The sequence below is a fragment of the Sarcophilus harrisii genome, chromosome 1 (assembly GCF_902635505.1).
Source record: "Sarcophilus harrisii chromosome 1, mSarHar1.11, whole genome shotgun sequence".
In the NCBI taxonomy this organism is placed as follows: Eukaryota; Metazoa; Chordata; class Mammalia; order Dasyuromorphia; family Dasyuridae; genus Sarcophilus; species Sarcophilus harrisii.
The window spans coordinates 897,655-1,011,307 of record NC_045426.1 but is presented as its reverse complement, the minus strand read 5'-3'; the positions used below and the strand labels follow the sequence as shown (position 1 = coordinate 1,011,307).

The window sequence follows — 113,653 nt, the reverse complement described above, 5'->3', positions numbered from 1 at the left end:
GTGTTTCTCCACATGAACCGAATCACCAGAGAACAAAATCACAACTTGGAGTTGGCTAGTTTTCCTCTGGAGGCGTTCTATCACGGACTGCCTAGCAGTGGGTTCCTGGAGAGTTCTCAGCTTGGAGGGAGCTGAGTGTTTCTGCCTAGGCGCTGTGGTTCTGTGGGAGAGGCGCTGAGTAGACTAGAAATTGGATGCTGAGCTTCCTTGGTGGGCTTCAACGTTCTGAAGAGAGAAGTGGGCTGAGAAGAGGTTTCTGCTTGTGTTCCGGTAGGACTTGGGGCATGGGTTGCTTCCATAGCTGGAGGGCTAGGGGATGTTTTAGTTCTGCTCAGGGGTTTCTTTCATCTCTGTGAGAAACTTGGGGAGGAAGGGACAGAGACTGAGGCGGAGGCGGAGGCGGAGACAGGGACAGGGACAGAGGCAGAGACAGAGACAGAGACAGGGACAGAGGCGGAGGCGGAGACGGAGACGGAGACGGAGGCAGAGACAGGGACAGGGACAGAGGCGGAGACGGAGACAGGGACAGGGACAGAGGCGGAGGCGGAGACGGAGGCGGAGGCGGAGACGGAGACAGAGGCAGAGACAGGGACAGGGACAGGGACAGAGGCGGAGGCGGAGATGGAGACGGAGGCAGAGACGGAGGCGGAGGCAGGGGCAGAGACAGAGACAGAGACGGAGACAGGGATGGAGACGGAGGTGGAGACAGAGATGGAGACGGAGGTGGGGGCAGGGGCAGGGGCAGAGACAGAGACAGAGACAGGGACAGAGATGGAGACGGAGGTGGAGGCGGAGGCAGAGACAGAGACAGAGACGGAGACGGAGACAGAGATGGAGACGGAGGCGGAGATGGAGGCAGGGGCGGAGACAGAGGCAGGGGCAGGGGCAGAGACAGAGATGGAGACGGAGGTGGGGGCAGGGGCAGGGGCAGAGACAGAGACAGGGACAGGGACAGAGGCGGAGGCGGAGATGGAGACGGAGGCAGAGACGGAGGCGGAGGCAGGGGCAGAGACAGAGACGGAGGCGGAGATGGAGGCAGGGGCGGAGACAGAGGCAGAGACAGGGGCAGGGGCAGGGGCAGAGACAGGCAGAGACGGAGACGGAGACAGATGATGGTGGGACAGAGACAGAGACAGGGACAGGGACAGAGACAGGGACAGAGAGAGACAGACATGGCGGCAGACTGCTTTTGGATAGGCTCGCAGAGGAGAAAGCTCCGACTATTTTACCGGAGCGAGCAAAGCTCTTGGTGTTCTTTCACGTTCTTCTGACCAGGAAGACGGGAGACCCTCAGCCAGGCCCAGGTGCACGGCCAGACTCAGCTGTTAATGGTTCAAAGTCAGGAGCTCGAGGATGCGTTTGACATTTTCATCTATTAGGAATAATGGCCCAGAGAGCCGCTCACCACGGCGGCTCTGGATCCAGGAGGCTCTTGACTGGCTAGAAGAGCCTTAAACGGGAGAACCAAAAAGCCCCTTTCTGAAGGCTTAAGGAGTCGTTCTCAGAAAGAGCGGGGCCATCAGTGGACCAGCAAGTCCAGAGACGGGCGAAGACCCGGCGGCCGCAGCCCTGGAGGAGTCTGGGAGGACAGCAGTAGCGGCTGGCTTCCAGTATTTAAGGGTTTAATGGGGGGGGTAACTGTTCTATTAGGCTCCCTACCCCGTGGGATCTCTTGAATAGCCAGCCCCTCCCCCTCCGGCTTCCCTCCCCCACAAACCCACCGTGTCCAATCACAACTTCAGTGCTTGTGACCAAGGACCCCCCCCCCCCCGCCCCCCAGCACTAGATTCCTTGGCTCTCTGATGCAGACCAGGAAAAGCCCCTCCCATCCTCTTCCTCTGGGCCCACCCCGGTTTCTAGGCTGCTTGCCATCCAGGCCCAAGGCTCAGCCCCTAAATCCCGGCCGGACCCCCTGGCCCCACGCTGGCCGCAAGGCTCAGCCCCCCAGTCTTGGCCCGGCTTAGCCCCAGCGCCTGGTCTCTGGATCACTTGGAGAAGGTTCCTGTTTCCTCAGCTTTCTGCTGCTCTCCCCACCACCATCACTCTGGGTTTTGGATACAAGGGTCTCTGACAGCTAGATGGCACAGTGGATAGAGTGCTGGCCCTGAAGTCCGGAGGACCCGAGTTCAAATCCAGCCTCAGTTAACAGTTCTAGCCCGGCAAGTCACTTAACCTCAATCGCTTCAGAAAAAAAAAAAAAAAAAAAAAAAAAAAGCTGATTGAGCACACCTGTCTTTTCCAGTGTAAGGGGGGCTGGGACCGGCCAGAGCTGAGAACCCCAGTCCCGAGGCCGGGTCCTGGGAGAGCACCCCAGCAGCCCCGCCCCCAGCACCCCCATTTGCCATGGGGCAGCGGTTCCAGCTCCTTGCTCCTTTGAAGGGGTTCAGGTTTGTCTGCAGCAACAGAACAGCCGATCCGGGCCGGGGCCTAATTCTGGGTCAGGAGAGCTTTCTCCCAGGCCCTCCTTCTGTCCTTGGCCTCGGCTCCCACGCACACAGCCCTCCCACGGAGGCCCAGGGCTGGACAAACTAGGAAACCTCGGCCTTCAGGGCCCCCCCGAGCAGGGGAGACCCCCAACCCCATTCTGAAAGCCCCATATCCACGCGGCAAAGTCCACATGTGGCCAGCCTCCAGGCAGGTACCACAGGCCACACTTCTTCCTTTCCCTCTGGATCCCCAAGGCACTCCTGCCAGCCGCACCGGCGGGAACGGCAGAGCTTCCAGGGACGGCTCCGTGCCCTCGCCAGCCCTGCCCTCGGCGTTCTCGGGCGGCCCGCGGGCCCACTTTCCAAAACAAACCCCTCAAACCTGGAAAGCCACAGAGGGCTCGACAAGGATCGGAGCCTAAGCGGGCACGCGTTCCGAGCTGGGCGTGGGCTGTGCCCCAGCTCTGCAAGCGCCGTGAGGTGGAAGGCTGCCCCAGAGAAGCCGGACCCTCCTCCCGGGTCCTTGTTGTCCGGGCCTCCTCAGCACCAGCCGGGCGCCTGCTCACAGTAGGCATGGGTAGCCACAGAGGCGCTCGTGTTGGGAGGCTGGTAGCAAACTTCGGATCAGGGAGCACTTGTGGAGCCAGGGTCAGAGGGGGGAGCACTCTGATGGAACCAGGGCCTGAGGGCGGAGCACTCTGGTGGAACCAGCCGAGGGGGGAGCACTCTGGAGGAACCAGGTTCTGGGGTGATGGCCTTGCACTGACAAGCGGAGAGAAAGCTGGTAACTAGGAAAGGTGATTGGCGCCACCTGCTGGAGGGCCGCAGAAGGGCGCTTTAGAAACTGGTGTTGGACCCTCTAACTGGGACAGGGTTGAGTTTCTAATGGGGGGTTAATCAATACTTGGCGAGTGAAGTAGCAGCACAGTCTTGTCTTTGCTGAGCCCCCCTTCCCTCCTGGGTCTCCCCCGGGGACTCCTTCCTTAGCTGTCTTAGTCACCCGCCACTGCCAAGTTCTTCCATCTCTGCAGGACCCACCCTGAAGGCGGAGGCTCTGTCGACAATCATTTGTGGGAGCAAGTCCGATTTTGGGCCCCCAGGGACTGAGGGCCCCCAGGGGAGAGCGGGCCCCAAACTTCTGTTCTTGATTTATCTTCTCACACAATGGGCTGTTGTTGTTCAGTCACGTTCTTCCGGGCCCCATTTGGGGTCTTCTTGGCAAAGGTACCTCAAGGGTTTGCTGTTCCCTTCTCCAGCTGGTTTTTACAGATGGGGAAACTGAGGCAGAGTAAAGTGCTTGCCCGGGGTCACAGAGCTAGCAGGGGCTGGGGCCGGACTCAGGAAGAGGACCCTTCCCAGAATGACTTTCTATAGCTCTAAGTTTTTCAAAGCATTTGTTTTCAGATGAAGACGCCGAGGTTTGAAGTCATGATTTGTCTCAGGGACAGAGGCAGTATCTGAAGCCCTGTCTTCCTGATTCCTGGGCGGAAGTCAGGTCATCTGTTAGTAGAGGAAGAACATCATCAAAGGGGAGATTTGGGTCTTCACTGCATACAGGAGGAGGCCCCAGAGAAGGAATCTCCCCTTCCAAAGTGCCACTTCCCTCCCCACCCCCATACTCTTAGGGGCTGAGGTCTCTAGGTAGCAGTCAGGGGGAGGGCCAGCATCCGAGCCCACCTCTCTGCCTCCCTCCAGGAAGCTACGGAGCCTCCCCTACTAAAACTGAGCTGAAGTTCGACATCAAAGGACTCGAGGGCTTGGAACCTGGTGATCCGGAGATCACCACCCGGAGCCTCCACCGGCCAGAGCGAGTGTAGTCCTTCAGGGGACAAGAAGGATGTCCAGCAAAATAGAGGCCCTTCAAGCTCTGGGGATGAAAAGACCAGAGCTGAATGGGAGCCCCAATTTCCAGATCCAGAGCTCAGAAGAAGCTGAAGGGAGCTCTCAGAAAGGGGAATCCCAAGGGCCTTAAGGAGGTCTCTCCTCTCCATGGGAGGATGATACTAGAACTTGTCAGAACATTCTCATTATCATGGCAGTTGGAAGAGCATAGAGAGCAGAGGAAACAGGTGGCAGGTGAATATGAAGGGATATTGTATTTTCTTTCTTTCTTTTTTTTATCTGAAGCCTTTTATTGGTTCTCTTTTTTTTTTTTTTTTGTAGCTTTTTATTTACAAGTTATATGTATGGGTAATTTTACAGCATTGACAATTGCCAAACCTTTTATTCCAATTTTTCCCCTCCTTCCCCCCACCCTTCCCCTAGATGGCAGGATGACCAGTACATGTTAAATATATTAAAGTATACATTAAATACAAAATAAGTTTACATGCCCAAACCGTTATTTTGCTGTACAAAAAAAAAAAAAAAAATCAAACTCTGAAATAGTGAACAATTAGCCTGTGAAGGAAATTAAAAAAAAAAAAAAATATGCAGGCGGGCAAAAATAGAGGGATTGGGAATTCAATGTAATGGTTCATAGTCATCTCCCAGAGTTCTTTCTCTGGGCGTAGCTGGTTCAGTTCATTCCTGCTCTATTGGAACCGATTTGGTTCATCTCATTACTTAAGAGACAGGTCCATCAGAACTGGTCATCATATAGTGTTGTTGTTGAAGTATATAATGATCTCCTGGCCCTGCTCGTTTCACTCAGCATCAGTTCATGTCTCTCCAGGCCTTTCTGAAATCCTCCTGCTGGTCATTTCTTACAGAACAATAATATTCCATAACATTCACATACCACATTTTATTCAGCCATTCTCCAACTGATGGGCAGCCGCTCAGTTTCCAGTTTCTGGCCACTACAAACAGGGCTGCCATAAACATTCTTGCACATACAGGTCCCTTTCCCTTCTTTAGTATTTCTTTGGGGTATAGGGATATTGTCTTTTCAAGAATGAAGAAATTAAGGGTGAGAGGAACACTGGGAGAAAGGGAAAGAAGGATGTGGAATGGTGTAAATTATTTGCCAGAAAGAGAGGAAAGAACAAGGTTTTGCTGTAAGGGGAAGAGCCTTTTGACTGTGAAAGGCTTGGTTCTTCTCAACGGGTGGGTGAGCCAAAGCAATCGTAATAAACTTTGGGTAGAAAACCCAAATGCCTCCAGAGAGAGAGCTATGGAGATTGACTGGAAATCAACATATACGAAGTTCACTTTTCTTTCTGTGTTTATTTTCTCTTGTGGTTTTTCCTTCTGTTCAGATTTTCTCTCCCAACATGATTCACAAAGAAATGTGTATTTAAAAAGTGAATACGCATGTGCAATCAGAAAAAATAAAGCAACAAAACACCAGATCGAAGCATAAAAACCTGCTAAACTGCACATTTTCTTGAGACAGAAGATTCTTCCAAGGTTCCCCAAAGCCATTATTCTGATTATGGTGGTAGCAGTAGAGCAAGTGCTCGTAGAGGGGGCTCACGGGTAGCTGGATAAACCAGTTTTACTTGCTTGTTACCGTGGCCAAGGCTAATTAGACTCACCTCTATGAACTCCTTAATGCCCTAAGTCTCCTGCCTGTTGGCCAGGTCTCAACACGCTTTTGAACGATTGCCCCGGGGAGTCTATGCAAAGGTAGCTTTCCTTGGGGAAGGTGGATGGTAGAAAGGGCTGGATCCCCTTCCCTTGGTGAAAATGCAAAGCCCATTGGCCGACCCAAGCTTCCCAGGAAAGCAGGGACTACTGTTAGAAGGAAAGCATCTGGCCATTGTTGAAGTACGGAAAGGAGACCAAGGATACTGACTCTGAAGGGCTAAAAATGAACATCGCGGAGGCACATGGTCCGTGGGAGCCGCTGCAGCGAACAACCAGGGAGGAGAGAGCACTGTCCTGTCCTGTGCTAGGAAGAGCGATGGTGAGGGTGAGTGCAAGCCCGGAGGGACCTAGCCCCCCACTACCTCAGCACGTTGGCAGGGAACCCCCCCCACACGTGGAACTCGGGTGGCAGAGGGAACTGCCCAATGCCTGATGGTGGGGAGCAGCACGAGACTCTGCTCTTCCATGGAGGGACATTCCCGGGGACGGTGGCCATGGAATGCAGCGCCAGGAGCCACGACCCCAGGCTCCATCAGCCGGACGGGACCCGGAGCCCCAACGCCGACACGATGCCCCCAAAGTGGGGCTTGGCTGTTTGTGCCCACTGCCCCGACCTAGGGTCCTGGGCTCTTAGTCTTGGAGGGGGCCGGCTTCTCTGCAGATGAGCAAGCGGAGGTCAGTGCAGTAAAATGGCCTGTAAGCCAGAGAAGAGACCGGCTCTCGTCAGGAGGGTGCAGAGTCGGCTCTGGGCACCTGGTGCCAAAAGGATACCTCGCAAGTTCCCTTCCCGCTCAGGAAAGGGCAGCTTGGCCGAAGAGCCCGCGATAGCCTCCTCCCGGGCGGCGTCTCTGTCCCTTCCATGTCCCTTCTTCTCTCGGGCTTAGAGAGAGACGGCCATCGGCCTCACAGAGCAGCGCGACCCCCCTCAGGGACCCATGGGCCAAGCCTATTATCTTGGCTATTCTTAGGAAGCTTATGCTGAGATTGTTCAGGCTCATCTCTGCTGACCTGGCCAGGTCGGTCCCCAACCTGCCCAGATCGCGGTTCTCCTTCTCTTTGCCCTCAAGTGCACAGCCTCCACCCGGAGAAGTTTGGCTCCAATGAATCTTAGAACGAAAAGTGAGACTTTTCCTACTGGGGGAGGTGGGGCAAAAGTGAGACTTTTCTTGGGGGGGGGGGGGGGGGGGGAGGCGAAAGTAAGACTTTTCTTACCTGGGGAGAGCAGTCCCTGGGTGATTCAGTATGTGGAGAACTGGACGCCAAAAGCCCAGTGTCCATCCTTGTGAATTTAAAAAAATTATCCGAGTTTCTCAAGTAGATCCCATTTCTCAATGTATCCTTTCTCCCTTATGGAGTTATTTCAGGAGGGGGAGGAAGAACCTAAGGATGTGGGGGACAGGAGAGGTGGCCTGGGGGCCCCTGGGTCATGATGTCACAGGGCTTTCATCCGCTCTGATAGAAGAAGACCCCGGGGGCTAAGGATGCTCCAGACGCTCCCTCAGGGAGGATCGTCCTGGCAGCCTTTCAGGTGGGCGGTGGGTCCAGGACCTCTGCAGCCGATCCTCTTCTGGTCTGATGCAGACTGGACACATTCGGAATGAGATTCAGAACTCAATAATGGGGTGCAATGCCCCCTCTAAGCCCTAGAATTCAATAATGGGGTACAACTCCCCCTCTAAGCCCTAGAACTCAATAAGTATAATTCCCCTTCTAAGTCCTAGAACTCAATAATGGGGTGCAATGCCCCCTCTAAGCCCTAGAATTCAATAATGGGGTACAATGCTCCCTCTAAGCCCTAGTCTTTTCCCTCAACACTTGCAGTTCTAGATCTGATGTCTTGAGCCTCTCCCCTGGGCTCAAAATTTCTGCCTCCAGGAAGATCTCCTGCCCAAGGCCAGTCTACTTGGTTCCCTTTAGGTTCTGCAATTTTCTCTCTCTCTTCTCTTCTTCCTCCTTCTTGCTTCCTTCCCTCTCCTTCCCTCCCCTCTCTCTATCTCTTTCTCTCCCTTCCTTCCTCCCTCTTTCTGTTGCTCTCTCCTCCCCCTCTTACTCTCTTTTCCTTCTTTCTGATCCTGCCCTCCTTCTTCCCTATCACCTTCTTTTTCCTCCTCCCTCCATCTTTCCCTCCCTCCCTCTCCACTTTTTTTCCTCTCCTTCCTCTTTGCCGGTGTTTCTCTCCGTCCCCTCCTCTCTTCTCAGGTTCTTGTTTTGCCATTGGATCACTTCTTTTGCTCCTGCTCATAAGATCCCTTGCAACTTAGAAATTCCAGAACTGGGGAAACTGGATGCTCCTCCCTTTCCTCTCTGGCCACCAAGTATTAAAAACAATGGACAAAAGGAAAGGGGAATGGGAGTCTCCTGTCTTTCCTCCCTTACAAAGGGCTGTTAGCTAATTATAGAAGTTCAGGCCCTAGTGTATCCACACCCACAGCCCAGCCCCAGGCTTTCTTTCATTCATATTCTGTGCTTCAGGTGCCCTTTCCTAGAGCCCAGGGAAGGTAGGATTGTATCATCAGACTCCAAATCCTTATCACTTTCCCCACTTTTCTCTTTAACGAGTGTTTTTACCTTTTTATTTATAAAAACAAAAGGTCACTTTTCCTCAGCTGACATTCCTTCTCCTCAGGAAGTTATTGAAGCCTCCCATCACAGTAGTCTGGACAGAACAAAATGGCAGCCAGTGGATAGAGAGCTTCCAGAGTGGAAAAACTGGAGGCTGATCCAATCTACTTGGAACAGAACAGGAATAGTACAAAATGTGAAGGGTAAAGGGAAAGGGTGGAAAAGGGAAAGGGTCCCTAAGCCGATAAACCAGTACTAACTCACAAAGAAAGAAAAGAATGAACAAAGGACCTAGAAAAAAAACACAACTCTGCAGATCTAGAAAAGAACACAACTGTGATCTAGAAAAGAACACAACTCCATGGATCTAGAAAAGAACACAACTCCGTGGATCTAGAAAAGAACACAACTCCATGGGTCTAGAAAAGAACACAACTCCGTGGATCTAGAAAAGAACACAACTCCGTGGGTCTAGAAAAGAACACAACTCTGTGGATCTAGAAAAGAACACAACTCTGTGGATCTAGAAAAGAACACAACTCAACAGATCTAGAAAAGAACACAACTCCGTGGATCTAGAAAAGAACACAACTCAACAGATCTAGAAAAGAACACAACTCCGTGGGTCTAGAAAAGAACACAACTCTGTAGATCTAGAAAAGAACACAACTCCGTGGGTCTAGAAAAGAACACAACTCCGTGGATCTAGAAAAGAACACAACTCCGTGGGTCTAGAAAAGAACACAACTCTGTGGATCTAGAAAAGAACACAACTCAACAGATCTAGAAAAGAACACAACTCTGTGGATTTAAAAAAAAACACAACTTCACATCTAGAAAAGAACACAACACTGTGGATCTAGAAAATAACACAACTTTGTGGATCTAGAAATGAACACAACTCCACGAATAAATAGTCTCCAGGGAAGAGTGTGTGTCAGCTGTGTACCTTCATTCAGGAGGCAAATTTTCTGTATCTGAATGTTTCTGAAAAAGCATCGGTTCAATGCTGGAGTTACCGAATGAAGAATACATGGAAAGCTTTTACTAAATGCTTTTGCTGTCTTTGGTCTGGAGGTTATAGTGAGAGGCCAGCTGGGGAGACCTGGTGGTCCACCTTCTTACTCAAAGGGAAGGTAATTAGAAGTTCCCCATTCATGAAACTGTGTGAGTATGCAGATCTGCCTTGATGTTAGGAGTCCTGATTGGCCTGGGCTTCCTCTTCTGAGCAGATTGTCGGGAGTCTGGATTGGATGACTGGCAAGGAGAAAACCTGGTGGGATCTGGTAGGGGGATAAGAGAAGAACATTGAGAAAAGCACCCAGGCCAGTGCCTCATCAGCTCTCCATGCCAGCTGGTGACTATGGAGCTAAACACAGTGGGCTTCAGCTCCCTTCAAGGGCCAGTAACGTTCCAATTCCTATCAGCCTTTACAATTTACTTTGGTGTGATGGAAAAGAGAAATTTCTAAAAATGTTTTTATTCCTCTTAAACATAAGAGGAAGGAGAGAAAAAAGAGTGGAGAGGGAGGGAAGGAAAGATGGAGGGAGCAGGAAAAAGAAGGTGATAGGGAAGAAGGAGGGAAGGATCAGAAAGAAGGAAAAATGTTAATAAGCATTTATTAATCATCTCCTACCTGCCTGGGAATTCAAAGAAAGGCAAAAGACAGCCCCTGCCCTCAAGGAACTCACAGTCTAATGGACGAGACAATATTGTTCTCGTTTGTCCTGCATGACATCACTATTTGGATAAAGGAATAGGGTGTCCATACCAGCATGAGCTAGCACAGTTCCAATACACATGATCCACAAGAACATTTGCAGGGGAGAGGGCTTTAAACGTATGCATTTCATTTTGGGGGGGGGTCAGGGTTTTTTTGAGCTGCTCCTTTGCCCACAGAGCACAGCTCCTTCTCTGACAAGGGCACGCTCTGCTGAGCAGTCCTGAGCCAGTGTCTCCCATGTCCCAAAATTAATTCCAAAGTTTCTGAGAGTGTCCTTGTGTCATTTCTTCTAACCTTCACATGAGGCCTTGCCAGTCTTTTAGGTGAACCCTGTCTGATGTTCGAATGACAGTGCCAGCCTCGGAATTGTGCTCTGCGGTAGAGTGGAGGCTGGGCAGTTTGGCCCGAAGGAGGACCTCGGTGTCTGGAACTTTGTCTTGTGAAATGACCTTTAGAACTTCTCTGACACAATGCAAATGAAAGCGATGCAGTTTCCTGGCCTGGCGCTGGCAGACCGTCTGGGTTTCACAGGCGTATGAATGACATCAGCACAATGGCTCTGGAGACCTTCAGTCTGGTGGGCAGTTTGATGCCTCTCCTCTTCAACACAGAGGCTCCCAAACAGGGAGCCGGCTCTGGCAACAAGTGTCAACCTCATTATCAAGGCAGGTATCCTTGAAAAGTAGACTGCCAAGGAAAGTGAACTGATCCACAGCATTCAAAACTTTGCCATTAACCATTTTAGCCAATCACCAATTAATCAATAACTGAAAGGATTCAAGAACTCCTAGGATAGGATTATCCAAGCCTAGGCCCAATAAGTCTATATAACCTGAACTATAGCTAACCCCTAAACTAGAACTGACCTCAGTATAAGTGGAGAGCAGGTGGTCTTGAGAACATGAAGGAAACATCCTTGTGAGATGCTGGCTGGACTCTCAAGGATGATCATGATTAACTGTCTATGGACTCCCGGAACTAGCCATTCTGGGGGTGTAGTGTCTTTGAGGCCCCCTTCCAGAGCCTTATGGAAACTCTTCTGGATGTTTGCTTTCTTGTTCCCAGACTATTTAACAGAGAAAGTCTAGTCACCTAGTTGGAGTCTCACCTGTGGAGAGGACACTTTGCCTGGGAATCCTCACAATCAAGGCTCAACTGGCTGCCCTCCGGGATTCCCTAGGCTCCCATTCCTGACTTGGTGCTCCCCCAATTTGGTGATGTTTTCTATAACTATACTTAGCTCTCTCTGCTTTGCTACATTGACTATCATTTTAAGTTGCTTAGGAGATTGCGTTTGTAAAACTGATAGGGTTCTGCCTTTCTTTAAGCATTTCCCTTTTGTCTATTTAAGCCTTTTTCTTAAATGTTTGTAGAAGTGTGTGTGTGTGTGTGTGTGATTTTGTAGGGAGCGAATCAAAGAACCTCCACTTTACAATAACCAGTAACCATTAACCAGCGGTTCAACATATGGATACTGCAGTGCTGGCTGATGGGATACTTGCGTCTTCTTCATGTTAGGCCCAAATTAGCACAAGTAGTAGAGAACTGATCCATACTTTGGCACATCTCAGCTGCAGGCTGTGTTGAGCACACATTCATCTGCACACAAAAAGTCCCACACCGACCCTCCTTCCACTTTCGTTCTGGCTTGCAGCCTTTTCAAGTTGAAGAATTAACCCTCAGTATGGTATCTAACCTTGACACCATGTTTGTCCTCCCTGAAAGTGTTTGCAACATGGCTAAAAACATCAGGCTAAAAAGCATGGGAGAGAGCACATGGCCTTGTTTCACGCCAATGGTGACTGGGAAAAGCTCAAGAGCACTGTCCATGGTCCAGAATCCCGGCAAGCACTGACAATATCAAAATCCTCAGTCAGAGCTATACATGTCATAGGCAGATTTCTGTTCTGTTCCTGGAGTTTCTCCTGGAGTTTTCAGGCAATAAACCATATAGGCTGTTCCTCAGCCCCTTCTGAAGCCACATGGGCTCTCAGGTAGGTGATCTTTTTTCCAGGTGTTTGGTCAGCCTATTGAGGATGACTCTGGCAAAAATTTTGCCAACAATGATAAATGAGAGACCTTCCTGTGACTGTCACAGGACAACCTATTTCCTTTACCTTTCTAGAGATGGACAATGGAGGCATCCTCTGGAACCCCTGGGGCATAACCTCCTCTTGCCACATAATTTGGAAAATTTCAGTCCGGGTTTGTCTGAACAATGGACTCCCCCACTTTATAAATCTCAGCATGAATAGATTCAGCAGCTGGTGCTTTGTCACATGAAAGAGGTCTAATGGCACTCAAAACATCTTCAGTTGTGACTTCTGCTAGGAAGTAACAGATTTCATCTTGAAGTTAATGGTTAATAACTTCAGTAGTAATTATGGGCTGTTGAGAGCACCATGGAATTGTTCACCCATCTCTCCAAGACCATGTCCTTATCACTACTCAATGTGGCTCCATCAGCACTGAGTAGCTGAGATGTATCATAGGTATTCGGTCCATATAATGCCTTCAATGAATTATAAAAAACGATTTGGATTGTTATCACCACAAAACTGAATTTCATCTGCCTTCTAACTGAGCCAAGAATCCTGTGTCTCTAAGCTTTACTGGTACTTTATCTTTGATGAGATGAAATGCTGGTTGAACTATTCTGTCGGCACACCCTGTGGAGTTCTTGTTTTATTTTTTTCATTTAGCAGCTTCTGATTTTTCCCATCATTCTCATCAAACCATTCTTGATGTCTGTGACTGTTCTGACCCAAATGAGCAAATGCAGTGCTCTACCAAATCTCTGAAAGCTGCCTACTCCTTTTCTGCTCCACTGTTGCCAACTGTGTGTTACCTCAACTTACCCTCCAAGTTAGCAACCTGTTGCCCGAGAACCACTCTAATCTGTTGACATTAATTCTTCCAGTAATCTTTTTGTCTTGGGGCCACCACTTTTGTTGAATGCAAATGTTCAGCTTGGAGAGGATGGGTGTGATCCATACAATACTCTGCATGATTCCTCTCACATCCTCTCTGTCTCTTACAATCATATAGTTGATTAAATGCCAACCTTTGCTGCGAGGGTGCATCCGTGAAGTTTTATTGCATTTAGATAAATGAAAGAAAGTGTTGTGGATGAGAAGGTCATGAGATGCACAAGTCTTCAATTGTAAATGCCCACTGCTGTTGCTATTTCCAGCTCCATTCCTCCAGAGGACTCCCTGCCGTGGCTGGTAGTCTGAGCCTATTCTAGCATTAAAGTCACCCAGAATAAGCTTGTCCTTCTTGGCATGTTAATAAGGCTCTCCAGGTCTTCATGGAATCTTTCTTTGACTTCATGGGTTTGTCATGGTGGGAGCCTAGGTACCGATGACAGCGGCATGGCTTTCTCCCTACAAGTGGCTCCCCACAATTGTGAGCACTAACACTTAAAAATCAGCAAATGCTTTAAATCAAGGCTTACTTTGATGGCCTAGACTTAACAGGATGGAGAAAATCCATTAATCCAGTGCAGATTAAGCTTAAAAGTGTTACATGTCCTTCTTTCCTTTCTGAAGAGCTGATTAAATGTGATACCAAGATTTTCCCCCTTGCCCCACTCCCCCTTTTTTTATTATAGCTTTTTATTGACAAAACATAAGCATGGGTAGTTTTTCAACATTGACCTTTGCAAAAACTTCTGTTCCAACTTTTCCCCTTCTTCCCCCCACCCCTCCCCCAGATGGCAGGTAGTCCCATACATGTTAAATATGTTAAAGTATATGTTAAATACAATATATTTATCCGTATTTATACAATTGTCTTGCTAACAGAAAGAGTAGAAATGCTATGTTGTGGTCCACACTCATTTCCCAAAGTTCTCTCTCTGGGTGTAGCGGATTCTCTTTATTCCTGAACAGTCAGAACTGGTCTGAACCAATTCATTATTGAAGAGCCCCGTCCATCAGAGCTGGTCTTGTTGCCGTGCCCAGTGATCTCCTGCTCCCGCTCACTTCCCTCAGCATCAGTTCCTGTCAGTCTCTCCAGGCTCCCTGAAATCCTCCCTCCGGTCACTTGTTACAGAACAATAACACTCCATAACGTGATGTACCACAATTCACTCAGCCCGTCCCGCTGATGGGCATCCATGCACTTTCCAGCTTCTGGCCACTACGAGCAGGGCTGCCCCAAACCTTCTTGCCCACGTGGGTCCCTTTCCCCGCTTTAGGGCCTCCTTGGGGGATAAGCCCAGGAGAAGCACTGCCGGGGCACAGCGCCAGATGGCTCCCCCAATGGCCCGATCGTTCCCAGCTCCACCACAAGGCATCGGCGTCCCCGCCGCCCCAACATCCGGCGGCAGCCTTTCCATCCTAGGAGCCAAGGGCACCTGCAGCGGCTCTGGCTCTCGGACCCAGGCACCCGCTTTCCCCGCAGCTGCTCGGCCTCTTGCTTGGGGTGATCCGCTTCCCTTTTCCTTTCTGAGTCGCTCCTGGGGGAGGAGGGAGCGGAGGGTCTCAGCCACTTTCTGCCAGGTGCCTTGGGGGCCCCGGTTCGGTTTCTCTCGCTGGAAGCCCCTTTCCCAGCTCGCTGTCCCACAGCCTCGCTGCCTCCGTGGGACCCGACCACCCTGGTCCCCCCTGCCGGGGCGCCCCCCTTCCGGCCCAGAAGAGATGCCCGGGGAGGGGTTCTGTCCGCCCGTCCCCCCCCCCCCCCCCCCCCCCCCGGGGCAGGGCTTCCGGCCCAGGGGCGCTCCTGGAGAGCAGCGGTCGGGGCAGGATCTGGGCAGGGAGGCGGGCCCGGAGGGGCCCCGGGCTGGGGGAGGCGGCGCCGGGGGAGCTTCCCTCAGTTTCTCCTGCTGTAAAAGAGGAGGGGCCGTCTGGGAAACTGGAGGAGAAACAACAGCACAGAAGGAAGGACACAGGCAGCGCTGAATAAAGCTCGGGGCCATCAGCCTCCCGCCTCCGCCTCCGGCCGGACTTGGAAGGAGGACCCAGTGTGCCCTGAGAGGGCGGGTCCCAGTGGGCTGGTGTGCGCCTGCGCCGCTCTGGGGTAGGGCCCGCCCTTCGAGGGCGGGGCGCGGCAGTGAGCCAGTGCTTGCGCCGCTCAGGGGTAGGGGTGGAGCCCGCCCTTCGGGGGCGGGGCGCGGCAGCGAGCCAGCGCCTGCGCCGCTCAGGGGTGGAGCCCGCCCTTCGGGGGCGGGGCGCGGCGGCGAGCCAGCGCCTGCGCCGCTCTGGGGTGGAGCCCGCCCTTCGGGGGCGGGGCGCGGCAGCGAGCCAGCGCCCGCGCGCTCTGGGTGGAGCCCGCCCTTCGGGGCGGGCGCGGCAGCGAGCCAGCGCCTGCGCCGCTCATGGGGTGGAGCCGCCCGGGCGGGCGCGGCAGCGAGCCAGGCCGCGCTGCCTGGGTGGAGCCCGCCCTTCGGGGCGGGGCGCGGCATGCTGGCCGCCGCGCCAGGGGTGGAGCCCGCCCTTCGGGCGGGGCGCGGCAGCGAGCCAGCGCCTGCCGCCTGGCAGGGGTGGAGCCCGCCCTTCGGGGCGGGGCGGGCAGCGAGCCAGTGCCTGCGCCGCCTGGGTGGGAGCCCGCCTCGGGGGCGGGCGCGGCAGCGAGCCAGCGCCTGCGCCGCTCAGGGTGGAGTCCGCCCTTCGGGGGCGGGGCGCGGCAGCGAGCCAGCGCCTGCGCCGCTCTGGGGTAGGGGTGGAGCCCGCCCTTCGGGGGCGGGGCGCGGCAGCGAGCCAGCGCCTGCGCCGCTCAGGGGTGGAGCCCGCCCTTCGGGGGCGGGGCGCGGCAGCGAGCCAGCGCTTGCGCCGCTCAGGGGTAGGGGTGGAGCCCGCCCTTCGGGGGCGGGGCGCGGCAGTGAGCCAGTGCTTGCGCCGCTCAGGGGTAGGGGTGGAGCCCGCCCTTCGGGGGCGGGGCGCGGCAGCGAGCCAGCGCCTGCGCCGCTCAGGGGTGGAGCCCGCCCTTCGGGGGCGGGGCGCGGCAGCGAGCCAGCGCCTGCGCCAGTCGCGAAGGAAGCATCGCGCGGACGGCCCGGGGCGGGGCCGCGCAGTCGCGTGTCTCGCACCGGGGCAGGGGCGCCCCTTTTGAGTGTTTGGGCTCTCGGGCCGTCTGCCGGTCCCGGCCGGAAGCGGAAGCAGTGCCGGAAGCGGAACCGGGCTGCGGCCGTGCTCGCCTCCGGGCAGCTATGGAGGCCCCCGGGGACGGCGGCGGGAGCGGGGAGCCGGGGGGCCCGAGCCTGTCGGAGCTGTGCGCGCTGCTGTTGCGGACGCGGGACGCCGGCAGCCGGCTCCAAGCGGGCCACGAGGTATTGCGGCGGCTGCGGGCGCCCGGGCCCGGCGCGGGGGCCGAGGGGCTGGAGCTCGAGCTAGACGAGGCCGAGTTGAGCCGGGTCGTGGACGAGCTCACCGCCTGGCTGCCGGCCAGCCACAGCAAGGTGAATTGGGGGTGGGGAAGAGCGGGGGCGGGGCCTCGTCGGGAGGGGGCGGGGCCTCGTCGGGAGGGGGCGGGGCCCGTGGAAGGGAGCTGGGAGAGGGGTAAGGGGCTAGAAGGGAGGAGAGGGGGCGGGGCCAAGAGAGGGGGCGGGGCCCCTGAGGAAGGAGCGGGGCAGGAGGAGCCAGAGCCATCTCTGGGACCCCCCCCCCCGTAAGGGCGGAGGGGCCCCTGAGAAGGGAAGGCCCCCCCTGCGCCCTGCACCCTGCGCGGATCCCCGTTTTACAGGACACTGAGGCAGGCGGGAGGGGGCGGGGCGGCAGTGTGAGGCTGGATTCGAACTCGCGCCCCGAGGTACCGAGATTCCCCCGCTGCGGCCCCCAAGCCTCGGGCGCGCGCTCCCGGGCCGGGCCCGGGGTCTCAGGCAGGCGGCGCCGCTGCGGGACAGCCCCGGGGGGTCGGGACCGGAGCAGGAGCCGCTGCGGCCGCCTCAGCCTGACCCGGCCCGGGCGGCCCGAGCCCGTCGGACGCAGCCAGGGTGGCGGCTCCCGGGGGCCAGCGCCCCCCGCAGGGGGCCCCGGGCTGACTGGGGGGCCCTCCTGGGCCCAGTAGAGCCTGCGGCAGGGAAACCTCGGGAACAGGCGGAAGCGCTTGCTGGGCCTGCTGGAGCCTCTGCTGTCCGGGCTGGGAGGGCCGGCGGGGCGTGGCCAGAGAGGCCGGAGGCCCCCAGCGACAAGGGGGGTCCCAGGAGCCCGTCCCGCCGCGGCTCAGGCTCCATCCCCTCCAGGGCCCAAGGCGCTGCGGGGGAGCACGCTTTTGCTGCGGGGGTCGCTTGCTTCTGTTCCTTTCTGAAGCCGAGTTGGCCCGAGGCGCAGAGGTGTGGCCAGCATGGGGGCTCGAGGCCTTAGGTCCCGGCCTGTGGCAGACGCGGAGAGAAAGCGAGGTGGGACCACCGCGAATGTGGCGCCTTGGAAGTGGTTGCCCTGGGTGAAGACCCTCCCCCCTGCAGCCCCCTCCTCACTTGGCTCCCGGGACCCTCTTCCTGCTGACAAGCTTCCCAGAGCCTCCATTTTGAAGGAGGGCCCGGACCAGCGCTCCCCTCGACGCGCTCCCCGAGAGCCGGCTTCCGCTTCTGTTTGGGTTCCCATCACTGGGCACCGAGGGCCGCTGTGGGCGGGCCCGGACCTCAGGGACGTGGGCATCCGGTTCGCGGACGTCCTGCCTCTGGCTGCGTCTCTAGCACATCTGGCCTGAGTAGATGCCCGACTCCTGGGCACCCTGTGCCTCTCCACCGCCCCTTGGCACGGGGTCTGTGACTGCCAGCGCGCAGTGGCACGTGGCCTCCTCCTGGGCCGTGGCGGTCGTTCTCTGGTTGTCTCTGCCTCGCTGGCCACGGGTCAGGCTTGGAGCTTCCCTCACCCCGCGGACCCTCCCGAGTTCCAGTCTCTCTGATGTGGCCTTGGAGAAGGTCGGCTCAGCCCCCGCCTTGAGCAGGTGATGAGGCGGGACCTCCGGGAGGAGGAGAGCCCTTCCTTCTGCAGCCGCGGTGGCCGTGGATGGCGACCCAGGAGGAAGCAAAACCGTCCACTGTCCGGTCTCCCATCAGGAACTGGAGCGACTGAGGTTTCGGTTCCTTAACCCGAGGGACCTGGGGAACATCCGGCAGCTGGGTGGGGGAAATGAGGCCTCCCGAGGCGAGCCGAGAAGGTTCTGGAATGGGCCAGCTCCCCATGGTGACAGACAAGCCCCGGGGGTAGAGAGAGAAGGAGGAAGGATGCAAGGGGCAGCTGGGGGCACACTGCTGGGGGGCCCAGCCCCTCAGCCCACCCCCCATGGGACATGGATTGTGGGCCAGCCTTTGCTCTTCAGCTCTGGCCCCCAGTGAGGGGAAGGGAATGAGCATTGCTTAAGCACTAGCTGTATGCCACGCCATGTGCTGTACAAGCCTCTGCTGACCTATAACAAATGAGCGCTCATTGCTAGGAGAGGATTCTTACTCTCCTGAAGCAGGGGGTGGTCGCTCCAGAAGTGCTGGAGCCCAGGATCTGGCCCCTATTGCCTTCTTGCTCTCTGCCTCAGTTTGTCACTCATAAAATGGGCATGGTGCTGAGAACCAAGTGAGGTAGCAGGTGAAGGGCTCTCTGCCCTCAGTGCCGGTCCGAGGAGAAGGCAGGGGCTGGCAGAGGGTCATGGTGGCGCTGGCGCTGGATGGGAGGGGGCGTGGCCCCCTTCTGGCCCAGAGCTAGGGAAGAGGACCTTGTGTTGAACGCAGCAGTTTGTGTTTTTAGTGGTGATTAAGTGTTTTCTGGACTGAACTTCTTTTTCCAAGACCTTCCTTTTGTTGCGAATGAGGTGGAATCTGGAAGCTTTCCTGTGAGGACTGCAGGCTTGGGGCTTGGGCGGTTTGGGGACTACCCGCCGTGAGGAGCCCCGCTCTCGGCCTCGTTGCCCTGGGTTTCCTGTCGGTTCTTGTGGCTCACGGTTGGGCCCGCATCAGCTTCATCTCTGCTCCGCCACTCAGGCCCCCCCAGGAGTGAGGAGGGTGATGGGGGCTGGCTCCAACTCGGAGCATCCCTGGGAGGGCGGAGGTGGGGGAAGCTAGGCCCGGCGGGACACAGTTCTTGTGGGAGTCCACGGGGCCGTCTAACGTGGTTCCCGATAATGTTTGGGCACCTTTGGGCTTTCTGAAAACCTGTTCCATGCACCGTGATCGCTCCAAGATGTTCCAGACTCAGTGGGATCTAGAGAAACAAAACAAAGCATCAGCCTCGTTCCAGTGGAGACTGCTGCACGGTCAGCTGCAAGGAGCCTGGCCAGTTAGAGCCAGACCGGAGCCTCACAGAGCCAAAAAAGCCGCCCTTGGCCTTGGCCCGGAGCCTCTCCAAATGACCTTCCCAAGCATGACTCTTGGGGTAGGGTTGGTGCTCAGGACCATTCCTATCGTCCCATACACCAGATTGATTAGTCCGCTAAAGACCTGACCCCTGTAATTCCCTGAAGCCTTGAGGGGGGTATGGGGGTGAGCATTCATGCTGGACTTCTGTGGTACCCGGCTCTGTGCACAGGACTTTACAGCCACCATGGTGTTTGACTCTCCTAAGATTCCTGGGAGGGCAGGGCTGCTCTCTTCTCCGTTTGCCCCTGAGGAAACTGAGTCAAGTGGAGTTCCCTGCCCAGGTCACACTGCTCTTCAGGATCTTAGGCCTTCCCTTCCCTTGCCCCCCATCCTCAGAGGAGTCAGGAAGGCTGGCTCCTCATCTCTTTGGCTGTTGGTGCTTTTCCTTCTGCTCGAATTTCCACTTCCTCACTTAGCAGCTTTGCCTCTTCACGTTGTAGTCAGTGTGCCTGAGTTTGGGATGTTTTACTTCCCTTTGCGAGCCTGCCGACGCTCCTCTTTAGTCACCAACTTTTGGTTTCTCAGAGCAGAGTTTGTTCAGCCACTCCCCCGTTGAAGGGCATCTGTTGTTTCAGATCTGTATTACAACAAGAAAGACGGCTAGAAACACCGGTGTATGTGGAGTCTACTTTGTCACTAACCCCAAATGCCTGGCAGCAGAATATATGTTAGCTGTTTAGCCACTTTTTTTTGCCAAGATCTCCCCAAAAGTTGAACTAATTCATGCTCTGCCCACAGGACATCCGCGGGATGTCTTTCCCTAATCCCCTTCAACTTTGGTCATTTTTCTCTTTCGTCAGTTTGCCAGCGGCGAGTCAGAATCTCCAGCTTCTTTGAAAATACCGAGGCTGTTCCCCGAGGCACCCTCTTTTCCCCCTGCCATTGCATATTACTGAAGTGCCTTCTCCTTTTTTCTCCCTCTCTGTTCATGTGAAGAAGAGAACATGAAGGTGTGATTTTAAAGGCTGGTTACTTTGATTTCCAGAAATCACAAACAAAAATTGCTTAGAACCAAAGGCCAAAGTGAAGGTGGGAAAAAGTTCTCTGCTCCCCTGAAGGAAGTCCTAGGAATACCCTAGCTTGAATCTCTGTATGTGTAAAACTACTGCAAACAAGCAGGAAGAAGCAATCGAGTTTCTGGCAGGATCACGGGAGACCAGGTAGTTTCAACTCTTATAGGGAAGAGATCTCAGAAAACCAAGATCCAGGTTCATAGCCACCAATAACTTGCCCTGCAAAGCCAATATTCCTGCAGGAGGAAAAAGGATCTTTCATCGGAAGAGGGGACTTTGAGGCATTTCTGATGAAAAGCCCGGAGCTGCTGAGGATTTTTGAGAGGCAGACCCGTGAGTGCTGAGAAGCCTCTCTGAGCACTTAGAAGATCTGTGCTAACATTTTAACTGAGAGAAAAGAAACAAGGGGTCTTCAGAGCCATCATGTCCTCCCATAATATTGAAGGCATTAAAACCAAGAAGTCTTGGGGTAGATTCATTCTACAACTTGGCCCTGTTTTCTCTGAAACCTCCCCCCTCTCTGATAGCACGGTAGCGCAGATGGGAGAGTAAAAGGAAGAATACATCCATTTAGAAGGGGGAATGGAACTGGCCGTTTGTTATGACCGGACTGGGAGAGCCGCCATCTTTGTCCATCACAGCCATTATAATTCCACAGCCCTGTCTTGTGCTTTGTCTTTTCATCCATGTTGTTGCGGTACTACATGTTGTTTTTCTGGTTCTGTTTACTTCACTTTGCTCTAGTCCCCATGAATAAGAGGTTTTCATTTTTGTTGCTTCTTAGTTTAGTAATATTTGGTTATGTTCCACAATCGTCTGAGCCGTTCCCCAGTTAACGGGTATTTACCTTGTTTTCCTCTCTGTAACCGTGACAAGTGCTGCCACAAAATAATGACCTTGCATTTGGGCCCCTCTTTTTCTGCTGACTTCCCTGCCGTACCTGCTTGTCTTTGGTTGGATCGGTTCTGGGGGTGCCTGGTCTCTGGTGTCTCTTGGCCCCCCTCCCACGTGTCTATTGTTTGGGAAGCTCACAGGCTCTTCAGTTCTTGTTTCTTTCTACAAATGTTGCCAGCTCATCTTTCTTCTTACGTCTGGCTGAGTTCGGCTTTTGTGGGATAGGTCACGCTGGCTTGCGCTCTGAGCACTTGTTGTTCTTGGAACACATTCTTGCCTTCCCTTCGATGTTTTCTAGTGGGGGCAAAACAGTCTTGCCTCATTCTTTTCCTTTGTCTTGAAAGGTCTTTCTCCCGCTGGCTCACGGAGCTTGTTGGAATGGATTGTTCAAGTCAATAACTCTGTCGGAATTTGTTTTTTGTTTTTTTCTGGAGGCGATCTGGGAATCCTTTCAGTTGTTATTTCATTGTCTGTTCCCCAACTTCTGTCCCGTCTTTCCTTTGAAGCTGGCCTGAGACTGGCATTCCCCCTCTGATTCCCCACCTTGTTCCTTGTGCTTTGCCTCTCATTTGCTGGGTTGTGCCCCCATTCCCCCCGCCCCTGGGCATCCCTGCAGAGGTACGGGCTCTCCTTCCTTTTAGCCTCTGATCCCCTCATTTTTTCCTCCCTGTCTGTTGGGTTCTATCCACTTCCTAGAACCCAAGTGGTGGACTCCAAGAGCCTCATCTTTTCTTGCTGTCTGCTTGAATTACTTTTCCTTTGCCTTTTGGATTCAGCTGCTGACCTTGCCTTAGGTCTCTTGTTCTTCTGCCTTAGCCCAGCTTGGAAAGCTCCTGGAGCTCCTGTCCCCGGGGCGAGGCCCTCTCTTCCTAGGGGACGACTTTCGCTATTGTAAGGTCTCTCATAGAACTAAGGACAGGGCTTGGGCACAAACTCAGTACCAGAAAGTCAAGCAGTCTTCCCCTAGCCTGCGGCACTCCGGCTCATCGTGTACCTAAACCGAAACCAAACTCTGGGACTTTAAGCATTACAGGACTTTCCCTCATGAAGTAGTTCGAAATCACGATAAATATGAATTATGAAAGCAGACGTTGACCTTGGTTAAATGTGGGCAATCAGATGAATTCAGATCAGTAATTTTATTTGGAATGTGCTTTTTGGGGAGAACTTAAGGTTTCCTTGTATCCCATAATACTCTTTTTTTTCTCCAGGTGGCGTTACTTGGATTAGAAATTTTAAGTGCCTTTGTTGACAGATTATCCACAAGATTCAAATCTTACGTACCCACGGGTAAGTGACATACGTGTATTACATTTTATTTTTTATTTTCATTTTCTTTGCAAAAGTAGGGTTTTAAGTTTAAATTTTAAGGGCCCACCTTTCCTGTCAAAAACAAATGTTTAGGGGATTTCTCGGTGAGTGGACAGATAGCGTGCCTCATAAGGATAGAGCGTCATGCTTGTACGGAGGTATGGGGCCGTTGGGTGGAGGAAACGAGGTGGAAGTTGGAAGGATTTGGTGGTAACCCAGCTGGGGTGGGCTCTGTGGGACAGCGGGAAGTGAGTCTTGACACGCGAGGAAGTCGGAGTGAAGCAAGGGAGGGGCTGCACAGAGTCCCTAGCTTCGCTTCTCTGGAGCTGTCTGCGTCTGGGGCCGAGATGGAGATTGGGGCCTTTTTAAGTGAAGATCTTAATGGTCTCATTAAGGGAATGAGACCATTCCATGGGCTCCGCTGGTCTGAGGCAGCATCTATTCAGTGACTCCTGTGTGTAAAGCTTCAGTCCCCCCTTCCAACCATCTCTATTATAACTCTTTCTCTACTCTGGTCCGGGCAAAGGGCCCCCTCCGCTCCATCTCCCCCCTCCATACCTGCGCCCTTAGTCACCTGCGTCTGAATGTCTCTAGCTTCTAAAACCCCTCATTTCCTTCAAATGCTGCCTTAATTTCCCCTAACTCTGTGCCTTCCCTCTCAAAATTTCCCTGCATTTATTGAGTGCATTTTAATATTAATTAATTAGTTAAGGTTAATATAAGTTTTGTCTCAAGGACCCAGCCATCACTTAGATTGTAGTAAACAGGAAGTGCTAATTACTGCTTGGAGGGGTTGATGTTTCCTGGGATACTGAATCTACCTCAGAGGTGGCCCTCGAGCCTGGGGCTCTCCCACACTGAGGCCTGCCCGCTGACCATCGGGCCTCCGGGCCTCTCCGTCTTCAGATTATGGTGCTGGAGGCAGCGGGCGCCAGGCAGGCGGTGGGATAGGAAACCCGGGGGAAGACAGCACTGGCCGACGGAGCTTGGCAAGGGTGAGCAGGCAGTCTGGGGCCTTATGAACCAAGCCGGGAAGGCCTGGAGTTCTGGGCAGAGAGGGCGGTGCGGGGGGAGAGAAGAGCGTCCTTGTTCACGTGTCAAGATGGAGATGTGAACACAGCCCGGCATGCAGACACACATGTAACATGCAGCCCACGTCTGCCTTGCCGTGCATAAACAGAGTGGATGGAATCACAGCCTGCCGTGCAATCCATGTGCAATGCATGCATAGACAGCCTGTCACGCAAACATACATGTAACACCTGCATACATGCCCCTGTGTCATACATGAGCAGTACATGGAAACGTGTGACTGTCACGTGTGTGTGCACCATGTGTACGTGCACAGCACATACAAAAATGTGTGTAACACCTGCATTACGGCACCTTGCTATGTATAAACAGAGTATGTGAAAACACGTGTCCGCCAAGTATGTGTCATGCATATGTGCAGAGCACGTCACGCAGACACATGGAGTAACACATGCAGCACATGTGCAACTGTGCCATGCAGCCACGGAAAGCACGTGTCTGCCGTGCACATGTATGTGCATTGTGCACATGCACACAGATCCTTCCTCCCACTGTGACATGCACATGAACGACATGCACCTGCGCCACATATAGGCAGAACATGGGGATGCCCGTGTCTGCCATGCACACGGTAGTGTGCCACACAAACACATACGGCGTACACATGCACACTGCCCATGCCCGTCGTTCCCACAGCACACACGCGCACATCACAGCCCCCTCCGTCATCCCGTTCCCCAAGTTCGCACCCACCACACAGGGGCGATGTCAGAGGGGCGGGCATCCAAGGGGCACACATGGGAGGACACACCGGGAGGGCGGCAGGAGGTGAGCCCAGCTGGAAGGGAAGGGGACGCCTGAGAGGGAGCAGGCCGACCCGGGCACGCGCTTCTCTGGAGAGAATGCCCCCTCCTGCCTTCTTCTTTCCGGCCCCCGGGGCCCCAGCTGTCCTCGGGGGTCAGGGTGTGGACTTGGAACTCCAGCCCCTGCCTGTCCCTGGACGCTTCTCCTGCCAACACTCCATTTCCATAAGTGTGACCTCAGAAATTCCCCGGTGGGGTCAGCGATTTGTGCCGGGCATCTCTCCCCTGTCTGATGTCCACTGGCTGCCCGCCTTTGGTCCCCCGGTGAACCGGGCCCCCTCATCCCGCCACTGAACGGCCCTCAGCTGGTGCCAGCTCCTCCACCCCCGCTCTGGGGGAGCTGCCTGTCTTCCCCTGCCCGCCCCTCCTGCAGAGGTCTTTGGCTCTCATTTCCCGCCTGTCCCACAGCGGGCCCTCCGGCTCCTGTCCATCTTCCCACTCTCCAGGAAACCTCCCAGCATGCACTGATGCATCTGTGTGTGACCCGCCCAGATGCAGGGAGGGTGGGGGTGGGGCAGCTTGCAAGGCTCAGTGCGAAGGGAGCCAGCGGGGGTGGGATGGGGGGAGGGAAGGACAGCACCCTGGGATTGCCGCCCTGCAGGGGGGGAAGGGCAAAGAGCCGGGATTGGGCGGCGCCCCTCGTTCAGGGGTCTGGCACTTGGGGTGACCCCACCTTCTGGGCAGCTGGAGTCCTGTTCCCCGGGACACGTGCCCCGAGAGTGGCCGGGTCCCCGGGGCCCATCCCCCGCGCCACCTGTCCCCCGAAGCATCGGCAAGACCGGGGCGACGAGGTCCCGGGTGGTGGGGAGCCCCCTTGTCGTCGGCTGTCCTTAATTGTTCTGCTTTCTCCAGTGATTTCAGCTTTACTCGACCGGCTGGGAGACTCCAAAGACCAGGTCCGGGAGCAGGCGCAGAGTCTGATCTTGAAGCTCACGGAGCAGGCGGCTTCACCCATGGTAGGCTCCTGCCCCCCGAGGGGGAGGGGTGCCTGCCATCGTTCCTCAGGCGGGAAGAAGCTACTGGCCCCGCCTGTCCCCGGTGGGCGGCCTGGGGGTAGTGGATGGGAAAGGCAGGGGCGGCTTCCCGGGGCACCCCTGGGGGGGGATCTGTGGGGCAGGCCCTGGGGGCCTCTCTAGCTGGCCAGAGGGTGTCGCTGTGACCTTTACGGCAGCCAGGAAAACAGTCACAGGAGGCTTACTCTGAGGCCGGCGCCATGGGCAGGAGGCCTCGCTCTCGGCGCTTCCTGGCTGCGGGACCGGCCTCGGCCCAAAAGAGAAAGTTTGGTCTGAGAACTTCGGCAGGCAATGCCAGCCTGGTGAAAGGCTGGCTGGACCAAGGTTGTGAGGGAAAGACAGGCGGGCACTTTTATCTGAGGTCCCGGGCGGGGGGAGCCCTGGGGAGTCTTGGGGGAGTGCCAGCTGCTCCTGTGGGCAGAAGAAAACTCCCCAAACCCTGATTCGGGGGCTCCGGCGAGCAGATGAGAAAGTGAGGTCCTGCCGGGGGGGTCATGTTTAGGGATCCGTGGGGCGTCGCAGTAAAGGGAACGGAGTCGTTTTCCTTTCCGCTGTGGGTGACCATTCTCTCTCCTTCCCTCAGTACGTTTGGGAGCACCTGACTGCCGGCTTTAAACACAAGAACTACCGGTCCCGAGAAGGCGTCTGCCTGTGTCTCATCGCCACCTTAAACATGTAAGCGGAAAGATTGAGAAACACAGCATCGCCCCTCCCCCCTCCCCACCTGGGCTTCCGGAGCCGTGGAGACGCCTCTGGTCTCACCCAGGGAGGCCTCTGGTGTCCGGCTCTCGCTCCCACGGGCTTTTTTTTTGGGGGGGGGGCATCCTTGGTTTTACCCTTGTGGGGTCAGGGGCCAGGGGGCCCTCCCAGGGGGAGGGGCAGGGGCCGAGGTGGGGGGAGGGAGACGTTTGGCCATGGTGACAAAAATCTCTGCCGACCCCCTCCCCATCTGTTGCTCTCCTGGTGCTTCCTGTGGGTCCCGGGGGACCTTGAGCTGAGCGGGCCTGGGGCTGCTGGGGGCTCTCCGAGGACGGTGCTCCAGGGCCGCGGGCAGTCGGGTGAGCTCGGTGCTGCCTGTCGCTTGATGCTGAGCGGCGGGTCGGGGGGAAGTTCTCGGGCTGGCCTGTAGCCCCTCTGCGGGGAGCCATCCCTGACCTCGGGGGGCCTCGGAGAGCTGTCCTTAAGGCGCATCCCCCGGCCCCCTCTGGCCTCGGTTGGACGGTGCCATTGGACTGGGAACCTCTGGGGGGCGGGGGCGGGGATCGCCTCAGAGCCTGCATTGTGCGCTGAACGGTCTCCCCTCCCCTTCCTTTAAAGCTACGGGGCCCAGGCGCTGGTCCTCAGCAAGTTGGTGCCGTATCTGTGCGTCTTACTTGGCGACTCCAATGGCCAGGTAAGGGAGCGCGCCTTCAGGAGCCGTGGGCTCGAAGTGGGAGACGGGCACTCCCGGGGTCCCCTCGGCCCGAGGAAGTCGGGGCACAGACTTACCAAGGCTTGTGTGGGTTCCAACCGGGCGCCCGAGGAAGTCCTCGCTCCTGGGGAGGGGACTGGGCCTCCTCCGCTCTGACGGCCCCAGCCCCCACAAGGGCCCCGGAAGCATCACAGTCTTGGGGCTGGGGCTGCCTGTGGGCGGGCGCGTCCTCCGCGCCGCTGCCGTCCCTGGGGAGGAATCTCCTCTGATCCGGGTCAAGGCAGGGATGAGCCAGGTTGGACAGAGCAGGCAAGCTGGGATCTGCTGGGGCCACCCTGTCACGGCCCCCAAACCCCTCCCCCCACCATGGTCCCCCGGCCTCTGCCGTCCCCCTGGTGCCCCTCAGCCACAGTCACTACGACCCCCCTTTCTCTGGGTGGCCAGGCCGGGGCCGCCTGCACGTGCCTCCGCTCCCTGTCTCTTTCCCCTAGGAGACTTGGTGGCCCGGCTGCTGCTCCTCATCTTCTTACCAGGGCCCCTCACTGACCCACAGCCCTTCCCGGGCTGCTGTCCCCCATCTCCTCTGCTCCCCCTGGGTTCCCACGAGCCTCGGGGGTTGGGTGTCCCTTTCAGGCCCAAGATTTGGTTGTTCTAAGAGGCCGAGACTCAAAACCTCCTGAGAGCCCCCGGGGAGAGAAGTGGGGAGAAGTGGGGTGACCGCCACAGGGGGGGCTTCGGGGGGCTGGTATTGGTCCCAGGGTCCCCTCAAGCCACAGCCTCGTGGGCAGGTAGGCCCGAGGTCCTCACAGAGATCCACAGAGATTGGCATGCCCTGAGAGGGTCTGGCGGGGGAGGGGGGGGGGGCAGCCTCCGGCCTTCTTGAGGTTTGTGGGGGCACCCGGGGCAGGAGGTGTGCCCTGGCGGCGGCTTTCTCGGGACCCTGCCATGGCCGAGAGCACAGCCAGCCTGGGGGCGCTTGGGGCTCCCCCGTCTCACGTCCCGGTTCCTTTGGCAGGTGCGGGATGCCGCGGTGCTGGCCATGGTGGAGATCTACCGCCACGCGGGAGAGAGAGTCAGAGCGGACCTGGCCAAGAGAGGCCTCCCCGCTGCCCGGTAAGCCCCAGGTGTGTCCGCACACCGCCCCGCACGGGGGGAGGGGAGGGGCAGGCAGAGGAGGCGCTGGGCCGGGTCCTGACCTGGGGGAACTCACGGTGGGGGGGGGGGGGGGGGGGGCGGGGGGGGGGGGGGGGGGGGGGGGGGGGGGTGTCAGAGGCCTGGCCCCCCAGGGGCTCAGCGGAGTCCTGAACCACAGGAGGGATCCAAGCTCGGGCAGAGAGCGCTGGGCCCTGGCAGAGGGCCTGCCGCCAGGGTGGGTCTCTGGGGGTCAGGCGCAGCCACCCTTGGGGAGTGCGGGGGAGAAAGGGCCCCGTCTGTGTCTGAGAAGGGATTTGAACCCAAGCCCAGCGCTGGCCCCTGGGCCTTGGGGCAGTGACGCCGTGTGAGGGCTTGGCCTTGGGCGGCCCTGGGGGGGAGGGGAGGTAGATGGCCCAGGCCCCAAGGTCAGGAGATGGGCCGAGATACCCACAATGCATATGCACGGTGCACACACACACACGTGCAACACCACAGACACATACGTGCACACACAGTGTAACAGCCACACAGGAGACACGCACACGCTTGTGACACGCCACAGACACATGCATGTACACACAGTGCCACAGGTGCACAGGAGACACACCACAGACACATACGTGCACACACAGTGTGACAGCCACACAGGAGACACGCACACGCTTGTGACACGCCACAGACACATGCATGTACACACAGTGCCACACAGTGCCACAGGTGCACAGGAGACACACCACAGACACATATGTGCACACACAGTGTGACAGCCACACAGGAGACACGCACACGCTTGTGACACGCCACAGACACATGCATGTACACACAGTGCCACACAGTGCCACAGGTGCACAGGAGACACACCACAGACACATACGTGCACACACAGTGTAACAGCCACACAGGAGACACGCACACGCTTGTGACACGCCACAGACACATGCATGTACACACAGTGCCACACAGTGCCACAGGTGCACAGGAGACACACCACAGACACATAGTGTAACAGTCACAGAGGAGAGATGCACATGCCTGCGACACGCCACAGACACATGTGTATGCACAGTGCCACAGGTGCACAGGAGACACACCACAGACACATACGTGCACACACAGTGTGACAGCCATACAGGAGACACGCACACGCTTGAGACACGCACATGCTTGCGACACACCACACATATGTGTACGCACAGCACCGTGCACAGCATAACAGGCACACAGGAGACATGCACACGCCTGTGACTTGCCACAGACATGTGTACCCACAGCATAACAGGCACACAGGAGACATGCACACGCCTGTGACTTGCCACAGACACATACGTGTACACACAGCGGCCACACACAGTGTAACGGGCACAGGAGACAAACGCACACACACATGCATGTAACCCATGCGTGTGCCCACACAGCGCCGCACACGATGTAATGTAGACATGCACACATGGAGCACGCACGGGCCCAGGGCTCGGAGGGGCGCTTGTCGCTTCACGAGTCCCACAGAAACCCGGCTTTCTCCCCTCCCAGGCTGCAGACGGTGTTTGCCAGGTTTGACGAAGTGAGAGACGCGGGCGCGATGATCCTGAGCATCGTCAATGGTGAGTGGCCCTGAGCGCCCGGGGGTCGCGCAGGGGCGCCGGGCATCCTTTCTGGCTTTCGCTCTCATGGCCCGGACCCCCGGGGGAGGGGGCGCCTGCTCAGGAGCACCGCGGGAGGCTTGTGGGGGGCTGGGATCCAGGGAGGCCGCGGCGCTGGGGGCTCGGGGCGCAGTGCCCCGCCCCCCTGGTCCTGACTCGTTGGCTGGGGGCTCAGGCTGGGGGGGATGAGGCGCGCCCCCTCTAGGAAAGTCTGTGGATGGGAGGGCCTGGTCCCCGTGCGGCCCTCGCCAGGCAGCGGCCTTGCTTGTCCGGTCATGGAAAGCCTTCCTTGAGACGTGGGAGGGGGCTGGGTGGTGCCTTGTCTGGGGGTCCCAGACACCCTTTGGGAGGCCGAGCCCACTAATGCGAGACGGAGTAATTAAAGCCCAGCCCTCATGGCGGCGGGGACGGGCCTGCGGCGGGGTGGGGGGCTCCCGAGATGTGCGGCTGGCACGGTGCCCTGACCCCCGGGTGGCCGGCGTGGCAAGGCCTTCTGGCGCGCCTCAGGGAGTGGGGCCTCGGACTGGCCTCCGAGTCTTCAGATAGGCCTCGAGGCCGGTGTCCACGCTGCGGGGTGGGCATCGAGGGCTTTCCTGAATCACCCTTCCGACTCCGTGTGCCCCCCCTCCCTGTGAGAGCTGGCAGGTGTCGGAGGGGAGGAGGGGGCCCAGCGCAGGCCATCCGGGGGAGCCCCGGGGCTCTGTCCGTGCTCTTGGCCCCAGGCTCGGGGGCTCTGTCTCCTGATGTGACTTTGTCGGGCCCCGGAAGGAGAGCGGGTTCGAGTGCCGGGGGACGCCCCATCTTCCGTCTGCGGCGCCTCGTTCCTGCTGGCGGGGGCCCTGTCACCTTGGCCGGCCCCCTGGGACCGCCTCCTTCTGGGAGGTTGAGCCGGGCTTGGGCCGCGGGAGGCGCCCGAGAGGGCGGCTCCAGAGCCACCGGCCTGCCCGTGGGGACTGAACGAGAGGGGCCCTGCCCGGGCTCGGGTGCCACCGGCCAAAGATCTGGGGGCTGCCTCATCCCCCCAAGTTCTCTTCTGAGTCTCTTCTCTGTGCCAGGCACGGTGGGGCCTGCCCCCTCCCCCCACTGTTGTTGCCCTTGGAGGCCCCGGGGGGAGGGGGCCCTTGCCCTGCTCAGGAGGAGGAGAGGCCGAGGGGAGGCGGCCCCTGGCAGCGTGCTGGGAGTCAGAGGTGCCCGGCACTGAGACGGGCACAGAACCAGCCTGAGGGCACGTGGGCTGGGGGGGCCGGGGGCCGCCGCCTCCCAGAGCAGCCTTTGTTCCCGGGTCGCAGCTTTGAGGCGGCTCTGCCAGAAATGCCTCCCGCATAATGAGGGCGGCTGCTGGGGCCCAAGGGGGAGAGACCCGGGGCCCCTGGGAAAGCTGCCCCGCCGGCCCTGCGGCCTCCCTGCGGCCCTCCCTGCGGCCCGCGGCGGGGCCCCTCGGGTGGGAGGGGCGGGGGCAGTTCCCGGGTGACCTTCAGGGCCCGCGGGGCGGCCTGCCTCCGGGGCTCTGACGGGCTGGGGGCTGTCAAAGCTCCAGCCCGGCCGCTCCTGGGCGGTAGGAGCCTCCCGCGCCAGAGCCAGGACTTGTATTTTGAAATGGCCCAGCAGCTGTCGGCTCTTCAAGCCAGCAGGCTGCCTAGGCCACCACACAGCCCTCCCTCAGTGCACACGGGAGCCCTGCGAGCCTGGCGCGGGCAGCCAGGCTCTGGGCTAGCCAGCGGGCCTGAAAGGCATCCCAGCAGGGCCTCAGGAGAAAGCGCCATGGCTGTCGGAGGCAGTGGAAGTGGGGCCTCACATTTGTAGGCAGGCGCCCGGCCACCAGCGTCTGCTCGAGAAATGGCCCGTCCAGGGAGAATGCGCTCTCACCTGCCACATAGAGCAGAAGCCAGCCCCTTGAGAGAAACGAAATGCAGCGAGGCAAAACCCAGCAAACCCAAGAAAAGGCAAAACCCAAACCCTTGTCATAAGGCCAGGCAAGCAAAGAAAACAAGCAACACTAAAAGTCCTACCTAAGCATCTTATAAGCCTCAGAAACCATCTCCATAAGATAGCAACACAGAACAACCCCATGGCAACCCCTACTATATACCCAACCACCGTACTCAAATCCACTCATCATCTCCTCGAACCCCAGAAAACAACATTGTGCATAGCCCCACTTACAACTAGAAACTGAAACAGGCAATTTACACTTAAGCAGTCACTGGCCAATCTAGGGCTTGGCTTGAAACAAGTCACCTCTACCCATGGCACTCTCCCCATATCCCCTCACAGCAAATGCAGAAGCTTGTTGATTAGGAAGCCTGTCTCACCCCTACCCTGAGACAGAAACCAGCTACCCAATTGCGTGATAATCCCAGAGGTGAGGCAATGCAGGAAAAGGCAACCCTTCTCAATCCCTTGTAGCATGGCACTAGGCTGCGATAAGTGTCACTGAGAAAGTAGATACAACCAAAAGCAAGCAAAAGACTAACCCCACTCATCTCCATTACTTCCAACCTCCCATCTCCCCAGCACACAAAACCCAAACCCAACGCCCAGTAAACCCCGTATAGCAAAATGCACGTACGTGCACAAACATCCAAGCAGCCCCTATCCAAACTTCCAAGCACTTAAACAACCTACCAAGAAACAGCGCCAGGGAAGGGAAGGTGGGCGTTTACAGCACGGGGCATGGAGCTGAGCTGGCGGGCAGAGCAAGGAGGAGTCAGGACCCCACGGGGCACCAGCGGTCAGGGAGAGCCAGGGGCCTGAACACTGAAGTGGGGGGTGGGGCTGAGTGACCCCGCACTGAGGTCAGACAGTGGCAGAGGGGCGGGGGCTGACGCCAGGGGGCGGGATACTGACTGCCACAAGGGAGGGGCCTTGCATGGTGCTCTGGGGTGCCTTCCACAAGGTGCCCGGGACCCTCTCTGCAAGAATTTCCTTCTACTGGTCTGATCTGGGAATTGGACCTGCAGAGACCGCTGCATCGGGCAGGGAGGCCTTGGCAGAGTCATGGCAGCTGGGAGCCTCCCCCAGAGATGGGAGCCCGATGGGGCTGCTCCCCGATGGGCCCCCTTGCTGCTCTTCCTGCCCTCGGCCTTTATCTCTGGGCCTCAGCCCCTGTCCCTTCCCCTTCCCATCTTCCCCTGCCTCCTCTCCCTCTCCTTGTCCCCCCTCCTCCCCATTCCCCCTTCCTCCCTCTCCCACTTTTTCCTTCCTCTTCCTCTCCCCAAACCCCTCTCCCTTCCCATGTCCTTCCCTTTCCTCTCCCCCCTTCCTCCTCTTTTCCCCCTTCCTCCCCTCTTTCCTTTTCCCCTTTTCCCCCTCCCCTTTCTCCCCCTCCCCTCCCTCTCCCCTTCTCCTCCATTCCTCCCTCCCCCTCCTTCCCTTCCTCTTCTCCTTCCTCCTCCCTTCTCCCCCTCCCCTCCCCCTCTATCCTCCCCCCTCCCCCGAGTGGAAACCTGCATGAGCAAGGTAAACAACTCTACTTCTCTCTAGCTCCCTCTCACTTCCAGGCCGTGCTCCTCCATCTTGGCCCCTAAATCCCCACGAGGAAACCTTAGTCATCAGCTTCCCCTAGGCCCATTGCTTTCGTGCAACAACAGAAAAATCCCAACCCAACGCTATCGCAAGGAAGAATAACCCGCTCATCCACCTACCCCCCCTTCCCTACTTTAGGCCCTCCCTTAGCAGGAAACCCCCAAACCACCGCAAACCACCAGGCTTACATCCTAAACTTAGAAACTATGCCAACCCTAACCTTACTAACTACAAATAAATTTCAAAGGCCGTCCACCCCTTTTCTTAGGGATATATTTTCTCGATAATATTTAGAGCCATCAATTTTCTTCTCTTTAAGCCGGAATTTGCCCTGAGAGCTCCTCCAATTTTATCTTCCTGGCAGAGCCAGCCGCGCCCAACACCCACTACCCTCAATCACTTTTAGAATCTATTAGTCCCCAATTTTTCTCTGAGTTTCCAACCTCTGTATGCTTGTTTTTGCCGCCGATTCTGTCCTTCCCTGGTTCCGTCTTGCGCCTCCTCGGAGCGTGCGCCGTCTCCCTCCGGCAGCCGTTCTCGTAATCGCCGACCCCGCGCGGCGCTGGGGGGCCACTGCCGGGCGTGACTTTGGGCCTGGCTCGGCCCCGGGCGGCGCTCTGGGTCGCGCTTTGGCTCTCTGGAGGACGCGTTGCTTCTTCGCGTTGGTCACCGGCCCGTGCCCTTCTGTGGGGGTGTCGCATGCTTGTGAGACGTTCCCCTGGGACCGCGGATCCCTGCGAGGCATTTTGTGGCCACTGGCGCTCCCTCACTTTTCTCTTTTTCTTCTGAGTTTTCTCGTGCAGCGTGATGAGTGTGGAAGCATGTTATGGATCACGGCACGTGCTGGATCCGGACCGGACCGGACCGGACCGCCTGCTCTCTTGGGGTGGGGGTGGGGAGGCGGAACAAGCTGGAACCCGAGGCTTTGCAGGGCTGAGCATTGACAGCTCCCTTTGCGTGGATTCAGAAAAACAAAAAGCTATTCTTCAAAGGGACATAAATAAGACGTCCCCATCTCGAAGCCGCTCCAGATCTCTGGGCGCCGAGCACTGGAACAATCGCGGCTCTGTGCTGAAGAGAACAAACGGGGAAGACCGCGGCGGCAACGGTCTCACGCGCTGGGGTCACAATTGGCGGCTGTTCGTTTGCCACCTGAAAAGGGCATTCTTCCGGCCGGGTCAGAGGCCGGCCTTTGGGCCCCACATTCCGGCCTCTGCTGCTCCGGCCAGCCCTCTCCCCTTTGCGCTCTCAATGCAGCGCCCACTGGGCTCAGGCCGCCCTTTCCCACGTTCCCCTGGGCTTACTTTACCGCGTGTGTCCTCTCGGCTCCCAGTGGCCCCGAGCTTTTACTTTCTTTGTCTGGCACATCTGGCCCGCTCCTTTTTTCTCCCCCCACCCTTGGGCCTCCGACCAGAGAAGGCGGACTCCGGCGAGCGCCCTTGGGTCCTTGTTTCCCGCGTGGCCGCAGCCAGACCAGAGCTCAGATCCAGCTTCAGACACAAGCTGTGACACGGGCAGGCCGCCTGGCCTTCGTGTGCCTTGGCTTCCTCCACTGTAAGCACAGGGAATCACCCTTCTCGGGGCCATTGAGGGGATCCAGAGAGACAGAAGCACGGGGCCTGGCCCTCATGGTGCCATATCGGGGCGCGGATTGGCCTTTCTTTGTATGCCAAGTGCTTTGGCGCGGAGCCTGGCGCGGACGTGCGCTGATGCTGGAGACGCTTCTTGGAAGCGCTGGGACGCCGCACTGTGGATGCCGTTCCCCACCAGACGCTCCAGCCTCATCATCTTTCCTGGCAGAGGGTCTCTCAGCCCTTTTGGGGTCACGTGAGAGGATTGGGGGTTGGGGGTTGCCTTCTTGAGAGGTGCTTTGGCTGATGGGAAACCCATGTGACTTTCAGCCCACCCTGCCCTCGAGGTTTCTACCCCCCTGGTGGTGGTTCATTAGTCTGAGGGTTTCTGCAGAGGATCCCCCTTGCTGATGACACTGCACCGCCTGCGGGGCTTTCTTGCCCCTTTGGTGTTTGTGGGTTCCAGGTCTCTTAACCTGGCCCTTAGCTCGTTGGGTTCTCATTGGCTGATTGAGTTTTGCGTTGAGCTCTCAGGCGTGACCTGGAGGGGCGCCCGAGCTGTGCCAGGCCCATTTCCATTTTTCAGGCTCCTCTCCGGTTCTCATCATGAGCCCTTGTCCTTTGGGTGCTCAGTACGCTTTGGGCCTTTTTTCTTTTCAGTTTCCAGCAGTGTTTCGTTTTTCCAAACACAAAAAGATGATTACCTGGGCAGACGTGCAGGGCCGGCCCCCTTCCCCCACGCCGCCTTCCGTCCCCGGGCTGCTCTGAGTTTGCAGGGGTGCCCCCCCCGGCCTTGGGCTGGGGTCTCGCTGGCCCCCATTCCCCAGGTGATGGACGTGGAACTAACCTCTGCCTGTCGACCACCCCCAAAAAGGAGAGCCGGCCGGGCAAGTCCCAAGCCTGAAGCACGGGGTTGTTCTTGTCCCAGATATCGACAGCCCAAGCACGCCCACTTCTCCCCACACCCTCCTAAGTGGTTGAGGGCCGTCCCCAAGGAAGGGGCGCCCGGCCTCTCTTTGGCCTGGGGGGGGGCAGTGCTTCCTCCCCCACAGGAGAGGCTAGCTCGCGCACCTCGGGGCTCCTCCTAGATTCGCCCCCACAGAGGAGGTGCCCGGGGTGCTCAGCCTATCCTGTCTCTCAGGCCCAGCCTGGCCTCCCACCCCAAGCCCATAGCTTCTCTTCATGTCACCTGCTCCTCAGTGCCCCCCGGGTGCCTGGCACACAGTAAGTGCCTCCACAGTGTTGGGTGCCAGTGTGACCACATCTGGCAGTGTTTGTGGGAGGCGGGGGCTCCCCGTGCGAGGCCCTGGGTGAGAGCGTGGCTCTGGGGCTGCGAGGGCCTGGCCCTCCTGCCCAAGTGCTCCCACCCCGGTGGGGAGCGGCGTCGGCTTCCCGGCCTCGCAGTTGGTCAGGCTTCCTGAGAGTTAGTGTGGGCGAGGCTGGTGATCGTGCCTGGCCCTGCCCCTCAGGTCCCATTCCCTCGTGTGTCGCTGTGAGAATAGCGGATGATGGGGGGGGGGGGGGGGGGGGGGGGGGGGGGGGGGCTCCTGGGCTGTGTGGTGAGGGTCAGAGGTGATATCACTCTGTATGTGTGTGGGGGTTCGCATGTGATAGAGGGGCCCATAAGGGGTGCCAGGATCCCCTCTGGAGTGCGTGCCGTCCCGCCCCCACATGTTCTCCCATGGGCCCACTTTGGGTCTGTGCCGACCTGGGAGCCGACTCCAAGGGGGGACGTTCAGGGGAGTGGGGCCGGCCTGTGGAGCTGGCCGTGGTCCTGGGGCGCATGGCCGCCCTCCAAGCCTGGCACCCCCGGGCAGTGGGAGGAAAGGAGCTGTCCACAAAGGGCCCCCAAGCCCAGCCTGGCATCCAGGAAAAGGGGGAGAGTGGGAGCCGGCGAACTCCCCAGGCCCGTTCGCTGGCAGCGGGGGCCGGACCTCTACTTGTGTCTGGAAGGGGCTGGGGGGGTCCTTGGATCAGGGGGGGAAGAGTCTGCCCTTCCCCCAGAAAAGCTCATCCATATGGAAGTGGGAGGAGGCTTTTATCCCACGCAGGGGAGCTACAAGCCCTGAATCACAATGGGAAGCCGCCTCTCTTTGTGCCGGCTCCTGCTCCTTCCTTCCCAGAGGTGGAGGGAGCGGGGAGAGCCGGGTCGGCCTGAGCTGGGGTGGGTGAGAGCGGTGAGAGCCGGGGTCGCCCCCGGGGCTCCAAGAGTTAATTCTCTTTCAGACTCAGTCCTTCCGCTCTTCGTGCCGGGAGGAGCGGATCCCGTTTCCATGGGAACCCTGGATGCAGGGAGCCGGGCTCGTCCCTTCCCTCGCTGGCGGCCACGTTTCTCTGGCGGGGGTGGGGGCGGCGGCTGAGGGCGCTCTAAGGTGGAGAATACCGCATCAGGCTGCGTCCTTGAGCGGCTTCTGCGGCCCCTGCGGGCGCCGTCCTTGGCTCCCTCCCCCTGGGCCGGCGTCCCTGCGGCTTAGGCCGGGACTCCCCCAGCCCGCCCAGCCCGCCGCCGTGTTGTTTACACAGTGTCCGGGTCTGCGGCCCTGGAGCCCGCCCTGCTCGCCTCTGGGCTGGGGGCCACGCCAGCCCGGCTTCTGCGGGGTCCTAGAGGCCCCCCCAGGGCCGGCAGATAGGCCAGTGGGGCCCTTCCCGGGGCTGGGGTCACGAGCGGGTTCGGAAAAGCCTCCCCACGCGTTGCCGTGAGAACAGGAGGGGCCTTGGGTCGGGCTCGGGTGCGTTCCCAGCATCGCTGGGGCCATGGCGTTCCCTGGCCGTCAGACGCAGGAAGGGGCGCTGTTCGGGACCCTGAGAGGTGGGGGGAGGGCCCGACTTTTGTCCAGCGTCGGGGTCTGCCCCTTGGGGCGTGCCGGCCGGTGAACCCTGATCGCCGGGAGCCCCCCACTGCGGCCCGGGAGGGGGCGGCCTCCGAGCCGCCTAGTCCGTGCAGGGGGAATTTTCACCTTTCATCGGGCTGGGCTCCCAGAAGATGATGTCACCTCACAGCTGATTGGCTGCCGCAGCACCTAGCGCAGGCAGGGAAGAGAAAGAAAGATGCCGGCACTAGGCTGCCTCGGCGGCGGCGGCTCTGGGCTGGCTCCCGCCGGCCTTGGGCAGAGCCCGTGACTGCGCCCGAGCTTCCGGGCTGGGCCATGGGAAGTCCTGGGAGCCGCCCCCAGTGAGGGCCAGGCCAGAGGGCTGCGGGAGGCATGAGGCGCCTGATCTGCAAGCGCATCTGCGATTGTGAGTGCCTGCGCCGGGCTGGGAGTCTGGTGGAAGTGGGCCGGGAGGCCCTGCCCAGTGGGGGGTGGGGGGGCCGGGGCGGGGGCTGCCTTGTGCAGCCCTGCGGGACTCAGCGGGGGCCCTACCCTGCCCACCCGGGGTCCGGGGCTGCCTCGTTCTGTCTGGGTGGGGCCTGCCCAGCCCAGCCCAGGGGCCTGGGGGTTGGGGTCAGGGGTTGCCTTGTACAGTTGGGGGGGGGGGGGGGGGGGGTGCCCTGCCCACCTGGGGTCAGGGGCTGCCTTGTACAGTGGGGGAGGGGGGCCTATCCTGCTCAGCCTGGAGGCCCTTGGGGCTGGGGGCTGCCTTGTACAGTGAGGGAGCCCTGCCCAGCCCAGCCTTGGCTGGGGGCCCAGAGGCCAGGGTCAGGGTTTATCTTGTACAGCCCTCCTGGGCTCAGCAGGGGTGGGGGGGTGGGGAGGGGGAGGTCCTGCCCAGCCCTGCTTGGGAGCCCTTGTAAATAGTTTGTAGGGGGGGGGGGTCCTGCCTAGCCCAGGGGCCGGGGTCAGGGGCCACCTTATACAGCAGGGGGGCCCTGCCATGCCCAGCCTGGAGGCCTCTGGGGTTGGGGGCCGCCTTATACAGCAGGGGGCCCTGCCTTGCCCTGTTCAGGGGCTGCCTTGTGCGGGACTCAGCGGGGGGCCCTGCCGGTTTTCCATAGGGCATCGTTTGTTTGATTTGGAGGAAGCTGCAGGAAGCTCCATCCTCACCCGTCTTTCTTGTGTCCTCCCCAGATAAAAGCTTTGACGATGAGGAATCAGTGGACGGGAACAGGCCGTCAACAGCCTCCTCAGCCTTCAAGGTCCCGGCCCCGAAGACCTCCGGGAACCCCGTCAACAGTGGCCGCAAGCCTGGTTCTTCCGGGGGTCCGAAGGCTGCAGGTAACGGGCGCCTGTGCCCGGCTCTGTCTGCCCCACTTAGCCGTGGCGGGGGGGGGGGGGGGGGGGGGGGGGGGGGGGGGGGGGGCGGGGGGGGGGGTGGTGCTGGGCCCTTGGGCTGGGGAGGGGCCCGCGGGCCTCAGGGCAGGGGCCGGAGCAGGGGTTGGGGGGTTGGATCGGGAGGCAGCTGACAGAAAATGCGCCCGCCTGCCCCAGCACTGAGCCCCGGGCCCTGGAGAGTCTGCCCAGCTGTAGGCTGTGAAGGGGCCCCCACTGGGGAGACCAAAAGAGCACCTTAAAAGCAAAAAAGGGCCCCGGATGTGGGGGGCTTGTGTGGAGAAAGGGCCCAGGGTGAGTGACCAGCGCCCACCTGTGGGGTTCCATTTCTAGAAGTCAGAGGGCTCCCGGCTCGCCTTTAAGGCCCCATCCCCCTGCAGAGCAGGGGGTAACAAGGAGTCCCTGTGGCCGGGGCCACGGGCAGCCTGGGCGGGGAGAGCTCCTGGCCTAGGGGTCATGTCGGCCTCCCCCCGGCCCCGCTCACCAAATTCTGGCGCAGGTGGAGCCGGCCGGCCCGGGACCCCTGCCGAGAAGTGGACCGGGCGCCTTAGCCCCCCCGCCTTTCCTCCCCCTTTTGGAGCCTCTCTCCTGGTCTTTATGCTCCTGGTGGATGGGCCGGGGTCCCACATAGGTAGCCCGCATCTGCTCCCCGGGTGGCAAATGGGTGTCCCAGCTTGCCTCCTCCAGGGGGATGGGGCCCGGAGTGGGGGGGGGAGAGGAGAAGGTAGAGGGCAGCTCCTATGTTCGGTGTCGGGCACTGCCCTGTGCCACTGAGCTGCCAGGCTGGCTGCTGCCTCTGTTCCCTGCCTCCCTAGGCTCCAGGCCTGGAAGAGCAGGGTGATGGACAGCTGAGGCCCTGCCTCCTCCACCCAGGCCAGGAGGGCGACTGCCTGGGCCGTCCTCCCGCCCTCACTTAGGTGGAGGTGCCCCCCAGGAAAGGAGGCGTCCAGTTCCTGCTTTTGCTGACTTGAGGGGGGGCTCCCCAAAGCAGCTGGCTCGGTGCTTGTCCGAGGAGCCCAGAGTGTGGGGGTGGGCTGGAGGGCACGGCGGTGACCATCAGACTCTCTTTCCTGCCCTGGGCCAGGGAGGCCGGGCAGGGCCCCCTTGGGCCTTCTGCATCTGCTCCCTCCCCCAGGGACCCCTGCTCTTCCACATGCTGGTGTCTCAGAAGGGCACGTCGAACCCTGTCCCCGTTAGCGCTTCCTTCCAGAGGCCAGGGGGTGCTTACTTAAATAGCTGCCCATCCTCCCGGGCTTCAGAAGCAGGGTGATGGGATGACCCTCCTGCCGGGCGTGCTCCCTGTCATGTGACCCAGCCCGACCCACATTCACTGGCCCCCGGGAATCCAGGACGGGTCATTTCTGCACCGGATAGCCGGCTTTGGTCATGGCCGCGACCGGCCGTGTCTCTCTGTCAGAGTCGGGGGCAAGGAAGAGTCTTTATTCGCATAATTCGCCACCTGTGGGGTGTCCCGATCTGCCCGAATCCCACTATTGCTTCTGTTTCATTAAGGGCTTTTTTCTTTGCTTTGCTGACACAGTTGGGCTTAAGTGACTTGCCCAGGATCACACAGAGGAGTGTTTTGAGAGCAGATTTGAACTCGGGTCCTCCTGACTCCACTGCACCTCTCGCTGCTCCCGTTTAAGGGCTTTTTTGAATGGAGAAAAATCATCTCATCTTCAGTAGGAATTATTGCACCCATTTCTCGTGGGTCCTGGCCTAGCAAAGACCCTGTAATTCTGGGGTCAGCCCAGTGGAATCAGAAAGCGTGCCAGCAAACCCCTGGTCCCCTGGCCTGCTGACGTGGCACCTGCTGACGTGGGTCCTGACCCTGAGAGGGCCCAAGGCCACACGGATCAGTCTGGAGCGCTCCCTGTGTAGGGGACCCTCCGGACAGGGACAGCTCGCCAAGGCATCTGACGTGCTCATGGGTAGGGCTACACCTTCACCGGAAGCTTAGGGTAGAGAAGCTGAGACCCGAGGCCCTCTGTTCTCCTGGTGTCCCATGGAGGGACCTCAGCCCTGCGGAGGGGCTGTACCCCCGGCTCCCCGCTGCGCCCCTGTGGGTTGTCTGACTCCATGTCCTGCCTGCTCTCCCCAGCCTCAGCCTTCTTCCCTTGTGTCTCCTAGAAGGCCCAGTTCGGGTTCTGGCAGGTGGGGGGTCTCAGCGCTCCTCAGTGCCGGCCCCCTTCATTTCTGCAGTTCCTGCCCTCCTGCACTGGGGATGTCCCCTCAGCTGCCTCCTTCGTGCCCTTTGGCCCACAAGAACAGCCACCCCCATTCCCAGTCTTCACCCTGACCTCCACTCGAGCCCCCCGCCCCGGGCTCCCATGCCTCCTCCCCAATGTCAGCACACGTAGGGCCATGAGCGTTCCGTGAGCCTCCAAGGAGGCCGGAGAGCCGAGGCCAGAGCCTCCGTGTGCCCTGGGAATGCTGGGGGAGCAGATGCCACTGGGCTGTCCTGGTAGGATGGGTACACCTCTGGGTGGGCATCTGAGGTCAGCAGGGGCGGCTGCCCCCACAGAGCCTGTGGGGAGAGGAGCTCTCCAGGTCCTCCCTGGGCTCCTCGTCTGGAGGAGGAGGCACTTCTAAGCGGGCCCGTCGCTGCCGCTTCCCTCACTTTGCCGAGCCAGCATGGGATCGTGGTCGTGCTGCCGGAGCTTCTCCGCTTGGCGGGCCTTTATGTATTCATTGTATTTGCCTTCTGGTGTCATCGTGGCGCGCTGTGTTCGGGCGTCCAAGTTTGGGTAGCCGCTGCCCCATTGTGGGGACGTCCTTTGTTTCTGATTCCTCGCATCCTTCGAAGAGTGTTTTGGGGAACATGGATGGTTTCCCTTTCACAGTTGATGTTTTTGGAAGTGCCCGGGAGCGGGGGCCAAAGACCTTTATTGCATACGTCCAGATTGCTTTCCTGCTTGACAGCTCTGCCAGCAGGGCATTGGGCTGCCTATTTTCCCACGATCCCTTCCACGCTGACCGTTTCCTCTTTTGGCAGCTTTGCAGGAAGTGACCGGAGCCTTTGAGGTTGTTTGACGGTTCTTTTATGAGGCGTTTGGAAGTTTTTTTCATGCAGTTGTAAATAGTTTGTAATTCTTTTGGGAACTGTTCCCATCTTGGGACCGTTTCTCCATCGGGCCATTGCCCGATTTTTCTTACATGCGTCGCTCTCTGTTTGCAGAAGCTATTCGCTTCCATATAATAGATTATTTCCCTTTTCCTCATGCCCAATTTTGCCTGAAGTGTTGCCCATTTCTTTTCTCGAAGAGATCTGTCTTTCCCATTGTTTTTCCCAATTTCTTTGCCTCTCTCATTTGAGAAAACCCCCTCTTTGCAGTTCTCTGAAATTCTACACCCTCCCCCATCTGCTTTACTTTTCACTCTTTCCTCAGCTATTTGTGAAGCCTTATGGGACAGCTGCTTTCTGGCTCTTTTTTGGGGGGTGTTTTTGGTTGCCGCTACAATATCGTGGACCTCTGTCCACAGTTCTTCAGATGAAATCCTTTACATCTCTTCATCACCTCCCAGTCAGAAGGGATGTTGTTTAGGGCATACCTGTATAGTCTGTTGGTTTCCCCTCCCTCCCCTGATTTAGGTCTAACTTTTGCCATAAGAAGCTCGTGATCTGATCCGCCGTCAGCCCCAGGACTTATTTTGGCTCACTGGGTAGAGCTTCTCCATCTTTGGCTGCAAAGTATCCGCTCCTTCCGATTCCCGTATTGATCTCGGTGTCTAGGTTGTTGAGAAAGTGTTTGCCCTGCCCAGGGCTCTCTGTTAGTCTCAGCCCAGGACAAACTTGTCGCTTATTCATTTTCTTTTGGTTTCCTACTTTGGCGTTCCAGCCCCCTATGGTTTTTCCAGTAGAAACTTATGGTGGGGACAGCTGGACCATAAGGCCGCCTGAGCACTGCAGAATCGAAGCTCTGGGATTGGAGGGCTGAACAGGACATTTGAGAGGCCATTGGACAGCAAGGAGATTAAATCAATCAATACTTTAGGAAATCGATTCAGGCTGTTCACCAGAAGGACAACTAGGTGGCACAGTGAGTCTCGTCTGGCCTCAAGCGCTTTCCCCCGTGGGCCTCAGTTCTTCATCTGTGACGCATGACGGAGAAGAGCATGGCACGCTGCCGAGAAAGCCCCAAATGGGGTCATCCAGAATCAGAGTCAGCTGACAACGTTTTCTGGAAGGCCAAAAAGTGAAGCTGAAATGCCCCAGCCACATACTGAGAAGATGGGACTCAATGGAAAAGAGCCTGGTGTTGGGGAGATTGAAGGCAGAAGGAGGAGGGAAGGGCAGAGGATGGGATGGGCGGATTGCATCATGGAGACAGTGAACAGATAGACTGAGAGAGAGGGAGTGGACAGATGGACCCGGTCCGTGGGGACCCAGAGGGACGACTGGAAAACCCCAACAGTTTATCTTTTGCAATTTCCCCTCTCTCCCATTTGGTAAAGATTATGTCTTCCCACAGTTAGGAAAGCTGTTTGATCGGGTTTCTCTTCTCTTTTTTTCTGTGGTGTGCTCTTCCATAGTAAGATCCTGTATTCATTTTAAATTTATCGTGGCATATACCACAATATGTTGCTCTAAACAGAATTTCTGCCAGATCGCTTTCAGTTTTTCCCTGCCATTCTACCATAAATAATTTCTGTTTTCAGTTTTCTTTTTACACTGGCTTATGGAGTCTCACCATGCAGAAGTGTGACCTATTTTCACAGTTTCTCTTGATGTTCTAGATCACTTGATTTTTCAAGTGAATGTTTTTTCTCTTACCAAGTTTTGTAAGACTTTTTTTTTTTTTTTTGATTGGTTGATGCATTAAAACTGCCAGCCAACTTTGGGGGTATTGCCGTTTTTGTCCTATTGAAATGGCTCAGCAACATATACTAAATATTCCTTTCTTTTTTTTTAATTTAATATTTTAGTTTTTTCCCCAATTATATATAAAACTTTTAAAAACAATCATTTCTTAAAACTTTGAATTCCAGATTCTCTCCCTTTCTTTCCCCATCATCTTTGCCACCCCAAAAAGAGCTGTTAGAAATGGTTTTGTACATATAGTTCCTTTTCCCTCTTGTTTTTTATCTTTTTGGGAGACAGATCTTCTACTGGTGTTGCTGGAGCAAAGGGTACGGGTGAATTCGAGCCCTTTGGACATAGCTACAAATCGCCCTCTAGAATGGCTGAATCCGCCCATAGCTCTGCCAACAGTACATTAGTGTCCCAGATTTCCCATATCCCTCCAACATGTGTCTTTTTCTATTGTTCATTGTCTTAATGTGGATTTAATCGATAATGATTTGCATCATTTTATGCATATAATTGTAGATAGGTTTGACTACTTTGTTTGAAAACTGCCCGTTCATATTCTTTGACCATTTATTATTTGGGGAGGGACTTGTATTCTTATAAATTTGAATCTGTTTTCTGTATAACTTTTTTTTGTTTTTGTTTGTTTATTGCTGAGGCAATTGGGGTTAAGTGATTTGCCCAGGGTCACACATCTAGAAAGTGTTAGGTGTCTGAGAGCAGTTTTGACTGACTTCAGGGCTGGTGCTCTACCCACTGCGCCACCTAGCTGCCCTTCTCTGTATATCTCTTTGAAAATTTTTATTCATTTAATATTTTCCCCCAATTACATTTTAACAATTTTTTTTACATTTGTTTTTAAAACTTTTGCGTTCCAGATTTTTTCCCTTATCTCTACCCCCAACCCACATTAAAAAACCACATGTAAAGTTATGTAAAATATTTTCATAAAAGTCATGTTGTGAAAGAAAACTGAAATCTCCCATCCTAAAAGGGAAAAAAAACACAACAAAACCCTCAAGAAAAATAGAGACAAGAGCATACTTCCTGCCATATGCAGATGCAGTCAGTTACTTTTCTGATTTTTGGACAGGATTTTTTCATCATGAATTCTTCAAAGTAATCGTAGATTATTGCTGTCAATATTTTTGTACATATGGGTCATTTTCCTTTTTTAAAAACCTCTTTTGGGATTCATGCCTCGCAGTGAGGATTGTTAATATGTATGAATTTATCATACATAGATCATATTTTGTTCTTTTTAAGAATTTTATTATTTATTTATTATTTATTATTATTTTATCATTAAAGCTTTTTAATTTTCAAAAGATATGCACAATTTTTTCAACATTGACCCTTGTAATTTTTCCTCCTTTTCCCCCACCCTATGCCTCAATAGCAAGTAATCTCTGTTAAACATGATAAAAAAAAATGCTAAATCCAATATATGCATACAGATTTATCCAGCTGTCTTGCTGCACAAGAAAAATCAGAGCAAAAAGCAAAGTAAATGAGTAAGAAAACAAAATGCAAATGGACAATAAGAAAAAAGAGTAAGAATGCTGTGTTGTGATCCAACCTCAGTCCCCACAGTCCTCTTTCTGGGTGTAGATGGCTCTCTCCATCACAAGATCATTGGAACTGGCCTGAATCATCTCATTGTTGAAGAGCCACGTCCATCAGAATTGATCATCACTGAATCTTGTTGCCATGTACAATGTAGATCCTATGTTTTGATCAATTATCATGCATATCCTTTGATCCTGCATACCAGTACTAGATTTGTTTCCTAACAAGAAAAAAAACAAAAGGGAAAAGGATCTGTATGTACAAATATATTGAACATTTTTTAAAAATAAATTTTGTTCTATAAATTTGACTCAGTATCCTGTGTTTGAGAAATAAGGCCTTATGAGAAACTTAATTGAAAATTCCTGTTTAAAATTTCTGTTGCTGTGTTTTTTTTTGTTTTTTTTTTGATGAGGCAATTGGGGTTTAGTGACTTGCCCAGGGTCACACAGGAAGTATTAAATGTCTGAGACCAGATTTGACTTGAGGGCTGGTGCTTTATCCACTGTGCCATCTAGCTGCCCTTCCATTGCTTTTTGATGTCTTCTGGGGTCCTTAATTTCTACTTGCTCCGTTATAATTTTAAAAGAATGACTGGATGCCCATCAGTTGGGGAATGGCCAAAGAAATTATAGTAGATGAAAGTAATGGAATATTACTGTTCTGTGAAAAATGATTAACAAACTGATTGTAGAAAGGCCTGGAAAGATTTACACGGCTTGACGCTGAGTGAAATAAGCGGAACCAGGAGAATGTTATACACAGAACAGCAAGATTGTGTGAGGATCAGCTCTGAAAGGCTTGGTTTTTTCTCAGCGGTTCAGCGATCCGAGGCAGTGCCAGTAAATTTTGGATGGAAACGCCAGCTGCATCCAGTGCTCACTTATTTCATTTCTCTTTCTTCTGTTCTTTTTTTTTTTTCTTTTGTGGTTTTTCCTTTTTGTTCTGAAATGTGCTTAAAAAATTAATGTACATCTAGGGGAGAGGGTGGACAGAAGGAGGGGAAAAGTTGAAACAAGTTTTTGCAAGGGTCAATGTTGAAGAATTACCCATGCATATGTTTTGTATATGAAAAGCTCTAAGAAAAATAAATAAATAAATAGATGAAAAACAGCATTTTTAAGTAAAAAAGAAAATAAAAATTAATGTACATGTATAACCTGGGGGGGGGGGGGCAGGGGAAGAACTATAAAAAGGGGAAGAGGGGGCAAATGATTTCCTTTGTTGAGCCTTTTTTTTTTTTTTTTTTTTTTTTGGCCTCCCTTTTCATTTGGCTAATTCTAATTTGAAGGGGGCTCTTTTTTTCAGTGAATATTATACGTCCTTTTTCTTTTGCCCAATTCTGCTTTTTTTAGGAGTTCTCCTCTTCAGGGAATTTTTGTCTGTTTTTTTCCATGTGGCCACTTCTGCGTTGTTAACCATTCTTCTTTTGTGCCTCTTTTATTACTTGGCCCGGTCTGTTTTTTCAAGTTTTGTAAGGTCAGGGGAGGAGTCTCCCTGGGACCCTCAGGCCCCCTGACCCTTACAGTTTTCTTCAGCAGGCGTGTGTTTGTTGGTTTTGGGTTCCTCCATTACCAAGCTGTTGACTCAGCGTATTTCAGCCCCGCTGGGGCTGCGGGCACGAGCGTGCTCCTGACCCAGCTCACCCTCAGATGGCTCCCACGGTGGTCCTGCCCCCAGGGCCAGGCTGGACAGAGGCAGCAGAGGGCGCCATCCCTACTCCCCTGCTGGCCTCTGTTTCCTCAGCTGTAAAATGGGCATCATTCAGGGGTGGTTGGGAGGATCCGGCGAGATCGTCACCGTCACATGCTCAGTATCTGTGTTCCTGATGGACAGGAGACCCTGAGCGATGCCCACCCTTGACCAGTGTCCCTGGGCTGGAGGCTCTCCCATCAATGTCCATCCTGTTGTCTTGGGTAATTTCCATCCGCAAGCGGGTACAGAGGCCGATGGAACAACAGCGAAGGCCAGATGGCCCTCCCCTCCCAGGGCTCAGGCGAGAGGCAGCCTGTGGGCCGGCAGACGCCCCCAGCACTGTGGGGGGGCTGGGAATGGATTGCTTGTCCTTTTCATGAAAGAGATCCCGCAGCTAGAGGCCAGGAGACGTTCCTTCCAGACCCGGGGGAGAGCTGGGACCAAGGGAGGGGAAAGGTGGGAGGGCACCGAAGGCTATGGATGCCGCACAGAGGCCATGGGTGTGAGCTCGGCTTTGTGAAGCGCTTTGGCACAGCGGGAGGGCTTCCTAATGCCTGCTGACTTGTCCCCCAGCCCCTGGAAGGGGAGACGGTGAGCAGCCCAGGGCGAAGGGGGCAGACAGGGATGGAGTGAACCTGGTGAATTTGGACTCCCCCCTACTGACCCACGATTTCAGGGCAGCTAGTGTTGGGAAGGGGAGGCCGGAAGAGGCTTTGATAGGAGCCACTTTGTCCCTGAGTCCCCTGGAAGGGGTAGGGGGGAGCCCCAAGGGTGTGAGCAGGGGCCTGTGAGGCGGCTTTGACCAAGCCTTGGGTCGGCACGGGGGGGCTGGGCGAGCCTCCATCAGGAAACAGCCCGGGGTCCTGGGCCACTTTAGGGCACAAAGCAGGGGTTTCTGTCGTGGGGCTGGTTGACCGGCCTGGACCGCCACTGAAACCTGTGGTGCTGGCTGGCCATTGTCCTGGCCTCGGGATCTGCCTCCCAGCGAGGACCGTCTGTCCTGAAAAGGATCCCGAGCCGGGCCACGGGCCGACTTCCTGCCGCCCTGCATTTCTAACGAACGCTTGCTCTCTTCCCTAGGTGCGTCCAAGGAAGGCGGGGCCGGCGCTGTGGACGAGGACGACTTTGTGAAAGCGTTTGCAGAAGTCCCTTCTGTGCAAGTAGGAGCTTTCATGCCCGGCTGTTTGGGTCTGTCTCTGGGTCTCTGGGCCTCTGAACCGGGCCCGTGGGCAGGGTCCCTGGGCCTTTCTCGGATGCTGCCAATGGGCTGGCCGTCCTGCCAGGGACAGCACAAAGGAGGCCTGGGGCTTCTGGCAAGGGGCTGCAGTGGCTTTGGGCGTCCCGTTAACTGGGACATTTCAATCGAGGAAGGGGAAAGGGCTTCCTTGGGCAGAGTGTGGTCATTAACAGGGTTCAGGAGGCAGGGTGTCGGCCAGCTGCGAGTCCACGTTGGGACGCTGGCCTGGGGATGGTCTCTCCAGTCCCGTGGGTCCTGAGCGGTGTGGAGAGGCGCTTTGCTTGACCACATGATCGGTCTTGTCCTGGCAGGGGCTGCTGTGGGCCCTGTGGTGGGCTCTCTTCTGCCAGCCTGCCTCAGAACAGGCACCCCTCTGCCAGAGTGGGATGGCTTCTCACTGGCCCTTCTCAGGCCCAGCCCCCGGGCATCCCCCATTGAAGACCCAACCCCAGCTCACAAAGGGGGCTTCAGGGTCTGGAGTTTGCTTTTCTGCCCTTCTTGTGAAATGGCGCGAGTCTTGCTCTCTCAGAGACTAGTTTGGTGGCAGGTTACCCGAGACAGGGACGGAGCTTGAGTGGAGGCCGGTTGGGAGCACCTGGAAAGGGCGCAGGGCCAGGAGGGAGAGGAGGAGTCTGGGGAACAGGGCCCATGGGCTTCCTGAGGAGACTTGCTGGAGCAGGGGGTCTTGCTGGGGTTCATTTAACCAGGGCATGGTGGGTCTGGGTCTCCCAGGAAGTCACACAGGCAGTGAGGCAACACCTTGGAGGGTAACAGGAGTCTCTCCTAGTGAAGGGGTTGCTAGTAGACCCACTCTGGGGAACAGGAAACTCCTGACCCCAAGCTCAGGGCCACATTGCTCCTCAGAACCCAAGCACATGGGGCTCCCCTAGCAAAAGCTGGTGTATCGGAGGGCACGAGCCTGGCCTCCAAGGACCCTTCACCACTATCTGGCTCAGTTCCTGCACCTGGGAGTTATACTGGCCCCTGCTTCCCAGGCTGGGCGGGAGGGTTCAGGCCAGGAGCTGGCACACAGTCGGTGCTCTATAAATGCGCACGCTTTGGAAGGATGCCTCTCTTACAGGAACAGGGACACATTACATTAAAGGCAGAATACAGGTTTCATTTGGAAATTAAAATTGAAAAAAGGAGCAGGAACCCCAGAGTTGGGGCAGGACTCTGGGCTATGGCAAGATGGCCCGTAGGGAAGAAAGAAAGATGGTCAGGTCGGTCCCTGTGCAGGAGGCCGGCTGAGATGGCCCTGGTTCCCCATCTCTGACAGAGAGAGCTCGGGCAGGGCCTCCTCCGCCCCAGGGACAGAGCCCAGCTTTGAGAGTCATGAAATAGGTGGGAAAACACGCAAAACAAAACAACCCCCCCCCTCCCCGAAAATAAGAATACAAATGTAATAATAAAGACCAGGAGTAGAATGTATTTAGGTGTAAAAAACAAAAATGAAGCAAGGGTGGTAGTCATTGATCTCAGACAGAAAAGCTAAAATTTAATCCAAAGCAAAATAGAGAAACTGCTCTACGTTAGCCGTATTAATATCATCTTAGACTATTTAAAACAACCAGATCCTATAAGGCTGGAATATTCCTGTGGGATCCATGATGGATTTAGAAAAATGTAGAAAGACTTGGACCCGTGAAGGACGATATTCTCTACCTGCTGAGAAATAGACAAGCATAGTGTGGTCTTAGATAAATGAATTGACTTTTCTTAAAACTCAATAAAAGAAATGGAAGAAAAGTTGGGGGAAGAAATGAGAGTGATGCAAAAGAATTATTCAAATGGAGTCGATAGTGTGGTAAAAGATGAGAAGGAATGTTCAGAAATGCACCGAAGAAAGCAATTACTTTTTTAAAAAAGTACAATTGACTATAAGTGGAAAAGGGGATACGAAAGCTCAGCCAAGAAAATCTTTTCTCAAAATTTAGAATTGGCCACATCCAATTGAATGACTCTAACGAAACAAGAAGTAATGAAACAAAATTGAAAAAGTAGAAATTATGAAATATTCCTTTGGACACATAACTGGCCTGGAAAATAGATGCAGCAGAGCTAATTTTAAGATTGTCAGACTACCCGAAAACCTTGTTTAAAAAATAGCCTAGATGTCCTATCTCAAGAAATTAGCAAGGGATATCCTAGAACCAGAAGTTAAAATAGAAATCGAAAGCACCCACTGATCACCTCCTAAAATACCCAAATGAAAACTCCTAGGAAATTGTAGCCAACTTCCAGAGCTCCCAGGTCAGGGAGAAAATACCGCAGGCAACCAGAAAGAAACAATTCACATCCTGTGGCGCCACAGTCAGCATCATACAGGGTTTAGCATCTTGTGCGTGAAAGGACCAGAGAAGTTGGAATATGATATTCGGGAGGGCAGAGTTGTCAAGTTTACAACCAAGAATCACCTGCCCAGCAGAATTTGCCATAATCCTTCAGGGAATAAAGTGGGCGGGATTCAGGGAAATGGAGGACTTTCAAGCATTCCTGATGAAATGACTGGATTTGAATAGAAAATCTGTCTTTCAGTTATAAGACTCGAGAAGCATAAAAAGGTGAACAGGAAAGAGAAAATATAAGGGATTCAGCAAGGTTAAACTTTATACCTATATACCAGCTGATACTGGCTGCTCTTAAGAACTGTTACTAGTAGGACAGTTAGGAGGAGTCTACATAGACAGGTGTGCTAACAGCTGGCTTCCATGGGATAGTAGCCTCCAAAATCCAGAAACAAAATTAAGGAGTGAGATAGGCTTTCGCTGAAAGAAGAGGGAATGGAGAGGTCAAATAGAAGACATTATTTCAGATAAAAGACTCATGAAAGAGTTAATACAGTGGATGGCAAGATAGCAGAGGTGGTCAGTGTTTGAACCTCATTCTCGTCGGAATTGGCTAAAAGAGGGAATATATGCACTCATTTGGGTATAGAAAGCTATCTTACCATGTAAGGAAATAGGAGGGGAGAGGGATAAGACATGGGGGGGGGGTCATCTAATAGAAGAGAGGGTGGGTTGGGGAAGGTGAGGGTCAGAAGCAAGGAAAAAGAAGAAAAGAATAGGGTGGAGGAAAATGCATAATAATTATAAATGTGAATGGGATTGACTCATAAAATGGAATCGTAGAGCAGAGTGGATTATTTGAAGCACAGAGTAAGGGTAAGGGGCTAAAGCAGAATTTATGCTTTAGCTGAGGTTAAAAAAAAAAACGCAGAACTGGCAGTCATGATCTCAGACAAAGCAAAGGCAAAAACAGATATAATTTAAACAGATAAGGAAGCTATATTTTGCTGAAAGGTATAGACGGTGAAGTAGTAGCAATACTAAACATGTACCAACTGATATAACACTAAATTTTATATTTCTATATTTACATGTATATAGGTATTTTATTCCCCTTCTCCTCCTGATACAGGATAAGAAATTCTTTAGCCTTCACTTGGACAAGATTTTGAGTTTCAAAGTTTTCTCCTTCCTTCCCTCCCCTCCCCTCTTCTGAAGAAGGTAGGCAGCTTGTTCTAGTTTATACATGTGCTGCATTGTAAAACATATTGCCGTCTTAGTCACGGTTGTGAAAGACGAAACAGATCAAAAGGGAAAAGGAACAACACAAGAAAGAGTAAAATGAATGAAAACATATACTTCACTTTGCATTCAGAATCCATCAGTTCTCTCTCTGGTGATGGATAACATTTTCCATTGTAAGTCCTTTGTCCTTGTTGTAGATCATATTGTTAACACCTAATTTTTAAAAGGAGAAGTTAAATGAAGTGGAAGAGGAAAAAGCCAGAAAAACTATACTAATGTGGAACTTCAGCTTTCTGCTGTCAAAACTAGATTAATCCAAAAACAAACCAAAAAAAGTTCCAGAAATGCATAGAACTTTTGAAAAGTTAGATACAGCTGCCTTTTGGAGAAAAGCAAATGAGGATATGAAAAGAATATGCCTTTTTCTTAGTGGTTTGTGTCATCTACACAAAATGGACCAGACACAAAACCCTCATGATCAGATGCATCCTTTTTAGATCATAATGCATTAAAATTACATTCAAGTAAGGGTCATGGAAAGATGAAAAATTAATTGGAAACTAAATAACCTGAGTTACATAAATAATCTGAGTGGGTCAAAGAACAAGAAATCAGAAAAAAAATCAGAAATTTCATTAAAGGGAATGATAACAATAAGAAATATCAAAATTTATGGGATGCAGCCAAAGCACTATTTAGAGTGAACTTTATATATCTAAATGTCTATCAGTAAAATAGAGAAATAAAATTCATAAAATAGAGAAGATCAATGAAATGCTCATGCAGCTTAAAAAAAAAAAAACTAAGGGGAAAAATAAATTTGAAAAACCCAATTAAATGCTAAATTGGAAATCCTGAAAAATCAACAGGGGAATTTAATACATTTGAAAGCAAGAAAACCATTGAACTACAAATGAATAATACTAGGATCTGGTTTTATGGGGGGGAAAGCCTGAATAAAATAGATAAATCATTGTTTGGTTTGATTTTTAAAAAGAAAGAAGAAAAAAAATTGATACAGCTAGAAAAAAATAATAAAATCCATTTGTTATAATAAAAATAAGAATATCAAAGAATATCAAGAATATCAAAGAAGTTAATGGCTGGGGGGGTTGGGGTGAAGGTAGGAGTGGGAAGTAAAGGAAGGTAATCTAGGCAAATCAGATCTCTAACTATTGTAAAGCAGCAATCATCAAAACTTTGGTACTAAGATGTCAATTGTTAGATCAGTGGAACAGATGAGGTTTGCAAGACACAGGAATCAGTGACTATAGTAATCTAACTTTTAATAAACCCAAAGACTAGCTTTTGGGACAAGAATTAACCATTTTACAAAACCTGCTAGGAAAACTTAGAAAACAGTATAGCAGAATTTAGGTATAGGTCAAAATCTTGCACCATTTACCAAGATATAGTCAAAAATGGGTACGTGATAATAGACTAAAGGGTGATTCCGTAGGCAAGTTAGGAGAGCATGGAATAGTTCTTCTGTCAGATCTATGAAAAAAAGGAATAATTTGTGACCAAACAAGAGACAGAGAGCATTATGAGAGGTAAGTTGGATTATTGATTTATATTAAATTAAAATGATTTTTGGCAAATAAAAGCAACATAACCAAGATCAGAAAGAAAACAAAGTTGAGAAAAAATTTTTTAGCTTTTTATTTTCAAAATATTTTCATAGCTGGTTTTCAACATCCCCCCCTTGCAAAGCCTTGTGTTCCACATTTTTTCCCTCCCTTACTCCATGCCCTCTCCTAGATGGCAAGTGATCCACTGTAGTAGGTTAAACGTGCGCAGTTCTTCGATACATATTTCCACACTTAGCATGCTGCACAAGAAAAATCAGATGAAAAATGAAAAAAAAAGAGAGAAAAAGAAAACAAACAAAAAAACCCCAAGCAAACAACATCCAAAAAGTGAAAATACTCTGTTGTGATTCACATTCAGTCCCCATAACCTCAGGGCGCAGATGGCTCTTTTCATCCCAGTCGGCCTCAATTACCTCTTTGTTGCAGAGAGCCATGCACATCCGAATTAGTCATTCTATAGTCTTGTTGTGTATAATGATCCCCTGGTTCTGCTCTGTTAGTTCATGTAAGTCTCTCCAGGCCTCTCTGAAATCCTCCTGCTGGTGGTTTTAGTAAACGGCTTTTACAGCAAGTGTCTCTGATGAAAGCTTTATTTCTCAAATATAGAGAATGAGTTGAATTTGTGAGAATATAAGTTATTCCCCAGCTGATAAATGGTCAAGGATCTGACTGGCAGTTTTCTGACAAATCAAAGCTATCTGCAGTCATGAAAAAAAATGCTCATAAACTGGGAAAATATTTTTACAGTTAAAGGTTCTGATAAAGGCCTCATTTCCAAAATATATAGAGAATTAATTCTAATTTATAAAAAATCAAGCCATTCTCCAGTTGAAAAATGGTCAAAGGATATGAATAGACAATTCTCAGATGAAGAAATCGAAACTTTCTAGTCATATGAAAAGATGCTCCAAGTCATTATTAATCAGAGAAATGCAAATTAAGACAACTCTGAGATACCACTACACACATGTCAGATTGGCTAAGATGACAGGAAAAAATAATGATGATTGTTGCAGGGGATGTGGGAAAACTGGGACATTGATGCATTGTTGGTGGAGTTGTGAACGAATCCAATCATTTTGGAGAGTAGTTTGGAACTATGCTCATAAAGTTACCAAACTGTGCGTACCCTTTGATCCAGCAGTGTTACTACTGGGCTTATATCCCAAAGAGATCATAAAGAAGGGAAAGGGACCTGTATGTGCACGAATGTTTGTGGCAGCCCTTTTTGTAGTGGCTAGAAACTGGAAACTGAATGGATGTCCATCAGTTGGAGAATGGCTGAATAAATTGTGGTATATGAATATTATGGAATATTACTGTTCTGTAAGAAATGACCAACAGGAGGATTTCAGAAAGGCCTGGAGAGACTTACACGAACTGATGCTGAGTGAAATGAGCAGGACCAGGAGATCATTCTATACTTCAACAACAATACTATATGATGACCAGTTCTGATGGACCAGGCCATCCTCAGCAACGAGATCAACCAAATCATTTCTAATGGAGCAGTAATGAACTGAACTAGCTACCCAGAAAAAGAACTCTGGGAGATGACTAAAAACCATTACATTGAATTCCCAATCCCTATATTTATGCACACCTGCATCTTTGATTTCCTTCACAAGCTAATTGTACAATAATTCAGAGTCTGATTCTTTTTGTACAGCAAAATAACGTTTTGGTCATGTATACTTATTGTGTATCTAATTTATATTTTAATGTATTTAACATCTACTAGTCATCCTGCCATCTAGGGGAGGGGGTGGGGGGGGTAAGAGGTGAAAAATTGGAACAAGAGGTTTGGCAGTTGTTAATGCTGTAAAGTTACCCATGCATATAACCTGTAAATAAAAGGCTATTGAATAAAAAAATAAATAAATAAAAGTTAAAAAAAAAAATGCCCTGTTAACTAGAGAAATGAAAATTTGCAACTTTGAGGCGCGCTTGACCTTTATCAGATGGGCTAATATGATAGAAAAGGAAAATGATATTAGTTGGAGGAGATGTTGAAAACCGGGACACTGTTAGAGAACTGATGGGGTTGTGAACCAATCAGATTATTCTGCAGAGCAGTTTGGACTGGGCCCAACCAGTACTACTACCAGGCCTGCATCCAAAACGCCGAAAAGGAAAAAGGACCGATGTGTGTCAGAATACTTGGAGGGAGGCCTTTGGACGACTTGGGGCATAGGAAAGCAATGGCGTCCTATTGTACTGTGAGAAATGATGAGCCAGGGATTTCAGAGAGGCCTGGGGAGACTGATGGGTGCTGGTGCTGAGGGGATGCAGAACCAGGGGGACCCGGCGCCCGGGGATCAGCCAGGACTCAGCTGGGGAATGCCCGTCACCTCCAGATGAGGAGCCAATGGGCTCTGAATGCCGATCGGGGTAGGGTACTTCCATTTCTTGGGGAGTTTGGCCTGCTGGGGGCTTTTTCACACCTCAACCAAAATGGAAACGTATTTTGCATATCGCAGAAGAATAACCTGGATCGGACCACGTGCCATCTCAAGGAGGGAAGGAGAGAATTTGGAGCTCACTTCTAAAAAACGAATGTCTCTTGTGTTTACGTGTGATTTTTTTTTTTTAATTGTAAAGTTTGTTTTTGACTGTCTTTCACTCTGATGGGTTTCATCTGAAATGCTCCCTGTCGCCTTCTGTCGATGAAGGAGGTCCATCTGAGGAGGACTTTGCGGTCCCGCTCCCAAACCCCCGTGGTGACATCTGTCTCCCAGGCCCATGGGCCCTCGTCCGTGCCGCTGCAGCTTTCCAGAAGCCTTGTGCGCTTTGGGCGTGGCCTTTTGGCCAGGGCATGAGGGCCCCAGAGTGGGGGCCGCCTTCAGGAGCCCCCTTCTCGTGCCGACTTCCCTGTTGCCGATCTGGAATGCTCCTCAGGCCCTTAGAATGGTCCAAGAGGAGAGACCAGGAGCTTCAGCTAAGCAGGAGGAGACTCACCCTGGGAGCACCCACCCCCGTTGTTGGGACCCCACTTGGTGACTTCCCCCCAGAGCCCTTCTCTCCTTCAGATTGGAACCCACCTCCATCTGGGCCCTGCCAGTACGTAGGCCCTTGTGTCAGTTTGCAGCTCCTGCAAGCAGGGCCCGGGCTTGTGTGAACGAGAAATTCTCCTCACCGAACGTGGTGCCCACACGGTGCGGTCTTAGCATGGCTCCCCTCGCAACCCTTTCTTCCCTGGGCCCGTCCTCTGCCGGCCCCCTGCCCCCATTCAGAAAACCCCAGAGCTCCCCATGGCCTCTGTCTCCTTACTCTTCCCTCACACGGTGGTCAGCGGACCTTTATTAGGTACCTACTGTGTGCTGGGAATGGTTGGTGAGGGCGTAAAACCCTAATTGTGATTCGGGAGTGTTTCACAGGCTTTAAAATCCGATGTTTGGGCCAGGGCCACGGCTCTGAAGTCTCCTGGGAGCTTTTCTGCAAATGCTGGAGCCCCCCGTGCGGCCTGAGCCCTGGGCTTTTTGTGGGAGTGCCCCTCGGGAAGGCTAGGACAGATCCTTGCCTCCAGCGCTGAGGGAGGAGGGCGCCCAAGCCGAGGCCACTGCGTGGCAGTCACCCCACTGTCCCTACTGAGCAGCACTTCCAGAGGGTGGGGCCTGACCCCCCAACCCCCTGGAGCTCCCACGTGCTCCCACTTGAGGGGGCACACAGCCGGAAGATGAGGCGGGGCAGGGGAGGAGGGGGCAGATGCGCCCTCTGGGACCCCCCGGCTCCTTCTCAGCCCTGTGACTTTGCTTTCAGATCTATTCTAGCCGCGAGCTGGAAGAAACGCTGAATAAGATCCGGGAGATTCTGTCGGATGACAAGCACGACTGGGACCAGCGCGCCAACGCGGTGAGTTTCCCGTCCAGGGGCTGCTCTTTGACTTCCCCTCCTCCTCTGGGGGACTCGTAGGAAGTGCCGGGCATGGATCTTGCCCAGGCTAAGGGAAGGCGCCCGGCGCTCTGCGGGTGGCTCTGGGGAGAAGACTGGGCCCGGGCTGCCGGAGGTCCCAGAGGCGGGGGCTCCGTCTGTCCCTCCCTCTGCGTCTTGGCGCCGCCAGCCAAGGTGGAGGCGGGCACCATATGGGCACCCTTGAGACTTCCCCGGGAGGCGGAGGTGGGTGCCATCGAGTCCTCCGGAGAAGAGGCTGCTTTGTCGGGGGGTGAAGGAGCCCGGCGGGGCGTCCCTGTTCTCCCCCTCTCCCGGCGTCCCTGTTCTCCCTCTCTCCCGGCCTTGCCACGCTCTCCCCCGGGCCCTGCCCTGGATGGGGGACCCTGAGCGCCAGCCCTGCAGGCCCCACACCCGAGCCGCCGCCTTCTCCCCTGGGGAAGGGGAAGCCGGCCCGCGCTCAGCTCTGCCCTCTCCCGCAGCTCAAGAAGGTGCGCTCCCTGCTGCTGGCGGGCGCGGCCCAGTACGACTGCTTCTTCCAGCACCTGCGCCTGCTGGACGGCGCCCTGAAGCTCTCGGCCAAGGACCTGCGGTCCCAGGTGGTGCGCGAGGCCTGCATCACTGTCGCGTGAGTGCCGGGCGCATCCTTCCTCCCTGCCCCCCCCGCGCCCTGCTCCTACAGGGAGAGGCCCGGGATGGCCAGAGGCCCCTTCAGTCAGCTCTGAGGGGCCGTCCTGCTGCCTTTGGACCGTGGCCTGGGCCCCCCCTCCCCCATTCCGACTCAGCTCCTTGTGGCTGCTGGGCCCCTGGCCAAGGTCATAGGTCGGGAGGTGGCCTCTGGGGCCCCCAGGCAGAGAGGGTGAGGGTCAAGCTCAGAAGTTACCCTGGAGGAGGGAGGGATGGGGAGCAAGGGAAGGGCAGGGGGAGGGGAGTGGGGGGCAGAGCCATCTCCGCTGGTGAGGGCCCCCAGCAGAAGCCCTGGTGCCCACATGCAGTCAGCAGGGAGATGCCGCAATCCCCGCTTCTGCCGAAGGGCACAAGGGCCGGAGACGGGGCGCCCCGGGGCGCTCTGGGAAGGAAAGTCCCCGCCCCTCTGGGTGTGCCGCGGCTCCATTGGTGCTTACTGCTTGTCATGGTGTCTGACACGGAGCCCGGCCCCAGATCCGGTCCTCAGGCACGGCAGGGTCCCGGTGACGCCCCCTTTCTTTCTCCCTGGACAGACATCTGTCCACCGTGTTGGGCAACAAGTTTGACCATGGCGCCGAAGCCATCGTGCCTACCCTTTTTAACCTGGTCCCCAACAGCGCCAAAGTCATGGCCACGTCCGGCTGCGCGGCGATCCGCTTCATCATCCGGGTATGGGGGCCCCTCCCTGCCAGACCCCTCGCAGCCCAGGCCAGGACTGGGACCCGCTGTGGTGCCGGGAAGTGCCTGCATGGGCCGCGGGCGGGGGTGCCCCGGGGGGTGGAATGCAGGGCCGGCCTCAGATCCCGCATCTGCCCCCCGCGGGGACACGGGCCGAGGGGACCGGCAAAAGCCCGTGCCCACGGGGACCCACACGCCATGTCTGTGTTTCAGCACACGCACGTGCCCCGGCTCATCCCGCTGATCACCAGCAACTGCTCTTCCAAGTCCGTGGCGGTGAGGAGGTGAGTGCGCAGCTGGGGGCTCTGTCCCACCCCGATGCCGCCCCCACCCCCGCTGCCCCCTCTCTGTCCCCCGGAGGCCGCCCTCTGTCGCACTCTCACCTCCGTGCTTCCCCCCACCCCAGGCGCTCCTTTGAGTTTCTGGACCTCCTCTTGCAAGAGTGGCAGACCCATTCCTTGGAGAGGTATGTGGAGGCAGGCTCCTTCTGGGCTTGCTCAGCATGTCAGAGCTGGGGAGGGGGCTTTCTGGGGGGGGACTTCTCAGAGGGACAGCCCACCCTCTCCTCAGTCAGCCGGTGAAGGGCCAAAAGGGGCAGAAGGGGAGGCGGGGAGTGTTGATAAAGTGCCTACTGTGTGCCCAGGACTGTCCAGGGTACTTTTTACACACTTCTCGTGGGGTTCTAGGGTTTCCCCCTTCATACAGTTGGGGAAACTGAGGCAGACATCCAGGAAGCGGATCCCTGGGACCGGGCGTCTGGGCTGAGCCCCTGGGGGCGTGTGGGACAGGGAGAGGGCCGTGGCACCTCCTGGGGGTGCCGTTGGCGCACTGAGCATGCTCTGTCCTGCAGGCACGCGGCTGTGTTGGTGGAGACGATTAAGAAGGGGATTCATGACGCGGACGCGGAGGCCCGAGTGGAGGCCAGGAAGTGAGCTGGGCCGGGCTCGGGTGCCCCTGGGGGGGAGGGGGCTCTCCCCGCCTGTTTGAGACGGGCACCTGCACCAGGAGAGGTCCGGGGGGGCAGGAGTAGGGGCCGCCCCCGCCAGCCGGTAAGCGCCGTGCTCTCGGCGTCCTAGGACGTACATGGGCCTCCGGAACCACTTTCCTGGGGAAGCCGAGACCTTGTATAACTCCCTGGAGCCTTCCTACCAGCGCAGCCTCCAGACGTACCTCAAGAACTCGGGCAGCGCCGCCTCCCTCCCCCCCTCGGACCGCTCCTCTTCCAGCTCCCAGGAGAGCCTCAAGTGAGCTGGGCACCGGGCGCGGGGGCAGGGGCAGAGACACTCGGGGGGAGGGGCACAGACACCTGGGCACCGGGGGCACAGATACCTGGGCACCGGGGGCACTGGGTGTGTGTATGGGGAGACCCTAAGAAGTTGGTGAATGATGTTCCGGGGGAGGTGGAAGTCGGGCTCAGACCCCTTTTGTGCCCCCGGTGGTCGTCAAAGGGCCCCCCCCATGCCGACTCCCCCTCCAGCCCCTCTTTCCAGCCTCCCCCGTCCCGCTGAGGGGGGCCAGCCAGCCTGGCGAGGGGCCCTTGGCTTGTGTTGTGGCCCCGGGCCCGGATTCACACTCGCGGGCCCCAGCCTTGCCCATCATCGGCTTCCTCCTGCGCACCTTAGCCCATGAGGAGTTTGGCAGGGAGGGCGCAAGGGGAGGCTTAGGGCATGGGGACCCCGGCCCTGCATGTGGGGTGTCTGGGGCCCCGAGGGGTGGACGGGGAGGCAGAGGAGGAGGAAGCCAAGGGGGACCCAGCCCCTGCCGCCCCATCCGACCCGAGCCCACAGCTGATGGCCCTCCTTTGTCTTGCAGCCGCCCATTCTCCTCCAAGTGGTCTGCAGGGAGCGCCTCGGCCGGCCCCGGGAGAGGTGAGGTGCTGCTGCTGCCAGGCAGGGTGTGAGGGGCACTTGGGTGGCGTGGGGGGGGGGCACGAGGGCAGCACAGGGAGCCCTCCCCGCCCTGACCACACCGCTCCTCTGCCCCCAGTGTCTTCCAGCAGCGGCAAAATGACGGGGAGTCCCGGCAGCCTCCAGCGGTCCCACAGCGACATCGATGTGAACACGGCCGCGGGGGCCAAGGCGCGCCACATCGCAGGGCAGGCAGGTGGCGGGCGCCTCGGGCCCGGCACCCTCACTCCTGGCTCGTACGCGTCCCTGGGTAAGAGCGGGCACACGCTGTCGTGGGGCCCCCCTCTGCTCTCCCTTCCCCAGCTCCCGAGCTCCGTGCCCGGCGCTGCTCCGGCTTATGGCTCCCGCGTCCCCCGCAGTTACAGAGCACTGGGGGCCCTGCCAGTCACACCTGCTCCCACGTGGCCGGGTTCCTTTCCCCGCGCTCCCGGCCCCATTCAGGCCTCTCATCTGGGCTCCCCTCTGGCCGCCGCCCGGCTGCCCCTTGCTGGCCTCCCTTTCGGGGCGGGCACCCTGTGGCCTGCCAGGGAGCCCCCCTTTGGAGCAGTGTGGCACAGGCGCCCACCCTCGGTCAGCTTCCCTTGTTTGCTCCGGGCTGAGGGCTGGGGAGCCGAGCACGGCCCCTCCCCGCCCCCTCCCCTTTGTTCTGACTGCCGGCCCCGGCCCCGGCTCTCGCTTCTCTGAGGGGACGCCGGGGGGTCACGGCCGGTCAGCCCGAGAGAGCGTCCCCGGGGCCGGGAGCCTGGTCCCTGAGCAGGGCCGTAGCGTAGCCTTAACCCCCCGCTCCCCTCGGAGAAGTGGTCGGGGGCCGGGCGCGCGCCTCCAGCCTTCCCCCACCCACTGAGTTTTCTCTGTTCTTTGCTCACTTGTTTGCCAAAGAGGACGCATCGGAGAAGGCAGACGGTAAGGACCCCCCTGTTAGCCCCAGTGTCTCTGTGGTGCTCCCAGAGCTGTGGGGCTCACTGTCCCCCCGCCAGGCCCCTGTTCTTGGGGAGGAGGCCTAAAGGGTCTGGCGCGGCCCCCGGCCTGTGTCCTGAGTCTCGCCCTGGGAGGCGGGGGGCGGCCTCAGCTTTGCGAGGATCCCAGGGGCCCCCGGAGCCAGACCGGACTGTAGCGCCCACCCAGCGAGTCCCGGCCTCCTTGGGCTCGGGCAGGGATGGCGAGTCCTCCCTGGGTTTGGAGCTCACACCCGGCCTCTCCCCACTCAGATCGTCGCTGCTTTTTGGGGGAAGAAGTTTGGGAAATGGCAGCATCCCCCAGAAGCCAGCCTGGGTGGCCCTTAGCGGGGCTTGGGGTCCCCGAATGTTCCCCCTCGGGGGGTGCCCTTACCTATCGAGCTGCCTCGCCCGCTGCAGTTGGGTCTTTGGGCAGTGGGGCGCCAGGCACTGAGAGCGGGAAGCCCCTGCCGGCCCTTCTCTGACAGGGTCGTCCCCAGACCCTCTTTGGCTTTTCTGAAGTGAGGGGCCCGAGTGGGGGAACCCCCCGATCACAGGCCCCCCATGGCCCAGGAGGAGCGGGCGTCTTCCCCGAGAGTCGCGTCTCTCTGAGGGCGCCGAGCCCAGGTCTCTAGAGCTGCTTGAAATGTCTCTGTTATCTTGTTTTTCCCATTTAGGGGCGGCGTCTGATGATGGTAAGAATCGCACCCCACCTTTGCTGGCCAAAGAGCCGCTCGCCTCCATGTTCTCATTTGTTGTAAATGTGAACTAAGGCCGTCTCTCCGAGGTTCCACACTAACTCCCCCCGGCTTCCTCCATCGTTCGGGGGCTCCCCGGGGGGGCCGGTTCCCAGGGAGGGGCCATCCCTTTGCTTATGGTTTTCATTTTGCCCCCCGGCAAACATTGGCTGCTCAAGCATCATGGCTGTGCACAGTTAACCCCATCGGGGATAGTGGGGGGGGGCCTGGCCTTTTCCCGCGCCCAGTGCCCCGTTTTTCTTGCCAGCGTACTTTTGCTCTGGGGGCCTCCAGGCTGCTGCTCGTGGAGGTCCCGTCAGACGGGCTGAGAAGGGGCCTCCATCAGCCCCAAGGTGCGGGGTCTCAGCGTCTGGAACCAGGTGTTAGTCCGGCAGCCTTTAGCCAGACGGTGACCCCGGAGGTGTTTCCTCACGGTCTCCCCCTCTCTCAGGGCCAGGCTATCCGTGAGGCTGGCTCCAACAGTCCCTGTTTCCCCATGTCCCGCCCCAGCCGGGCTTTTGGGGCCCAGGGCCTTGCCATGGTCAGGGGGCTTCCCAGGGCATTTAGAAAGAAGGAGGCCGGCCGGGTCTGAGCGTCCTCCCCACTGTGCCATCCGTCTGTTTGGTCCAAGCCACAGGGCCTGTGACCCTCTTGGGGTCATTGGGAAAGAGGTTACGTGACCCCCGGCCCCCTTCCAGCCCAGGGTGGGGGGAGAAGCGGCGACTTGCCAAGAAGGGCCACAGGAAGGTGCCCTCCAGGCTGACAGATCGGGGGCTCCCGGGCCAGTCCGTCGGACGGCTGCTAACCGCCGCGGGGGCCTCTGGGCCCTTCTGAGAGGGGAGGCCTTCTGCGCCAGTTTGGGGCTGTTGTTGGGGGTGGGTCTCCCTTTTGTGTTTCCATTTCAAAGATGGCGTCCAAAGGAGTCCGCTGGGCTGACCCTGTGCCTCCGAGGGTGCGTCGGGGGCAGGCACAGCCAGCCCCCAGCTGCCCCTGGGCTTCACCGGGCTGGGCTCCCTGACGGAGACTTCCCTCTCCAGGTCGCGTGAGAGCCAAACTTTCCACGGCCGTGGCGAGCGCTGCCAGCTCCAAGGCGGACTCCCGGGGCCGCAGCCGGACGAAGATGGTGTCCCAGTCTCAGCGTACGTACGGTTTCTCGGGCGCGGCCACCGGGCCAGGGGCCGGGGGGGGGCTGGGGGCACCGGCGGGGCTCCCATCCGGGAGAAGGCCTCCCGCTGAGTTGTCGTTCTGTGCCTTAGGTTCTTCGTCACCCGACAAAATGGAAGGTACTCTCCCAGCGTGGCTTGGGGTGACTGCTGCATGTGTCGAGCCCCTTTTTGTGGTGCTTGTGTGTTGTTAGGTCACCCTGTTGCCGACGGGAGCCCCTCCCCCCTCTCTCAATCCCCCTCCCCCAATGTCACAAAGCCCCCCGCCACGGGTGGAAGGTGATTTCTCCTTATCCCCCCCAGACCCCGCTGCCACAGTTCCCTGTTTCTGGTTCGAACTGCAGGCAGGTACGTCTGCCGCGACTTCCTCACAGGAGGGGGGAGGGCGTGAGGACCACGTGCTGAGCGCCTCCTGGGTCCGGGGCCTGGCCATCTCCGGACAAACGGCCCCTTTGGGGCGGTCGCCGCCTCCTCGATTTCCCTTGTTCCCTCCCCCAGGGCGCCTGCAGCCCTCTTGAGGCAGCGCGTCCGTTTGTCCCTCGGCCGTCAGGGCCCCAGCGTTAGCTCCCGGGGTGGTCGGTGGCTAAGGAACGCCTCCTCCCGGGGACGGGGCAGCGGGTCCCCGGCCCTTCCTGGTTCTGGCACCCAGCGGGCGGGCTAGAGATGGGAGTGGAGCCCTTCTGAGCACGGCTGCGGGGGCAGGCCGGCCGTTTCTGAGGAAATGCCATTGTCGGGACCCCAGGCTCGCAGATCCCGCCGCAGGCCGGGCCTCCCATCCGCCAGGTGGCTGCGGGGGGCTGAGAGAGCCAGTTCTAGGTAGCCAGCCCACTCTACAGGTGAGGGAGCTGGGGCCTATCCAGAGCCTGAGGAGACCCCGGCGGGTCAGCGGCACACGCTCGCTCAGGCTGTAGAGGTCAGAGAGAAGGCCCTTTTCAGATGGCCCGAGATAACGGTTCCCGAGGCCCCGCCGGGCACGGGCGAGCTCCTCGCTCGGCCCCCATCGGTGACTTCATGGGCCCCACGTTAGCTGGCGAGGGACCCGAAGGAAGGGTGCCCGAGAAGGAAGCCGGGGGGGCGCCGGGCGGCTTTGCTCCTGTGGAGCGGCCCTTCTGCTGGGGGGTGGCAAAGCCGTGGATGCCGGGGTCGTGCCCCGGCGGGCGCCCTCCCCGAGCCTCTGGTCATGCCTTCTGCCCCTGGCCCCACCCGGGGCTTGTTGTGGGGTTTTTTGTCACCATTAAGAAAAGTCCCCTCAGACCCTGGACCAGAGAGGGCGAGTGTGAGGCATGTGCCCCCAAGCCAATAGAATGGGCTGGAGCGAGGGGACGGCAGGGGCGGAGCCACCAGGAGCCCCCCTGTCTCGCTGATGGCGCCTCCCTCCTTGGGCCTTTTGCTTGTGAGTTCTGGAAGCCTCCCTTGCCTGTGACCCCTGCCCCCGCCTGGGCCTAAGAGAGGGTCCAGCGCAAACCGCCTCCATCCTTTCAAGGCCGCCAGGGCGACCTTTGAAAAGATGAGGCCGCGGGGCCAGTGGGGGCGGCTCGGCTCGCTCGGCCTGGTCCCCGGCACCTTCTCGGCGCCCGCTTCCACTGGCTGTTTGTGCTCAGTCTGCTCTGCTTCTGCTCCTTCCCTCCTCACGAATCCTGCCTTTACGCCGCTAAGGATCCCAGCCGGCCAACCCCATGGGCGGTAAGAACCCGCGGTGCGGCGCATGCCTCCGCCCCCCCATCCACATCTCGGGCCAGGCTCTATTCAGCAGAAGCGTGAGCCCGGCCGGGGGCTCCTGGTCCTGGCGCTTCCGGGACACAGCGGCTTCCCCTGTAGCCGGGGAAAGTCAGCGCCGCTCCCTCTCTGGGCTTTCCCGCCCCGGCCCCAGCCGGCCCTCGGGCAGCGGGCTAGGGCGGGGTTCCGCCCCCTCCCGCGGCTCCCTCCCCGCTGAGGCAGCAGGACGCGGGAGACGCCCCTTCTTGTTGTATCCAGCAAAGTTGGGGGAAAGCAAGCCTGGGCTCCCCCAGAAGGCAAATGGAGAGTTTTACTCAGCGGCCCTTGCTTGGGGGGCTCATATTCCTTCTGCTGAATAGAGCCGCGGCGCCCCCAGCCATGCGTGCCCCCCGCCCTCTCATCCCCCGCCGCAGCCCCCTCCTCACCATCTCCCGGAGCGCCCAATCACCTCCATGGGGCCGGCCCGGTGTCTCGGGGCAGGGAGGGTCGTGTTGCATGTAGTGCGTTTGTGGAAACCTGACCCGCTCCAAGGCCCCGGGTTGCCCCAGGGCCGCTCCCAGGACTTCTAGTCCGGCAGAGCCAGCGCCTCCCCAAAGGGGACCCATCTCCTGGGGGCTTCCGTCTATCTCTCGGAAGCCCCAGCTCTGGGACACAGCCTGGGGTCCGAGGGGGAAGGGTGGTCTCCGTGGGCGGTTGAGAGCCTCAGAGGAAGATGAGGAGCTTGTCTGGCAAACTTCGGGAAGGTTTCCTGGGCCCAAATCTAAAGGGCGCTCTCCTCTTCCCAAACCCCCTGGTTAGCGGAAAAAGTCAAAGGGAACCCCCAAAAGGCATCAAAGTCTCTAAATAAAAATAACAAAACCAAAAAGGCCCTCCCAATCCCCTCAAATCTTTCGCAAAACACGAAAAACAAAATTAAAGCCCCCATCCCAAATTCTCCCCCCCCTAAAAAACACCCACAGAAAATGCAAAACCAGAAAAAATCTCTAAAAACCCTCTTCCCAAAATAAATCCCAAACAAAACCCTCAAAAACAAAACCAAGTCTCAGTAAACCCACCAAACCCCAAACAAAAACAACCCATCCACAAAACCCCCTTTACCTTCCCCCAAACACCCCAAAAATCCCTTCTCCCTCTTTTTTGGGGGGCCAAGAAAAGCCAAAACCTTACCTAAACCTCCCTAAAAAGAAATTTTGAAAATCCAAAATTCTTTTAGCAATTCTCACAAAGTCATGGGGAAATAAACCTCATCCTAAAACCTTGCAACCACAAGAAACCCCTCTTTCTCCCTAAGTGGAAAAATCAAAACAAAAAAACCCAAACGCCGAATCCCCCCCCAAAACACCTCTAACTGCCCCCTAAAAAACTCCCCCCCTCCCAGAAAAACAAGAAAAAAAAAAAGCAAGAAAACCTATTAGAAAAAAAAAGCTCCCTCCCCCCCCAAAACTCTGCCCCTTTCCATCAACAAAATTTCTCCTAAAGGCCAAAAACCTCTGCCCTAACCCACTAAAACCCTCCCAAAAAATTTCCAAACCCAAAAACATTAACACAAGGCCCCTCTTGAAAAAGAAAAACCCCAAAGCATCCTGCCCCAAAACACAAAACAAAGAATTTGAAAAACAAAACTTCCACCCCTCTCTGGGGAAAACCCGAAACCCAAGGCAAAATCCTCCCTCTTCCCCCCAACACCCAAAACCATCCCAAATCTCAATCCAAACCCTCCCCTCAAAAAACTTCTACCCAAACCCCAACCACCACCCGCTTTCTCCAACCTTCCCCCCTCCCACCTTCCCCCCCCCCTCTCCCGCCCTCCCCTACCCCTCCCGCCCCCCCTAACCTCCTTCTTTGCTTTTCTTTCCCGCTCATCCCAAGGAATCTCACCACCACGCCTCCCCCAAACTCCATCCAGAAGATCTGTCGCCCCACTTGCCAAACAAAATCCCTAAAACCAAACCAAAAAACCCCTCCCCCTCTCTGAAACAAACCCCTCCCTCCCCCCCTAATCGGCAAAGGCTTTTGGGGCAAACCTTTCATAGCAAAATACCCCCAGCTTGCGAAACCCCCCCCACTAAATCTTCTCTTTTCCCTCTCCTCTCTCCGCCGCCAAACCCCTCCCAGGTTGGAAACTCCCAAAACATGAGAACAAACCCCAAACTCTTTCCAACCCTTGGGCAGCGCCCAACCTGCCGGCTCCCCCCCTCCCTCCCCTCTCTCATCCTCCCATCCCTCGTTGGGGCGGGGGCAGAGACCCCGTCCTTCCCCGGCCAACCTTTCCCCTTTACAATTCCTCCCCCCTCTACTCCTCCTCTATATCGGGCCTCTCCTCCCTGGGGACCCTGGCAAATCCCAAAACAGGGGTCCCAGGCAGCTGGGAAACTCCCCGGGGTCCTCCCAAACCCCCCTCCATCCCAGGGCACCCCACCCACCCCCACTCACTACAGAAGCGGACCCCGGGCACCCAAACATTGTCTCCATCTCCCGCCAACCATCCTCGGGACCGGAAAGGGAAACGTCCCCCAACTTAAACCCGGGTCAAAGGGCCCCCAATTTTCCCCCTTATTAACAAGTGGTTGCCCCTCCCGGAGGGGCTCCTTTCCATCCACAGTCCCAGGAGGAGGCAGAGGCGCTGCTTAGCTCTCACCTCAGGGGTCTCCTTCCCCGGCCCAGAGTGTAGACACTCGGGGTGCCCCTTCCGACCGAGCTCAGGCCCTTGGGGACCTGGTGCCCACGGCTCAACCCGCTTGTCATATGACTTGGGAATTTGGATTGTGACGGCAAGATGGGGGCTCCCTTCTGCGCTTTCTCTTCCCGTCGCAGGCCGCCGGCCAATGGGTGGCCCTGCCGGGGGCTCCATGTGCGGGGAGCACTTCCTGCTGCTCTGTGGCTTCTGGGTCAGGGCCGGGCACTAACTTGGCTTCTTCCCTGCTTTGCCATGGGCGCCTGGCTTCGGTGGGTTAGGATTAGCCGGGCACGGGGTCCTGGGACCCATCGGGGACATGTGTGCAAGCAGAGGGCCTTTGAGGGAGGTGGGCCTTTGAGGGAGGTGGGCCCGGCCCCTGGGAACTGCGTCCTCTCCCCCCTCCCCCAGTCATCCTTCTCCAGAACCCTTCTGGGTCAGGCGACATTGGGTAGCCCAGCCATCCAGGCCTGAGTCCCAGAGGGACGTGTGGCTCCGTGGTGCGTGTCCGGGGCCTGAGGGACAAGGCCTCCGATGCCCACCGGGCGGGCCTGTGGCTCCTGCAGAAAACTCACTTTGGCCCAGGTCCTTGGGCTGATGTCGGGTCGTGAGCTCGGCCGGCCTGAGCACAGCATCTGCCTTTCTGACCTGACGTTGCCTTTTGAAGCACACAGCCCATCAGGGGCAGAATTTCTCCCTCTCCCCAATGGGGAGGACAATACTGCCTTTACTGCCCAGACAGGTACCCTGAGATGCAGAGCTTGTCCCCTCACCTCTCGCTCCCCTGCTCTCGAGACAGATGCGTTTTAGGGGCATGGCAGCTCTGCTTCCAGATGGGATCCGTGTTTTAGCAGAGCTGGGGGGCGGCCTCAGTGAAGGCTCCCGGGGGGTCTGGGCCCCCGCGTCCCCACCCGCGCTCCGCAGCCCGCCTCGCCTCGCCCTCCCTCCGGGGCCCCTCGCATCGGCTGCCCGTGCGCCCCAGGGCCTGGGCCCGGGGCCGGCTCGCGCGTGCGCCCCCGCTCAGTCCTGGCGGTAACAGGCAGGCTTTGTGTGGTCCTGTTATTCCAGCTTCCAGACATCACTCCAGATCGACGGGTGCCCTCTACACCCCCGATGTCTGTGGGGCCTCAGGTGAAGGATGAGTACCTCGGGCCCCGGGCTCTGCCGCCATCTCGCTTTTATTCTAACCGAGTTTCTGTGGAACCATCCGCCCCAATTGAGTTGTCCCATCCGGTCCTTGCGCTAGAGCCCCCCGCGTAGAGCGACCATTTGCGGAGCTGCCTTCTCGGGGTCCTTCCCCCTTCCTCTGCTCTTCCTTGAGCCTCGCGGTTCTCCCTGCATGCCGTTTTCTAACATCAACTTTCCGTCTGTGGCCCCTCATCTGCTCACTTGGAACATGCGCACACGGGTGCGCAACTGCACACCCCCCGCACGCACCCCCTCCCGGACGGCCCCCTCGGGGCCTTCTGCTTCTGGCTGCTCACAGCACTTCAAGTGACGTCGGGCCCGCGGAGCCCCGGGGAGCCGGAGAACTCCGCCTCGTGGGGCTGCCGGCGTTCCCCAAGGGGACCCTCGCGCACAGGGTCCTGCGCGGCGGCCGGCTTGGGCTTCTTTCTCCGCTCGATCTCCATTTGAATTGCTGTCGCACCTCCATTTTTACTTTGCTCCTTGTCCATCCCATGGCCTCTCCGAGCCCAGGTCTCGGCTCGAGGGCAGACGCGCTGATCAGCCTCCTTGTGTCTGGCAGGCGCGGGCTACGGGATCGGGCAGTCCAGCCGCCTGTCGTCCTCTGTCAGCGCCATGCGCGTCCTGAACACGGGCTCCGACGTGGAAGAAGCCGTCGCCGACGCCTTGGTAAGCGCACGCCTCGTCTCCTTCTTGGGGTGTCTTGTATCTGGGGATCCGTGGGGACGAGCCCACCTCCCTGCCAAAAGGAAAACTGTCCCGGCTTGTCAGGAGAGGAGGCGCCCTCCTCCCGGTCACGGCCCGGGCATGCGCCCCACAGGGTTTTCTCTGGGACGAGTTTCAGTTCTGAGCCCCTTTTGGGGAGCATCCTTGGTCGCCCCAAAGCCTGCTTTAAGACACTCTGATTTGGGGAGACGGGGAGGCTGGAGCTTCTCTCACCACATCCTTCCTTTGCTCCCTTGGGACAGAGAGCGGGCACACCAGGCTGTGGGCCTCCCAACCCCGTTGCCCTGTCCCTCGCAGTCTCCGGGGAGTCCGGGGAGAGGGAGGCCTCCCGCCAGCCCTTTCTCGTCCGGTCTTCTTGGGCGAGCCGCTCGCGCCCCATGGCTGGCAGCGCTGATGGGGGAAGCCCGCCGTTCTCGGACGAGGGGAGGGCTTTCGGGGGGGTCTTCTCACTGTTGTCCGTTTTTCTCTTTGCTAACTCACTGCTCTCAGCTCTTAGGAGACATGCGCACCAAGGTAGAGAACTCGCTTTTTTCTCCTTTCGGGTCCGGCTCTCTCTGTCCTGTCTCCCTGCGCCAGCTTCTCAGCTTGCGCCCTGACAAGAGGGAGGGCCAGCCAGTCCCTGCGGGTGCCAGGCAGGAGGGGGCGCGGTGCCTGCCAGGGGAGAGGCCGCCGGATCCTCTGTAAACCCGTTTCCCCCGAGGGGATGTGGGCTGGCGGGCACTTAGCTCTCCAGGCACAAGTTACAGGGCAGATCTCGTGCCCACGTTCTGCCTGGAGGCTTCCTCCCAGCCCTTCTCAGAAAGTCCGACTCGGAACTCAGGGTTTCTCAGCTCGTTTCTTAGACTGGCTCAGGCGGACTTAGAAAAGCGGGCTGGGCGTGAGCCCGCTGTGCTGCGGGCAGAGGGCGTGGGGCAGGGACCACAGGAGTCCGCATGGCGGGCCCCACGGTAGCCTCCGGCCTCAAGGAGAGGGGGTGATGATGAAGGAGCTGTCTCAAGGAAACACCCCCCCTCCCCCCCATAGGAAGGGCCGTGGCGCCCGGGGGCTGGTGGGCAGGGGGATGGGTGTGGACGTGGCTGGGCCCCCCACCCCACCTCCTCACACAAAGCTCTGCTGTGCCCAGAAAAAGCCTGCGCGCCGGCGGTACGAGCTCTATGGCGGGGGCATGTACTCAGATGACGACGCCAACAGCGACGCCTCCAGCGCCTGCTCCGAGCGCTCCTACAGCTCCCGGAATGGCAGCATCCCCACCTACATGCGGCAGACTGAGGATGTGGCCGAGGTGCTGAACCGCTGCGCCAGCTCCAACTGGTCCGAGAGGAAGGAGGGCCTGCTGGGCCTGCAGAGCCTGCTCAAGAGCCAGCGGACGCTGAGGTGAGGGCTGTGGGCCAGCCTGGGGCGGACTGCGGGGCCGAGGGCCTGGGGAGGACGGGCCAGCGATGAGCGGGACCAGGGAGGATGGGCCGGGGACGAGTGGGACTGGGGAGGACGGGCCAGGGATGAGCAGGACTGGAGAGGACGGGCCAGGGACGAGCGATGGGCCGGGGACGAGCGGGACTGGGGAGGACAGGCTTGGAGCAAACGGGGTGGGGGAGGACGGACTGGGGATGAGCGAGACAGACAGGCTTGAGGAGGGCGGCAGGACCAAGCAGAGTGGGCCGGCCTGGGGCAGACGGCTGAGCTGGGTTTTGATTTCTCATGGGCCGTGGGTCCCCTGGGCTCGCTGCAACGATCCCCAGAGCTCTGCCCCAGGCACATGGTGGAGAGGGACAGAGAGAGTGTGTGTGTAAGTGTGTGCAGGAACATATATATATGCAAGTACATGTGTGTGTGCAAATATTTGTGTGTGCAGGTGTGTGTACATATATATGTGCATGTAAGTATTTGTAGGTATGCAAATGTATGTCTGCAGGTATATTTGTGTAAATATGTGTGTAAGCATGTGCATGCGGGTGTGTGCAGGTGCATTGTGCACTCAGGTTGTGTGTATGTACAGGTATTTTGCATATAGGTGTGTGTGCAGGTGTGTTATACACGCAGGAGTGTGCAAGTATGTTGTATGTGCGGGGGGGGGTGTGCAGGTGTGTTATGCACATAGATGTGTGTATATGCAGGTGCATTGTGTATGCAGGTGTGTATATGTGGGTGCATTGTGCACACAGGGCTGTGTGTTGTGCGTGTGTGTGTGTGCGCAAGTGCATTGTGCACGCAGGGGTGTGTGTTGTATGTGTGTGTGTGCAGGTGTGTGTGTACAGGTGCATTATGCACGCAGGGGTGTGTGTTGTATGTGTGTGTGTGCAGGTGTGTGTGTACAGGTGCATTATGCACGCAGGGGTGTGTGTCGTGTGTGTGTGTGTGTGTGTGCAGGTGTGTGTGTACAGGTGCATTGTGTATACACAGGTGTATGCCAGTACACACATGTAGCCCTGCCTGGGCCAGGCTCCTCCCTCCCTCCCTCTCTGTGTCTCCCATCCTTTTGCTTGCTCGCACCCTGCCCATCCCACGCTCTTCTGCGCTCTCAGCAGAGGCGGCCCTCAGTGGGCGTCTGGCTCGGGTACTTGGGAGGGGCTTTGGGGTGAGAGGGGAGGAGGGGTGGTGGCCGTCATCGCCCTGGTGGGTGCCCTGCCCCCACTTCTCCGTGTCCTCCTTGTGGAGATGGTGTTCTGCTCAGGGGAGGAGGGGGTCCTTACCTGGGGGCTGCAGTCAGTCTCAGGAGGGTGTAGGCAAAGCATCCCTCCGTCTCCTGGTGCTCTGTCTGCCCCGGAGGGCGGAAGAGAAGGGGCACGCTCTGAGGAAGAGCTGGCCAGGCATGGCTCCCCATCTCACACCCAGACGCCCCCCAAAGGTTCCTCTCTTTCCTTCTCCGTGGCCAGGCGGGGCCACGTGGCTTTCCTGGGTTCCGTGGTCTGGTGGCCGTTCTTTCTGCTCCAGATCCCAAAGTTGCGGGTGATGCCCTGAGATTTGGGGTTGGCGGGCACTGTCCATGGTGGCGGGGAGCTCTTGGCCCAAGCGGGGGGCAGGGGGGGATCGTGGTCCCTGAGGAGAGTCATCTCCACGGAAGCGCCTTTTGCATCTGCGCCGGGAGCTGGGGGTTGGCTCAGCGCAGGCACCAGGCCCGTTGTCTGGCTCTCCCAAGAAGTGCCAGGAAGGGCTGGGGCCTCCTCAGCCTGCCCTGTTTTGGGAAGACTGGGGTCCTGGTGCATCCTGGCCGGTGGCCAGAGGCTGGGGGGGAGCCCTCCTTCCCCACCCCCCAGGGCTCCTGGGCTGTTCACAGGCAGGTGCTGAAGGTAGGGTTCGAATGTCCCCTCAGGGCGCCGGGCACTAATTGGCGCTTTGTCATTTTGCCAGTCGGGTCGAGCTGAAAAGATTGTGTGAGATTTTCACGAGGATGTTCGCAGACCCTCACAGCAAGGTAAGCCTGGCGCGGCGGCCCCTCGCCTCTGCGGCCCGTTTGCATGGGAGGTGGCGGCCCCGGGCTCCTTCTGCCACGGAAGCCCTGCCACACTAGGGCAGAAACACAGCCTGTGCCCCGGCTCTTCGGCGGGGGACTCAAAGCTAAAAAACCCCCCGGGGCTCCCTCGGTGCTTCTGGGGCCCTCTTGTGCTGCCGGCCTGAGCAAGCACCAGACCACAGCGTCTTCATTGCCCCTTTGGTTTGCTCCATTCCCAGAGGCGCACGCCCTTTCACCAAGCCTGACGGCGGCTCCCCAGAGGCCCTTCCCAAGCCCTGGTCTGAACTGGAGCTTTGGGGGTCTGCAGCCTCTCTTCCTGGCAGCCCCCCATTTTCTTCTGCAAAGAAAGCACTTCAATCCCACCCAAAATGTGGACTGTGTGGCGTAGCTGATAGCGCAGGGAGGCGGAAGTGCTGGCTTTGGCTCGTTTCCTAAAACCAGGATCCCCCCAAAAAAACTAGGACCAAAAGGTGGTTTCATGGGGAGAGTCATTGCCACCTCTCAAATGGGGGGTCGGGGCCTAAAGGGAAGGCAGGGAGGACGGGGGCCTCACGCCGCCGCAGCCCATTGGCATATCCTGAGAGCTTTGGGTCAGGCCTCTGGTGCTCCCCACTGGCCAGCTCTGTGCCAGGGCTGTGCGGGAAGGCCAGGGGGCACAGGTGTGGTTGGCTAAGGCCAGAGGGCAGTCTTGAACTACTGTGCCCACATTCTGCCCATCCCGACAGCTTCAGGGATGCCGCCCCCTCTTGCCCTTCCTCTCTGACTCTGCAGCCATTGCTGTTGGGGCCCACCAGCCCACCTCACCTTCTCTCCTCCCTCCTCCTTTGGTGGGGTCATGTCTTCCCCAAGGGGAGGGGGGGCTTTCTTTTGGGGATTCCTGGGCCAAGGATCTTCAGGGAGCACATTGGCCCCTGGTCGGGCACCTCCCACAGACTGTGCCACATAGGCCCACAGTTGCCCTGGGAGATGGATGCCATTCTGTGCCCATGGTACAGATGAGAAAACTGAGGCAGGGAAGGAGCCACTGCTGGCAGTGTCAGGGTCTGAGGTGAGACTCAGGCTTCCAGTCCAGCGGTCTGTCCGCCGCACCGCACGTGAGCCGGGAGCCTGCAGAACCGAGCCATCCAGGGCTCCGAGAGACAGGCTTTCTCTCTGTCTGTGGGATACGTCCCCTCTATGCCTCGTGTTGGGAACGACAGGGGTATTGGCTGATGCGCGCTCGTCATACCCTGGAACGCCGATGGCGGTCCTTGACAGCCGAGGTGGGGGGGCAGGATTGGGGCGCAGGCCTTCCTGCTTCCCAGGCCCAAGCTCTGGCCCCGGACCGGGGCAACGGCCACATGCACTCTGGACGGCGTGCCTCAGTTATAGGGACAGACAGGGCTGGGAGCAGAACCTGGAGCATCACCACCAGACCCCTCAATTCCTGGGAAACGATGGGGACGACAGAACAGGGGGCAGCATGGCAGGCCAGGGGGACGGCCCCTGACTCTGGGGCTCAGGGCCGGTCGTTGCCCTCATGCTGTCGGTCAGCTGCAGGGATGGCTCTGACGACCGGACTCAGAGAGGGCTCCCCCGGGGGTGAAGGAAGGGATCAGGGGCCGGAGCTGGGGGTCAGGGTTGGGGTCAGGGGTCGGAGTCAGGGTCAGGGCCAGAGTCAGGGTCGGGATCCAGCGCTCTGCCGGGAAATGAGGCTCCGGCCCTCGTTGTGCCCAGGGCTGGGCGGGCATCGGGCTTGGGGGGGAGGCGGCCCCCGGGCGTGCGTGTTGGCCAGGACCGCAGCGCCGATGCCGACTAACGTGTGTGTTTTCTTTCCCCTCTGCTCTTTGCATGCCGTCTCCCGTGTCGGGACTCTCGGTAGAGAGTAAGTTGGTTCGCTGTTTGGGGGCAAGCTAACGTGGCTGCATGCCGGTGACATTAACCCTTCTTCTCTCTGACTTTTCTCTCCCAAGATTCCCGCAGGGGCAGAGCTGTCGCACTTTGTGCGACTCTGCCCCGTTGCGCAAACCCCATGGGTCTGGCTGGAGATGCGCTTTTCTCATCTACTAATTAACTGACGTAATCGGGTTATGTTCTTCTGTCCCAGACGCGATGATGACTGGCACACCTCACACGGCCGGCCCTGACCCCCCCTTCCCAGAGACCCGCCGGGCGCTGCCCCGGCATGGCCCCAATCAACCCGCTGGGTCCTCCTCCATTTGCCCACCCTGAGCCGGGCGCCGGAGCGGCCGGCTCGGAGGCCCGCCCCCTCGGGAGGCCTGGCCCCGTCAGCATCCCTAAGGGAGCGGGTCCTTCCCCTGGGAACGTAGGCTCCGGCATGAAGCAGCCTGAGAACTCCCAGATTTCCCTTGGGAAACGCCACGTCCTGGCTCGCGAGCCAGTCGTGTCCGTTGCTGCTGCTGCCTTCACTGAGGGCCAGTCACAGCAGGAAAGGCTTGGGGCTCCCTGAAAGGACCCCAGAGGAAAACCCCGTCTTGAGTTTTGCCCTTACCATCAGGCATCCCAGGTTGGCAGCCCAAGGGTGAACAGCAGGTGTGCCCCACCCCGCACCCCACCGGCCTCCCCCTCCTGGCTCAGATGGGCCCGGGCATATGGGCCGCGGAGTGGTCACTTGGACACAGCGAGCCCCGTTCCTGAGCGAGATCGTCTGACCAGTTGGGGATGAGCTGGCAAGAACCGCGCTACGGCGGATGACCCCAGTGGGCACGTCATGTGAGCTGCCCAGTCTGACCAAAAGGGGCCCGGGGAATAGTTGGCAGGAAAAAATAAAACCAACCAGAGGCAGGATCCCACTTTAAAAGGAAGTCAGTCTGCAGGGAGCTTCCCGGGCAGATCCGTTTGGGCCAAACCCAGGAAGAAGGGTCCGGTTGGGATGAAAGCCATCCCTCTCAGAAATCTGAGGCAGGAGAAGCTGGCGAGATCCTGGGAAAGCACCAGGCTTTCCTCCCAGGACCGGGGCCTTCAGCCGAGCGGCCAGAGCCCCTTCTGCTCCGTGTGCTCGGGCGGTGCCTGCACTCACCTGGTTTTTAAGAGGGCGAGTGCCTCGGACTGAAGGCCCCGGTGGCAGGAGAGCTTGGGGCAGCCGTGGCACAGAGGGTGCCCACCCCGGCACTAGCCACAGGTCCCTGGCACGTGACTTCAGAGCACTTCCCTCCCGGGTCGGTTGTGAGCGTCAGACGAGATCAGTGTTGGGTACACGGTGGGCACTTAGAAATGAATGTTTCCTTGTCCCCTGGAGGGACAGAGCCCCTGCGGAGGGGCTGGCCCGGGGAGCGGAGGGGGCAGCCTAGGAGCTAGCCTTGAGTGTGGCCAAGGACAGAGGGTTCCCAAGCCCTCACTCGGGTGCTCATTCGGGTGACTTTTACACCCCCCGTTCCCCCCGGGCTGGGCCGAGCCTTTCTCAGAAATGGCCCTTGTGGAGCCACTGCCAGAGCCGATTACTGTAAGCGCCCCCAGATCGGGCAGCCGCGGCCCTCCTTGGGAGGAGCGGGCTCCCTGCCTTAGGCCTCAGGCCAAGAGCGGTAAGTTGAGCCGCAGGGGCCCATGGGGGGCTCCTGGGCCCAGAAACTCTTGTGAGGGAGACCCTAGGGGACAACAGTGAGAGGGAAGGGAGGACTCCCAGAGGGGCCAGCCCTTGGCAGCTGGGCCCTGGGTTTCTCCTCCCCATAACCCTGGGAGGTCGGTGCCGGTGAGCCCCGTTTTACAGACACGCAGAGCTCCGGGCGTGCCATGGGCGAAGCGCTCTCGTCCTTAGCCCCAGACTGCAGGCACACACGGGCCCCAAGAAAGGGCTCTGGGCCCGTCACCTGCTGCCCAGGAACTCCCACCCCTAACCCCGGGGGCCCGCCCAGGAAGCTTCCCCAGGTTCAGCCTGTTCCTCAAAAGTGGCTGCTGAGAGGGGCCCTGGGACCCTGCAGTGAGGGGGCCACATCTGCGAGAGCTGCTCGGCCTTGGGTTGTCGCCAGCCCCACCCACATTGGGCTCGTGGCCTGTGACCGGCCCGCACAGAGACCCTGCCAGCTGTCGCTTTACTGGCCCTGACTTCTGCCAGGGTGTCCTTAATGCTAGTCAGGTGGTCTGTGCCCGGGGGAGGCTGCCGGCTCCTGCTCACCCCACCCCCCTGCCAACCAGCTCTTTGGCTTAAACTGCCCTCAGTCGGCCCGGAATGTCCCGGCCTAGAAGCCAGCCCCAGGGCCTCGCCTCAGTGTCAGGGTCATTCCCCGGGTTCCTGGAGGCGGCTCCAATGCCCCTCGGAGAACACCAGCCTTCCCCCTTGGCATTGCCAGCCACTTAGCTTGTTAGCGCCCCACCGCCCACCCCATGAATGGGCCCCGGCCGCGGCGGGTGTGCCAGCCATCATGGCAAGGTCTCCTTTCTCGAGTGACGCTGCATGGAGTAGCCGCTCAGTGTCGGACTTCTGCCGAAGTCGGGCCTCTTCTGTCGCAGAGCCCGCTGCAAAGCGAGACAGATTGTCCTCCCGCTTGGCTGCCAGTCACTGCCTCGTCTGCCTCTGGCTCCTTTGCTCCCTCCCGGCTGGGTCGTGCGCCCCCCGCCCCCTTCCCGCCTCATCGCCCATCTCTGCCGGCTCTAGGTCTTCAGCATGTTCCTGGAGACGCTCGTGGACTTCCTCCAGGTCCACAAGGACGACCTGCAGGACTGGCTCTTCGTGCTGCTGACCCAGCTGCTGAAGAAGATGGGCGCCGACCTACTCGGCTCCGTCCAGGCCAAAGTGCAGAAAGCCCTGGACATCACCAGGTAAGGCCCTGCGGGCCGCCCGGCTCCGGAACCAACGCCAGATGGGTCAGACGGGGCGCGATGCCCGTCCTGTGGGGCCCGTGGCCCTTCAGTGCGGGACGGGCAGGGGCAGAGTCGAGCCAAAGGGGTGTCGGGCCTGGAGTGCGTCCCCGGGACTTCCAGACTTTCTCTGGGGGAGCTTTGGAGCCCAGACTGGCCTCACTGATTAAGGAGAGTCTCTGGCAGGCGCCGGCTGAATGTCTGCTCCGGGATGGGCACTCAGTGCATGTTCCTCCCGTGGCATCCCCCAGTGGGCTTCGTGCTGTGTGCCCGGACTGGACTCGGGCACTTGGGAGGCAGCATCTGCTTAGATGCCATCAAGATCCCAGCCCAAAGCAAGTTGTGGAGGCAGCTGGGGGCCCCTGAGGGGCTTGGGAAGGGGAGGCAGCCAGGGGCCCTGCACTGGGCCTGAGGAGGGCTAGGCAGAGCCAGGGGCAAGGAGGGGAGCCAGATGGGGAGGTGCTCCAAGGGCGAGTGTTTGCTGGTTATCCCAGAGACAATAGGGAGCCACAGAAGGTTCTCGAATGGGGTAGCAGGGCTGGAGCTGACCTCTGCACGGTCAGTGTGACTGCTCTGCTGAGGAGAGAGTGGAAAGGGAGGCCATGCAATGATCCTGATGTTGGGGGAGGCTGGCCTCATCTGGGGTGGGGGGGGTTGATGGGACAGAGTCATGACACTCCCTGACCTTGTGGCGGTGACCCCCGCCGGGCTCGCTGACCAGAGAACCCAGTCCCAACGAGAGTCTGGATCTCCTTCTGGGACAAAGCCACAGACCCCCGCTTGGTGTGCAAGTGTGAGCGCAAGCCCCCGAGGCCTGGGGAACGAGAAGAGGAAATGGTCCAAGTGGGGCACCCCAAAAGGCCAGATGCCGGAGTGCACGGGGCTCAGTTGAGAACCTGCCCGCGTTCGCCTCGAGTCCATCCCCACTGCGCGTGGCAGGTGTGAATAGGCATCCCCCTGGAGGGTCTCCCCCCACGGTGCTTTGATGCTGCAGCAGGAAGCCTTGAGCCCTCCAGAGTGGCATTCAGGACCACTCACGGGAGGGGGGCGGGGGCGGCTTGCTGATCCTGAGCGTGGGCCACTGCAGGGGTGCCCTGGGGCCCGGGCCAGGGCGCCAAGTCTCTCGGGAAGCATTTCCTTCTCAGTCTGAGCTGCCTCCCTTTGGCCACTTGCCTCTTTCTGATCCGAGGAAAGGCCATGGTTTCTGAAGAACCGTGGGGGCTATGTGGGCTCCCAGGACTGATGGCAGCTCCCTGGGAAGGGGCAGCCTGGGTTCCGGAGAGATGAGCTGCGAGTCACTGGGAGGGCCTCGAAGAAGCCCCCCGGGCAGCAGGGACAGCACAGAACTGTGGGTCTGGAGAAGCCCGTGCCAGTCTGGGAGCCCAGCAAGCCCCAAGGGGTCTCGGGAACGTCCCCTACCTTCTACACAGCAGCTCCCAGATCCTGTCCAACGCCCTCCGAGCATTGGAGACTGTTCACCGCCCCTTTGGCTCCTCAGTGTCCTTTCTGAGTGCCGGTGCCAAGGGCGCGCCATTTGGGACCACCTGAGCCGGCCCGGGCCCAGAAGAAAGCCCTGCGCTGCCCCTCCTTTGGGTTTTCTGCTTTTCCCTTTTTTTTATTGTGTTTTCCTGGTTCTCCGGGTACATTGATTTCCTTCTGAATTGTGTTGGGAGAGAAATATCAGAACAAGGAGGGAAACTGCAAGACACAAAAGCACCGAAGAAAAGGAGACGGGAACGTTGTCTGTGCCCCTTACACCCCACATCCTTAGTTCGCTCTCTGGATGTGGGCGCTCTTGCTATCTCAGATTTTGGGGGATTGCCTGCGGTCTTTGAACCGCCGGAAAGAACCATGCCCATCGCTGCAGATCATCGTTCTCGTCGTTGCCACGTACCGTGATCTCCTGGTTCTGCTCGTCTCACTCAGCATCGGGTCCTGTCAACCTCTGCAGGCCCTTCTGAGATCAGCCCGTCCGTCTTTCCTTTCGGAACAGTGATCTCCCATCACCTTTGGGTACCCCAGATTTGGCCATTCCCGACCCGAGGAGCATCCCCTCAGCTTCCAGTTCCTCGCCACCACAGACATTTTTGCCCACGGGGTTGCCTTCCCTCCTTGCAGATTTCCTTGGGGTACAGGCTGGAGGCAGGGGTGCACTGCTGCCTCCTGCTTTTCTTAAGACAACTCGGGTCCCCCCTGCTCCTGGAAGGCTGCCTTGCCTGCGGCCTCGTGGATGCTGGTCACTCTGTCCAGTGGGCGCAGCCAGCTCTTTGTATCTGCATTGGTTCTGCCTGGAGCCAGGCTCTTGAGAGGCTGTTATACAGTCCAGGGCTGGGCAGACTCCCGGGCGCGTCTTTGCCCCCTTCCCAGCAACCCCTCTGGGCCCTGAGTTCAGCCTGTTCCTCACCCTCCCGTCATGTTCTCTAGCCTGTCTCTCCATCTTTTGTATGGGATCAGGGTGAGAGTCTGAAGCCCAGATAAGTGGCCTGTACGCCATCACCCTGCTCTGACCTAGCCAGCCTGCCCCAGAATCCAGTTCTCAGAGCCCTCCCACCCACAGGCGCTGGCTTTCCCCTGTGCCCGGGGCCTTCCCAGGGTGGGGGGCAGAGAAACAGAGCGGCCATCTCGCCCCGCCTCCTCACTGCAGTCGTCATTCCTTGCTTAGAGGGTCGCTCGGGCATTTCCCATCCTCTTCGGCCACCGCTTCCGATGGGTTCTGGACGGTCAGTCCAGATGGTTTTATTTCTCCGTCCTCCGAATCTTTGGAAATCTCCCCCAGAACTCGGCCCAGACAATGCCGGGCACAAGCTCTAGGAGAGAATATTCCCTTCCCCCCCTCCCCCAAAGGTGCCATCGTTTTTATCCCAACAAGTTTCTTGCTGTCAGTGAGAATCAGACCCAGAACAGAGTCTGTTTGTTGGTTTCTCTTGGAGAACGGCACCCTCGTTATGCTCAGACTTCTGGGAGACAGTCACGTCCTCCTTCCCTGCTGCGCCAGCCTTGGGGTTCTCCTTGCGTCTCCCGTCTTCACGGCTGTTTTTTTCTAAATTTTAACTAAGACCCATCCCTGATCATTGATCTTCCAGTCCCACCGGTCCTGGTGATACTGCCGAGCTCGCTTGAGTCCTTTCATTAGCTCTTCTAGAAGGTGTGGATGAGTTGCAATCTGCGCCTTCAAAGAGAAGATTCACACCAACAGGACTTGGCGAGAGTCATCGTCTCCCTGCCTAAAGCCCACGGGCAGCCGAGCCTCTCACCTCATCTGAGAGGGAAACGCTGCCGCTCACCTCGCGCCATGTCCTGGAGCTGTCCTGCCGGGCCGCTTTGGTCCGTCCGGGCTCGTTTCCCAAGTCACGGGGCGAGCATCAATGGGCCCGGGGCTAATGTGAGGGCGGTCTCGAGCTGTTCCTCTTGAAGGCCACCTGCTTCCTCACCAGTCACAGGGCAGATTTGGGGGCTGAGCTGCGGTCGCCTCTCGGGCCCGGCAGCATGACCAGCTGTCTCCGGACATGCTGCTTCTCGGCCCGCTGCCTGGTGCCCGCCCTCTCCCAGAGGAGTCACAGTGGCCCGTAGCTCTGTAATCCTTGATTCCTGATTCGCTGCCCGGCTGAGGACGCAGGTCCTCGATGTCGGGTTGGCGGCCAGCGTGGCCGTGGTCCAGTAAGGACCCAAGTGGCGCCGTGTCGATCCTGCTGGTTTGGGTCTCACTGATGCCCTTTTCTTGCAGAGAGTCTTTCCCAAATGACCTTCAGTTCAACATTCTCATGAGGTTCACGGTGGACCAGACGCAGACGCCGAGCTTAAAGGTAAGAGCCCGGAGGGAGCCACTCCCCAGAGAGAGGTTGCTGGGTGCCCTCGCGATGCAGAACGAGGTTTCACTCGGCGGATCTTGTTTTTACAAACTTGCAGGCAGTCCAGCCCACCCTGCGGGACCAGCTGCGCTCCTCTCCCGGGAGCTCCAAGGTTTTTGTTTGCATCGCTGCCGCTCCCCTGCCCCCAGCCCAAGAAAGTCTGCTTTGCCTGCTAACTAACGTGGCAAAGGACTTTTGAGCATGCGATGTCTGCCATTCCCAGGGAGGCGGCCCTCCCCAGGTCGCCGCTTCACTGCCCACCTTACCCAGGAGCGCCCCCGGTTTTGTGCACAGGCATTCCCGGTGGCCAGAGGCAGAGGAAGAGCCCTGACTCGTGGGGGCTCGTAATGTTCTTCTGGCTTCTGGGAGCCCTGGGTGTGCCTGGGGGTGCGCGAATTCCTTTACTAACGTCCTTAACCGCAGACTGGGCTCCTCCCCTCCTGGTCCCTGCTGCTCCTCTCTCCGTGGGAAGGGAGTTTGCCTCCGGGACCGCTTGGGCTGCCTCCTGCGTGTGCTGCATTTCGGTTGCCGTGCCCTCTCCCCTTTGGTCTTGAGCTCAGGCAGCGGGGGAGGGCTTTCCTTCCAGACCTGCACCTCCTCTGTGTTTCCTTGGCATGGTTTCTCTGTGTGATCGTGTTCTCCAAAAGTCTTCCACCCAGACCCCCACCCTCATCGCACCGGCTTTCTCCACAGGCCCGAGCCGGGCTCTTTACACGGACTCCCGAGCCCGTTCCCGTGAATATCATTTTCCCTGTTACTGTTAAGTTGTTGTTGGGTCTTTTTACATTCAGGTACCTCCACCTTGCTAAGTTTAGTTGCTTTGCTTTTAGGTGCCCAGGTGTCGTAACCTTAGGATCTCCCTTGTCAGGGTCACCCAGCAGCATGATGGGCTTTTCTCACTTTTCTCTCGTTCACCTTTCACTCTGCATGTTCATCACTCTGCATTCTCGTGAGTTGGTGGAAGTATGTTTTGTATATAACTTTTGTGGTGGTTGTTGAGGCAGGTGGGGTTAAATGACTTGCCCGGGCTCACACAGGCTAGGAAGTGTTAAGTGTCTAAGGCCAGGTTTGAAGTCGGGTCCTCCTGAGCACACGGTGCTCTATCCCCTATGCCTCGTTTGTAACTTTCCTAAGGGGAACCTTACGGTGATGCTGCTTTTTAAATTCATTCAGTAACGATTGCTGTCTGAGGGGGAACTCAGTGGGTTTAAATGGGAGGCTCGTGTCCTCTGCTGGTAGAGGAGGCTTCTGGTTGAGAGTGCTGATGGACGGCTCATTGGAGGAGGGTGCATTGGAAGAGAGTCAGAGATTCAGGAGGGGAGGAGCCCCTGGGAGGGTTCTAGAAGCTGGAAAAGCCAGAGACCACCATCCAGAACTTTGGGGGGACCTGCTGGCCTCCCCATGGAGGCTCTGAGGACACCTTGCTTTGGAAACAAATCAGAAAGACTGAAAAGGAAGGGGGCCTGAGATGTGTGCCAGGAGCTCAGAGTGGGGGTTGCCAGGGGCTCAAAAGAGAACAGCAGCTTAAGAGGGAAGGGGCGGCTGAGCTTTGTGAGGAGGAAGCGGCTGCCTCTGCACCCTGGGGGCTTTGTGCCAATGGCCCTGGGTCTGTCGGCTCTCCCGGGCACGTCTTCTGAGCCAAAACTGGTCTGGTGGTAGCCACCAACCCCTTCTGCGCAGAGGCATCCAGAACGGCCCCTTGGTGCAGCGGACCCGGGACACTCAGGATGGCTGGCTCCCGGGGGCTCCATTTTGGGGGGCCCCAGACATTGGTGCCCCGGGGGTATTCTCTGGGCCATGTTATCCATAGATGTTGTAATCCAACCACATGGTGGCCATCCTAGGGCTGGATCTTCACTGGCCCTGACCCTCCTCACAGGAGGCTCCTTCCCCCCATCCCCAGTCCTGCCCAGGCATCCGACCCATGAGCCTCTCTGCGTCACATCCCGGGAGCCTTCTTCACGTCACATCCCAACTGCCTTCCCCAAAGATGCTCCTTTTGTATCACTTAAGGCTATAGCTGTTTTCCCCCAATAGAAGATCAGCTTCTTGAGGGCGAGAGCTTGTTCCCTCGCCCTTCAGCCAGTACCCAGTCCACATCCTAGTAATGTAAAGTAAAGGTTTTGCCATTTGTGCATGAACTGTGTCCTCAACTCCCAGTTGGAAGAAGTTGGAGCGTCTCGATGCCTTGAAGGAAATTCTGTGGCGTGGTGAGAAGCTGTTCCTATTTCCTATTTCCTCAGACAGCTCCGAGCCCCAAGGACCCACTGCCCCTTTTGGTAGAGAGGATCCTGCCCAGATTCCTCAGGTATAGAGCCATGAAATGGCTTTCTACCACAACACAGACATCCCTGGTAGCACTGGCCCGTGCTGCCGTCCCGCACTCAGGCCAACGCTGACGGGGCATGTGAGAACACGGACCTTCAAGGCCCATCCCTGGATGTAAACTTCCCTCTCCGAGGCACTGTCACGGCCAGCCTTGGGGAGCCTGATGATTCTGGCTTCTCCCTGTCCGCTGCGGACGCTCCTCTGTGACGTCTTGTCGCAACGGTCAGAGGGTGTAATGAGATTATCGCCTTTGAAAAGCTGAGGTCATCCGGACTCCATCCGTTACGTTGTGGACACAACTCGGTGTTTTTTAAACATTTTCTTGAAAGTGGGGAATGACTAAAATACGTTGGAGAGAAACGTCAGCTGCCTCCTTCAGGACTTGGCTTGTGCCCATCCAGATGATGTCGGATACAAAGCCCAGCTTGAATCTTACAGGTCGAGCTCCTCTGGCAAGTACTGATAAAGGAGGAGAAGAGAGGAGGTCCTAGTGCGACAGAAACTAGCTCATAGCAAAAGAAAAAATCTTTGTGTCTTTCTCTCCTGAATCCTTTTTATGAGAAGAATGGATAAGATTGGTTCTGTGAGCATGGAGAAGGAAAAAATCTGAGAAAATCTGGCAAGAGGTTGGCTATGTCCAAGGAAATAGAGGGAGGAGTCAGATGAGATGACACAACTTATGACCCTGGGTGATGGGCAAGTGGCAGGGCGCCGCACCGTAGGCAGGCAAAGAACGAATTCACTCCTGTCAGTGAGTCTGAGTTGGCCACTTGTGGCAAACAGTAGAGGGGACATTCTTGTTCATCTCACTGCCCTGCTCCTTCAGAGCCCTGCGGTCACCTCTCCTGCCTCCCCATTTAAGGCACAAGTTCATGTTTTTGTCCTGGCCTCTAAAGACTGTGTAGACTTCAAGCCAAGAACAAGTGTGTTCATCTCAATTTTGCTATTGTCTTTAATGACATTATCTAAAATTTCTAGAATTGATTCTTGACCTCCTAATCTTTAGGGCTAAGTTTTTCAGTTTCCAGTTAATTGGGAATTGTTTCTCTAATAATCTTTTACTCAACATTTTTATTGCATTATGCTTGGTAAGAAATGCATGAATTAATTAAAATTAATATTTTCCTTTAGTTGATTTGTGAGGTTTTCATGCACTTGCACACAGTCGAGATACCACATGTAGATGAGAAATAACTATTTCCATTCCCATTCCATCATCTCCCATGCTCTAGCATGTCTAATTTCTCTACAATTCAATTCAAGTCCTAAACTTCTTTTGGGGGTTTGATATTTATATAGATCTAAGAGGGGTATGTTGAGGTCACCTGCACACATAGAGTTTTACTGTCTCTTCTTGTAATTCATTTAACTTTTCTTTTAAATACTTAGTTATTATAATGTTATACCATTTATTATACATGTACGTGTGTGTGTGTATGTGTGTGTGTAGTATTGACATTAACTAACTGCCTAGGCTACCTCTTTCAGTAAAATATGCATTCTGGTTTTATTTATTTATTTATTTTTTAATAATGGCTTTGTGTTTTCAAGATCCATGCAAAGATAGTTTTCAGCATTCATCCTCACAAAACCTTGTATTCCAAATTTTTCTCCCTCCCTTTTCCCTCCTTTCAATGGCAAGTATTCCAGTATATGTTAAACATGTGCAATTCTTCTATACATATTTCAACATTTATCAGGCTGCACAAGAAAAATCAGATAAAAAAGGGAAAAAATTGAGGAGGGGAAGCAAGCAACCAACAACAAAAATGGTGAAAATATGTTGTGATCCACATTTGAGACAAAGGTCCCGATAGACCTTTTTCTGGATGTGGATGGCTCTCTCCAACCCAAGTCTATTGGAATTGGCCTGAATCACTTCATTGTTGAAAAGAGCCACGTCCAGCAGAATTGATCATCATATAGTCTTATTGTTGCCGTGTACAATGATCTCCTGGTCCTGCTCACTTCACTCAGCATCAACTCATTAAGCCTTTCCAGGCCTCTCTAAAATCATCTTGCTGGTCATTTCTTACAGAACAATAATATTCCATAACATATAATATACCATATTATATCCATAATATACCATAACTCATTCAACCATTCTCCAACTGGTGGGCATCCATTTGGTTTGCAGTTCCTTGCCACTGCAAAAAGAGCTGCTATACTTTTGCACCTATGGGTCCTTTTCTCTGCTTTATTATCTCTTTGGGATACAGCCCTTGTAGAGACACTGCTGAATCAAAGGGTATGCATAGTTTGGTAGCCCTTTGATTATGGTTTCATATTGTTCTCCAGAATGTTTGGATCAGTTCACAACTCCACTAACTATGTATTAGTATCCCAATTTTCCCACATCCCCTCCATCACTTATCATTATCTTTTCCTTTAACTTAGTCAATCTGAGAGATGCGGAGTGGTATCTCAGAGTTGTCTTAATTTGCATTTCTTTAATCAATAGTGATTTAGAGCATTTTTTTATATGACTAGAAATGGCTTTAATTTCTTCATCTGAAAATTGTTCACATCCTTTAACCATTTATCAATTGGAGAATGGCTTGAATTCTCTTTTTTGTAAATTAATTTTAATTTTAAAATTTAATTTTAATTTTAAAATGATTAACAATTATTACATGCAATAGAATCCATTATTCCCTAAATCTTTCAGTAAGTTATATGACTGTAAAGATGCAATGTGTTATAGAGAGTTTTCTATGAAAAACTGCCTATTTCCATCATATTTTGTTCAGAGTTCTTCACACACATATATACATACAAAAGATATCAAAATATTTTAAAAATATTATAAGTCATAAAGAAATATTGCAGGGGAGAATATACATGGATATATCTATACATCTCTTTATGTATAATTGCTGTTTTGTCTTTTTTGATCATATCTGGCACTCCCTGATCCCAGTTGAGATTTTCTTGACAAAGATACTAGAGAATTTGTCATTTTTTACTCAGGATCACATAGTGTGTCTAAGACTGGATTTTTTTTTCTTTTTTTCTTTTTATTTAATAGCCTTTTATTTACAGGTTATATGCATGGGTAACTTTACAGCATTAACAATTGCCAAACCTCTTGTTCCAATTTTTCACCTCTTACCCCCCCCCACCCCCTCCCCTAGATGGCAGGATGACTAGTAGATGTTAAATACATTAAAATATAAATTAGATACACAATAAGTCTACATGACCAAAACGTTATTTTGCTGTACAAAAAGAATCAGACTTTGAAATATTGTACAATTAGCTTGTGAAGGAAATCAAAAATGCAGGTGGGCATAAATATAGGGATTGGGAATTCAAGGTAATGGTTTTTAGTCATCTCCCAGAGTTCTTTCTCTGGGCGTAGCTGGTTCAATTCATTACTGCTCCATTGAAAATGATTTGGTTGATCTCGTTGCTGAGGATGGCCAGGTCCATCAGAACTGGTCATCATATAATATTGTTGTTGAAGTATATAATGATCTCCTGGTCCTGCTCATTTCACTCAGCATCAGTTCGTGTAAGTCTCTCCAGGAATGGCTTGAATTCTCATAAATTTGAGTCAATTCTCTATATATTTTAGTAATGAGGCCTTTATCAGAACCCTTGGATATAATAAATCCCCCCTCCCTCCCCCAGTTTATTGCTTCCCTTCTAATCTTGGCTGCATTGGTGTTTGTACAAAAACTTTTAAATTTAATGTAATCAAAATGATCCACTTTGCATTTCATAATGGTCTCTAATTCTTTGACCATAAATTCCTTCCTTCTCCACAGATCCAAGAGCAGACTATCCTTTGTTCTCCTAATTTGCTCATAGGATCACGCTTTATGTCTAAGTCATGAATCCATTTCAAGGTTATCTTGCTATCTGGATTTACTTCTTTTAATTATTTTTACTCTTCATTTGTTTGTGGACGTGACTGCTACCCTGCCTTTTTCTCTTTTACTTGAAGTGAAACAAAATTGCTTTTGCTCTAGCCCCTTCTCTGAACTCTGTATACATCTTTTTGTTTCAAGTCTTGTTTCTTTTAAACAACAAATTGTTGGATTCTGGTTTTGTTTTTGTTTTTTTTTTTTTTTTAAGTAGCTTTTTATTTACAAGTTATATGCATGGGTACTTTTTCAGCATTGACAATTGCCAAAACTGTTGTTCCAATTTTTCACCTCTTGCCCCCCACCCCCTCCCCCAGATGGCAGGATGACCAGTAGATGTTAAATATATTAAAATATAAATTAGATATGCAATAAGTATACATGACCAGACCGTTATTTTGCTGTACAAAAAGAATCAGACTCTGAAATATTGTACAATTAGCTTGTGAAGGAAATCCAAAATGCAGGTGGGCAAAAATATAGGGATTGGGAATACAATGTAATGGTTCTTAGTCATCTCCCAGAGTTCTTTCTCTGGGTGTAGCTGGTTCAATTCATTACTGCTCCATTGGAAATGATTTGGTTGATCTCGTTGCTGAGGATGGCCTGGTCCATCAGAACTGGTCATCATATAGTATTGTTGTTGAAGTATATAATGATCTCCTGGTCCTGCTCGTTTCACTTGGCATCTGTTCATGTAAATCTCTCCAGGCCCCTATGAAATCATCCTGCTGGTCATTTCTTTTTCTTTTTTTTTTTTTTAATTTAATAGCCTTTTATTTACAGGATATATACATGGGTAACTTTACAGCATTAACAATTGCCAAACCTCTTGTTTCAATTTTTCACCTCTTACCCCCCCCCTCCCCTAGATGGCAGGATGACCAGTAGATGTTAAATATATTAAAATATAAATTAGATACACAATAAGTATACATGACCAAAACGTTATTTTGTGTACAAAAAGAATCAGACTCTGAAATATTGTACAATTAGCTTGTGAAGGAAATCAAAAATGCAGGTGGGCATAAATATAGGGATTGGGAATTCAATGTAATGATTTTTAGTCATCTCCCAGAGTTCTTTTTCTGGGCATAGCTAGTTCAGTTCATTACTGCTCCATTAGAAATGATTTGGTTGATCTCGTTGCTGAGGATGGCCTGATCCATCAGAACTGGTCATCATCTAGTATAGTTGTTGAAGTATATAATGATCTCCTGGTCCTGCTCATTTCACTCCTGCTGGTCATTTCTTACCGAACAATAATATTCCATAACATTCATATACCACAATTTATTCAGCTATTCTCCAGTTGATGGGCATCCACTCAGTTTCCAGTTTCTGGCCACTACAAAGAGACCTGCCACAAATATTCTTGCACATACAGGTCCCTTTCTCTTCTTTAGTATCTCTTTGGGGTATAAGCCCAGTAGTAACACTGCTGGATCAAAGGGTATGCACAGTTTGATAACCTTTTGGGCATAGTTCCAAATTTCTCTCCAGGATGACTGGATATATTCACAATTCCACCAACAATGTATTAGTGTCCCTATTTTCCCACAAGGTGTGGATTATTTCTAAAAGCTTTCTAGTAGAATCTCTGGAGTTCTCTAAGTTTACCATCATATCATCTGCAAAGAGTGATAATTTGGTTTCCTCATTACCTACTCTAATTCCTTTAATCTTTTTCTCAACTCTTATTGCCAAAGCTAGTGATTCTAATACAGTAGTGAATAATAATGGTGATAGTCGCTCCTGATTTTATTGGGAATGGTTGCAGTTTATCCCGGTTACATATGATGCTCATTGATGATTTTAAATAGATGCTACTGATTATTTTAAGGACAAGTCCATTTATTCCTATACTCTCAAGTGTTTTTAATAGGAATGGATATTGGATTTTATCAAATGCTTTTTCTGCATCTATTGAGATGATCATATGGTTTTTGTTAATTTGGTTATTAATGTCATCAATTATACTGATAGTTTTCCTAATATTGAACCAGCCCTGCATTCCTGGTATAAAACCTACTTGATCATGATGTATTACCCTGGGGATGATTTTCTGTAAACTTTTTTGCTAATATCTTATTAAGATTTTAGCATCAATATTCATTAGGGAGATTGGTCTATAATTTTCTTTTTCTGTTTTCAACCTACCTGGTTTAAGTATCAGTACCATGTCTGTGTCATAAAAGGAATTTGGTAAGAGTCCTTCATTCCCTAGTTTTTCCAATAGTTTATATAGCATTGGGGCCAATTATTCTTTAAATGTTTGGTAGAATTCACATGTAACTACATCTGGTCCTGGGGATTTTTTCTTGGGGAGTTGATCAATGACTTGTTCTAGTTCTTTTTCTGAAATGGGACTATTTAAGCAATTTACTTCCTCTTGGATTCTGCTTTCTAATCCCTCACCCAGAGCCTCATTTTTTTTTTAAAAACCCTTCTTTGAAAGCCACTCTCCTTAGTTAGAATTTGTTTCACTTAGAACTCTCCTCTCCCTCAGTCTAATCTTCTTTCATTCCTCCCTCTCCCTTTTGCTACTTTCTCTGCTCTTTCTCTGTTGAACGAAGGGTATTTCTGTCCCCGCTATGTTTGTCCCTGTGTCTTTCGCTCCTCTGGTGACTTCAGTCACAAGGCAGCATCAGGTGCCAGCTGCTCCCTCCTCTTTAGATGTACAGAGTCCCACTTGGATGCTACATTAGGGGACATGATTTCCCCAGCCCAATGGTATTCTTTCCATCTTCCTTTCCATTCTTACCATAAAATTATCTAAACAGAACAAAACCAGTTTTAGGCTCGAATCAGTTGCTTTCCGCGACCCCTGAGAAGGATCGTGAGGAAGGGTGGCGGGCGGGCAAGATTTGAGCCTGGAACTCTTCCCCGTGCCATCTCGCCGCCGCTCCCCTTCCTTAAAGGTCTATTTTCCTCCCACAGGGCCATCCTCCGTTTGGTTGGGTCAGTTATTGTTGGCTGTAAGCCTGCGTTTTTAGTCTTCTGTGGTCCACACTCTGCTGCTTTGTAGCAGTGGCGGCCAAGTCTTGCGTGATCCTCCTTGACTCCTCAGGACTCTCTCTGGGCTAGTAGCAGTGGGTTTGTCTTTGACCTGGGAGCTCTGGGTTTGGCCTGGGGTCTTCCTGGGAGTTTTCTTTCGGAGGTGACTTTATAGTCTCTTTGCCCTTTGCCCTCTGATTCTTGTTTTTTGTTTTGTTTGGAGGGGCTTTTAGGTGGTGGTTTTTAAGCTCTCATGAACCAGGTCTCAGCCCCATTTTGGTCCTGCTCTTCAGAGAGTTGGACGTTCCTCAACTTTCTCCTCCTTAACATTCTCTCTCCTCGATCTGTTATTTTTGTTAGGAGGCTACTTCTGTTTTCTTCGACCTTTTCAGCCATTTGCCTTTGCTTTTGTCTTTCCTGTTTTGCAGGATCATTAACTTCCCTTCGGTCCCTTCTGCTTTTCAGAGTTTGTTTTCTCGGAGCCTCTTAGCCTCTTTCCATTCCATCGCTTCCTTTTCTTTTCCCAGTTTTTCCTCTGATGTACTCATTTAATTGTTAAAATCATTGTTAATGCTTAAAAAAAAAGCCCCAAGCACTTCTGCTCTTTGTCTTCTGCTCGGAGATGTTTTGGAACCATTCTCTCCTCCCGGGCTTGGTTCTTGAGAGTCCCCATCCTGCTGGCGGCTCTTTAGGGTTCCCTGGATCTTTAGGGCTTCTTTTTCTGTCGTTTGTTTATTCTGTTAGCCTGCTTCCTGTTAGGGCAGAGACTCCTAGACAGAAGGTGGGGGCGGCCCCAGGGTTTTTCCCAGGGTCTCAGGGATGTGTGGGCTTTGGGTGCTCCCCAAGTGCAGTTTGGAGAGAGAGACGCAGGTGAGAGCCAAGGTGGGCTGGGCCGTGTGAAGGGCTGTGGGCAAATGGGAAGAGGTAGGGAGCTTGTCCCAAGAACCCGAGCGTGAGTGCTGGCCCTGGCCACCTCTCCCTCCAGCCGGGGTCCGGGCCAGTAACGCAAGTCCGCTGCCATAGTTCCTCTGGTTTGGCTGTTTGTGTTGCCACAGGGTCTCTGCCGTTGTGCTTGCCCCTTCCCCCCCCCCCCCATTTCCCCCGAGGATGGGGCACGGCAGTGAAGGAGGCTGTTGAGAAGGCAGCCGGCACCTGGAGCTGCAGAGACTGGGGTTCAAACCCAGCCTGAAATGCTCATTAGTTGTAGGACCCTGGGCAAACAAGCCATCACCTCTCTCTCTGCCTCCGTTTCCTCAGCTTTAAAGTGGGGGTGACGAGGGTACTTGTGGGTAGGTTCTTGGTCAGATGCAGTGTGGTAGTATCTGTGAGATGCCAGCCTGGTGCCTGTGGGAGGTGCCACATAAATGCTGTTCCTCCCCCCCACCCCCTCCGCCGCTGAGCTTGTTCCTTCCTGGACGTTTTGGTCAGACTTCGGAAAGCCTGAGTGTGGAACCTGGGGTCCGGCGATGGGTCCCGAGCATCCCTGCTTCCCGTTTCAGCGAGCTGGTCTTTCCAAGCAGGTGCCTTGGGAAGTTCCTGTGCTGTCTCTGGCCCTTGGAGCCTTGCCTTCCAGGAGCTGCTTCAGAACCCCGAGGGAGCCAGCCCTGCCCCCAGCCCAAGGCCCCCCTGGGAAGCCTGGCTCTCACGGACCCTTTGCTCATAGGCGGTGTTGGGGGATGGAATCGCAGGCGAGCTGCTGCCCCCTACCTGGGTCCCCCCGAAGGCCCTTCTGAAAAAGCCGGGCTAGGGGTGGGCCGGACCCCACGGAGGCCGCAGAGGAGAGCCGCCAGGGCCTGTCCTGCCCCACCCAGGGAAGGCGTGGCGTGTCTGCTGGGCCCCCTCCCCTTTTTTTAGCTTTGAGGATGTTCTGTGGGCTAGTGCCCCCTCCCACGCCCTCACTGGACCTTCCTCCTCCTCGACTCTGCAGGTCAAAGTCGCTATCCTCAAGTACATCGAGACGCTGGCCCAGCAGATGGACCCGGGGGATTTTGTCAACTCCAGTGAAACACGCCTGGCCGTGTCTCGGATCATCACTTGGACCACGGAACCCAAAAGTTCTGACGTCCGGAAGGTATCTAGATGATGGGAGCAGCCTTGAGGAGGGGGAGGGGACTTGTGGCCTGCTTCCTTTCCCCACCTAGGAAGTGGGGGCTCTAAGGGCACCTCCCTCACAGAGTGCTTTTGAGAGTCAGACAAGATGGTCTTTGTCTGCCCTGGGGGGAGCCCTGGACCCAAGGGGGTCGTGGGTGGGAGTAGGCTGTCCTCCAGTGCCCTTGCCCCTCCTCCAGTCTGGTTCCGGGTTGTGACCCGGCATAGGAGGCTCCCCGCGGCCTCCTTGGCTGCTCTGGCTTGGTGCCTGCGGTCCTAGACATGCTTCCTTCATGGTCATCCCTGAGGGAGCCACGGCTGGCCACCCTCCTCTGCCTCCGCATTCCCCCAGGGAAGGTGTCCGAGAAGACAAAATGGCAGAGTCGTAGCCCTCCTCTGCTCGGGGTCTCAGAGGCTGCGGCCGTCCCCATGGCCGTCTGTGTGTGCAGAGCCTGGACAAGAGGCGGGGGCTTTCAGTGGCTGCCCTCAGCCAGCTGCTCTCCTTTCGGGGAGATGGCACGGTGACAAAAGGGGGTCTCGCTGCACCCTGGGAGGCTCTGGAAGGCCTCCCGGGGTCGGAGGGCAACGTGTTGAGGCAGACTGTCCGGACTGGGCTCGGCATCACCAGCTGGGCATCAGCTGGGCCCTGCCCACACTGCCTCCCTTGGGCCCTCCTCTGGCTGATGGCCCCATGATCTTGTCCCATGGGGGGGGGAGGGGGGACTGCAGATGCCTGGGGGTGGCTGGTGTTGCTGGGAAATGGTCACTCACCAGATCTGGGCTAGCCTGCTACTGCACTGGCCTAGCCTCCTATGCCAATCTCCAGAGCGGGGCTAGCCCACTATGTTGGTCTCTGGGCCTAGTTTAGCCCCCCAGGCCAGTCTCCAGGCACTAGTCCTCTATGCTAATCTCTGGACTTAGGCTGGCCTAGCTCACCATGTTGATCTCACTCTTGGCCTAGGCCAGCCCACCGTGCCGGTCTCGGGGCCTGGGCCAGCCCACCGTGCCGGTCTCCGGGCCTGGGCCAGCCCACCGTGCCGGTCTCCGGGCCTGGGCCAGCCCACCGTGCCGGTCTCGGGGCCTGGGCCAGCCCCTCCCTGTGCTCTCTGGCCCAGGCCAGCCTTCTCCCGCCGCTCGGGCCTGGCCTTCCAGGCAGCTCGGGCCTGGGCCAGCCCCGTGAGCCAGTCCTCCGCGGCAGTCCAGCCCTCCGACCCTGTCAACCTCTTCGTCCCAGGTGGCCAAAGCTTCTTCCCACCTCAGCCTCAGGCCTTCCTTTTCAGGCAGCTCAGGCCGTGCTCATCTCCCTGTTTGAGCTCAACACTCGGGAGGTCTGTGCGCCTGAGGAAGGCTTGCAAAAAGCGCTTCAGGATGGGTGCTACAGAACAGCCACAATCACTCATGCGCCATTCGCCCGGGTTCAATGGGAGCCCGGCAGGGCCCGCCGCTCCCGCTGGTGGAGGCTTCAGCCTAACGAGGCCAAAGCGGCGAGGCGCTGAGCCTGGGGCAGGAGAGCCAGGGGCTCAGCCCGGCGCCGTTCCACCTAGGGGTTCCACTGGGATCGCCTGGCCGGCACCTCGCTACGGCATGGTCCAGTCCGCACCCCGCCACCACTGGTCCGACCCGCGTTTCCGGCCAGGGTAATGGCTCGCCCGCCCGGGTGTCGGGCACTCGTCTGGAGCGCCCTCTCGCACGGGAACCGAACTCGGAGCAGGTCGAGCCCTGGCCGGGGTACGGAAGCCATGCCAGAGTTCCGAGCCCACCGGGGTTTCCGGCCTGGGGCCAAGGCGGCTGTCCAGGGGCGGCGGGCCAGGAGGCTCGGGCAGGGGCTGGGCACGCACGTGGAACTGACACTCAGGAGGCACCGCCAGGGGCTCCTGGCGCCCGCTCACCAGATGGGCACACTCCATCCGCAGCCAGGAGGGACGCAGCGAGCGCTCAAGAGGGAGTCCAAGAGGGAGGGCGAGGCCGAGCAGGTGAGGAGGCGCGGGGAGGGAGGGGGGGCAACGGCCAACGTTGGGGCCCCCTCAGGAGGCGCCCAGGCCAGGGGTGGCTGAGCGGCTCCCCCTCCCCTCCAGATGGGCAGCGACCCCCGCGCCGGAGGGGACGCCCCCGACCCGGGCCGAGGAGTCCTGGACAACAAGACCTCGATGCTCAACACGATGCCCCCGCACTCCTCCCCCCGCGCCCGGGACTACAACCCCTACAACTACTCGGACGGCGGGGGCTCCTTCAACAAGTCCGCGCTGAAGGAGGCCATGTTCGACGACGACGCCGAGCAGTTCCCCGACGGTGAGTCCGGGGCCGCGGGGCGGGGCTCCCGGGGAGGCGGGGCGGCTGAGACTGTGCGTGCCCCTCCCCCGCAGACCTGTCCCTGGACCACTCGGACCTGGTGGCCGAGCTGCTGAAGGAGCTCTCCAACCACAACGAGCGCGCCGAGGAGAGGAAGGGCGCGCTCTGCGAGCTGCTCAAGCTGACCCAGGAGGACGCCTTCGGGGTCTGGGACGAGCACTTCAAGACCATCCTGCTGCTGCTGCTGGAGACGCTGGGAGACCGAGAGGTGAGGGGGCGGGGCACTGTGGGGGCGGGGCCGGCGGTGGGTGGGGCATGTGCTGATGCGGGGGCGGGGCCTGAGGCGGGGCGGGGTCGCTCCAGGGGGGTGACCCTGGGCCTTCCTCTCAGCACTCTGTCAGAGCTCTGGCCTTGAGAGTCCTGAGAGAAATCCTGAGGAACCAGCCGGCCCGATTTAAAAACTATGCCGAGCTAACTATCATGAAGACTCTGGAGGCCCACAAGGACCCGCACAAAGAGGTCAGGCCTCCCACCCCGACCTTGTCAGGCCCCCGCCCCCTCCCCCACCTTGTCTCCCCCTGCCTGGGGCCCTTCTCCCTCGTGGGGCCCTTCGTGTGTGGTCAGGGTCTGAGCTGGCAGAGGAGAAGCTGGCTCCGAGGCTGCCATCGCTGTGTGGGCCCAGAGAGTCGAGGGGGCGGGGGGCACATCAGCCCTGGGGGGCCAGGATCACAGACCCAAACCCAGCCTGCGAGAGCCCCGGAGTCAATAAGCCGGGGCCAGGAGGCCTCCCCACCTTCCCCAGCAGCACGGTGCCTCCTTGGCTCCCCTGGGGCTCAGAGGCTGCAGGGACGGCCCCTTCAGCCCCCCCCAACCTCCCCTCGGGGAGTCAGCCAGAGCCTCCGCCCGTCAGGGTGTCGGACGCCGCGGGGGGAGAGGGGCGAGGCGCGGTCTGAAGCGGCTCTGGGTCCTCGTGTCGCAGGTGGTGCGGTCGGCGGAAGAGGCGGCGTCCATGCTGGCCACGTCCATCAGTCCGGAGCAGTGCATCAAAGTGCTCTGCCCCATCATCCAGACGGCCGACTACCCCATCAACCTGGCCGCCATCAAGATGCAGACCAAGGTGATCGAGAGGGTGTCCAAGGAGACGCTGGCCCAGCTCCTGCCGGAGATCGTGCCGGGCCTCATCCAGGTGAGCAGGGGCGCGCCGGCACGGCTGGGGGAGGGCCTGCCGCATGTTCCCTGCCGGTCCCGGGACCCCCGGCAGCAGGGCAGCCGGCACACGGCGATCCCGACTGGAAGCCCTCCTGTCAGCCCAGGGGCTCTGTGGGTAAGTGGGGGACCCACTGAGGTGCCACAGGGCACACGGTTGGACAGAAAGAAAACGGGTGTGCCATTGTGAGTGTGTCCTCCCCTCCCCCCCCAGGCGGCTCAGCCCTTGGGCCACAGAGAAGTCAGCCAGCCTCTAAGAGCCCACGCCATGAGGCTTGGTACTTGGTGATCTCTGCAGGGCGTGGCTTTTTGGAATGCCACCCTGGGTGAGGAGGTCGAGAGGGCCCGGGCCTGGCCGGCATCCCCCGGTCAGCTGGTCACTGGGGTAAGAAGCGCAGCTGAAGGGCCGAGCGAGAGCGGCTTCTGCCACGCATTTGAGCGGCGTTGCTGCCAGATTCCTGGCCTCCCTGCCTGAGGAGGAGAGGGCGCTCCCTCCAATCTGGAGCAGCCTCAGCAGCCCCATCCCCCATCGGGCAGTTTGACTCATGGTGAGGCAGTGGCCCGTCCCCGCTGCCATCTGGGCTGGGTCCTCGAGGGGCCATGCAGGAAGGTGCAGGGGAAAGCCTCGGCCCAAGAGCCGAGGGTCGGGAGGAAGCCTGAGCATGCCCAGTGCGCTCGGGAGGGGGGTCACCAGAGCTGTGGGCACGGCCTTCAGGGCCTCCTGCAGCGTGGGGAGAACAGCCCCCTTCTGGATCGTCTGGGGCTTCCAAGGAGACACAAAAGCAGCCATGGCGGATCGGCTGCCGGGGGCTGGGCCTGAGGGAGGCCGTGGGCCTCAGCCCAGTGCCCCATGAGGGGCTTTCCCCAGTGCCTTTTGTTGTTTCTTTTGCCCTTTTCCTCTATTTTTCTTTCCTCGAACCCTCCCCGGTTAGAGAAGAAAAGTGTCACAAGCTTTTTAAAAGTTGTGAATCACCAGTTCTCTCTCCTGCCACCCCTCCCCCTCGGAGAAGCAAGCACTTTGCTGCTGATTAGACACGGGGCGTCTTGTTGGTCTGGTCACATGTCATCCATGTTGCAAAAGGGAGCCTGGCCCAAAACCAAAGCTAAAAGCGGTCGGAGGAAGGCGCGCTCAGCTCTGCGTCCAGCCGCCCTCCCTTCTCTCTCCATCCTGGGGCCTTGGCAGTCGCCTCGGGTCGCCGTACTGCTGAGGGGAACGTGCTTGTCCGTGGTTGGTGGATTGCTGCCGCTATTCTGCTGCCTCTGCCCCCTTCCTACGCGTCCCTGCACTCGTGGGTCATCACTTCTCACAGCGCTCTAGCGTCCTGTCGCAGCCACATCTCCTTTGTGCTTTTTTAATCATCTCTTCTTTCTGCTTATAGATGTATATTCACTTTTTTACTACACATTTCTTTCTGAAATCAGGTTGGGAGAGAAAAATCAGAACAAAAGGGAAAAACCAGAAGGGAAAAAATAGGAAAAGAAGCGCGCACCTAGCGTGGGTTGCTTGACAGGCAGTCTCCATAGATCTCTCTCCGGTGCAGATGGCGTTTCCTGTCCAAAGTCTTTGGGATTGCCTTGGATCCTTGAACCTCTGAGAAGAACCAAGTACTTCACAGCTGATCATCGTTCTTGCTGTCATTTGTACAGTGTTCTCTGGTTCTGCTCGTTGGGCTCAGCGTCAGTTCATGTAAACCTTTCCAGGCCTTTCTAAAATCGGCCTGGCCATCGTTTTTATAGAACAGTAATGTTCCATCACCTTCATGCACATGACTTGTTCAGCCATTGCCCAGTTGACAGGCATCCGCTCATTTCCCATTTCTTTGCTACCACAAAAAGAGCCGTTATGAACATTCGCCTCCTTTATGATTTCCACACAGCCCCAGCAATGGCACTGCTGGATATGCCCAGAGTGACAGCCCTTTGGGCAGAGTTCCAAATTGTTCTCCAGAAGTGCTGGATCATTCCACAGCTCCACCAACAATGCATCAGTGTTCCGCTTTTCCCACATCCCCTCCAACATTTGCTACTTTTCCTGTCAGCCTAGCCCATCTGCACAGTATGAAGTGGTACCTCAGAGTTGTCTCGGTTCAATGGTGATTCAGAGCACCTTTTCATAGGACTAGAAATGGTTTCAATTTCTTCATCTGAAAATTGTCTCTTCTTATCCTTTGACCGGTTAGGCACTGGAGCATGACTTGGATGCTTATAAATGTGACACAGCCCTTTCTATATTTTTATCAGGAGCACTGGCTGTAAAGTGTTTTAATCTTCCCCTTTAATCTTGTGTTGGTTTTGCTTGTGCAAAATTTTTCAATGTAATGCAATCACAGGGGTCCATTTTGCCTTTCATCCTGTTCTTGATTCTTCTTTGGCCTCTCTCCTCCAAAGATCTGACAGGCAGGTTGACCCTTGTTCTCCTAATTTGTTCATGGTATCATCCTTTGTCTAAATCATGAACCCATTTCGACCTTATCTTGGTGTACAGTGTTAGGTGTGGGTCCATGCCTAGTTTCTGCCATACTAGTTTCCAATTTTCCCAGCAGTTTCTGTCCAGTAATGAATTCTTGTCCCAGAAGTTAGGGCTTTTGGGTTTGTCAAACACTAGATTGCTATAGTTATTGACTGGTTTGTCCTGTGAACCTAACCTGTCCACTTATCAGCTAGTCTACCTCTTAGCCAATACCAAATGGTTTTGGTGACCACTGCTTCATAATATAGTTTTAGCTCTGGCCCAGCTGGGCCACCTTTACTAGCATTTTTTTCCTCAGTAATTCCCTTGAAAATCTTGACCTTTTGATCTTCCAGATGAACTTTGTTATTTTTTCTAGCTCTATGAAGTAATTTCTTGGGAGTTTGAGTGGAATGGCACTGAATAAGTAGATTGAGGTCGGATTGTCATTTTTATTTTATTGGCTCAGCCTACCCATGAGCACTTGCTTTTTTTCCAATTGTATAGGTCTTACTTTTTTTGTGTGAGAAGTGTTTTGCAGTTGTGTTCATGTAGTTCTTGGGTTTGTCTTGGCAAATAGACCCCGACATATTTTCTTTTGGCAACAGTTATTTTCAATGGAATTTCTCTTTCCTTCTTAATGCTGATGATTCATGGGGGTTATTTTGTATTCTGCAGCTTTGCTAAAGCTGTCAATTGTTTCCAGTAGTTTTTTGGATGATTTTCTAGGGTTCCCTAGGTATACCATCTTATCATCTGCAAAGAGTGATAGTTTTATCTCCTAGTTGTCTATTCCAATTCCCTGAATTTCCTTTTCTTCTTGCTAAAGCCAACATTTCGAGTGCAGTGTTGCTTAATGGTGGGGATAATGGGCCTCCTTGACCCTGATCTCATGGGGAATGTGTCCATCCTCCCTCCATTACAGATAATGCTTGCTGTTGTTTTTAGATGGCTGCTGCTTATTATTTTAAGTTCCTTTTATCCCTATGCTCCCTAGTGTTTTTAGTAAGAGCAGGTGCTGTAGTTCGTCAAAAGCTTTTTCTGCCTCTAGTGAGTAACTCTTTGAGTTGTGCTGTTTTTGTGACTGAGATGGTCGCTTATGGCAGCAGTCTTCCTGACCTTGAGCCAGCCCTTGAGCAGACCCCGGTCTAAATCCCGCTCGGTCATGGCCCATCGTCCCGCTGATAAGTTATTGTAATCTCTTTACCGACACTTTATGTAAAATTTTTGCATTGATTCGGTTAGCGTCCCCTCCATTTCTGATCTTTGCCACCACAAAAAGAAGGGCCAGAAACCTTTTAGTGCCTGTGGGCCCTTTGCCCTTTTCTGTGAACGGACGAGTACGGACGTAGCACGGTCTCGCCGGATCAAAGGGCAGGCAGGAGCGTAGGTCCCGAGGTTCGCCAGAATGGTTGGATCAGCTCACAGCTCCCCCTGCAGGGCCTCTGTGCCTCAATTCCCCCCCTCTCCCCCCCAGCATTTGCCCTTTCCCTTTGCTCTCCTAGGAGCCGATCTGACAGGTGTGAGCTGATCAAAAGTGATTTCAGATCCTTTTCTCACTCAATCACTTCGTCTGTATCAGCCCGGGACTATTTCACAGGATCTCACCAGTCCCAGGCAGACAAAGCTTTCCCTCCTGGGCGGGGCTTCTCCTTGTGGCCATGTGGATCATGGCCCCTTCAGCCCCTGATGGGGGGCTCGTCCCACAAGCTGCCCCCCCAGCTCCTGCCCATACACCAGGGGCAGAGCCTGCTTGCTGGGAAGGGGTTGTGCCTCTGACGGGCTTTGGGCCCAGAAAGGCCCGAGGTCCAACACTTCCCCCACCCTCGCCTCTCTTCCAGGGTTATGACAATTCGGAGAGCAGCGTTCGGAAAGCTTGCGTCTTCTGCCTCGTGGCTATCCACGCCGTCATCGGTGACGAGCTGAAGCCCCACCTCAGCCAGCTCACCGGGAGCAAAGTAAGGGAGGCTCCGGGCCCCCAGCCCCGGGCCCCCCAGCCGAGACCCAGCCTGCTCTCCTGCAGCCTCCTGATCCCCACTGGGGGTCCTGTGCTTTCACTCTTCAGGGGACTAACATTGTCGTTCATGATGGGCCCAGTCCCCGGGGGCCCTGGGGATCCTGTGGGGTGGTCAGGAGGGCGGCTGGGGGCCAAACAGGAGGGCACCAGGCCTCCAGAACCCCTGGCTGTTATGGCCGAGGGTGCCCCCCTTTTTGCCTGGCTGACTAAAGTGAAACTCGTTCTCTGGTCCTGGGGGGAACTCCCATGAAAGGGCAGAAATGGCTCCGGGGGCTGGAGGCGCTCGCCCCCGTCCTCCCCGTGGGGCGAGGGGCGGGCGGTGAAACGCGCTCTTTGTCCCCCTGCAGATGAAGCTGTTGAATCTGTACATCAAGCGGGCACAGACGGGCTCAGGAGGGAGCGACCCCGCCGCGGTCGCCGACGGGCCTGGGCAGAGCTAGCAGAGGCCGCCCCGCCGGCTCGGACGGCGGGGGCGTCTCTCGGCCCCGCGTGAGCTCCGGCCCGCCCCGTGTTCGCTTCCACAGGGGGCCGCTTCAGCCTGCATGTGCCCGTCACCGTAGAGTGGTTCCAGACCAGGAGAACAGTGTTAATGCCGGTCCAGGAACCGCGAGTCCTTTCCAGAGATGAACCCGCTGTTTTTCCAGTCCTCGCTCCTCTGTCTCCCATTAACCTTTGCCAGTGTTATGACTGTAGAGACTTTGTAATTGCTGATTACGCAGGAACGCTCCAAGCTTCCCGGGGTTCCCCGAGAGCCCCCGGCCTCTCTCCAACTGCAGGACGACGTCTCTGGGCCTCCCTTAACTTGCGTTGGTGATCATGTCCTTGGCTACAAACATGAAATGAGCGGGAGGAAGAGCCACCCTCCCCGGCTGTGGCTGGGCCCCATCGTGCCCCAGTGGGGGCGGGATCGGGGGCTTCGAATCAGGCGGCCGGGCCCCACGGGGTGTGGGACTCCCCAGAAGGCTGGGGGCGGGGAGGGACCCCTGCCGACTCTGGACGAAGGCTTCCCCTGAGTCAGAGAGAGCCGGCTCGAGGTCCGGGGCCCCGCCTGGTCGTGCCCTCGGGGGGGCCGAGCGCAGGGAGCGGTCCCCATTCTCGGCCAGCAGTCTCTCTACCTCTGCGGGGCTCGCTCTCGACACCGAGCCGGTGCCCGCCCCGTGGGTCGCCCTGCTCACGTCCCCGCGCCGCCCTCTTGGAAGCAAGCTGGCCTGGCTGAGTCGGGACAGGAGATGGAGAAGCTGCGCCCCTCCCCGCCCCTGGTTTTCTTTTAACTGTTAATGACATTGTGTATTTATGGTTCTGTGCTTCCCGTTGTGCATACCCTGGCAATAAAGTTGTACATAACACGGCTTGAGAAGGATCGAGTGACGGCAGCCGGCCTCCTGTCTTGCTTTGGGCCCCTGGCTGGTTCAGCGCGGAACCTTTAGGGTCGGACCCAGATCGCTCGGGAGGCCTGCCCGGCAGCGCCCCAGAGACAGGCCGCGGCTGCCCTCTCCCCGCTGCACCCCAGTCCTTCTCCCAGAGTGGGTCCTGCAGAGGCTGCATCCGCCCCCAGGCACCTTCCCCTTCTTGGGCAGTCCCACGCTCCATCTCCCTCTGGGTGGCGCCAGTTTGATGTGCGCTAATGGCTCAGTAGGTGGGGGGTGGTCCCCGTTCGGGGCTGCGGATGCTGAGCAGTGCCCAGGGGTCCCTTTGGATGCCCTCCATCCAATAGGCTGGTGAGAAGGCGCTGGCTGGTTCCGGTCACTCACTGCAGAGCCGGCAGCACTGGGGGGCCCATGCTCCGAGGTCCCACACACCCAGCGGGAGGCGCCCAGGGATCCCCCTTTTACAAGGAGGAGACAGAGGCCCCCAGAGGGGACCAAGGCCCCAGCCTCCAAGAGGAGTTCGAACCTGGCGCTTCCTGGGCCTGTGACCCCTCGAGAAGGGTCGGACCCGGCACTGTCCCCTGCTGCGGGGCCATGGTGGTCAGGGGGAGCCCCAGAACGCTCCCCCTGAGGTCACTGAACTCTGATGCTCCCTAAAAGGAAGAAACCCGAGGCCGGGAAAAGGGGGTCCTCCCACACAGGGCCCCAGTGCAGGCAGGCCCAGGGGGCCCCAGAGGCAGACACGGTGCGGCTTCGGGAGGGCCCCCGGAAAGGCGCCTCGGAGCACGTTGTGGACCCTGTGCCGCTGTGTGCCAGGCCCTGAGGGGCTGGGAGACCCTAAGGAGGCCCAAGGGGCCCTGGGAAGAACCACTGCCGGGCTCCGGGTCCAGAGAGTCTCGGGGAGGGGGCGGGGGCACTTTGTGGCAAAGGAAAAAGTGGCCCCCGAGGCGGCGCAGGCGGACGGACGGAGCCCCCACTCCGAGGGCTGCGGGTCCCAGGGTGGGGGAGGGGGTGGGGGGGAGGACGTCCCTGTGGCTGAGGCCGGAGTCAGGAGCAGCGGGGACGCCGGGACCCGCGGGGTCTGGGGAGAAAGCCGAGGGGGAGGGGCGCCTGGCTGGCCGCGACCCCTGCGGGGCCTAGAGAGCAGTGGGGGAGGGGGAGAACCCCCAGGAAAGGGCGGCACAGACCCAGAGGAAGGGCTCGGCTCCCAGCAGGGCCCATCCTCATCCTCAGAGATCATGGAGTGGGAAGGGGGGGGGGGCGGCGGAAGCTGTGGGGGAATGACCGGAAGCTGCCGGGGGAGGGGGAGAGCTGGGGGGGGGCGGCGGAAGCTGTGGGGGAGGGGGGGGAAGACCTGCGGGGGGCGGCGGAAGCTGTGGGGGAATAACCGGAAGCTGGGGGGGGAGCTGCGGGGGGAGGGCGGGCCTGCCTCCCCATTCCCACAGCGTCCCTTCAAGCTCTGCCGGCCGTTGCCCGCTGGGTGATTCATGGGTCGCCAGCGCCGGCCTCTCACGCACAGGGTCCCGCCGCCCTGGGCCCCGCCCTCAGCCGCCGGCTGCTCGGAGCTTCGCTGGGACTTCTGGCTCGGGGCCTCCCCCAGGCCTTTGCCCCTGAAGGGCTGTGGCCCAGCCGGAGGCGGAGAAAGGACAGCGGTGCAAGGAGAGGGATTGCCGGGTTCTGGCCCCCACGGGTCTGGGGCGGGGGCGGGGCAGCCCCGGGGTTGGGTGCCCGTGTTTCAGGCTCCGCCGGCGGTGGGAGTCCCACGGGGGAGGCGTCCGGCCGCCGACCTGTTGCTCACGAGCCCCGGGAGCCAGGGCAGAGCTTGCAGGCGCGGGTCATTGGCAGGGAGGAGTCCGGGCCGAGGGCGGGGAGGAGGTGAGGAGGAGTCCGGGCCGAGGGCAGGGAGGAGTCCCGGCCGAGGGTGGGGAGGAGTCCCGGCCGAGGGTGGGGAGGAGTCCGGGCCGAGGGTGGGGAGGAGTCCCGGCCGAGGGTGGGGAGGAGGCGAGGAGGAGTCCCGGGCCGAGGGCGGGGAGGAGTCCCGGCCGAGGGTGGGGAGGAGGCGAGGAGGAGTCCCGGGCCGAGGGCGGGGAGGAGTCCCGGCCGAGGGTGGGGAGGAGGTGAGGAGGAGTCCGGGCCGAGGACGGGGAGGAGTCCCGGGCCATGGGCGTGAGGGACGTCCCTCCTCTCTCCCTGCAGGTGCCTGGGCCGGGCCGCACCCCAGGGTGAGAGCAGGCTTCGGAGTCCTCCCCGAGCCGAGGCCTGCGCCCCTCCCGGCCCCGCCCCCTGCAGCTCCAGCACTGCCGCAAACGAAGCCCCTCCCCCCATAACCTCAGAGTTTAGGGTACCGGGCTGGGGCTCCGGGCAAACACCGGCTGCTTGTAGAAAGGCGGGAACGAGGGGAACGGGAGGGGAGCCGGAGGGGAGTCTCCTGGGGGCTGGGGGGTCCTACCCAAATCACTGGCGGAGTTAATGCCAGGAAATTTAACTATCAACAAACCGAGAAGGAAAAACAAATTTTGGGGAAATGATGGAGAAATAAGAAGGAAGCAAGACTAGCTTGGGCCTGACGGCATGGAGGAGGTTTTAAACAATTAGGAACCTAAATGATAAGAGATACGACAGAGCGACCCCACGACCTCGCCCAAAAGCGCAGAGCTGCTTCGGTTTGACAAACTCGGGATGACTGAGAAGAAAAGCCCCGATTTCCAACAAGAACTGGGGCCACCTGGGCCAGCTCCGGACTGGGGTGAGCAGAGTGCCCAGGACCTCTGGGCGCCCAGCGGAAAGCCTCCCACTTGCCCGGTTGTTCGCCTTCCGACGGCTCTGGCGCTCCGGCGCTCCGGCTCTGGCTCTGGTTCCGGCTCCCGCTCTGGCTCCCACTCCGGCTCCGGCTCCGGCTCCGGCTCCCGCTCCGGTTCTGGCTCCGGCTCCGGCTCCCGCTCCGGCTCCTGCTCCCGCTCGGCTCCGGCTCCCGGTCCGGCTCTGGCTCCAGCTCCGGCTCTGGCTCCGGTTCTGGCTCCAGCTCCGGCTCCAGCTCCGGCTCCGGCTCCAGCTCTCCCCAGGTTTCCCGGCTCTCTCCGGCCCGTTTCCCGCGTCCTTCCTCCCGGCACCAGAGTCTCCCGCGGCCCATGGCGGGCACCCTCTCCTCGGAGCTGGCCACACACATCACATCGCACGCTTCCCTCCCCCGTTGCGGATGAGAAGAGGCCGGGACCTTGTAGGAGGTAAATGGGTAACTTTGATTACGCAAAACTATGAAGCTTCTAAGCATTAAAAACCCCTGGCGGGCCAGCTCGGAGTCTGTGCGGAATCTCTCAGGGGCTGAAGGAGTGGGATGTGCGAGGACAAGTGGGGGAATCCTCCGAGGGGCTGCGGAGAAAGAAGGCGGCAAATCTCGGCGGGGAGAGGGGGTCGCGGTGACTCGGAGGCAAAGGGCGAGGGGCCAGAAAACGCGGTGGGGAAAGGGTGAATTCGCCCCAATTTGACATCAGGCAAAGCCGCTGGTCACAATGTCTCTACCTTGGGCTCAAGAGCTTCTAAGTTTGGCAAGCAGGGGACTTATCTACAGAAACAGGCTCCAAGGCGTTGGGGGCAGCCTGGGGAGGGAGGGGCGCTGCAGGACTGAAAGGCTCCCAAGCGGAGCAGGAGCAGCTGCCCAGGGTGTGAGAAGGTTAACGCGCAAGAGACACCGGGAAAGGCTCAGGAAAGCTGATGCAGGGAAGCCTGGAGAATCAGGAAGAGTCCGACCAACAACGGACAGGGAAAGAGGAGTCACCAAAGCATCAGAAGTAAACAGACCCGAATGCCCAAGTTTGGCCCCAACGAGAAGCGGAGACGCTCCCCAGCTCCTTTGTAGAGATGTAGAGGAGGTTCGCCGGAACAGATCTATTTCTGTATTCTTCTTTAAAAAAATCTTTACGTGAGGAGTTAGGGGAGACACACAGGGGAAGATGCAGGTGATGGGGAAATACTTCATTTAACATTTGTATTTGAGAGTCAAACAACAGAGGACTCCCTGATTACCTTGATTTTTTGGCCTAGAAGGACAAACATGAGAGGCAGAGGCAAGAGAGCAGGGAACAGACAGGACTTTGGCTGAGCTCTTCCTGGCTTCCCTGGGAATCAACCCTAGATCAAACCTTTGAATGGATTTTGAAGGGACAGAATCCCCAAGTATTTGAAGTGGAACAATTTATGTTATGGGCCGGAACTCTGAACTTGAAACAAAGGATTCTTACAAGGTGCTAAAGTCAGTGGAATTGATAGACAATAATTATCTAATTTAGCCTAGTTCTGTATGATTGATCTGATCCTACAAGGAGATGTTATGGGCCAGAACTAAGCTACTAAGTGGAATTGAGGAGACAGTGGTTAAAGTTAAAGCTAGTTCAGCACTGATTTAATTTTACAAATAACGGTTTCCTAGTGATATAATGATTGCTGAATACTCAGTGTAGGGCATATAAGCAAGAAGCTCTCAGGGCCAGAAGGACAAGCGCACTAGAAGCTCTCGTAGTCTCAACCAGGATTCAGTCGGGGAGATTCAGAAGCCAGAGAATGCAGGCGGGAGCTCAAGCTCTCAGAGCCAAGGCCAGACTGGAAAGCTCTCCAGAAAGCTGCCTACCCCCAGGAAGGAGATAATAAAAAATCTGGACTATAAGAAAGTTAACCGGGTTCCAGGAAAGGATACAAGATTTTGAAGGAGACAATAAAGAATTTGGACTTTTAATCCTTGGCTGCATTTGTGGTGATTATTGAATGAAATGAAGGCTGCTTCCAGAGACCCCAAGAAAACCCCAAGAAGAGAATATTATATTTTTCAAGAGAATATTACACTGCATCATAAGATATCTTGGAACGATTGTCTCAATCAGGCAGGGAAGCACATGGCACAGTGCAGGCACAGCATGAGGAGGCCCAGGTGGAAGGCCCCCACGTGTGGAGAAATACAGCATCTTTGGCTTCTTTGTCCTGATTCAGAAGAACAATGGATCAGCTTCGACACCTCCAGTGCAATTACAGAAAGCAAATAGTGAGCCTCTGAACCCCAGCATAACAGGTGGGACTCCCAGGGAGGAAGCTGGGAGCACCATCTGCCTCAGGGTAGTGTAAAACCCTTGTTGCTGTATAGGGGAAACTTGGAACAATCTCCCCTGTGTCCCAGGAGCAGACCTCAATCTTTAAAAATAAGAAAAAAAAAAGGCAAAAAGAGTTCTTACCATAGATACCTACTGTGTATACAGGGAAGAACAGACCTCAAACCCCAAGGACACAAAAGGCAAAATCCTCCAGATAAAGCCTCAGATTGGGTCTCCAATTCCAAAGACTCTCTTGGAAGAATTCAAAAAGGATCTTAAAGGAGAAAAGAAAAAATGAGGAAAAGAAACGAGAGTTTTGAAGGAGAGTTTGGAAAAGGAAAAGAACATGACTAAAGAAAACAACTCCTTAAAAATATATTTGGTGAAGAAAACTACTTCTTAAAAAATAGAATTGGCAAAATGGAAAAAGAAAACTCCTTGAAAAATAGAATTCATGAAATGAAAAAAAGAGAACAACCCCTTAAATAATAAACTGATGAAATAAAAAAAAAAATGAACAACAAAACTTTGAAAGTACAATTGGCCTAGTCATATGAAAAGTTGCTCCAAATCACTATTGATCAGAGAAATGCAAATTAAAACAACTCTGAGATACCACTACACACCTATCAGATTGGCTGAGATGATAGGAAAAGATAATGAAGAATGTTGGAGGCATGTGGGAAAACTGGGACACTGATACATTGTTGGTGGAGTTGTGAACTGATCCATCCATTCTGGAGAACAATTTGGAATTATGCTGAAAAAGTTATCAAACTGTGTGTACCCTTTGACCCAGCAGTATTTCTATTGGGATTATATCCCAAAGAGATCTTAAAGGAGGGAAATGGACCCATATGTGCACAAATGTTTGTGGCAGCCCTCTTTGTAGTGGCTAGAAACTGAAAGTTGAGTGAATACCCATCAGTTGAAGAATGGCTGAATAAATGATGGTATTTGAATGTTATGGAATTACTGTTTGTGATGACCACGTATTTTAAAATCAGCCAGAGTCAGGAATTCAGGTTAAGGGAAAATCTTCAATCTTTATTCTCAGTAGTGGTGAAGAAGGATCAGAGGTGAAGGGGAGATCACAATAGCAATGTGAGCAGCTGTGACAGGAAGCCGGCCAGCCATCTCTTTCTGCTCCTCTCTCCGCCCTTCTGCCTCCACCCACCAAAATCATCATTTCCTGTACAACATATCAGGACTTGCACAAAGAGTAGGTAGGGACCATTCTTTCTCCAAGCATATATATTAATAGAGTAAGGTGCAATTACTATTTAGTCTCACATGCTTGGGACCTCAGTGCATCAACTCAAGCTTCAGTCCATTACAAATGTTCTATAAGAAATGACCAGCGGAAAGATGTCAGAAAGGCCTGGAGAGACTTACAGGAACTGATGCTGAGTGAAATGAGTAGAATCAAGGGATCATTGTACATGGAAACAACAAGACTATACAATGATCAATTCTGAATGTGGCTCTCTTTAACAATGAGGTGATTCAAACCAGTTCCAATTGTTCAGTGATGAAGAGAGCCATCTAAACCCAGAGAAAGAACTATGGGAAGAGTGTGGACCACAACAGCATTCTCACTTTCTCTATTGTTGTTTGCTTGCATTTTGTTTTCTTTCCCAGTTTTTTTTTTCCTTCTTGATTTCATTTTCCTTATGCAGTAAGATAACTGCACAATATATATAGGATTTAACATATATTTTAACATATTTAACACTTATTTGACTACCTGCCATCTAGGGGAGAGGATGGGGGGAAGGAGGGGATAATTTGGAATAGAAGGCTTTGCAAGGGCCAATGTTGAAAAATTCCCTTTGCAAATGTTTTGTAAATTAAAAAGCTTTAATTTTAAAAAAGTAAACACAAAAAAGGACAATTGGTCAAGTGCAAAAAGAGGTAAAAAATACCCAACTAATTGAGGAAAATAATTCATTAAAAATTAGAATTGAACACGTGGAAGTGAATGTTTTAATGAGATATCAAGAATCAATCAAACAACTCCTCCTTCCCCCCCCCCAAAAAAAAAGAAGGAAAAAAACAAGAAAATGCAAAACATCTCATTGGAAAAACTGATCTGGAAAATAGATCCAGGAGAGACAATCTAGGAATTATTGGACTACCTGAAAACCACAATGGAAAAAAGAGCCTCAACAACATCTTTCAAGAAATCATCAAGGAAAACTGCCCTGACATTCTAGAACCAGAGAGTTGAGTTAATCATTGAAATAATTCATGAATTACTTCCTGAAAGATACTCCAAAATGAACTCCAAGGAATAGCATACCTAAATTTCAGAATCATTAAATCAAGAAGAAAATATTGCAAGCAGCCAAAAAGAAACAATTCAAATATCGAGGAGCCACAATCAGGATTTCCCAGATTTAGCAGCTTCCACTTTAAAGGCTCAAAGTGCATGGAATATGATATTCTGAGGGAAAAGGAGGTTGGACTGCAGCCAAGAATCAAATGTTCGGCAAAACTAAGCATTATCTTTCAGGAGAAAAGATGAAAAATTCAATGAAATAGGGGATTTTCAATCATTTTAGTGAAAAAAAAATCACAACAGAGAATTTGATTTTCAAATGCAGAACTCAAGTGAAACAAAAGGTAAAAGGGCTTCCCCTTTTACAAAGGGAAAAAAAAATCTGTGTTTTTTTACAGGTTACAATGTTTACATCCCTACATGGGAAGATATATGTAACTCTTTTTTTTTTTAAATAATTATAACTTTTTTATTGACAGAACCCATGCCGGGGTAATTTTTTACAACATTATCCCTTGCACTCACTTCTATTTTGATTTTCCCCCTCTCTCCCTCCACCCCTTCCCCCAGATGGCAAGCAGTCCTATACATGTTAAATATGGCACAATATACAATGTATATGTGCAGAACCAAACAGCTCTCTTGTTGCACAGAAAGAATTGGATTCAGAAGTTAAAAATAACCCATGAAGAAAAACAAAAATGCAAACAGTTTACATTCATTTCCTAGTGTTCTTTCTTTGGGTGTAGTTGCTTCTGTCCATCATTGCTTAGTTGAAACTGAGTTCGATCTTCTCTTTGTTGAAGAAATCCACTTCCATCAGAATACATCCTTATACAGTATCGTTGTTGAGGTATATAATGATCTCCTGGTTCTGCTCATTTTACTTAGCATCAGTTCATGTAAGTCTCTCCAAGCCTCTGTATTCGTCCTGCTGGTCATTCCTTACCAAATAATAATATTGCATAACATTCATATACTACAATTTGCCCAACCATTCTCCAATTGATGGGCATCCATTCATTTTCCAGTTTCTAGCCACTACAAACAAGGCCCCCACAAACATTTTGGCACATACAGGTCCCTTTCCCTTCTTTAGTATCTCTTTGGGGTATAAGCCCAGTAGTAACACTGCTGGATCAAAGGGTATGCACAGTTTGATAGCTTTTTGAGCATAGTTCCAAATTGCTCTCCAGAATGGTTGGATTCGTTCACAACTCCATCAACAATACATCAGTGTCCCAGTTTTCCCACATCCTCTCCAACATTCATCATTATTTTTTCCTGTCATCTTAGCCAATCTGACAGGTGTGTAGTGGTATCTCAGAGTTGTGTTAATTTGCATTTCTCTGATCAATGGTGATTTGGAACACTTTCATATGAGTGGAAATTGTTTCAATTTCATCATCTGAACATTGCCTGGTCATATCCTTTGACCATTTATCAATTGGAGAATGGCTTGATTTCTTATAAATTAGAGTCAATTCTCTATAAATTTTGGAAATGAGGTCTTTATCAGAACCTTTAATTGTGAAGATGTTCTCCCAGTTTGTTGCTTCCCTTCTAATCTTGTTGGCATTAGTTTTGTTTGTACAAAGGCTTTTTAATTTGATGTAATCAAAATTTTCTATTTTGTGATCAATAATGGTCTCTAGTTCATCTTTGGTCAGAAATTTCTTCCTCCTCCACAAGTCTGAGAGATAAACTATCCCATGTTCCTCTAATTTATTTATAATCTCGTTATTTATGCATAAATCATGGACCCATTTTGATCTTACCTTAGTATATGGTGTTAAGTGTGGGTCCATGCCTAATTTCTACCATACTACTTTCCAGTTATCCCAGCAGTTTTTGTGAATTAATGAATTCTCATCCCAAAAATTAAGATCTTTGGGTTTGTCAAACACTAGATTGCTATAGTTGACTCTTTTGTCTTGTGAACCTAATCTATTCCACTGATCAACTAATCTCTTTCTTAGCCAATACCAAATGGTTTTGGTGACTACCGCTTTATAATATAGTTTTAGATCAGATACAGCTAGGCCACCTTCATTTGATTTTTTTTTCATTAATTCCCTTGAGATTCTCAACCTTTTGTTCTTCCATATGAATTTTGTTGTTCTTTTTTCTAGATCATTAGAATATTTTCTTGGAAGTCTGATTGGTATAGCACTAAATAAATAGATTAATTTAAGGAGTATTGTCATCTTTATTATATTCGCTTGGCCTATCCAAGAGCACTTAATATTTTTCCAATTATTTAAATCTGACTGTATTTGTGTGGAAAGTTTTTTGTAATTTTGCTCATATAATTCCTGACTCCTTTGGTAGCTAGATTTCCAAATATTTTATGCTATCAACAGTTATTTTGAATGGAATTTCTCTTTGTATCTCTTGCTGTTGGATTTTGTTGGTGAAGTATAAAAATGCTGAGGATTTATGGGGATTTATTTTGTATCCTGCAACTTTACTAAAGTTATGAATTATTTCTAATAGCTTTTTAATAGGATCTCTGGGGTTCTCTTAAGTATACCATCATATCATCTGCAAAGAGTGATAGTTTGGTTTCCTCATTGCCTACTCTAATTCCTTTAATCTCTTTCTCGACTCTTATAGCCGAGGCTAGCGTTTCTAATACAATATTGAATAATAATGGTGATAGTGGGCAACCTTGCTTCACGCCAGACCTTACTGGGAAAGGTTCCAATTTTTCCCCATTGCATATGATGCTTACTGACAATTTTAAATATATGCTCCTGACTATTTTAAGGAAAAGTCCATTTATTCCTATCCTCTCAAGTGTTTTTATTAGGAATGGATGTTGGATTTTATCAAATGCGTTTTCTGCACCTATTGAGATGATCATATGGTTTTTGTTAATTTGGTTATTGACATAATCAATTATGCTCATAGTTTTCCTAATATTGAACCAGCCCTGCAATTCCTGGTATAAATCCTACTTGGTTATAGTGTATTATCTTGGGGATAATTTTCTGTAGTCTTTTTGCTAATACTTTAAGATTTTAGCATCAATATTCATTAGGGAGATTGGTCTATAATTTTCTTAATCTGTTTTCAATCTACCTGGTTTAGGTATCAGTACCATGTCTGTGTCATAGAAGAAATTTGGTAGGACTCCTTCAATCCCTATTTTTTCAAATACTTTATATAGCATTGGAATTAATTGTTCTTTAAATGTTTGGTAGAATTCACATGTAAATCCATCTAGTCCTGGTGATTTTTTTCTTAGGGAGTTGGTTAATAGCTTGTTCTATTTCTTTTTCTAAAATGGGACTATTTAGTCCAGGGGTCCTCAAACTATGGCCCACGGACCAGATGCGGCCTGCTGAGGACATTTATGTGGCCCGCCGGGTTATGGCAAAATCAGATTGGAAGTGATGTTTGACCTAAACTCGCGTTAGCAATGCACACTTCCGGCACTGGGCTGAGGCGGTGGAGACAGAGTGTGAGGCGATACTGAGGTGAGGTGAGTTCCCAGGCCAGGGTGTGTGGTGTGGAGAAGGGAGAGAGATGCAGAAGATGGAGAACTGATGGCCCGCAACCTTGTATAGTAATGGCAGCCACCCTAACAGACTGGTGTGGGGGATGTGAAGCAGAAGCAGCTAAATATTCCATCACTGTGAGAAACTTTTCAAGTTGCCAAGCTAATAGCACTCACTGGCAGACCATTCGTGGAGGGAGAATTT

At 55.3% G+C, this 113,653-nt stretch overlaps 1 protein-coding gene across 1 annotated transcript; it reads left to right on the top strand.

Annotated features, from left to right (window-relative positions):
- The first annotated feature begins 16,215 nt into the window (after positions 1 to 16,215).
- Positions 16,216 to 102,593, top strand: CLASP2 (cytoplasmic linker associated protein 2). The gene is made up of 43 exons (XM_031949161.1): positions 16,216 to 16,642; positions 22,653 to 22,731; positions 25,500 to 25,603; positions 26,244 to 26,335; positions 26,978 to 27,053; positions 28,087 to 28,184; positions 29,736 to 29,806; positions 38,949 to 39,095; positions 48,304 to 48,383; positions 57,345 to 57,437; positions 57,956 to 58,101; positions 58,694 to 58,829; positions 59,052 to 59,122; positions 59,245 to 59,304; positions 59,689 to 59,766; positions 59,915 to 60,082; positions 60,651 to 60,706; positions 60,825 to 60,995; positions 61,625 to 61,648; positions 62,358 to 62,375; positions 63,455 to 63,556; positions 63,674 to 63,700; positions 63,884 to 64,095; positions 65,245 to 65,407; positions 68,111 to 68,184; positions 68,822 to 69,101; positions 69,718 to 69,824; positions 70,371 to 70,394; positions 71,005 to 71,255; positions 73,230 to 73,293; positions 75,194 to 75,196; positions 77,924 to 78,087; positions 81,851 to 81,929; positions 82,033 to 82,086; positions 93,099 to 93,242; positions 94,540 to 94,587; positions 94,804 to 95,232; positions 95,335 to 95,548; positions 95,623 to 95,816; positions 95,939 to 96,067; positions 96,528 to 96,734; positions 101,045 to 101,161; positions 101,568 to 102,593. The coding sequence occupies exons 1-43, from the start codon at positions 16,394 to 16,396 to the stop codon at positions 101,658 to 101,660; spliced, it is 5,196 nt and encodes a 1,731-aa protein (XP_031805021.1). The 5' UTR covers positions 16,216 to 16,393; the 3' UTR covers positions 101,661 to 102,593.
- The last annotated feature ends 11,060 nt before the right edge of the window (positions 102,594 to 113,653 follow it).

Bases quoted from the DNA above. Each gene is read 5' to 3' on its own strand.
- CLASP2 (XM_031949161.1), top strand. From the start codon at position 16,394: ATGGAGGCCCCCGGGGACGGCGGCGGGAGCGGGGAGCCGGGGGGCCCG. The intron at 60,083-60,650 runs GTGAGCTGGGCA...TTTGTCTTGCAG, and splicing joins AGCTCCCAGGAGAGCCTCAA to CCGCCCATTCTCCTCCAAGT. The intron at 63,701-63,883 runs GTACTCTCCCAG...TATCCCCCCCAG, and splicing joins GTCACCCGACAAAATGGAAG to ACCCCGCTGCCACAGTTCCC.